The sequence below is a fragment of the Zonotrichia leucophrys genome, chromosome 2, assembly GCF_028769735.1.
Source record: "Zonotrichia leucophrys gambelii isolate GWCS_2022_RI chromosome 2, RI_Zleu_2.0, whole genome shotgun sequence".
NCBI lineage: Eukaryota > Metazoa > Chordata > Aves > Passeriformes > Passerellidae > Zonotrichia > Zonotrichia leucophrys.
This window is the reverse complement of record NC_088171.1, coordinates 102,139,245-102,280,467: the sequence shown is the minus strand read 5'-3', so window position 1 is coordinate 102,280,467 and position 141,223 is coordinate 102,139,245. Positions and strand designations below refer to the sequence as shown.

Genomic DNA, 141,223 nt, shown 5'->3' with positions numbered 1-141,223 from the left:
GAATTTCCTGTGGAATCTGTTTTCTGTACTTGATTAAATGGCCTGGAGTGAAACTATTTTTCCTTCCAGCTCTGGCCAAAATATAGGTAAACTGTCTCTTGTCAAAGGTGTTTTCCTTAAAATTGTAAAGGTAAACTTTATTATTTTAATGCTAGGTACTATAGAGTTCTGCTTCAATTAATTTTTCCTCAGGGATACTGTTGTGTCACAGAGGATTGCAGGGTCAATATTTTAAAACTAAATTTTATGTCAGTCTGGCCGTGTGCCAGCCATTGCAAAAGAATTCAGCTTCCTGTAGATCCTAACAGATAGTTCTGAAATACTTTGTTTTATTTTGATTAAAAGTTTTTATTTCCTTTCCTGAAAATGATTTTGCCTCTTAGAAAAGAGAAATCCTGGTTGGTGTTGGCTGATTTTAGTGGTGATGAGGGAATTAAGTTGCTTGTTTAGATTAAAGCTGTTATGCTTTCTTCTAACCCAGAGTTCCTTATCATGCTCTCTAAAGCTGCCTTATGTTGTATTTAAGGATTATAAAATCTACCGTGTGTATCCCAGTATGTTCGTACACACAGTCCCACAGACACCTGAAGAAAGAAGTCAGGGTTTTTCCTCAGGGATAGTGATGCAGATGCACAGTAGCCATGTAAACACAGACTTTATGGAATTGTCCAAGCTTGCCTGGAAAGACGGAAGGCAGCAGTGGAAGGCAGTAGAGAGGAGGAAGCCAAAATGTTTTAACTGCCAAATTATAAAACCATTTTATGTTCCAGGCTTCTGACTTGCTAGTCCTTCTTGCAGGATACTGCAGCTGCCCCTAATGGGGTTTTAGTAGCCTGTCAGGGGGAAAGGACAAAATCCAAAGAGCTCCAACAACCACTGGAAGGAAGAAGAGACCAGAACTTGCATTTTCAGCCAGAGATGACCTCTGGATAAGGGCATTGCTTTGTTTGCTCCAGTACAGTTTTGATTTTTACGAACAGAGAAATGGAAGGGGCTGCTCAGGCCTCATTAACTTAGTCCCCTGTGTTATCAACAAACATAAAATGGAGACTTTTTCCCCACTGCAATCCTAAAATAGATAAGGATTTACAGAAAATAAAGTTTTTCCCCTGCTGGGCAGGAAGTCTTGATGGTAAACTTCTGCTGTCCCTGAGCTGAGATGAATCATAATAGCAAATTTTTTTCTCAGGAATTGGTCCAATTGCTTGTATTTTTTTAGACCCATGTGGATTATTGATATTTTCAATATACTGTGGTGGTAAGTGCTACATCATAAAAATAGACTATGGGAAAAAGAGCTCTTTTAATTTTGAATTTATCATTCGCTAATTTGTTTCATTCCCCCAGCATTCTCTTACAGGAAGAAACAGTTGAACAATTGTTTCCTTACTACCATTTCTGTGGTAAAATAACTTCCCATAATTTTAAGATCTTGTATCAAGTGTTTCCATCAGTCATATCCTTTGCAGCCTTGGCAAGTTCTGTTATCTTCAGTTGTTCCTGTTATTGAAGGCATTTCATACCTTTAAACATCCTTTGCCCTCCTTTGTACATCTTTTTTTTTTTTATAATCCCTTTTCAAGAGGGCCAGAACTACGTTCAAAAATGTGGTTTCAGCATCACTTTATTGATGCTGATCAGACAATACCTTCTTATCATTTAATCAGCAATTTATCCAGAAGAGGAGTTTTGTTCCATGGCATCTTAGTATCTCTAGGAGCCTTCAGTAAGAGATGTGTAGAATGGCTTTTATAAATCCAGGTAAATAAAGTCAAGCTGATTTAATCACTCTGTGATGGCTGGATATAACAGATATTCTTAGATCCCCAATATTATTTTTCTACATGACTAATGCTCTTTGATTATAGTATCTAACAAGTATCCCAAATTGATGTCTCTCCAATGTCCCTTAGAGAATTCTCCTCAGTGGAATGTGTGTGAGAGGGAAGAAAAAATGGCTGGTTTTTGTACAAGACATGTATAGTCACCTCTCCAAAGAAAGCACAGGCAAGTTACACTATTTCTGTCACTTTATGTGCAGCTTAAAAGCAGTTCAAAAGCTTTGAAAATCTCCACATTGACACATTTAAAAGTTTAAGCTTGGCTACATTTGACATCCTGCACCACTAGTGCTGGATACAAATCTATATCAAAATAACTCCCTTTTGCAGGCTTTTGTGGACTCTATGCATCCAGACAAGGATTACTTAAACTGGCAAAAAACACATCTTAATTAAAATCAGTTTGTTATTCTCAAAGTTGTGTTATAAGCAAAAACAGGGACATGCCTTATTTGAGAAGCCAAGAATTTAATGTTCATGTAACTGAAATTTCAGTAGACTTAAATAAAATGCAATGAATGGTTACAAAGATTTTACTCCAGTTACGAAGTTTCACAGTCCCTATTATCCAACTAAATTAATACATCTCACTGTATGAAAAATAATCAATTTAAACTGTTGCAGAGAAAGGCACACAAACACATGCACACACACTGAGTGGGGTGTGGTGTTTATGACTGGGTTTTCCCCTCTTCCTTGCCAAGAGGAATGTGATGCTGGCAACTTCTTCCTCATCTAGGTTCCACGTGGGGCTATTTTCATTAGCATATGTTTGCTGATACTTGAATGGACCTTGCTTTTTTTCACTGCTCTGCAAGTGCATCTCGTCTGCATTTGCAATATACAGTGCATTTTACATGTGTTGGATAATGCTGTCTGCTCTCTTGTGCTCCTAACACTAGTTTTGCCCAACTACAAGTTGTGAGTATTTTTCTTTAATTTACCATTGATGAGTATTTGCATTCTAAGTGTGATTCCAAGCCCCCTCTTGTCAACCCCAGCCTGTATTTGTCTAGACCACATCCAGTATTCCCACTTTGAAGGCCTAACTGTTATTCCTGTATAATTGCACTGGCTGCTGTATGTGTGAGTCCCAAATGCATCTTTCTTCGTAGAATAACCAGCTGCCACTGCTGTCTCTACAAAAACAATTAGATCATGTGATTAAAATAAGCAAAATTGATTAAAATAAGCAAAAGTACATAGAATGGGGAGTAGCTGTCAGTTCACTAGTAAAAAAGAAATTTTTGCAGCTAAGCAAGCTAGACCAAGGTTATCAGTCAGGCTGAGACAAGTTCAGCCAAAGAGGAGAACCAGAAAACTGCTGTAATAAGCATCAGATTAAAGAGGCATCATTTACAGCAAAAAGATTAGCAAAACAACTTGCTGTTTTCTATACATAGCTGTAGATCCAAATTAAAACAGGAGAAGGTTGTATATGCTTATGTTATGGATGCTGTGCCAATCTTAACAAGTGATGTGATCCAAAATGAGCAGTTCTGCTGCAATGAGTTGGTGCTGGACCTTGCCAGGGAAGGGATTGCTCAGGGCTTGCTGTGGTCTGGCCTTGGGCAGCAGCTGCCAATGGCAGTTGAAATTTGCTACCTGTGCTCCTAAAGAACAGCTTCTGATTTAGACTCCTTGGGTAGATATCCTCTTCATGTTCTCCAGCACAGTTGTGTGACATGAACCAAAGTGCAGCAAGAGGGAATGGTCCTGATCTGAATGAAAATACCCATGTAGGTATGCCTTTTATGGGTTCAGAACCATGGTAAATCAAGCTTTTAAGTGACATTTTTTACTTACTGGAGCATTTCCCAGCAGTGAAGGAAGAAATTAAGAAATTAGGACTGGAACCAGGAAGCTAAGCAAAGCATGTGAAATGTGAGAGGGATATGAGGTTTCATGATAAATGCACTCAGGCAACCAGTGAGATACTTCTGCAGGGGCCGTGACAAGATATGAAATGTAGCTGGAAGAGACCAGGATCGTCTACACATAGATCAAGCTGAAAAATGGAGAAGTGCTGTCTGCAAGCCTAGATACACTCATGCTTCAGTGGGAGGAAAAAAATGGAAAGTAGCAATGGTGAAAGAGAAGCACACTTTAAGTTGAATCTCATTCTGTTAGGCCAGTCCGTACTTGTAATGTCTTGATCTCTTTCATGACAGCTGGGGCAGGAGACACTAGGCTATATAAAATGCTAACCAGCATCTTGAATTACAAAAGGCAGGGAGAAAAGATCTGATTCTGTGGTGAAACCATCCACTCAGAAAATGCTTTTCAATGCAAAAATAATAACTGCATGCTATTAGCTGTAATCGTAAACCTAAGCTAATATAATGTTGTTTTTATTCCCATTGAGTGGTTTCCTGTGAGCCTGGTCTTTTACATCTTCTTAATCCCTTCACATGCTACTTCATGCATTTTCCTTTCTAATGCTCTGCTTTTCTACCTGCTGTCTGTGTGCCACATGCAATTTTAGTGAGTGTGCAGGATTATCTATTTAGCAGTAGCTAGCACTGGCTGGCATTTGCATGCTACCTCTTTTCAATTCAATTACTGACTGTGCACAGGGCAGTAATTGCAGTTTCAGAAAGCTGAGGTTAATGAGTAAATTGAGTTTTATGTCTTCCTGGGTCAAAAGATAAAAATTATGGATAAAATGTATTTGTGTAGGAGAGATTTTAATAGTGGTGGTTGTGCCAGACTGTGCTGGAAGCTCATAAGGAAAGTTTAGGTGTCTGCTGAAATAGAAAATGTAATTGATAATGAAACTCAAAGGAGGATGGAAGAGAACTATTCTGTACAGTTCAACTTCTCTTTTTCCTCTAAATGGACACAGCACACAATTTGGCCAGTGATAAAAGCTGAACTTCAGTTTTTCTGCAATAAGATCAACTTTTGCTAGGCACTGCACAGCTCTAAGTAGGCATCATAAGTAAATATCAGTGTTTGAGAGACAAAAACAACAAAAAGAGGGGTTTGTCTGATGAAGGGGTCTAAATTAAAATTAGGCATTTGCTTCCAGGTGCCTGCCCATCTCTGGATAGATCAAAAAGCAATCCCTACAGAACATCAGTTATCAGTTTGATCAACAGGCATCAGGGCTCTTTAATTCAATCAGTCATCCAGTTCTAATCAGCTGCCATCTAGAAACTGAATTCCTGTTGAATTAATATGAAGCTCTTTTGTATGTTTGTATGTAGAGAAAGTCTAACTTGTCTGATCTCTTCCATGAGAAGAGGAGGAGGTTAAGCTGCAGTAATGGCTTTCTCAGAGCAGTGTGCCTTTTAAGGTCCACATCTCCCTCCTGTAGCAAAACAGACAACTAATTAAGATAAATAAGAGAGAAAATGCTAATGTGGGTCGGTGTGTGGGACACTCAAACCTCATGTCTCAAGTGCTGCACACCAGGCAGTAACTCAGCTGGGAGTCAGATCTGTCCTGCCTCTCTTGGACCATTCAATGCCTTATGCTTTCCTTCCTTCCTTAGATCCCCTCACCCTCCTGTGTAGAGCTTCAGCAAAGATGAGCCTGTGTCCTTCCTCCTCTGGCACACTGCAATAGCGCATCTGGACAGCCTCATCTCTGATCTCCCTTAAAAGCTCCTCATTAGAACGTGACTCAGCCATCGCTAGCACCTTGACCCCTCTCCTCAGTGCATGACCCATCGTGTCCCCTTCCATCTCATTTTACCCCATACAAAGCTGTGTTAGTGAGGGCTCAGGAGCTCAGTAACCACTTAGGGCTTCTACCACTCCATGTGCCCAGCCACTGCTACTTTAGGGAAGAGAATTGCAGGAGTGTTTGAGGAGAAAACGGAGAGAAAATGGAAAATGGGTGGGAGTATGTCACAAGTAGATTGGATTTGCATGGGAGAGTGGAAGTTGAAGAGAAAAGGAAGAAGACATGAGACTAGTCAAGCAAATATTGATAAGGAAAAATGTCCTCCTGAGTATTAAACCTGTATTGTCAGGCTGTCAGATTTAGTGGGGGAAGTGCCTGCCTTGTCAGTGCTAGCTGAGCTCCTGGTGTGCCCAGATGAGCCATGAAAGCAGCCTCTTGCCAGTCAGAAGGGAGCTGGCTGAGCCCTGTGCAAGTGGCACACCAGCAAGCAGGGCTCAGACCCTTGGATCAGGATCCAAGGAGCTGTCCCATGAAAGTCCCATGCACACAGAGACCTACAGGACAGGACTGCCAGGAGCCTCCAGAGCACTACTGCAGTGGGAGCAGAAGAATTAGAAGGAATGGAAAGAAGGAAAGAAGAAAGAAGCAGACAGGCTGAAATGGAAGAAACTAATAATATTAAAAGCATAGTCTAGATCTTGCCAACAAAATCATTAGCATATGAGTGGAAGCATCTTTCAACTAGAAATGATCTGTATGTACTTTGTTTCTGAAATATATAATGTCAGGCTACTTTTTTGGTGGACAGAAAACTTCAGCCCTCAGCTTTTGTTGAAACTATGTCAACTACAGCTGCAAAACCTCTTTTTCTAGCATTGCAATATGTGACATGACAATCCAAGTGATGTGCAAGACAGTAGAACCAAAGGGGAGATGCATTAATGTAGGTAAGTATTTTCTGCATTTTCTGTCCTGGTTTCAGCTAGGACAAAGTTAATTTTCTTCCTAGTAATTGGTACAGTGCTCTGTTTTGGATTTAGTATGACAGTAACATTGAAAACACTCTGCTGTTTCCCATTGTTGCTGAGCAATTTACAGCACTTTTTAGCTTCTTGTGCCCTGGCAGTGAGAAGGCTGGAGAGGCACAAGCTGGGAGGGGACAAAGCTTGGACAGCTGACCCCAGCTGACCCAAGGAATATCCCATACCATATGGCATCATGCTCTGTATATGAACTGGGGGGAGAACTGACTGGTACCACTTGGTGGTGAGCTAGCACATTGTGCAACACTTGATTTGTATATTCAAATTATTTTATATTCTAATTATTATTTTCTTCATTTTCTGCCCCGTGAAACTGTCTTTATCACAACCCATGAGTCTGAGTCTTCCTCCTCTCTCCCCCACCCCACTGGCGGGGGGCAGTGGCTGAGGGCTGTGTGGTGCTCAGCTGCCAGCTGGGGGTAAACCACAACAATTGGATGAACCTACTTAATGCCCATTGCATTATACCCTGTTCTTCCTCCCCTGTGGATACACAAGCACCTAAGCACATGTCAGGTAGTCTGAAAATGTTGCTGGCATTGAGAAGGGCAGTGTCCCTGACCCCTTGCCTCTGGCAGAGCTGCAACTAAGGAATGCCTCAAATTCTGAATTGGAGTCATGAGAGCATTTTCTCCCATTTGTTTATATTTTATGGCAGCTGAACAAAGTTTATATTTTAATGCAGCTGAACAAAGGTATATCGTGGTATTTCTTTGCCTCCATACCCCTTTTTTTGCTAATTTCCACATGATGAGAGTGATCTCTAATAAGGACTAGTAGTTATTTTCTAGAGACTTCCAGAACCATATTTCCTAATATTTCCATAACCAAGATGGATATTTCTAAGGGAATAACTACATGAGTGCTTGCAGCTGTGTTCAAAACATAGTGCAGCCAAAGTCTGTTGTGAGTGCACATTACACACCCAGAATTCAGTTCCAGACAGTGTTGGGGCTGCACTTTAAGAGATCATTTTAGTTCCTAGGCCTCTTAATGCTAATAAAAATTCTTGCTGTTGCAGGATTAGTCAATGGCAAAACCCATCTGAAAGATGATTTTTTTCTCCCACTGAAACTGTGGGTGGAGACCTGGGTTTGCATCCTTACTCTCTTAACTATTCTTTATTCCTGGCCAGAGCAGAATTGGTTGGGATTGTGATCCTGATCCTCTTTAAATATCCATTTAATAAGTGTTCTGTTTTTCTCATTATAGGAACAAATTTCAGATCTGAGATTTGGGTGTCTCTGTAGCTCTTTCCTAGGCTCTACATTATTATGTTAGCTTGTGGCTCTAGTCCTGAAAAAGAATGTAATTTCATCCTCACATTTCAAAAGGTTAATCTCTTCTCGTTAGCAATAAGGGGTCACATCACGTGGCTGGAAAAAAAAAAAGTAGCATACATCTGAATTTCCTACCCATGTGAACAGTGGAAAACTGAACAGGAGTGGGAAGGAGTCATCACATCATATACTAACTCATCTAAATCTGGATGCCTAAATTAGGTTCCTCCACCAAGTGGAATCAGAACGAGTCATCTCTGTCACTGTTAGGAAAGCCAAGAGAGATTAGGCTCTAATTTATTTAGCAAAATATTTGATTGTATTTTATTATGTGTTAAATATCTTATAAAGGTGCTCTGATTATCTTGCCTTCTTCCCAGCCTCTCAGCCTCTTAAACTGCTAATTTACTGATCCTGCTGAACTTTCAGAAATACACCAGAAAGTGCTTCTCCTGAGCTCTAGAGCTCAACAGGAAACAACAAAAAAACTTGAAGAAAGCCAAGACCAAAAAAAAATTCAGAAAAAAATTCCAGAGATGAAGTGGAGGAGCTGGAAATGTGTGTCACAGCCACAACAGTAGCTGCAGCTCTCACCCCACATGGGCTGTGAGAACTTAATTGGACCAAAATTGTCCACGCACTTAATAAATACTTGGGTTGAAGGGCTGAAGAAGGTCATGTCTTGAAGACCTAACTGCAGACAATTGATTGAGATGGGGCTAATGAGGTTTTCTAGGGGGCAAAAGTGTGACTCCAGCAGAGCCATAGAGGCAGGAGCTGTGTAGGAAGGGCCACCAAGCCCTTGGTCCTCAGAAGTGGATGCCCAGCATCCCCTGTGGGGCTGTAAGGGCTCCACTGCTGCAACAGCCTTCCTGCCATTGCCTTCAGCAGCCCAAATGTTGCAGGAACCTTTAATCTGAGCCTAGCTAGATGAAAGCAGTCACACGTGTAACTAGCAATGCCGTAATGGCAGCTTTGATTACAGTGTAGGTATCTTCAAAAATAGATGATCTTCGGAATCAAGGTCAGGATGTGATTATGAGAATTACAGGCTTTCCTAAAAGTGCTGAGGAAAACAAAAAACACAAACTGAGAAACTTATTGATTCTTCCACTTTAACCCTGATGACCAGCTACATCAAACTGATCTGCCGGGAGCCATCACTGACAAATCCACAATAAAAGGAGCACGGCGTGGATCGGCAGCAGACATCAGAAACCTTCCCAGAGGAGAGGTAAGGAATGTAGAGCTGCCCTTGTCGCTTCTCCTTTGGTAAATGACTACTCAAAAACCCTAATTAAGTTTCCATCTTTAAAATGTGATTTCCATTTGGTCCCTGATGTTTAAAAATAGTGAAAAGATTTCAGCAATTGATGACACTCTCAGTTGTACTAAATTAGAGCACAGAGGAATTAGGAGTTGCTGCTGGTGGTGTCGTGTAGTAATGGTATCTTCTTTTCTTCTTGCCCTTGCACCAGGTTGCTGTTCCCCAACACCACGCTCCAGGGCAGCAGCCACATACCAGAGAGGCAAATCACACTCCAGTGGTGCTTGGTGGTCAGAGTAAGTTTTTTATCACTTTTGACTTCATCTAGCCCTTGAATTCCTTCATTCAGCCTTGCCCATGCTTCCAGTCTTCTCTCACAGGCTTGGGGAAAGAGGTAACAATTTTGCCTTTGTGTATGTTTTTGACAACAGCTTAACTTTACTGACCACTATGGAAATTCTCTAGATTTGCACTGCTGTGAACTAAACTGGGCTCTGGGGATCCATGTGTGTGGGTTATAGACTCCTTAATTGCATGTGGGCAGCATTGTTCTCTGACTCAGAAATATCTTTGCCTTGGGAAAATATAATATACTCCCAAAAAATTATTGCTGTTCTCCATTCACAGACTTGATCTCTTTAACATTGCACTGCATTTGTCTTCACAAAATTTATTGGATTTATGGCAAAAAAGGCTATTAGTTGTTTCCACTGAAATATGTGAGTGATAAACACATCTGTTATTCTTTACAGATATGAGAATTCTTTACAAATCCATTTCTCACACTGTTATACTCCTGTACAGTAATTGGGCATGTTTTTGATTGAACAGTCCCTGGTTCAAGAGCGTGTCACCTGCTCTTAATATGAAGGCAATAAAAACCTAGCTGTGTGCTGTGTTTCTGGCACAGCTTCAGCTTTTCCACATTACTTAAATCGTGACCATATATTCCAGTTAGCTTAGGCTTCAGGCTTTAAAAGCTCAATGTGAGTAATGAAGGGAAAGCAATCTGATTAGCTGGTGGAGCTGACTAAAAGGCACCTTTGTTACAAAGGAGCTTAAAAAAGGAGTAAAACGACATGAAATGGATTAAAGGTATAATAATAATGATAGTATCAAACAGCATAACAAAGAAAAACATATGCATTCAACTGATATTAATATTTAATAGATGGCACAGGCATGTCCATGGCTTTATGTTCTTCTGTTTTAATGATCTTTACCATAGCTTGAGGTCCTTTGTCTTGTCCCCTTCTACTGACATCAGCTGGAGGAGACAAAGATTAAAACAAGGGTAATTTCCCCATGGTCTTTGCTTGGCACCATTTCTGCTTTGCTCAGCCATGAACTGAAGTTTAAAGGATGAAGTGCTGTCACTCAGGCTGATTCTCCCCTCCACCCATTTCTTACCAGGGTTAACCACTCAGCCAGTCACTGCAGGAACACGTGGCTCCTCTGCTACCCCACAGCATCATATTGGGAACAGCACCATAATCTCATTAGGAGGTTGAATTTGCCATTGAAGCTTGAATTCCCATAACAGGAGGGGAGTGGACTAATGCAATTAAGCAAATTAGTGTTTTGAGCCACTGCATGGTATCTGTCCAATACCATGAGCAAAGACTAGGTAGCTTTCTTCCACTCCTGAAAATAAAAGTCAACAAAACCAATACTCTAGTCCTCTCCCCATAGGATGTTCAGGGAAATACTGTAGCCCCCTCTCAGCTGTAAAGGTCTTTACAAATGGGAAGAAAATTTTTCACTTGACCTAAAACCAGAATTGCTTGTCTTTGTTTTTCCCAGTGCTCAGATCCCAGTGGTTCTGATTATTTTTATCAGTGTAATGTTTATGCTTCTAAAGGTAAAGTAAAACCAGAACATTTTGTTTTGCTCTTTTCTTATGGTATGTGACAGTAGTTACCAGATCAGAACAAAACTCCTGTTGATTTCAAATCTATTTTGATGTGAAGTGTTTCTTAAGTGCTATGAATAACTCTTTTAAAATACACTAGATTTTCAAGAGATAATTCCGGCATATTCAGTAATTCTCTAGAAATGCAGATTATTAAATGCCTAAAGCTGCGCTTTTCTGCCTTTTGTTGTGGGGTTTTGAGGCTAATCCAGTTCCCTCCTCCCTCCCTCACCCTGCCAAGTAAACAAAGCGGCAAAAGCGGACTGTAGCAAGAATCAGGAACCATAAATCTTTGAATAATATCCTGGCACATGGGTTTCAAAAGCAACATATTTCCCTGAGAGCCCAGGGGAGAGTGCGAGGGAGACAGGGAAGGAAGGGAGCAGTGGTACCCTGTGAGGATAATGCTGCTGTCTCCATCCCAGCATTTCTTCCTGGGGAGGAAGAAGCTGGGATGGCACGGGTAGGATGTAGGAGCCTCTTACGCATATCAATTACCGAGGAGGTTACGCCGCTGGCTGCCTGCCGTCTTCATCTTTGAATGAGAAAGGCAGGAATAACAAGTGCATTTTAGTGGATGTTATTGTGCTACCACTCATCTCCTCACAAACAAATCCCAGTCTGCCACCAGGCACTGCAGTCAGAAGGAGTGAAAGCATGGGTTATTACTAAATAAGGGCATTGGCTATGCACTCAACTTTATATAATACATGGTTCCTACCCTAAGCTGCTTAAAAAATAGATGTATATTATGTAGGCAGTATACATAGTCCCAAAGGATAGTGTAATCTTAGCATTTTTTCCTGAAAATGCGAGGGACTTCAAGACTGAGTCAGTGCTGAGAATATCTGTCACAAGCTTGAAAATAGAACATAGTGTAGATAATGCTGTGGTTATTTGAAAAGCATCACGAAGCTGAGTATTTCAGTGGCCACAAACTACCAAAATGTCAGAGCTGAGCTGGTACTGAAGAGACACTGATATGTGCTGAAACAGAAAATACAGGACTGAGTCTCACAAACAAAATGACCTCTGTGATGGCAATAGCCATACAGTTTGGATTAAAGTATTTTGATATTTATGGTATTGGATCAGATAAGGACAAATTTTTAAAAAAATAATGTTTTTAAATATTGTTTTTCCTCCTGGTACCATTACAAAACAGAATCAGGGGTTGAATTACTTTCCTATGTGAGTTCTTATGTAACACTGTAAAGTAGTCCTGTTTTGCCTATTTGGTTTTTCCCTTTTATCATGTTTGGATTTAAATGTAGCCCTAATCCTGCATATCCTGCTTTGAAAAGCTTAGATCTGTAATGCATTGTATGGTATCCTTTAAAAGGCTTTGCTCTTTACTGTGTGGAACCCTTGAGTTAACAATATAGATTTCAGTTCTTAACCTTATATTTGATAGTTTTGCTTGGCTTATATTCTTCTTTTAATACAATGTAAAATTTCAAATATGCATATTAATTGGTACATATTCTTGAAAGTTCTTCAGGGATAAACACCATAAATATGTCATTTTGGGGAGGAAAAAACAGATAAATTGAAGGCATATTTTATATCCATCATGAAAGGCTGTGACTGCTGTTCCTGCAGTGGATGGGTGTCACTTGCTCTTGAGGAGGTGAGGCAGGAAAGCACTGCCAAGTACCCATGACTCGCTTTTCCTGGTCACCTTTCATCCCATAGTGAGGTAATGAGTTCACTGAGCAGCTTTTATCTTTCTCCCTCTCCTTCCCTGTTCTCTTTTTGATGGTGTATTTACTGGCACTCTGATTTTCCGTCACACAAAGGTTTCAACAGGTGGTTTGCACAGCTCACCTCTACTACAGATGAGACATTAAAAAAACCACCAAAATGCAGCTCTGCAGCTGCATCTCTGCCTTGACCTACTGCCAGACTGAAACACAGTGGTTTCAAACTCTGCAAGCCTCTGGCATCTTTCTTACCCTGATTGTATTTTATGCTTGGAAAAAAGCATGAAGCACGAGCAGCCCCATGAAGATGGGAGGATAAGACCTTAAAAATTTTGCTGCAGGCAACAAGGATTTGATGAGAGGAGTAATGTGGCCAAAAGGACAAAGGAGATTTTGATACTCTGAATGGGCAGGGGTTGGAAGAGAAGAGAAAGCAGGAGATGGAGATAAACAAAGGCAGGGACATGCTTCAGGGAAAGTGTAGTAAAGGAAGAGAATCTAAATGCCAAAAGTGAACCTCACTTTTCATCCTCTTTTTGTGTTTCATACAGTCACATCAGCACAATAGGTATTCATCTAGAGCACAGGATCCATTGATAACTTTTTCATCTCTTCAGGAGTCTGTTAAAATAGTGCATGGCTTTGCCTCCTGAGTTAGTGAACTCCTGTCTTGAATGGAAAAAAGATGGTGTAACTGACCCCAAAATTAAAGCAACTAAGGGAGCTTTAAAGTTACAAAATGTGATAAAAATAATCAGCAACAATTGCCAGTTTAATAGGTATTGCAAATCCTTCTTGGCCTTCAGTGAAGAACAGGGGTTTTATAAAAACAGATAAACATCTCTGGAATGTGGAAAAAAGAGAATTTTAGTACAAAAGTCCAAAAGAAATGAGAAGGCATCCTGTTGTGTGGCTTACAGAGGCACTGCCACATCGAAATGAATTGCTGTTGACAGACAGCAAAAAGAATGAGTCAGGTGTGTATTCTTCACTCAGGTGATGGCTGTCATACCATAATGTTTTACATTATTCTTCACTGTTTATTGCTAAAGGGAATTGTCCCAGTTTTAATACCAGCACTTTGCCTGAATGAATCCCACATGCCTGTTTTTTGGGAAAAGTAATATTGATTCATGTAGAGCAGGTGCCTAAAAGCAAAGCAGAATATCAGGGAAAAAAGATAAAAATAATGACTCCTTAGTGTTCCTTTGCAGGAAAGGCTCTAGTTATGATACAAATGATACAAAATTAATGTATTCTTGAATTAAAAATGAGAGGTGGCACAAACATAAACTCATTGTTGTTGAAATGGAATTGCACTGCCATGTTCCTCATGAGTTGCCTCAGAGCAAAGCTGCTCCCCCTTGGAGGGGTGAAAGGCTTCTGCATGATTGAATCCAGAAACAGAGGGACATCCTCCTGCCAGGAAGGTCTGTGGTGTGTGGGGTGGATTTGCTGGAGGGAGGCACAGCCAGCAGGCATTGTACACAGCCCCAGTGTCTCATGCAGCCTCCACCAGTCCCTTCCTCCTCCCTACCCTCCATACTTGTCCCGTTCCTCGGCTGTTCTAATGGCCTGGAAAGGCTCTGGATGGCCTTGGGGCAGCCCGCGCTCCAAAGGATGAAAGGAGTCTTCAGGTTTTTCAGTTCTTCAGAGTTGTTTATTAATTCTTATCTACAATATTTTCTCCCGGCCCGACAGAGGTCCGCACAGCAAGCCAGCCATGAGCACACTGACTGCCCTCGGGGCGGTCGCTTATCTTTATACCAAAAACTACGTGTAAGATATTTACCTTTTCTCCCCAGTACCTTCCACCCTTATTGACAAGTGCACATTCAGTAAGAACCAATCTCAAAGTGCCACCATCACCATCGAAGATGGATGACAAGAAGAAGAAGAAGAAGGACAGGACATGCCCTAATTCCTCCATCTTGTCTCCTAGAACCCCCCTGTACTGAGATTCCAAAACCTGTGTTTCACACTATAATTAATCTATCCCTTCACCACTTATCCCCATGTGATCCTCCCATCCTCATACAGGTGTTACGTCCTGTGCAGGATCAAAGTCTAGCCACCAAACACTTCTGTCAATGTTCCAGGACTTCCAAGCCCCCCAAGGGTTGTCTCGGTGACTCTGCACATCAGGAATGATGTGCTGAGTTCCCACACATACTCTTCATCCACTTGGGAAGGGTGTGTGACACATGGAAGAGAGGGAGGTACAAGTCATTGTCAGGCTGCACTGGGGAAGTTTTCCAAATATACTGTAACAGGAAGTATGTCCTAAACCTAGGACGTTTTATTATGGTAGGGAGGTAATTGGTTGGAAGGTGGTTTTATTGTAACCTTGCTTTTCTTTTTCTCCTCATCCATGTTATGTCTCCTTCCTCCCAAATTTTCCACTTTGCTGTGTGATGATGATAAATTTGCAGAATTCTGGGTGTGCAATGTAACTTACAATCCGATGCTAGTTATCTGTAAGGTGTGCCAAAACAGGCTCAGCACAGATCTTCATAAAAATAATAAAAGTTAATCCAGTTCTCATCTCTGAGTTTTTCTCAGCACACACAGCTACAAAGCCCACTGGCTGGGGTTTCAGATAATGTTGACCAACACATTTCTTACTTTTAACCCACAGAGTAAATACTTTCAAAGCAAACTAAAGTTATGTTTTTAACTACTGAAATATTTCTTGACTGTCCTAATAAAGAAAAAAATTAAAGATGTTCCTGTGATACTCAACTGACCATTTTGGGTCTACAAACTCTCTGAGCTTTTCTACTGACCTTCTATCATTTTCCTTCAATGTAGGATTTTTCTCCCCCATTCTGTATTTACTCCTGTTGTTATCCTAAACTTAATTTTATATTTGTTAGCTTAGTTTTTCTTATTGCTGATAAGCTGTGATGCAGAGTATGTGTTTTTGCTTATATTTTAAAAATCCTGTAGAGTTCCCTCTTATACAAAACTGGTGAAGAAAAGCTCATCCCCCATTCTGTGTTCAACTGTCACATTTTCAGCTCTAATGTAATTTCTTTTTCACGTCACTCAATTCAGTGAATTCTAAACGTTTGGAAACCTCTCTTTATCATATTCACATAAATGTCTTCAGCATTTCTCAAACATATACAAAAGCTATATATGCTGAATGCATTTTAGAAAGAATTATTTACTCATCTCAAGTTCCCAGTCTTGCATGGGGCTAAATTTAGTTAACCATAAAATTTTCTATTATGTAATTTAATTACGGTTTTCCTAGAGTCTGTCACAGTCTTGAGCCACCAGAATGGTGTTTTGCTATGAGCAAATTTGGTGAATGAAGATGTTCCCTTTCTTTTCTAAACTGCTAATAAACAGGTTGAAAATGCCAATTATATTGTGATATTCCCTGTCAAGTTTAATGACTAACAGCTTTTCATTTTTTCCAGCGATCCCTACATATTTTCCACATTGCAGCAAATTGTTAGCTTATTACAAGACGAACTGTCAAGAACCTCCAAAGTCAGATTTTATCAAAACCCTTCAGAAAATTTTTAACTAAATGGTTTATTGTGCACTTCACAAGCTCTTGGTGTTTAGAAGACTCTTAGATTTACTATGGAATGGCTTCATTTTATTATTTTTAATTAATGTCTATGCTGCATCCAATGCTGAATCATCTTCTGCACTCACACAGAGCGGCAGCTGGTTTGTGATTTCACTTCTGTGCTGACATCCCCTTTTGGAAGGCATATCTTCCTACTCTTTTTTTTTCCTCTGGGCTTAATCTAGTCTTACCCAAGCAGTCACAAGCTGTGCTGCCACAGTCAGTGGATGTAGCTTTCTCCAGGGAAACGAGCAGCAGAGGCAGCACGTGCAGGGCTCCAGCCCACGCTGCAAACCAGCAGCTCCCAGCCCCTCCCTGGGGATGGAGAACACGAGCCCTTGGGACCAGCCAAGCCCACAGCTGCACAGATGGGAGAAAGGCTGGAAAACCAAACCCAGGGCCTGTCTCCTCTCAGCACAGGGCTGAGGGGCTGGGTCAGATGTGAGCAACTCTCCTGGGACACCCACTGCTGTGGCATCCCTCTAACAAGTGCCTGCTCTGAGCAAGGGTCAGGATCAAATTAATTTAGGAAGCTGCAGCATCAGTGTAAGGACAGCAGTGTGAACTTGTAATCACTCCCAGACCAAGACACACATCCAATAAGCAGAGGTTTTGGATTATCTTTTCTTTAATGTAAAAAGATCTTCATATGACTATTGGACTAATTATTGCACAGCTGAGGCATTTAAATACATTTAACATCACAGGGCTGGTCAGTGCTAGCACCATGCTGTCACCTTACAATTTTAAATAAAGATTAGCAGAGCTGTAATTCCATTGCCAGGTAAGAAGCTGACAAAGAGATATTTCTTCCCTCAGAGACTGGAGTACAGACTAAGCTTTTATACAAGATAAGATAACCAAAAAACTTTTCTTTTTCCTTTTTTTCCTGCCCTGTCAAGAAACTTCAACTCCATTCAGGGCTCGACTCTTCAACCTGAATAGGAGTTAATCAATTAGTTATCAGGTTGTATCTTATTCTTTATAAAACATCATCATTTCTGACACTAAATTATATAAAGAACTGCTTTCATCTAGCTTCAAAAAACAAAACCCCTGAAGTGTTTTAAAGATACATGTCAAAGTTTTTAGCCTCTTTTGAAATTTTAATAATTCAGTGCTAAGGACACCTCTTCGATGTGCTACAAGTGTCTGCTGATCTAAGAATATTTTTCTGTGAATATTAACTCCCTGATTTAGTGAACACCTTTATTGTTGAACCTTCTGTTACAGGTGAAGGGAAACACCAGTCTCCATTCTGTTACTGATAAGAAACAAACTGTAATACCCTACAAGACACGAAAGTAAGCAAAGCTACTTCTTTGCCTTCCGAATAGGAAGTGCTAGCATATTTATTTGAATTCAAAAATTGTAGTCAATGTCTTACACACTAGAAGAACATGGAACCCCAAACATACCCCTGATACCATTCTTGGTGAGTTATAATGTGCTGAGGTTGTAGGTATTGTATTCTTCCACGTTTCCCGCAATCAATGGTTCATCTTCCAAACATTCCTCCAGTGAATGGAAATCGGTTCATCTTCCAAACATTCCTCCAGTGAATGGAAATCAGTCTTACTTGCTAATACTTCTCTTTATGTCAGAATAATGCATTCCTGCTCATTGGCTCTGCTTCTTCTGAGCCTTTCGTTTTGATCCTTAAACACTGTTTGCATGTTCCTTAAAAATCCCTGATTCCTCAACCCATTGTGGAGCCTTCTCAGCTGAGTGTAAACTGCAGGAGCTAACTGTGTGCTTGCCTCCAAGGTGCTGCAAAGCTGAGCCTGTGTGTCATGTGGGAAAGCAATGGCATGCCCCAGGTTTGGATGGGAGCGTTGGAGAGGAAATTCCATGTGGAAACACAGGAATTGTGAAGCAGACTTTGGCAATCAGCTTTTCTGAAACCCAAGAGAACAGCAGAGGCACTGAGGACAAAGGAACTCCTAAACCATCACAGTCAGAGTATTTGTAAGAAGCAATTGTTTGGGATTTTCAGAGACAGGGAAAAAAGCTGAGGAGCAGCTGTCTCAAAAACCAGTCTTAAATCAAAATGGCTACAGCCTTGAAGGGAGCTGGCACTAAAGCCAGAGGTCCTAAATGTTTGGGATAAAATGGAGGTAGATTTATAGAAATTACTGAAAAGGGGTAAACAAAAAATACAGTATGTCTGCCCATGCATCTTAAGAGGAATTGAAGTGCAAATGAATGAAAAATTGGGGCTTGTTTTCTTCTGGGAACAGCCTCCTTAGTCATGGTCAGAAAAAAATTGTTGAAGAGGTGCTAAGGGTAGGAAATAATACAGTGGGAATGAAGCACTGTGGAAAAATACTGACTCTAATTGCTAAATTTGGCACAGATATATCAAGAAAGTTGATCCTACTGAATGTTTGCTATATTGGGATATTGGTTACTTATTAGAGGTATGTGTGTGTGCAGAATTATATTTTCTGTAGCTTTCTTTGGCCAACTGTACCATTAGAAATGGATAATTTGTAATATTCTATGTTTTACTCAGTGTAAGGCGACGCTTTCCTTGCAGGATATCCAAACTAATCATACTGCCAACCAACAGGCATCTTATTAGTCTGCTCCTCAGCTTTTAAAAGGCCTCATAATTCTTTGAAAGGTCTCTGGTGCTGAGGTTCTATCAGACTGTATCTCACAAACAGTGTATCCAGTAATGTATATCAATTTCAATAACCAGAAACTGTGAAAAGCATCCATCTTCAGGAAGCAACAAGGATATGACCCATCTTTCTTTTTTCTCATTGAACACTGATAAATTAATGCTACCTTTCTGTGCCAGCTCTACACTGTCTATGGAGGAAGACCAAAATGAGCTGTTCTTCTTCTGGTGTCTGTGATTAGAGACAGCCTTTGATTCTCAATGATTCTTGACTTATTTGGCCTCTCCCTGTTGCATCTCATCAAACATAAGTGATCGTTTGGAAGTTAGGGAGCTGCAAAATGAGTGGCACATGGTGGTGTGCTACAGACAATAGCAGATCCCAAGTACTTGTCCCCACAATGGGAAGCAGATTATAAACTTTTAAGTGTGCATGTGGGTGTTTATTGACATCACAGGTAGTTTGTAAGGAGAAAAAGTACAAATTTATTAATACTGGAAACCAGACTTTCTTTGTTTAGTTCTAAAAGAGGCATTAACTCTAATAGCAGAGTGTATGCTCCTTGGTACAATAGCATGATATATAAATTTGGAGGTTACTTTCCCACTGGAAATGACACTGGCTGTACTCTGCAGAGGTGTAACAGACCAAGTCAGTCCTCAGCATGAACTTTTGTGACTCTCAAGCAGGCACCAGACTGGAAAAACTCTGCCTTTGTGGTGCTGAACATAAAGGACTTTACATTCTGGCTCTTTGACATTTCCTTGGATATTGAGAGAGGAACGGTGCACACTTGGGAACACCCACCTGTAACAGAGTTGTAGATTTCAGGCTGGGCAGCAGCGACTAACCCAGAGCTGGAGGAACTGAGAGAGGAAGTAAATCCTTGTTTGGGAAGAGTAGGGATGGCTGCAAGTATGGGAACCACTTGCTGCTTGCAGAGGGAGGCACAAGCTCCTCTCCAGCAAGGGCGCAAGAGCCATGTGTGCTTCCCAGCCTGATCCCAGGATGTTTCACACAAGGGCTCAGCACCAGCAGGAATTACTGACAGCAGCCAGCCAGCCCCATCAGCCCCTTGGTGTTTAAGGGTTTGGTCTTTAATCCCTGCAGTCTGAGGAAGCTTCAAAGTCAGACTTCTCCCTTGCTGCCCTGGCACATGGCCACCTCTGCAAGAGGTGAGGAGCTGCTGTTCTCTCATCCAAGCTGATTGCCTCTGTGTTTTGTGTGGACCTCAAAATTCCCTTAGAAAGCATTGGTGATAACTGCACAATGGTCAGGGGCTCCATTGCTGCCTCTGAATGAGCAGGCATGGACAAGGAAAAAGCTCTGGTCATCCACGGAGTTTTATGGCCAAAATGAAGTTTAGCAATGGAATTAGGAGACTGTGAGATTGGCTGAGTGGGTTTTGGGGATCACAGTTTTGGATAAATGTGTCTAACATCTCCTCATGCTCTTCTTCTACTGCTAAAGTCCCTTGCAGGAGCTGGCCATGCAATTATTTCCATTCCCTGATTGAGTTATGGCAATTAGTAATATCATTACTGTAGGACAGAAGCTCCAGTAAAGAACTGAGACCTCTAATAATCAGGTTTCATACAAATAAAGAGCAAGAAGTGACAATCTAGGTATAACTCCTGGGAGCAGGAATAAATCTTTAAAAAAAAAATCTTTGGGGCTTTGAATCAATCCCTCAGGGTGAGAAAGCAGTTGAGAGAGAGCTTGCAAAAAAAAAAAAATTGTGAATTTGTGAACTTGGAAATGTCACGCAATTTTCTGTTGAAGCTATGCCTCAATGCTGTTGTTAACATGTCACTGTAACACCTGCTGGCCCTGATTAGGATTCCTCTGGGATGGTATAATCACAGAGCACAATGTGGCCACAAAGAAATTACAGCTCATGATCTGCAACATATAAAGGGGCAATAATAATAGACTCAACCAGATTTATGCTGGGTTATCCATACATATGGCCTGTATGGATGCTTTTGTGTCTTCATTTACTATTTTGATTTAGCTCTGTAAACACCAGTGCTCCCTCACAACTCTGAGCCTGGCCATTAGAAGTTGGCTGCTCTTGTGTCATTGAAGATCTCAAATAGGGATTTGAAATAGGAGAAAATAACAGCTTAGACTTAGGCTACTGTAAGCTGGGCTGGCTGAGGGGCAAATTTACATTTAGATTGAGCCTCTTCACATCTTCTCTAAGTAATTGTAAACTCTCTTGTGCCTCAGCTCAAGAAAAGAATTTAGGCAGTCCTGCACTGCCAAAAACTGTCTTAGGCTTTGTAAGATGTGTGATAGCTAATCTAAGTAGTCAGGCTTAGCATCCACTTTTCATAATTATTTGTGCAAATACTGCTCAGTTATCAAATGTCAGCATTAATCAGACAAAGGATATCAGCATTGCCAAAATAAACATGTTGTAATACTGTTGTGTCTGATTATTTGTATTATTCAACCAACACCCAGATGTCCTATTATGTTAAGAGCTACACAAGCATATAAGCAACCATTCCACCAGGAGGGAGTGCATGACTAATTTACGATAAGAGAAAACAATTGGACATTACAAGCAAATAAAAAGAAAGAGAGAGGAGAATTAGGGGCTCATAGTAGTCTGTGACTGTATTTTCCTATAAGACCCAATAATGAGTTTTAAGTAAAGGAAAGAAAAATGTTTTGATATAAATAAATAAGTAATATAATACCAGTAATTCTTACCAGGCATTTGCCTAGCCCAGTGGAGATTTCTGTGGTATGTACTTAGCTTTCATATTAGGGCCTTATCCTCATCCACGCCATGCCTGTTTACACCATCCTCCTAGGGGTCTCCAATAGGCATTGCACGGCAGCAGAGACAGAGGAACACAGCCAAAATCCTACAGCTGGCCTCATACCACACAAATCTGCCATCTGCACCCAGCCAGCCACATGCCCAGGGAGGGCTGCAGGGGCTGCATTTCTTTGTTATTAAATGTCTTATACTGCCAGCACAGTATAAAGGGATCTTGATGTGACTGAGCATTCCTCTCCCTCTAATGTGTTCTGCTGCAGCATGCTTCCAGTGCCACAGCCCCACTTTGTTTGAGCATTAATGCGAATAAATCACTTTATTAAGGTGCCTGGTTGAACTGGTGCTGCCCAGGACAGAGAACATCACTGTATGCTGCAATGAGAAGGTGCACAGAACAAAAAGACACACAGCTTTTACAGAGGTATCTGCTCTCCAGTCTCCTTTCCAATCTGAGGTCACCCTGCCTTGTCATGGGCTTTTCATTACTCTCAGTTTGTCAAGGGCGCCTCCTCTGAAGCCAGAATGAGTTTTAGTCCTCTTTGCCTGCAGGAGCTTGTGGTCGGTGATGCCCAGTGATACAAAAGACATCTCAAACGTAAAACATTTAGCAGTTGAAACAAAGTGTTTAGTGAGGGAGAAAAAGACAAGTAAGATAGAAAAAATAGATATTTATTAATGTATTTGCAATGTAAAATTTACAAGGTAACCACAGGAAACTGGGCTCTGTCAGGCACTTAAGTGTCTCAGATTAATTCTCCCAGACAATTCCCAGCCTTTTGTGAATGTGCTCCTTTTTTCACATCCCTAATTCTTTGCCCCTCCAGTGCAAAGAAGCCTGGCAGTGTCCCTCAGCTATTGTTTGTAGAAAAGTGGCTTATCTTGAGCCATACTTTTCCTTTCATTTTCCTTTTGAATTGAACCATTCTGTTCATGGGGCAAAGTCAAAACAGGCTGCTCATAAATTATCACAGAGCAGTTCCTCTTTCATCACAGGCATAAACACTTTGCAAATCTAGTAGGTGAAGCTGGAATTCCCATCTATTCTTGGAATTTATAGCCAAAACCAAGTTAGAGGAGTGACATAATAGTGCAAAACAACTGTTCTGATATCTCCCATGTAGGACAACATCTATAATATTTTGTGCTTCCATAATAATTACTATTTCTCATTATGAAACAGAGCACTTGCCATCTCTTTCACTTTCTTTCACTCTCTTTTACATTTCCATAAAGGAGAATTCCTTGAACTGCTCAGCAGTGTACTGACAAAAAAAAAATTAAAATCATTTAAAAAACAACAACAACAACTATGAGCATAACAGCTCCATAGGGAACACTGATAATATACGATGGCCTGATAGGAATGCAATGTCATTAAAATGTAACAGTAGTGTGTATTTTATAAGCCATTTTTCTAGATCAACTGAGCTGCTTTATATTGCTTCTATACACTGATCGTCTCACCCAAACAATTACTACTGCTTTACACCGAGGGAGAATAAGGGGACTTACACCTGCGAGTGGGTTTGTTATGTTTGTCTCTCCCCAAAGTGTTTTCTGTATTTTTTAAAGGACTTGGCCCCACGAAGTGCTGCCGGTGGCTGTAGTAGATGGACTACTACTACTGGCAGCAGCCAGTGCCATCTTTGCCGCAATGGGTGCTTTGCCGTGTGACCTGGAAGGCACACTTGGATGCGGGAACACAGCCGTCTGGCAGAGAGGCCAACGGCGGGGGGGAAAAAAAGAGCACTAACAGAAGTGGAATTTCCAAGAGATTAAAAAAATAAACCACTCAACACAGTTTGGCATCACCGCTGGGTGCCCCGGAGCAGAGCTTTCATCTCCTGCCCACTCGCGGAAGGACCACACCGCCCTGTCGAGGAGATGTGTCCTCTGAGGACGGGGAGGGACCTGGCTTTCTCCCGGGGCTGGAGCCGCCCTCGCCCCCTACCCCGCCGACATCCCACCCATCACCGCTCTCCCGGCTGGTGCTCCCCGGGGCGCTGTCGTGGAGCTGCTCCCAATTCCTGAAGGTTTTTTTTTCACCTCTGCAGCCTTTACAAAGTAAGAACTACCTGTTGCATACTCATGCGGCAGCGCTATTCCTCAGGATAAATCACTGTTCCCCTCGTTTACCGGGAGAAAGGACCCGGGGATGCCCCAGCGGTCCTGTCTCTTCCTCCGGGCAACGTGGCCTGGCTCCGGCCCCGGCCTGGCACTGCCCGGTCTCGCCTTGGCCACCCGCCCCGAGGTGCCCTCTGCCCTCCGGCTCCAGCAGACCTTGGGGCTTTTGCCTTTTAGGGGCAATGCCTTCAGCCCAGATGAGATGAGAGGGGTACCCGGAGCCCCGCAGGATGCTGCCCAGTCTCCCATGCCCCCCAAAACGTCCGGCACTCTCCTCCCCCGAGCGCGCTGCAGACCCCGGCATCCAGACGTGGATGATCCGCGCCTCCCAAGGACTTCAGAAGCGAAGCACGCATTTGCTTTCGTGTGACAGATGAGGCAGCCACCGCGGCTCCTCCAAGGTCCGCTGTGTCCCAGCGGAAGAGTCGCAAACATCCCGGCCGCTGCTGCTCTGCTCTCCCCATTAAGGCTGTGCCTCTTTCCCACGCCCGAGCCTCTCCTCCCTTACATTTACTCTCCGGGTGCTTTGCAAATGTAAGGGCTGCAATTTCACAGTGCCGCACTCCAAAAGGACGGGTCCGTGCCTTTTGTAGTTCAGCCAGAGCCAGGAAGTTGCCGATATCCTCGGATACTCGGCTCTGCCTGTAGGTGAACCTGTGTCTGCCTTGAGCAGGGAGATAATGCGGTGGCTGTTGTTTTGCTGCTGCCGGTCCCTGGAGAGACCGTTTCCATGAAGTCTTAGCTCGGGGGGAAAAAAACCAAAACAACCAAAACGGGCAACGCTATATAGCTCATGACTGGAAAAACAAAATTTCTCCCCAAATGAGGCTTTCTGATAGGAAGAGGCTGGCAGAGGCGTCCCTATAATAAAGCGTGCGAGGAAAGTAGTTTGCCGGGCGGAGGAGAGCTGCTGGCTGGCTGTCAGAGGGGGCGGATCCTGCGCACGGGCGGGCAGCGCCGAGCCGGAGCGGCCCCGGCAGCAGCGGGGCTATTTCAGGAGCCGGGCGGAGGCGGCGGCTGGAGCCGGGGCAGGGATGGGGTTAGCCGCGCCGGTGGGCTGAGCGGGGGGCTTGCAAGCGGAGGCGAAGGCAGCCGGGAAAACACGCCTTAGCCTCGGATTGAGGGAGAAAGGATCGGTTTTTTGGGCTGCATCACAACTTGAGCAGCATCAAGCTGAGCTAGGCGGAGAGGGGAGCGGGAGGGGAAGAAGAAGGAGGAGAAGAAGGAGGAGGAGACGGCTGTCACCGGGGGATTTGGTCTCGATTTATTGAAACAAATCAGTGCTCGGGAGAGAGCGGCGAGGAGGAGGAGGAGGAGGAGGAGGAGAAGGTGGGGGTGGGGGGACAGGAAGAGGGGGATCGAGAAAGAAAAGTGTGAGGGCTGTGGCTGGGAGAAGCAGAAGTGATGAGAGAGCGAGCAGGGAGGCTGGAGGAGGCTGCCCGTCCTGTCGCCGCGCCCCGCGGGCACCGCCGCTCCTGCCGCCGCCGGGCGCCCCCGCGGCCGCCGCTGCCGCCCCGCCGCCCCCGGCCCGCGCCATGGAGGCGCTGAACGGCCCCGCACCGGGGCCCGGCGACGCGCTGCGGCCGCCGCCGCCCTCGCCCGGCCACCACCACCCTCACGCCGAGAAGAAGCGGCCGCACCGCGCCCCATCGCCCGCCAGACCCTTCCTCAAGGACCTGCACGCCCGCGCCGCCGCCAAGCCGCCGCCCGCGCCCCCCAAGTCCCCCGGCCTCCCCGCCCGGGCGCCCTCGTCGCCGCACCCGGGCGCGCACCAGCCCTCGGCGGGGCTGCTGTCGGCGCCGGGCCGCCTCTCCCGCCGCCCCGCCGCCCCGGGGGGCAAGGCGGCCGCCGTCCCCGTCACGGCCGTCGGCAGGGCGGGCGCCAAGGCCGCCCCCTGCGCCAAGCGGGCGGCCCGCGGTCCGGAGCCGGGGCCCGGCGGCCGGGGCGCGGGGCGGCAGCCCGGCGGGGAGGCGGCCCCGCCGCCCGGCAAGGGCAGGAAGGCGAAGCGGGGAGCGGCGGCGGGCAGCGGCCATGCGGCGGCGGCGCTGGCCCGCGTCGGCCACACGGACAGCAGCTCCGACCTCTCCGACTGCCCCTCCGAGCCGCTCTCCGACGAGCAGCGCCTGGCCCCGGCCGCCAGCAGCGACGCCGAGTCCGGCACCGGCTCCAGCGACCGGGAGCGGGAGCAGCCCGCCGCCCATCCCGCCGCTCATCCCGCCGCCCATCCCGCCGCCGAGCAGCCCCGCACCGGCCCCGGCCCCGGGCGCGGAGCTCCGGCGGCCCTCGGCTCCCGCGGGGATGCGCTCCCTGCGGCCACGGGCGGGGCGAGAGCCCCGAGCCGCGGGGAGCCGCCGCCGGCAGCCCCGGAGGAGCTGCAGCGGGAGGTGGAGGAGCTGCGCTCGGAGAACGAGTACCTCAAGGTGAGCATCGCCCGCGGCAGGGATGGGAAGGGATAGAAAGGGCAGGAGGCGGCAGCGGTGGAAACGCGGCCCCCTCCTGCCCGGGAATGCGGGGACCGCGCTGGGAAGGGGGGAAGGATATTCGCGCTGCCTGAAGTCACCTCCCATGGGACCCCCGCCCCCGCTGGACCAAATGCCGAATTTTACCCGCAGGAGGGAAATAGGGGCAGGCAGAGCCAGCCGGGACCCTCGGCACCCTCCTCCCCCGCCCCCCCGAAGCAGGAGCGCGGCGCGGCTTGAGGACAGCTAAGGGACATCAGGGAATGATCGCGGCTCCCTGCAAAGCCCGATTTGTGGGCGCTGGATGAACGTCAGTCCCATGCAACATGTACCGTGGCAATGTTGCGTTTAGTTGACGTGGTGGTAGCTCAACAAACCCCGACTCTTTCTAAAGCACCGCCAACATCCTACTGGTTAGCAGAACTTTGCTTTCCAGGAACTGTTTTCCTCAGTATCACCCTTTGGGAAAAGCTAAAGGAACAGGTTCCCTCATTTGATGTGGAAAGGATGACAGCATTATGTGCTCTGATTATTGTGGTGCTTTATCACTGGAAAGTGAAGCCACTCGCTGTGAAGTACTAATAGAACAACAAGAGCAGCAAGAAAGGAGTGTCATTACATCCTTGTACAGGTAGAAAACTATATCGGTAGGAATCCTCAGAGAAACAGGAAAGTTAAATTCAGGCGAGCTCTGAGCAGGGTTGACCTGTGGGAACCTTTAGTTGGACTTGTGCTTACAATCTGATCTTTTGGCAGAGCAAAGAAGCTGCATCCATAAAGGTCTATAAATAAGATAAACTGAGATAATCCTGTAACCACAGCCACTGTTTGACTCTGCCTCTGGTGAAAACAATCTTTGTTCCCTGTTATTTGGACTCCCTGTTGTCAAGCAAAATAACCATGGAAATCCATGTAAATCTAGGATTCTTACTCAAATAAGAACGGCAGTTTTGTGTATAACCTTGGGAAACAAGAGTGATAAAGATACAGGCTAGGCTCGTTAAGGAGTTTTGGCCAAGGTACACGAAACAATATTCAGCATAGCAAAAGGGTAACAGCAGGGGTGCTGCAAGGTTCTTTGCCAGGTCTGGTGCTGCTTAGTGAACTGGAAAAAGGAACGAGCAATGATACAGCAAAATTTTCAGATGACATTAAGTTTTTCTAGCTTAAGTCAAGTCCAGCAAAGATCAGACAGAACTTAATCATAAAGTTAACCCCTGAGGAACGTGTGAAAAATGAAGGCAGAGGATGGTAAATAAATCTTAATATTCAAAATCTTCAATACTTGGAGGGAATAAGCATGCACTTTTCTGTTTAAGTATATTGTGTTAACTCAGGACCATCACGAGAGAAGGAGAAATGAAAATTGGCAAAAATTGTTAGATTACAGTAGGAACTGAACAGAGACTAAGAAAGTCTGGCAATATTTTATAGAACTGTAGCTGTTACACAGGTCAGTGAGTGTACCTGAAATACTGTGGGCACTGCTGGTCATCTAGAAAAGGATAGTACAAAACCAGACCAATAAAAATTATTGGCTTGTAGCAAAGCTTTTATAGCACTCACTGGATGGAAAACTCGAGTGTGGTAGGGAAATGTAATAGTCTATAAAAAGATGAGCAGCACAGAGAACCTTTATCACAAGCTTCTCTTTTATTTGACAGCCTGGAAGCAAAAGGAGATGTAGTGAAATCAGAATTGATAATGGGAATCACTTAAGGAGTAGCTAACTGGCACTGCCATTAGAAGTCATGAAGTCCAAGAGCATCTCTTTGCATTACAGGGTTTGAACAAGTGTATGAGTATTATATACTTAAACCCATTACAAAGTGTGTCAAGCTCTCTTTCTTTGTAGTGAAAGTGATTTTTACCTATGGGAAACTGGGAGAAAAAAAGAGTGTGTTTGAATTTTCTAGGACAGACCCTTGTTTTTGTGTCCCACCTGAGGAACCCTATGATCATGGGACCTAGTTGACAATGGCAAGTCTTAGGTGAAGAACTTTATTTTGCTTCATTCCCAATTTTTCACCCTGTGCAACGTCTTCAGATCTTTCACCTTAAAGTCTTCATCATCTACAGCAGTTATTTCCTCTTTTTCCCCTTTTTTGATTCAGATTGTGACTTTATCACGTTAAAAGTATTTCTGAGTCTGGTAGGATAATGCAGACTGGTTTCTTTGGTGGGCATGTCCTGGTGCCTGGAAAGCCATGAGCTAACACTATTGCCTCTTCTGAGGGAAATGAATACTTTGTCTGCTTTGCTTGGTCACCTTGGTGTGCGAGGTCTTAGTTCTGTTCCTCTCTCAAAATGGCTGGAAACAGCCCAGTGATGCAAAAATTATCAGGAGAATTCCCAAACCTCATTTGCTTTTCCTAGGAAAACCTATAAAAAATTCTGTAAATTAAAACCACATCACTGTCTGAGTTGTTTACTTGTGGGTTTGTTCCATGTGTTTTTTCCAAAGCAGTTCCCTTGGTTGGCATTGGAGTGAGCTGTGTTTCTCCAGAGGGGGCTAAGGGATAACAGGGATGCTGTCAACTGTAAATAGACAAATGATTAGATAAATCCCAGAAGAAACTGTTAATTTCCTGAGCATGGCCACAAGCCAAATTTTGTGGGTTTCACTCCTCCTTATCCCTCCCTGCAGCTGGAGTGCAGCCCTAAGTGCACATAATGAAGTCTTTTTCAGGGAATTTTATCTTTCACATAGGAAGGTTTTTCATGTAACTTTCATGTGTCTGTAACACAGGTTATAGAAGATACACACACACACACATACACAGAGACTTGGTGCTAAACATTACTAGAGGCTAAAGCGTTACCAGAAGGAAAAATCCAAAACAAACCCAATCATTTGTTTTTGTTTCTACACACTAAGTACTAGAAAGTCTCCCAGAATGCAGAGCAGGCTGCTGCTTCTACAAACATCTCAGACTTCTTATACCATGAGCCAGATTTTAACTCGTATCAAGTTTCCACCTTATGTATTTTCAGGGCTTTACCCTAGGTAAGAATTTGGCTCTAGCCATAGCTAACTAGCTGCAAAGCTAAGCCTGTAGGTGAAGTGCATGAGGAGACGTGTTTACACTGAGAAGCCTCTCTTCTACTACCTCTGTGAAGTTTCATCACTGATTTCAGTTTCATATATTCCTTGCATGACCTTATTTCAGCTACCTGTGGGGGAAGACTAATACTACAGCAGCATTTTAAAATATATCACTTAGTTGTTGATGTCTAAAAAGAGAAATTTTGTCATGGTGCCTGACTCTGCAGGACCAGGAGATCTTGGTAACTGCTGGTAGTAAATAAAATTTTAGTTATTGCTCATCAGTCCTGTTAGTAGTAGCAAAACACTGCCCACACAAGTGGTTGATTTTCAAGTTTGCTTTAAAGTGTCCGGCACACAGAGAAGTGTCATTCAGCATGCAAGTCCTTGGGAAACTCAGAAAGAAACCCTTTGTGGTGTAGAGCCCTCTGAAGGGTGAGGAATCTTAAGGGAAAGGGCTGAAATGTTTGCAATTAGAGATGTTTTTGATTTGTCTCAGCCCAGCTTTAGTTAAGACTGTGTTAATTAACTAAATGTGGTGGCAGAAACAGCAGCGGTGTTTTAGTCACAACACACACCCCTTTTCCCTTTGCACCCTTCGTGGCCCTAATGTGAAAGCCGCCTCCTACACGAGGCGTGATGCTTCCTACAGCCCTTAAAATAAACCTGGTGCTTGCTGTGCTTTTCTTTACCTGCCCTTCTCTTGGTGCCTGTGTTGTACAAGTTCAATATGCTGGGAATGCTGCTGCAGTGTGGATTAGCACAGACAATATACTATCTTGGATTTATTAGATAACTGGCTTTTTTGTCTTGCTTTGTCTTTTTTTCTTTCTGCATTCATTTGTAACTGTGACATATTCTGGATATGAATTGACTAAGGGACCACTGCAGGCCCTGTATTCCACTCTGATGCATCTAAACTATGTTCATTTTTGTTTAAAATCACAATGTGTGTCACATGAGGTTACATTGTGTTTCTTTACTCACTTGAAACTGTAGCTCTTTGAGTTGCAGCCTTGCGCGGAACTCAGGGGCAGTAATTCCACCGCTTCTTTTATTAACCTGCAGGGATTTGTGCATGTCAAAGGGTTTTGCTGGGCAAAAATGATGCACAGTGACAGGACCAGTTTTTTCCCGTTTAGCGAGGGTTGCCAGGGTTAGCAGGATAAAGCTCATCGCGCATCCCTGCTCGGTGCTGCTTTTCCCACCTGGAGAGCATGGAAGGTGGCAGCCCTGCCCGGGGCACAGACCCCAGGTGGCTGGGGGTCAGCAGCCGAGCAGGATGTCACTTTGGGGGGACAATAGCGAGGCCATGTGCCTGGCTAGCTCCAGCTGGGTCCTGGCAGCCCCACCCTTGCCTGGAGGGGGTGAGCTCTGTGCTGCGCCGGGTTTGCCTCGGTGGCCGTCAAGAAATGCTATTGCTGATGCCATTGATGAGTGCTCCAACAGCTTCAGCAGCCCCAGTCAAGGATATGTGTCGGAACAATACTGTAGCTAATGCTTGAATGAGGCAGAAAAGCTGCCAGATGCTGCTCTCAGATCCTGCCAAGTTAAACCAGCCCTCGAGTCAACAGGTGTTCACGGTCCTATGACTTTTCAGTTCACATCTCGGTTTTGCGCACAAGCTTCAGACCACGTTGGATTGGTGCATGACTTGTAAACTAGTCTGATTTGAGAGCTAAATAATAACATCAGGGGCCCAGGGACTTGGGGTTCATTAACATATTTTGCAAGAGGCAAAAATAATGGTTGTTGCTTTCTTCCCAATCAAAGCCTTTCAGAGCATATTTATCCCTGCTGCAGTTCTGCTGTGAAGTGCTGTGGGGGATGTGTATATTCCTTAGCAGCAGCAGCAGCAGCATCTCCTACATATAGACGGTTTGAGATATTTAAATCATGAAAACAGAGATTATGTAAAATCACAGTTCATGAATCTTAGATTTATCAAGGATTTTCTAGAAGCTCTGGATTCGCCAGTGCAATAGCAGCTACCCCCTGTAATTGCCACTCTTTCTCCCTTCCCCACTCTCCCCTCTAACATTCCGTTTAGAAAATGGTACTGACAAAATCTATAAATATGACTTTAGGTTAAATTAATAGACATATCTTTTACATAGTCCTGATTCATTTGCATTTTCTTCAATACTATTTAGTGATTCTTCAATACAATTTAGTGATTTTGTGTGTTTTTGTCTTCATAGTTTGCAGGTATTTTCAACTTAATATAACACTTCTGCATACTGATGTGTTTTAACTCACTGGAACCTAAAGACTTTACCAGTGTGTATAACTGTATTCACAGAGTAATGAATTCAGTATTCATGTGTCTTTTTTGCTGGTTTTTTGCATGTAATTTCTCCCTAATAATAATTTCCAAGTTTTCTTTGACTCATGATTGTGTTCCACTATTTAGTGGCTCTGAGACAAGACCTTTTTTAGTTTAGGCAGTAATTCATCTCAGTGAAGGTAGATCAGCAGGCTGACCTAAATGCACGTGCTGAATATGACCCTTCCTCTGTATTTATGTGCAGTTTAGTGGTCTTGCTTTGGACTGCATTTAGTCTGGTCCCTTGAACAAAACATCCCCATCATGCACATGTTTTAGAGCTGTCCTGAGGACTCGAGTAATGGAGTGCATTTGAGGCTTGGAGTGCGTCTTGATGCACCTACAGAGTGTAGCTCTCTGTTTGATTTTGGAAGGAATCCGTTTCTTGCATGCTCTGTGGACAGAATGAGTGTGCAGTTGGTGGAGATGGTTGGAAAATTCATTTTCAAACCTTATTACAGATCATAACTAGACTGGCTGGGTGGACAGAGCCCATAAGTTATGCAAGTATTCCTGGTCATTTCAGTGGGAATGACTCAGATGAGTATGGTTACTCAGTGTAATAGCTGCATGGCTGACCTTTTCTCTCTCTTTCTCTCTCTCTCTCTCTTTTTTTTTTTCAAAGAATCATAAACAAGGCATATTCCTATAATTTGTTCTTAATTATACTTCATTCTAATTAAATCAATAATAAACAAGCATGACATCAGTAAAGGTATTAATGAGATAATGGCTTCTCTTCTGACATGCAAGTGTTTAATTTGCACAGTACAGACAGAAAATGACCCATCAGTATGTATTTGGGCTACACAGTGTGGAAGTTGCACACAAGGCTTTCCCCTTCCCAGCCAGTTCCCATTGGCTTGGCACACTGACAGGCAAACGAGGAATCCTGGTTCTGTTGTTTTTGCACTGCAGTCCCGGGGACTCCTGCAAACAGAGAGGCTGTTTGCACTGTTTGCACTGTTTGCACTGTTTGCACTGTTTGCACTGTTTGCACTGTTTGCACTGTTTGCACTGTTTGCACTGTTTGCATTGTTTACATGTGGCCCTGAGTCCATACAGCCACCCTGTGACCCTCAGAAGGGTGGTTCCTGTGGGACCCCAAAGAGCTGGCCTGTAGGAACTCATTTGGGCCAAGGGAAACCATGAGCTGAAAGGCTCAGGAGCTGGTACAACTTGGATTTCTACAGCAAATTTGGAAAGAGCTGCCAGTTAGAAAACAGACTTCCATTCATTTTTTTCTGATGACCAGAGTGACACAGGGAAAGAAAAGCATTTTAGCTTTTCCTAAACAATATTCCTTCTTGCAAGACTCTCTGCCTCGTGCTGTTCTTACTGAAAATAATAGCATAATTACCATTAAATTAAAAGGGATCGAGAGGAGGCTTTCATCCCCTTCAGGAATGCAGAGCAAAGTGAAGCTTCTGCTGCCAGCACTTAACCTCCCAATTTCAATTGCCACTTTGGAGTGCTGGAGCAGGTCCTCCCTGTTTAGGGAAGGGAACAACTCTCCATTTGTAGATGAACAAAGAGGGATGGCTGCTTTCTTGCCTGTTTGTTTTAATTGCTTTTAAGAGCCTATTCTGATCTCTTTCTTCAATTTTACAATATTAAAGTCTATGGTATGAAGCTCAATACTTCCTGAGAGAAAGAGCTTTAATTCTAACTCACAATAATAAGAGTAGTAAGAACAATAGATTTTAATAAAGTCAAGGTTTTGGCTTATCTGTTCTTTCCATCTGCCTTGCAGCCAGAGCATCCCTTTTTTGCAAACCACCACGCTGAGCAGTTTGGCTTTGCTGCATTTACCTTTGAGTTCACAAATGATTGACATGTTTTCCTTCAAAGCAGTAGTTTGCCAGTTTAGTAAGCAGGACCATCATAGTTTCAGTTGTAATTTCCCCTTCCATGGGTCTTTAACTTAGCTTCCTTCATTTTCTGTGCATGGATCACTTTGGAGGAGGAGTTAAAGCTGTTCTGGTTTTCCAGGTGCCATTGTAACAGTTCTGACTTAGGATCTTTCACCATACAGTTTCAGTGTCCACAGCAGAATCGAAAGGAGAATAAACTGTTAATAAATGAAATCATCTACACCCTTGTCACTGGCCTTGTGGCCTGTATTGAAAGCAAGATTGTGTCTTTATTGTAACTAAAGTTAAATTTTTATGGTTTAGTAAAAGGTTATCCCAGCATCTGTAATTGTGTGCTGACTGACATACAAAATCTGAGCCAGATTTTCCAGACATGACATGTTCCTCTCTATATATTTATTATATAATAATAGGACTTCATATTGCTATTCAAAAAGATTTAATCTGTCTGATTTAATCTGGTGCTTTTCCTCTCTGGGCTGGACAGAATACATAGATTCAAGCCCCAAGCTCTGCAGCAATACAGCAGAATATGGGCTGATGCTGCATGCAGCCTGTACAGTGAGGTTTCTGCTCCTTATACAGTCAAAACTGTTTGTGGCCTCATGTTGCCTTGCTTTAAGGCTCATCCAAAGGGTGCTGTATCTCGAAGTCAGAATACAGTTTGATTTCCATGTGAAAATTTTGGAAGAAGAAAAGAAATTAATTGTGGAAAAGAAACTGTGTCAGTCAAAAAATATCAGAAAGGAGAACTGTGTGAGATTGTAAAGTACAGCCTCCTTCATTGTATTCTAAATTTTAATTTATCTGTAAAATTACAGTAGAGCACTAGAGAAAAACAAACCTGTATTTATAACCAAAACCAGAGGCAAGCATAGCGCAAAAAAAAAAAAAAAAACCCAAAACAAACAACCCCAAGACCCCAAAAAATCCCCAAAACAGAAATACAACCAAACAACCAACCAAGCAGAATAAAACCCCACAACACTGACTTGCAAAGTCATGGTTATGCTGATAAGAGAGATTGAGAAAATTTTGTTTTACCAGGAGATTAAATACAGTCCTGTCTACTAAAACATAACTCATGCCAATGCTTGCAACTCTTTGAGGAGTTCTTTGTTGTGAGGAAAGACATTGGATTGAAGTCCCCAACAGAGTGGCTTTTACAGCTGGGAGAGCTCCCATGCCCACAGATAGGATTTGGAAATATTCAGTTTCAATGGGATGAGTGTTTCAGGGATTTTGTTGTTTAAAATTATGTGAAGTTCACTTTCCAAATTTGGTTGCAATAAATGCTTTGAAATCAAATATTGTTTATTATTTGTCTTTAGAAACCAACGAAATTTACTACCAACAAAACTGGATAAAGATAAGAAGGAAGTTTAAGAGATGAGCAATGACATTATAATTGCAGGCTACTTTTTACATGAAAGCCATTGCTTAGTTCTTAAATGTAAACAGCAGATTATAGACCAGATCCCATTAATTTGTTGATGACAGTTGTTTTTCTTTATTGTGGATTTGTGTTTCAATATTTTAATTTAAAACCTAATTACTAATCTAATATTAGCATTCTGAAGATGACATTTAAAAGTTAATTGAACTTAAGTCTAGTTGAGGTGAATTCAACACCTGAGTCTGCAGACAACCCTTAAGAAATAACTCTGGTCCTGTTTATTCCATAGGGCTGTGTTAGCCCTGATTAGTAAAGATTCTACTTGTGGTATGAGTACCTTAGCCAAAATACCTCAATAATAAGCTGATAATGCACAAGTATACTCCTTTTCTTAGGTTCAAAAGCCACTGCTACTCTCTAATCAGTTTCTGAAATCTTGACATTTTCTTCTGCATCTCCTATCTTCACTGGGTAAACTTTTACTTTACCTCTTGAAAGTGTCTGTAAATGTGAAGCATAGTGATAAGTGTGTACACAGAAAAGAAAAGCAGGTCTCATTTCCAATCCAATCAAGCATGCATTGCTATGTTTTTCTTTTTAAAAATATACATCATTTATCAAAACTTCACCAGTGTGTTGGCTGTAAACTGGCCAGAGTATTTGGCTGTGTCCTGAGGAGCAGTAGATAGAGCCTGGATCCTAAATTGTTTTGAAATAGTCCTGCTGGGTTTGGTCTGCAGAGCTCATTTGCTTCGTTGAAGTCAGCTGTTTGTGCTTAATTAATGTGTTTGGAACTTGTGAGGATGTTATTGCTGCAGGGTAACCTCAATGACTGTGCTTACACTACTCCTTTCCAGACAGTGTATGGTGTGAGCACGATCCAGCTGACTGGGGAGTAACCCCTGAGTTTATCCATCCACACAAATATCCTGATCCTGCCCCTGCCCCAGAGAGACTGTGGGACTGGATGCTCCTTCAGCAGAAATCTGAATATATTGAGAATGTACACTGACATAGTGGGCTTGTGAGAAAACTCCTCTGTCCTTCCAGAGCATCCAGGGAGAACAGTGTAGGGTCCTGAGTGGGCTGTGCTGTTGGAGCAAAGCCTCACTGGTGAGCCCAGAGCTGTAATTCTGGAAATAACAGGCCTTGTGCGTACCCAAAATTTATGCTGGCTCAACTAATTGAAAATAAACCATGTCTGTATACTGGAGTATTTATATATTTATATGTGGATGGGATTTTGGTAAGAATAACACTGTAGTTCTAATATAACTGACAAGGCTCAAGAACCCATCTACCCATTTTCCTTTGGTGAGGATTGTGCTCAGGGACAAGACCTGCCCTGGACTGGTTATCAAACTCCAATGAAGCAAGATTAATATGTCACTCTGGTTATGCCATGGGAAGAGGGAATGGTTGAGAGGAGAGTATGGGCAGATGTGTTCTTGCAGGAACTGGGCAGGGATGGTTCAGCCAGGGGCAGGGGAGCTTTGTCAAGGGTACTGACTTCATAGCAGTGCCCTCTCCACCTGAGACAAGTGTGAAATATTCTCTGGCCACCTTTGGAATTTCAAGTGTGAAATAATCTCCAGCCGTCCTTGGTATTTCAAGAGTGATTTACAGATCTGAAGTCGGGTCACAGTGCAGCCAGACCCAGTACAAGTTCTCCTGGAATCTTATTTAAGTGAAGTTTTCCACAGAAAATTTGATCTTTATAATATCGAATGCAATTTTAAAGGAACCAATTTAAAAATTAATAGTCAATTTCAAATATTCTCCTCCTAGCTCTTTTTCTTGATTCCCTCCTCCCCCCCAGCTTTGTTCAGTTTGAAGAATCTTTTTTTTTTCTCATGCAGTAGTTTAATACTTTGTACCCCTGTGCCTGGAAGACCTTTACAACACTTCTAGCTTTGGAGCTTCAGTCACGCAGGCATTAAACAAATGGCAGTGGTAGAGCTTATCCTGTTCAGCTGTAAATCTTTAATCTGACTTTAGAGAGCAAGTGCTACACATGGTACAACGGGGAACTGGGACAGTTCATGATGCCCAGAAAAGAACCAGCATGTTATTCCCATGGGCACATGGGAATACTTGGCAAAACATTGTTTGGTTCCTGTGGTCCTGTTATTGAGATGTGTGTGCACACAGCAAAACCCCACTTTCTCCTGCACACAATCCATGTGTCATTAAGCCAGTGCAGTGTTAGGCTCAGATGGGACAGTACTTCCATGTGAAGCATCTCAGTATTTCATGCCAGGGACTCTTTTTTTCCTAAAAATTTCATTTTTAGGAGGTGTTGGTTGATAAAAAGGCACACCACACAGTGATGTTGGAGTGCTTGGTTAAGTAGGTTTACTGTAGTCTAACTAAAGGAAGGAATCAGTTCAAATGGTGGTAAAGTATTGTGCAGTTTTGATTTTAACTTGAGATGGTAAAATGAAGGTTACCTATCTCAGGGGACATGAACATCTGGTTTGTTTTTAATTATCAAAGCAGTTGAAAGAAATATGACAAGTATTCATTAATTTAGTTCAGCATAATTACTTAGTGTTGGGTTAAAACTTCTGTTCCTGTGGCTTCTGGAGCTGCGTGTTGCAATCTGTATCATTTCATTAATGTGGTATCCTAGCGAGCATGTTTCCTATTTTGCTCCCATGGGTGAGATTTAGAGGTATGATGGAGCACTGTTTTGCCTTCTCACAGGATGAGCTGGATGAACTTCGGGCTGAGATGGAAGAAATGCGTGACAGCTATTTAGAGGAAGATGTTTACCAGCTGCAGGAGCTCCGGCGAGAGCTGGACCGGGCAAACAAGAATTGCCGCATTCTGCAATATCGTCTCAGGAAAGCAGAACAGAAAAGCTTGAAAGTTGCACAAACAGGCCATGTGGATGGAGAGCTCATTAGGAGCCTGGAACAAGATTTAAAGGTGGGTTGAGAGACTCATATCACAGCAAAAGAGAGCAGACTGTGATGTGGCTCTCTGCAATGGAAGTGAGGGTGACACATGAAGCAAGCAGTAGTTCTCCAAACGTCACATCCAATTTCCTTCTGCTGTGGTGGAGAGCAAATATTCAGCTCATCGCCATAAAAAGATGTGTCAGTGAGTAAAAAAACATGTGTTCAGATTCAAAATGAAAGAAACACAGTCAAGTTACATTTCTGCATTTGAAAGATTTAAAGGGTCTTGATTTACTGGTTTTACTGAAAACCTTAGCTTTGCAATACTGTGTAAGCAAAACCTGATATGCCTTTTCCAGCTCATGTTGTTTCCTTCCTTTTCACTTCTTGCTTATGCAAAGTAACTGGGAAAAAATAGTCTAAGGTGCATTTCTTGGTGTCTAGTGAGTTACTTGTAACAGGAACAGAGTGTTATAATATTTTTGCAGGGCAGATACAGAATCAAAATGCTCCTTCCCTACAAACACAAATACTTGTCAAAATTATATTAATACTGAAGCAGTTTTTGTATCTTTCAGAAATGCTTCCATCAAGACCAAGTAAAGCTTTGTGTAGACATGATGTTTATCTAGCTTTACTCATCTTTCTTGATATTGCTCTCTTGCAGCTGTTTTTAAAATATCTTCTGTAGAGAGGACTGCTTGCAACTAGAATTATTAAGAATATTGTACTTATAAGTGCAAAACATAAAACCTTCTGAAACCAGAATGATTTGTTGTCAGCAGTGGAAATGAGAGTAGCATATCAAGTCATCAAACCTTTTAAAATGTCAGATCTCATTTTTTCTTTTATGATGGAAACCTAATTATAACCTTATAACAACAGCAATGATACATTACTCAGTAAATATCTTGTACCTAGATTTCAATGAAAGAGATATTGAGTGCTTTTATTACTGACTTCTTGTAATTCCATAAGTCCTTGTGTTGTATGATGTATCACCTTTATAGATGTTTTTGGAGTAAATATCTATTCTTTTTAGACTCAGAAAACCTAAGCTAGCATATATTTCTGTTCTTTCATATCACTCTTGCCTAGTTGTGATTGCTGCTAGAGCAGCCAGTTTGTGTGGCTGTGACTGCTGCTCACACTGCTTTGATGGATGGCCCGTCAGCATTGCAGCACAATTCCTTGTCTTTGGCTTTATCTGTGTGATGTGCTGGGACTTTGATGGGCGGTTTGGTGCCTGCTTGTTTCCTCCTGCTGCTCATGACATTGCCTTAGCATAATGTGGAGAGGGAGCTGGAGATGGGTAATCAAATATATTTTCATTCTGGATTCCTTTATTAGAAATGAATATTCATTTTGGTACTTGGAAGGCTTGGAGTGTTCCATCAACAGTGTCATAATTGAATTAAAAATCTCTTGGCTGTCTAGGGCTGTCATGTGCTTCTTACTGTAGGAGACATACCCTAGCTGTTGCTCCTTGTGGATGATCCTCATGCATTTGTGCTCTTTTGACCAGGTAGCCAAAGATGTTTCTGTCAGACTGCACCATGAGCTGGAGAGTGTGGAGGAGAAACGAGTCAAAGCAGAAGATGAAAATGAAGTCCTTCGGCAGCAAATCATTGAGGTGGAAGTATCCAAGCAGACGCTGCAAAATGAGCTGGACAAGTTAAAAGAGGTAAGCATTTGTCAGAAAAGCCATGCAGAGCATGGAGTTAGAATGGAAATTTGGCACAGAGGTGTCTTAGACTACTAATTCTTACATGAAGTGCTTGCTGATATTGCTTGTACAATTGTCCCAAAGGTCTCCTTTGTTATACGTCATCGGTAATTTAGAATCAATAGAGAGGTAGATGAGTGATGCTCCACTTCTTGTCTGGGGCTTCTCACAGGGCTTCTGTCCCATTTTAAACTGTCTCCTTAAGAACTCTCTTCCTCCTCTTTCTGATTTGACTCCAGCTAGCTCTGTCTGTTTTTTGCACAGACTGGGACTTCCACCTACTTGAAAGTCAAATGAGGTGTGCATGACTTGTCTCTGAGAGCAGGGCTCAGATAGGCAAGCCGCTGTTCTGGCTGGTACTCCTCAGTGATGGTGGTGGTGGAGCTATCAGCATGAGCTGGGCAGCCAGAATGTGGTCTGTAATGTATAAATAACATTGCACTTCAGGCACAGAAATGCTGTCTCTTGAGAAAAGGGATCATTTCAACTGGTGCTCACACACAGTCACACTGGGTGAAGTGATGATCCTTGGAAGCAAGTGAGCTGAGGAGCAGGGGACCGTAAAGGGAAGCCAGATTCTACGCCACAGCTCTTTGCTGGAGCCTACATCCCAATCTGCAGTGGTATTTCTGTTCTCTTAACAGTACAGCAGATTGGCAGTTCACAGCCCCTGCTCTGTTTTAAACCAGATTGAGATAGAGCATTTAAAAGTAATGAGGTAAGACATTTATCCGCTGAGCCCTGGTCAGATTTAGAGAGCTGGTGCAATTATGTGTTATTTTAATCTTTCCAACATTACTTGTGAGTCAACTGGCACAAAGCCTGGCTCAGTTTTATAAGGACAGTCCCTATTTAATTTCTCTGTGCGTTGGAGATATGAGTAGTCCAGTGCAGGAGTTTTGGAGCATTTGTACCTAACAGAGCAGATCATCAGCTGGTACACATATCAGTGTTGCTTAGATTACTTGTGAACCTGGCCCAAAAGATGAAGTCTGCATTATGTTTTAGCTATTCTTCTCCTTCCTCAATGTTATTTGTGAATGCTGTGCTAAGTGGACATGATACCATGTTACAGGGTCTGCAGTCTCTGCTCTGTAAAAAAGTGCCGTCTCATCAACAGTACCTAATTTATTGCTTGTTGTTGATTAACATGCAGGTCCACTGGGTACTGCTTGATGGCCTTGGGGTTCAAGCAGAAACTAAATTGTGGGTGAGAAGTGAGGGAAAAAATGGCCCAGCAGTGCTGAAGGCTCAAGCTAGCTCTAACCAGGCTGAATTTACCTTCCTGCTTAGATTGCTGCAGCTGTCAGCTGTCTCTCTGCTGGATTGCAAGATGAGGTGAATGCACCCTTACTTTGTATGCATTGCTTGCCAGTAAGAGGCAAAAGCTGGAAGGGAGGTAGGGAAAGGGAGAGATAGCAGGTAGAATGGTGGGATGTATTCATGCTGATGTGGAGATAAAGCAGGGCATAAGAGGGATCATGAGATGTAGTAGTAGTAGAGATAGTCTGGTTTCACATGCCGTGAGTTGTGGTTTCTCTGGCAGTCACAATTTCACAAGGTCACTGGAGGTGAGAAGATGAGGTTGGAGTCCTTTGCAGGTCACACAAGGACAGATGAGCCAAAAGCTGCAGAAACACAGCTACGCATGTGTCAGATAAGTGTGTTTGCAGTGTTGTTGACATCGCTAAAAAAAAAATATTCTTTACTCAAGATGTGTTCAAATAACTACCAGAAGCAGTGCCTCCTTAGGAACATTTAATGTGTGCAAGGAACATATTATGGGCATGCCAGTGGAAAGCTGGTGCTTTATATATCAGGACAAAAGTGACCCCAAAGCCATGTAGCCTCTCCCCAATCCACCCTGACTCTGCGTCTTGTCTGTCCAAGGGCTGACAGTTACAGGGAGCCTTTTCCTCTCTGGTCCTGGAGCGCTGCCTGAGACCCAGTCAGACAGTATCCACCCTCTGATATAGCTTCCTGCAACCATATGCTCATTCTCTGCAATATCCTTGACTATTCTCTATCCTTGGATCGACAGAAAGGCTTTCTCCCATCTATGTTCATATTTATTGCTTAATTCAGGGCTCGCTTCTGCTTTGGCGTGCCGTGCAATTCCCTCGGCTCCCATTTCTCACTGCAGTGAATGGCATATATGTTGATTATCTTTAATGTATTTTGCATGCTGAAATACCTTTAGGAATTGTACATGTCTCTGAAAGCACTCTTTCTTTAAAGCCACCTTTGGTGTTTATCATCATCTTTTGAAGAATTTCTAACATTTATCATGTTTAGTGCTGATTTTTCAGGTTTTTTTTTTCACCATTACCTGTTTTGATCTCCTGTGATATTTTCAACAGGACTTATTGGGTATATAGGCTTGATCTACCTAAATAAAAAATTTAATTCCTTAAGAAGGAAGTCTTACAGTTTTAACTGGGATTTTTTTTGCCTCCTACTGACCATGTAATTTCAAGCTGTTTTATTAAGTACGTATGAGAGAGACTTTCCTCTCTTGTCACTAAATAATATTTCTCAGTGTGTCTTACTGTGAAAATAATCCTTCACAGTCCTCTCCTCTCCTCTCCTCTCCTCTCCTCTCCTCTCCTCTCCTCTCCTCTCCTCTCCCCTCCTCTCCTCTCCTCTCCTCTCCTCTCCTCTCCTCTCCTCTCCTCTCCTCTCCTCTCCTCTCCTCTCCTCTCCTCTCCTCTCCTCTCCTCTCCTCTCCTCTCCTCTCCTCTCCTTCCCCTCCTCTCCTCTCCTCTCCTCTCTCCTCTCCTCTCCTCTCCTCTCCTCTCCTCTCCTCTCCTCTCCTCTCCTCTCCTCTCCTCTCCTCTCCTCTCCTCTCCTCTCCTCCTTCCTCTCCTCTCCTCTCCTCTCCTCTCCTCTCCTCTCCTCTCCTCTCCTCTCCTCTCCTCTCCTCTCCTCTCCTCTCCTCTCCTCTCCTCTCCTCTCCTCTCCTCTCCTCTCCTCTCCTCTCCTCTCCTCTCCTCTCCTCTCCTCTCCTCTCCTCTCCTCTCTCCCTGCAAATTGCTGCAAAAGCACTTCCTTTCCCAGGTGCTTCTGGATTCTCATTCCATGACACACTTTCAGAAGCTTTTGCATAATCTATCAAAACAGCATCTTGGCCCTTGTCTGTTCTGGTATCTGCCAAATGCTCCCCATCAAAAAATATTCTGATTTTCACTGATTGTTTCATTAAGGAGCTCTCAGATAACTGGTGAGTCACTTGCAGGTTTTTAGGATGCCACCTCCTCCTTTCCCTTTGTCTTTTTCTTTTTTTCAAAAATGTGCTCCATCCCTTCAGCCTTTTGCTGCATTTCCTGTGTTTTGAGATAAGATATGAGTTGATAAAGATATTTAATGGATGCTTGTGAATTTTGTCAAATTCTGATGCCTTCCAGTTAGACATCATTCTTCTCTGAATGTCTTCATCAGTATCCTGGCATTCACTTTGCTTACTCATGCCACTGTACTTCCTTTTTTGCTTTCAGTTCTCTTAGCCAAAAGATAATATAGTTCTTTCCTTTCCCATAATACTTCCTAAATTTTTCAGATTTTACTCATTTATCACTGTTCATCATCTGCTACTCTTGCCTGAAGTACTGTCACTGATTCTTTTGAAGATACTTCTTTCACTGGCTAATAATGTTTTCTCACTGAATGCTTTTTAACTTCACTGACTGTAGCAAGGTTTTTTGTGTGTCAGTCTTCTCTATCTGCTGAAGCACTGTAGTTCATTGATTTTTTCCATGATTACACTCACCTACTTTTTCAGTTTTCATTTTTCAAATGTTCCCTTTCTGTCCTTTTTACTATGAACATTTCAACTGGTTTTGCACCACCCTCTGATACCTTTTTCTGTGGCATTCTCCATCAGAGCTGCAGAGTTTTTCTACTGCTGTGAACACTTTTTGTAGCATATCCTGGGATGTTTGTGAGAACTGCCCCTTCTAGGAATTTGCTAGGATTTTCTGTGACTTAACAAAGCCGCTTCCTCCTTACAGCTCTGGAAGCAAAGGCAGTGTGCCCTCACAGATTTGATAAGAGCACATATCCCTGCCAAGGCTTGCTTGCTTTTTTCTCGTGTTGTCTGGGTTATTAACATTGCCATTTGAGTCAGCAGGCTGCCAGGACAGAAAAAAAATGACTCCATCACTAACAAATTACCTCAGCAACATCCCTGCAGCTGTCATTTCTCCCTTCCTAATATCCTAATGCACCTCATGAGAAATATCGATGTGTATTAAGAATTTTTCTCAATCAATCAACCAGAAAGCATTCAGAACACTTTTTTTCAAAGTTTCCTTTCCTTTGCAGCAGTGCAAAGCCCTTACCAATTCTCTTCTGAGCATCTACACATCAGAGCTTTTACTCAAAGGCTTGACAATAGCAAGTGGATTTTCTTTGAGAACTCAGCATCTCCACTCGACATCTAATTCACCCCAAACTTAATTTCTTTGGAGCCACCAGGGCATCTTTAGGGAACTTCTTCCTTATACTTTCTCAGGAAAGATACTTCACAAAAGGATGATCTATATTTAGTCTCAGTGTAAATAACTAGGAAATCATGCTTGGCAAGTGTTGGGTGCCTTTATGTACAGCAATCATTAATTCCCTGCCAGCAGTACCTTTCAGAGTAATCCTGTCTCTGAGAGCTCCATACCTGGGGAAGAACAAACCATTTCTGCTACTTATTGAAGAAAAAACACTGAGATGGCACAGAATGAGTTGGTGGCTTGTTTGCAACTGCTAAATGTGTATTTTCCCCGTCCTTTGTCTGGGTTTGGTGTGGTGAGCCAGGGTGGAGAACAAGGCAGAGCTGTGGCAGCCCGGTCAGAGCAGACAAAGGGAGGAGAGGAATAAGGTCAGGGGCAGCAGCTGCTGGGAGATTTAGTGTGAGTACTGTGAAATGGGCTAGCAAGAAATGAATGAGAATTGTGTAACTGGGAAGAAAGGGGTTTGCTGGGAAGAAATTTACTGGTTGTGTGTTGGCCGTTCTTTCTTACGGCCACTGAAAGCAGAAGGACCAGAGGGGCTGCAACCAGAGGTGTTCCTTTCTGTCTGCAAGGACTCTGCTGTAGCAGCAGCCTCACCTGTGACACTGAAGCTTTCCTGGCCAGCTCCTAACTTCAGCTGAAGTGCTTCAAGCCCTTCAGGTTGTTGGCACTGTCAGAGACCCAAGTGCTGTTCCCTGGGCGTCTTCACTCAGGAAACTACTTCCAGCTGACGGAAGGCCAAGGCTGCAGCTCACGTTCAGTGGTGTTCTTACAAATAAGGGTAGAGGCAAAAGGCGAGAAATCCTGTTTCCATTCATTTCTGCTGCAGAGGGAAGAAGTACAAGTCCTCTGGCCCATAGTAATGCCTCCAACGTGCCTCTTCAGGACACAGACTGAGATGAGAACCAGCACCTACTGTAAATGGGCTTTCCCAGGTTACCTGTGGGCTTTTTAGGACAGTGACTTCTATAAATGCTCTTTCATCCAAGAGCTTTTCCTCCTTTGGATAGTGTAATACCTAAGCTTATTCTCTGCTCCTCCCCTGCAGCACTTTATTTTTGAGGCACTGTTCAAGAACTGCTGCTTTTAAAAGTCAAAGAAAATTTTCTGTTAAAATATTTGTATAACAGAGTGAAAACCTACATTCAGAACTTTATAAAAATGATAGAAATACACAAGATAAGTTGAAAAGTCTTTCAGGCATATTATTTTGAGTCAAGTTTTGCTCCAAAGTGCAAGTGCAGTACTCTGTTTAACATCAGTAGGGGTGGAGTTCATTTTGCTCATAGAATTCAGCTCTATAAGCATAACATAGCAAAATGAAATCTGGAAGCTGCTGTGTGTGGAATCTGGAGTTGAGTGTGACAGTGATTTTCATTGCCATAAACCTTGTAAGTAGGACAAAACACGTGCTGCATGTGTGTAAAGTGTGACTATCCCAAGCTGAAATCAGATTTCCCAGTTTTTGCTCTGATATAAATACAGATCTGTTGTGAAGTGGTACACAAGTGCTAAAAAAATTATTTTTAGTGAAAACACACTTGTTTGCATAAAACATTACCTTATGTTTACATAACCTAGGAATTTATACATATTTATTAAAGTGGCACCTAGTGTTTTTCAGATATTTTTCAAAGAAAATTTACTCACTGACGTAGGGATATACTGTGAAAATTCCTTGATTTTTGTAATACATTGCCTTTTTTTAGCTATCGGTGAGTTTACCTGAAGGGAAATTAATGAGAAACAGGACAGGATTCAAGTAACACCAAAAGGACTAAGCAAGAACAATATGTTGACTCAATAAGCCTGTTTAGAATTTAGTACTTGTGACAGTTTTAAGTAATGAAGTCCTAGGCAATAATCATAACTAAACCCATTAACTGAATGAAAGTTTTACTGCAGCACCATTTTGTCTCCAATATCTTTTTTTTCACTGTGATAAATAATAAATTGGTACCTACCCACAGTGAATGATTTATACTTGTTATGGCATTTCAGGAACTGTACAGAGAGTGAAATGGTCTGCTCCTTCTTAGTAGGAGGCCATGCATGGGAATGGATCTCTCTGGACTCAAAAAACTCAGTAGTTAGGAAGCAAAGTCAGTAGCATGATTTTTTTTAAGTTATTGTATTATACATCTTCTAATGCACTGTTCACATTTCTTTTTAGAAATTTAAAAACATATTTTAACCAAAGGACCCCTCACATTTTCCAAATATTTTTCTTATGTTATAAATGCCCTCCCTGAGCAGTATCTGCATCTGAAATGAAGAATTATTATTTAATCAATAAGATACCACCAAGCTCTGATTAGTCTTTATTTAATATGTATTTGTTATTTGTCCAGACTGGCCAGCACTCAGCTGACACTGCTTCCAAATCCTATTATAATTTTGAAGTGAGTGATTTTGCCATAAAGTAACAGTGATTCTGTTGATCAGATCCAGAGATCTGTCTCATGCAAAATCTCTTCTGCTACTCAGCCTGAGTTTCTCATTCCAGGCATGGGCTTCTGCTGACTCACCCCCTCCATTACTCCCAAATACTTTGAAGAAACACAACTGGCCCTTGCATATGGAGAAATTATGTTTAGTTGATGGCATTTACAGCAGGAAAAGTGACCTACTATAGCTCCATGACTGCCTAGATACCAGTTAGCTATAAGCAAACCTTCTTTGTATGATAAATTAAATTTCTCTGTGTTCCATTGATAATTCATTTTTCTTACTACATAGCAGAAGCCTTTTGGTAACTTTTTCAATAGCAGAGACTGGCATGGAGAAGTTCAAATGGTGTATCAGTCTCCCCATCCTCCACCCAGTTACCAAAAATAATCCTGCTGTCTGTCACATGGGCTTCAGCAGTGACAGTGCAAACAAACTGTAGTCTCTGTGACATTTTCATTTGAAAAATACCTTCTTTTCTTTTCATTCCTTCCCTTAATATATCCTAACATAATTAAAGGTTTTATTCAGCAAACCCTTGCAAAATATTAGTAGCAAATCCTTCAAGTGCTGTTTTGGGGGTGGGGGGAAAATAAGTGCATGCCCTCCATATTCTAAATCATGTTTCAACTGGGGCAAAAGTCCTAGGTGAAGACAGTACCCTTGGTTTTCCGTGCCAAGGTGGGGACAAGACTTTGTTTCAGGAGGAGTAGACTGTCACAGCGTGCTGCTGTTTCTGTGAACAGAAACTGTGATTTAAAGCTGGAGTATCCACAGCTAAATTAATGCTGAAGTTGATTGGGTATATCTCTTGCAATTCCACTCTCCAGTGAAACTAATTCAGATTAGCAGCCATCTGACAACTGTTCCTGTGGGAGGTGTCATGCAGTGTTTGGGGTGGAGGTGGATACCAGGGCATTGTAGCTCCAGAGGTATCCCATGTCCTGCCCTCCCTGCTTTCCTGGCAGGGCTCGGAGGAGCCAGCACAGATCCCAGGTGAATGTGGCCTTGTGCATACCAGGGAGCTCCAGCTGAAGGAGAAACGGTGTGCAAACCTGTGAGGAGGCTCCCTGCGTTTGGTGCTCAGTGCAGAGCTGGCATCAGTGGGCAGCTCAGTGGCACCACTCCTGGGAGGCACAGCTTCCCTGCCCTTTGGCTGGCTCCCGGTGAGCCGGCGCCAATGCTTTCAGCTCACATCGCCGGTAATTTCATCCCAGCATCTGGAGCGCTGCGTAGCAGGATGGAAAAGAGGGAGAGAGGCAGTCTGTCAGGGTGAGAAGAGGAGCATTGTGAGATGTAGATTCTAAACAAATTTTGCAGATTGCCTGTGGTTTTTGTGTGCTGCACTTAGGAATATGTGTCACACCAGGGCATTGTCATCCACGGGGACGGTATTTTCCGGAAATGCTTAGCAAGGTGAAAAAAAGTCAGAGCTATTGATTTTTGTCCTTCTTTGAAAGGGTTGCTTGATTGTTTTGCTTCTGAAATTAATTATTTAGACTTGCTTCTCTAGCTCTATTTTTAAAAGGAGAACGCAACTTATTGCAGAGATAACTTATGAATTATTAACATTGCACTACTCAAGCTGTCAGAGGATGAATGAGGGGCAGAGACCTGACCATCTTGGCAAGCTTTCCATTGCCACATGCCATGGCACTGGACTTTCCTCCTTCTCCACGCCTGGCACTGTGCAGGTAAGCCTGGCTCCACTGCCCAAAGCCTGGCTGGCTGAAAGGCAGCCCAGCTCGGCAGAGTGCCACACATTGCCTGGATCTGTCAAGAAATTCTCCGTTCCTCTGAAAGGGAAAAATGGAGGCAGCTGGTGCAAGTAGGTCAGGAAAAGGGTTTAAGTGGTAAAGAGGTGGAATTATGCAGTTGTGACTCTTCAAGCAATTTGTAATCAGCACATTTTGCTGCTCTCGGTAAACAACCTGTTTCTTCAGGCCTCAGATGAGAATATTTTCACCTATCTTGCTCTTTTCGCAAACCCAATCCATGCCAAAGCCATGGTGTGCGCAGTATTTCAGCCTCTTTCTCATACCCACAGGAGTGATCCCCTCACCCCCATTGGTTTTGCCAGCAGTTATATCAGCTGGGAGCTCTCTGCAAGGTTAAGATGTTTTTTGTCCCTGTTCCTACACTCAGCCTGCTGAAAAATGCCTGGTGGGGAGACAGTATCTGTTCTGTGGGAGGAGGCATGGCAAAGCCTTCACTTGATTTGGGTTTGGGTTTGATGTACCTTGGTCTGAGAAAGCCTGAATTTTCTTTAAGTACCCATCATGGTGGTTCATTCATTCTAGAAAATGACACAGTCTGCCCTTAATGGGTACACTGCTTGTGATTTCTCTGTTTCCTTTTCTCTTTACTGTATATTTTGTCACAAGATGGAAGCTCTAGCCAAAATGAATACAAAAATTGCAAGATATTCCTACCCAAATTTTAGGTCCTGCTCCCTCAATAGTAGCCAGAGCAGGGAAGGGTAAGCTGTGCTGATATTTAGGGACATCAGCATAATGCCTACGTGGGCAGAAGAAGCACAAGGATCCATCTGAGACTGACAGATGGACGTATTGGTCTATTTAAGGCTCTTTCTCAGGGATCACTCCAAAATAGTTACAGCCCAATCTCTTCAGCGTGCTCTTGCCTCAGTGAGCTGTGCCAAGGGAAAGTGGGTCTTGTGCAGAGATTGGTGAAGGCAGCTCACCTCATTGTCACTGCGTGCGGAGCTCGGGATAAATTCCCATCCTGAGTTCAGTGGTGTCAAAACAAAAGACTTTGAAGGGATGGAGGAGGGAATAAAGTTATTAAATGATATGATAAAACAGTTCTAAAGCAGATGCAAATCTGCAAACCTTTAAATTGTTTTCCTCATTAATGTTGTTCATATATTTGTCTGTAAAAAATAATTGGGGATTTTTTTTGTTCATCTCTTCTTTCAGTTTTCTAGAGTCTGGTCCTTCATAGAATAGAGGGTTCTTTAAATGTCATCTACTCCAACCCACAGTCAATGAATGGGGACATCTTCAACTAGATCAGGTTGTTCAGAGCTCCAGTCTGACCTTGAATGTTTCTAGGAATGGGGCATCTACCACCTCTGTGGATGGCCTGGTTTAGGGCAAATTTGGGAGGAAACCTCTGAATGGAGTCCCTCTAGAAAGCAAATTCCAGCAGCCCCTCCCCCTCACCAGTTCAGGAAAGATTTCCTTGGAGAAAATGCACAGGTTATCATTCTTGCCGGGTTATAATCTGGGCTAACCCTTCCCTTGCCCACTTATGGAGTCAGTGGAAGACCATCAGGACGCTCAGGCAGGACTTGCTCTTGGTGAAGCCGTGCTGGATGTCTCGGATCACTTCTCTGTCCTGCGTGTGCCTTAGCATAGCTTCTGGGAGGATCTGTTCCATGCTCTTCCCAGGCACACAGGTGAGGCTGACAGCTTGGTCATTCCCAAAGTCCTCCTTTCTTTAGGAATCCTTCTGCTTTTCCATTGCATAATCATGTGTCTTTTGTGATTAATTTACTGATTTGTTGATTATTCCCAAACCAGAAGTTGTAGTGCATACTGCCACAGGTATCATAAGCTATGGGCAATTATAGGGGAGGGTTCCCGTAATAGTTTGGGGGGGAAACTGAAATGTAGGTCCTACATTACTTATGTGAAAGCGTGGGAATCACTTGTTGGAAGGAGCTTCCTTGACCATTGTATGAAAACCACTAATTGTTGTACCTTGGCCATCATGAATCAAAATTATAGAATGATAGCTACTATGTTCTCCACTCTTGTGAGCTGTCAGGGTATGTGACTACAGTTTCTAGATTACCTTCACAAGAGAAAGGAAAAAGAAATTAGGGTTGGTCTCCTTAAAAAAAAAAAAATCCCTTTTGATGTCCTCCATCTCCTCCAGTGGCAAAGAGATCAGCTTTCCTCTCTCCCCTTCTACAGGTTCCTCCTTGCTGGGATTCTCTCACCTTCTGTTCCTTCCTTTTCTTCTTCACCTTAGGTTTTTCCTCAGCATTTTTCAGATGTGGGTGCTAAGCTGAACACAAAATTCTCCGGTATATGCAAACCAGCCCTTGAGGGCAGCTGAGATGTGCAGGACTTCAGACACACCTTGGGACAGCAGTCTCTGGTGCTGGGGGCTGAGCTACACTATTTGGAAAGTTACTTTACAGTTGCTGCCAAAAGCTGCTCCCCTAGGTCAGGACTTCAGGCAAGGAAAAAATCTTTAAACAGGAAGCTTTTTCTGCTATTTGTGGCTCCACCTGCTCTCAATCTCCCCAAAAATACTGTGAGAACATTCCCGTGGTGGGATAACTTGTCACTTCCATTCTGGGCCTGGCTGTAGTAAGTGCAAAAAACCAAACAAAATGGTTTTTATCCTACAGTGTTGATTTCACTCTGGGGTGATGTTTTGCATCTGTTCAGTTTTGTTTGAATGAATAGTCCACCAGTTCACACAGCCATAGAGGAGACTGTAATTTAAATAACACACATTCAGAGATGTCTCTTGCTTCTCTTGGACACAAGTCTTACAAAAATAACCATATATAAGAAATTGTGTATTCTTTTGGGGGGAGAATGTAAAAAATAGAAAGAGTTCTTGTGGTTCTGCACAGGAAGATGAGCCATTGGCACTCCTGCAAACTGCCTTTCATTGAACATGGTTTTGTGCTCTCAGGCTGTTGGAAAAACCAGAAACATTGCATGAATTGCTGTCCTTCTGAGTTGGTAAGAATAAACGCCATGGACAACTTCAGCATTGTTGTTTCTGTGCTACAAGATGATCAGGAGAAAATTTGACAGTAATTTTCTTAGTCAAAGGGAAGGAAGAGGGAGCCTTTGGGGGTTGAGCAATTTGGATATGGACATTTCACACATGCTTTGTGTCTTGACGGATGCTTTCCTTAAAAGTAAGAGGAAGAGGAAGGCTTTGGACACAATAAACCACAGGTATCCACAAGAAGTACCACACTTCTTCAAAGAGTCTGGTATTGAAAGAAAGATCCTTGTCATGCTACTACATGATTTTTCACTATGAATACAAATCAAGAGAGAGGGAAAAAAGAAAGCCTTCCTGAAGGCTTCAGTTTCCTCAACCAACCAGCATGTAATTCTCAATGTATAAAGAGTGACACTGCTTTCCAGGATTCGCCAAAACCAGTTACTAATAAAGGCATTTTCACAACTAGACCTGACAGTCTGTTAACTGGTTTTAAATGGGGGTGTTGATTGGATCCTGGCACCTTTACTCTAGGTCATCAGCAGACACAATTGAAGGGGACAAGAGCACTAATTAAATGCACCGGTTCTTCTATGTTATAATCAGTGCTTTAAAATCTAAGCCATCTTTTCTTCCCTTTCCTGGTCTGCAACTGATTTAGTTTCTCACTTGGACCCTCTAGCTCTTGCACTGTGCTGCTGGAGATGGGTTTTTCTTGGCAGCTCAGAGAGGAGAAGGGGAAGAATATGAGATTTCCTCTTGGGCATTCAGGAGAGGAAATAGCTTGGATAAATCGCCCACCACCAAAGGCTCATTTTACCTCTGTTTCATATGAAGACCTGCTGGGCGAGGAGGATGTGGCAGAAACCACTTGGAACCATGTGATGGGAAATGGGGAATAGAAAGCCTTGGGATAATGTTGATTTAGCTTTAATTTTCTATTCAGGGGCTTCTTGTATTGCAAGAATCTACTGCTCATACCTGATTATCCATAATCAAGACATTTCAAACAAAGCCATTAACAGAAATATTTCTAGTCTACCTCTGAAATTCATAATAAAGGTTTAAAACCTTAAACCAGATTGGCAGGTTGACATTTCCAAGAATTGTTTTTGCCATGTAAAACTGCTATCATAAAAGAGACTCGGCATCATTAAGGATTTATTGAGCTTCTATTTTCTCCATAAAGTACTGACTATTATTTTCAAGTGAAAGATGTACCACAATGAAATCATTAGTGACTGTGCATTTAGGGATTTTTTTGACAGCACTCCTAACTATTATAGCCAGATAGTCAGTCTCTCCCAGTATGACATAGATAGGAGTGACAATTTATCTTTTCCTCTGTGATAGGAGATGGAGAATTTGACCAGAACTGAGCAGATATCAAAATGTCATAATGATCATAGCTGCCTGTGTTTCTTTTTTTTTTTTTTTTTAACCTCATGGGGTAATAACTTTGGCTTTTTACTTGGTTTTCATTCTTTAATTAGAATTATTTTTTTTATTCATGCCTGAGTGTGTGTTACAAACACAGCCTTGGGGAGTGAGATGATGAAACAAAAAGTAAAATATCCCATTACTGCCCAGGTAGGAAAAAATATATCCATGTTAAGCTTTCTAGGAGTTTAGCATTCAGTTCATAGGAATTTTTAAAGATGGGAGAAACTGATGACAATACTTACATATTTACAAGGGATTGGAGGTAGGGGAATTGGACCTTGAGAGGAGTCAAAGCTCTGATTTCTGTGTGTAGTTTTGAAAGAGAAGCTGGCTGTGTGGCGAGGCCAAGTCAAGCCTTCAGTGGCTATCTCCAGAGGCAGACTTCCAGGCAAAGAGATTTTTTTCTGTCTCAAATTGTTGATTATTCTTGCAGACCTAATTAATCCTTTAAACTAATACATATACATCAAAGCACCAAATATTTTGGTTTGATGTCCTACAGCAAACAAGTGCCTGAGGTTTAATGAAGTGTTTTGGATGCAGCCAAATAAAATTTGAAGCCTTCAGTATCTGGCAACTGCGGATACTCTCAAAAGTTAGCTAAAAAATCCTTTGATCAGAGCCTAATGGTGGAGTGTCTACTCCTGCCCATAGGGTGTGGGATCCAGCAACCACACAGTCCCTTTTTCCCTTATGTGGTAGCGTTTTGTCAGCTCCAGACTGTCAGTTCAGCATTTTGGCAACAGGTAATGATCTAAAGTCTCAACTAGGTGAGGCTGAGCAGTTAAAATTTTAAAAGGTATTTCTGTTCTTGCAGATGGTGTTTTTTTCAGCGTCTGGGTCTGCTGTTTGGTCAATCAAACCTTCAAGGTAAAGCTGTTTAATCTACCTTTTGATTGCCAGTGCTGAAATCTCAGCATGGAATGAGGTTTGTTTGTAAACAGCAGTAACAAAAATGTTCTGCTGACAGACTCTATTCCTTGGCATGGGTTGGCTGCTCTCTGCTATGGTAAGCAGAGGTAGCACAACTCTTGCAAATGCACATCTGAGGGCACCTGCCAACTCACCAGCTTCTGCCTTTGGTAGGGGATGATTCATTCATCTTCCAGGAGGAGTGGAAAAGAATTTATCCTTTCCTTTCTTTGCCAAGCTACATGTACAAATATTCCTCCTGCAGAGCAGTCACCTGATCTGCTGCACACCTGGGGCAGCTGCTTGCCTACTTACAGAAACACCAGATGCAGGTGGCTCTCTCTCTCCTGCTCTTCTTTGGAGATCTGCTGGATGAGGGACACTGGAGCTAAAGACTCAAAGTGAAAATTCACCTGTGGCAGTGAAAGTATGTCTAATTCTCAGAGGATTTAATAGTTATCTGAGATTGTGTGCACACTCTGTATTTTGTCTCACAATTGTCAGCAGAGTTTTCAAGAAAGAGAAGCAGAAGAAGGAAGGAAATTACAATGCCCAGATTTTTAGAGAATGATGGTACAAAGGCTAGGATTGTGGAAAGAGAACAGCTCTTTCAGATATAAAGCAGGATAAATTGCTTCAGCATAATGATGCTCATCAGAAGCAAGTGAGTAGCAGAAAAAGAATGTCATTTCAGTTATGTCATAAATTCACTTTTGGCTGACACAAACAGCTATCAGAGGGCAGACAGAACTTTTTTTCTAACCTTAATGAAATACAAGCACTCTGATTTTAATTTGCAATTGGGGTTTCTTCTTTGGTGCAGCAGAGGTTGGAAAACACTGTCCCTCTTTTTTTATTTTGCATGAAGTCTATTTGCTTGGAAACATTCCTCTGTTTGTATTATTAATTCCCTGGTTTTTTACCATGTGAATTTCCTGTGATGATCTCATTATATTTACAGCATTTCTTGCAGTGTTGTAAACAGTGACTGATGCCTTGTTTTCATGTTTGGGTGTGGCAGGGAGCAGCCACATGCAAACTGCTGGTGAGCCACATCCAGGGAGCCCTATCCAATGTCAGCCTGAGACTCCTTTCAGGCAAGGCAGATTCTCTGCTAATGCCACCGAGCTTGAGGACTGTTTCCACTGAGTTCCAGGGGGATTTAAACAGTAGTGAGAAAAGATAAATAAAGAAAAACTATGCTAAAAATTTATTTAAATTATCACTGGTTACTATTACAGATGCAAGAAAGAACACAGTCCATGAGAAAAAAAATCATGAATGCACAGTGCTGTTGTATATACAAGGATTTTGAGTAATCTTAAACAAATTTTTAGCCAGTATAACTGCTTCAAGTTAGTAGCTCTTTCATAATCACAAAAATGAAAAGAAGGATTTTCAGTGTTTACTGACATTTAGTAATGTGTTTGGGGCCATCTAAATGTTTTTAGCCAGAGACTCTCACTGTAATTTCAGGAAATTACATCATGAAGTTATTTTATCTGTGTGATTTACTCCAGGTCTATGATGGAAGAAAGCAAGGCACAGGATTGTTTAAAACATACTCTACCTTTTGTCTGTTTATTCCTGTAGGAATGGACATTGGGTTTCAAGGCCTAACTACTATGCAATGGATTCTTATTCTTTAACTGCTATTACAGTTGTATCTTCAGGGATATGTTTGAAAGCAGCTTTGTATTTTATTTTAGTTTTCTGATTAGAATTGTAATCTATGTGTGTGCCTAAAGAGTTACTGCCTGTGTTGGGTATCCTTTCACTGGCTGCCCTCCAAATCACAGCTCTTGACAGCAATCTTTAAAGCCCCATCATTTCTCCTTGGTGTTTACTGTAGGAAAAGGGTTTTGGCTGCTGACTTTGCTTCCCCAGTCTAAGACAAAGTGACTTTTCTACTGGCACAGAGAGTTGCCGGAGGCAGAAGCTATTACAGAATAACTTGTTGGGTAGACAGCATAAACAAGTCACCAGTCTGTGAATCTCACTGCTACATGATTATCACTGAAGGGCAAGGATTTAGGAAGACTCAAAGGAGAGTAGGCTTGCATCTGTATAAAGTGAGCAACCAGACCTGTCTTACAAGTGCAAATATTACCACCAGTTTTAGGAATGAAGGCAACACTTGATTTAGAATTTAAGAATGCATTTAATTTGAGATTTACCTGGGGTCCCATTAGCTTGAAGACATTTTCTGCAGAACTTTCTTCTTTCAGGCACTGTCAGTGATCATCCCCAGCTTGCTTCCCAAAGGGAACATGCAGGTGTCTGCCAGTCTGACATACATAACCTTGCAAAAAGCATACTCATTGAAGTTGAGGAGCTTCACAGCCCCAAATCCCTAACAGAAGGGATTATGTTTGAATAGGCCCTAAATTGAAACTCCAGTTTCATATTCTTCCTTCCTCTGAGCTATTAGAAATCCTCATTCAAATGTCAAATGTCCATTTCTCTATGTGTTTTAGCTTTTCATTTCTTTATTCTCAATATAGCTTCCAGACATGGGTGGCTTTTCTTAGTTGATGCCTATCTTCTCCTCAGGAACTTTAATTAAAAATAGTCCATCATAATAATGCAGTTGCTTGTGCAATTTTTCTCGGACAAAATAAATTACAGTAGGCTATATCATCTTGCTGCTTACTTATGGAATTTTTTTTAATGGAAATTGCCAGATCAACTTCTACTCAGTAATTCAGCTGAAAGGCCTTTACTTTTGATATTTTCTCCCAAAGGCAAGTGAGGGAAAGAAAATATTACAGATTTTCTAAGAAACCTGAGAGTCCAGTTTTTAGATGGTGCATGGTTTTAAGAAGCCTTTTGAGCAAGGTTTACAGTGCCATCATGGATGAGTAAACTTAATCCTGACTGTAATAAAATAGGATTTAGTGGTGCAAAGTTGGAGCACCAGGATTTGTGTGGGTTGTATGTGAAGGAACAGCTGCATAACAGATCTGTAGTCACTTGTGGGCTGCAGCATTGTGGGGGGATTTGGGCTCTGGGCTGGTGCAGGGGAAGAGCTGCCACTCCATGCCAGCCTCAGGCAGCCTCCTTCTCCAGGGCTTGGAGGGAGGGACTCGGTGGGGCAGAGCTCAGCACAGCCCGTTGGCATCGCTTTTTGTGCTGGGATTGGAGAAGGTGAATCCAGCAAGGGTCAAGATCCATGCAGAAATGTGTGTGGTCCTTTTCTTTGTTCACGGAATCATATTTAAAAATGTCCTCCAAGATTCCACATCCTTTGGGCAGGTGTTATATAAAACCTATTGGTGCCCTTTTACATATTTCAATACATTGTAGAAAAAACTGGGGCAGTAAGTATGACCAGGGCATAGGAGTTGTTCTCACACAGGTGGGAATTGGAAGGAAGGAAGGAATATGACAGACCAAATGCTGAATAGGAAGGAAGAAATTTGACAGACCAGGTGCTGTGTGTGCAGGTTGGTGCCACTGCTGAGGAGCTGAGATGAGGACAAGAATTTATCCCATGCCACCTCAGCACTGCTGGGGAAGTTCAACCCAGGAGATGTTTTTAAACTTATTTTATAGCATTCAGGAGATGCTGCTGGCCTACTTTTCCACCTCTCAGTGCCTGTACACATGCTCCTGCTCCTGCTGGGAGCCAGAGTGCCCTCACCCAGGTTCACTGGGATGGTGCCTGTGTGGGACTGCACACCTGGTGGGTGGGGAACAGGGATTTGGGAACCCTGTGGCCCAAAGCCACCCTTGAGCCCATACTGTGTGTCACCCCTGGGAAGCAGCAATGCACCCATCCCTGCAAATGCAGCATCCATCATGTCCTTCTAATGCTGCCCTTCCTGAAGGATTGCTCTGTTAGCTAGCAGCACCAGGCTTAGAGCAGCATTGCTGTTTGCACCCAAACAGCCCCAAAAACAGACAGGATCCACTTCTCTTAGTACTAGATGGGGACTTGGGACCAATGGCATTCTTGAAACTAGCCTTGTGGCCATCTTTGGAGGTAGGACTGATTTAGAAGCCTTTGCACATGTCATAGGACAGGTGATGCCATGAATGATCTGGAAGTTAAAACCTACCTGAGAAGAAAATATGTCCTTCCCATCACACACATCCATTTGAGTCTGGTCAGACAAAGGGGGTTTAATCTCTGATTTGCAAAGATTCATCAGGTTAGTGGTGAGATGCAATTTTGTTGTTCCTCAGGAATTTGGTATGCTTTATGTGTGTACTTCATTGCGCTCTGCGGGAATTGAACTGCTAGATGCAAAAGTTGATGCGGGGAGTCCTTTACCAAAATGTTGAGAAAGGCAGAAAAATTTAAAGTTTGAACTTCCTTGGAGGCTGAGCCAATATTCAAGGATATGGAATAGCAGGAAATTACTGATACCAACCACAAGGCTCTTTTGATCCACTGCACAGGTTCTGGCTGTGTGCAGAGAAGTTACATGTGGTCTTCTCTGGGTGAATACTGAGGTGTGTATGGGAGGCACACAGAAACTCCAGGGAGAACTGTGTGGAGCTGCTGACAGGCTTGTCTTTCTGGCATGCCCATCTCATAGACCTTTGCAAACACACGGAGCATTCATCTGAGGATGCAGAGATGCGTATTCCAGCAAATCTCTTACAGTCTGCCGTGGATACTAAACAAGAAATTCTTGAACAACTGGAGGTGGGAGGTCTTCAGCATTTTCCATCGTAAATGTTAATGTATGTAGCAGACAGAAGGAGTATTATATAAAAACTGAAGACTTTCACATTTTTCTGGTTCTGACCTATGGCAAGGAGGCTGACATTTGCATTATTTCCATGGTATTTTTCATGGGAAGGGAGAGTTGAAAGCAAAGACTTAGAAGATTTAAACTTGAAGCAATTTTTTCCTCTGAAAGTCTGATTTAAAGTGAAAACCTGTTTAAAAGTAGAAATGGGGTGAAATCAAGAAGTGTCAAAGTAGAAACATTTTTTTAATTATAATTAAAATTTCTAGGTAGAGGCAGGTATGTCCAAATTTTCTGAAACATTTTTTCAATAAAAGACACCATTATAAAATGCCAAGTTTCATTACCTTCATTGTGAGGGTGTTATTATAATTTTATGAGGCCCAAAAATATCCCAAGTACTTCACAGAAAAGGCAGAAGACAAGTTCTCTGTTATAAAGAATGTACAGTTTAAAAGTGAAGCTTACATTAACTGTTTTAAAAGATAATGAGTAATTTTCTGAATCATTGGCTGTAGTATATCTGAAATTTTAGCACTGATAAACCCTCTGGTGTTTTCCTGAGACATGCAGTGGAGCATAAATATAATGTAAAAGACATGCCAGGAAGACAAACTTGTTTATGGGCATGCACTGAAAGAGATTGTAATAAGGTCTTAGTGGGAAGCTCCTGCATAGACTTAGTCTGTGGGCAGGTCTCCTACATATGCATGAGTCAGGAGAAGGTATTGCCACCTGTGAAAAGACAAGCAATGTTTGCAGTCTCTTCACTTCCAGTTTTCTCCTCTAACATGGCTGCAGCATTAAGACTCTCTGAATTCAGTGATGATGATGTACCTCTGCAAACCAAGAAGTTTCATGCTGGCCTCCTGCACAGTGGTAATGAGATCTAAAATGGAAAACCCCTGGTTTTCCTGCCCAGTTGCTTTTTACATTCTGGTAGATGTTGTTCCAGACATTTTCCATTTGCGCCTGGTGCTCTGCATTGAAAGCATAATTTCAAGCCAGAATGAGTTAAATTCCTGTGATTCTTGTGTTCTGACTATACCGGTGAATTATATGAAGAGGGATTCAATTAGGCCTTTGAAGCTGTCTATTTTCTTAACCCATTGGAACAATTCTTGATTCACAGTCCCTCTGTAAGCTGACATTCATGGCTTGAAGTAATCTTAGATTTTGTTGCGTTCCTGTCCAGAATGTCAGAAGCTTCAGGATGGGATTTCCAGTTTTGGAAACAGGCATGTGATTCCCATTCATCCTTTTTCTCTGAACAAATTCTTATTCCTGGAAACTTACATGGTCTTTTGCTCAATGTGAGCATGGAATAGGTGAGCCTGACTACAGCCCATAAATGTCAAAAAGAGATGCTGAAGTGAAATTGAACACAGCCAGTGAAGACTGTAATCGATAAGTAAAAGCATCTGTGCTGTTTTATTCAGCCTTATAAATAAAATATGCAGGTGTATGGTATAGAGGACATACAGCCATTATGTACTTAATGACTTTGTGGGCACATGCAGGAAGATATATAAGCAATACCAACTAGAAAAAGAAAATCAGTATTAGGACTGTCTAGTTGCACCCTCTCTCTCTCTAATTTTATTTGTCTGCCCACTTTAACCAGATCTGCAAAATACAGCATTTGCTACAGTGACAGACTGCCAACTGGATAAGTTTTACACCAGTCACAAATTTCCTTCCTCCTACATTCCATAGTTAGCCCTATGTCCCCTTAGGCAGTAACCCTCATACTCTGCATGGAAGTCCAAGAAGAAAGTTTCTTTCCCTCAGCTCTTCATGGGTTTCATTCTAGGGAGAACAGTTCAATAATATCCTTTGCCATGCTCTGATTTCACTGATTCAGTCACTTTGGGCTCCTCCACCCCATTTCTCTGATCCTCTCCAGGTGTCTGTGCTTATTGTGATAAAGCCTTTAGTCAGACAACCTTGTACCTTTATTTTTTGTCCTTTAATTTTTTCATTTTTTGAGGTGTAGCTTTTTTGTTACAATAGCATTTATATTCCCAGGTCAGTCACTCTCAGAGCAAATAAAATGAGCAATCTGGTAGTGGATGCCAGTAGGCTGTCTTAAGTCTTCCTCCTCATGTCACAATGCCATATATTATACTTACTTAATGCAAATACAAACAAACCAAATTATCATGATTTTATTGTTCCCAGAAGGTAAAACTCAGAATAGAGTCATTGAGACGTACTCTGAGTTACTGTGGAGGTTTTAGGCCTTTAGCATCTCCTACTAGATTGTAAAACCAGAAATATGTGTCCTGTTGTTTGATGAACACATGGCCCTGGAGCAGTCACTTTTCTCAGAAGAGCAGGAAAATCTGCTTAACCAGTTCCCTCTTGAAATTCTTCCTCTTGAAAAAAGTGTAGCACCATGCTCTGCTTATTCCAGCATGGCTACTGTATAAGCAGCATATTTGTAGCTTCCAGTATTGCAGCTGTTCACGCCTTCAGCTGCATTTTCAGGACTTGGAAAGACAATAAGGAGGAAAAAATGTCTGTGTAGGAGGTACAATTTTCCAGATCTGTTCAGATTTAATATTGTCTTGGAGTAATGAGGAACAGATGAATGCTAACAACATGATTTTCAAAGTCCCCTCTTAGTGAAGCAGCCTTGCTTGGAGCTTCTTTGTCCACAGTGCCTTTAGAGACCACTGGACATACTCAAGGTGCTTTAGATAAACCACCAGATAAGCAGGAATCACTCAATCTTTACCATCAGAAGAGAAGTTTGTTCCAGTTTGATTTCCCTCAAGAGTTCCTTTTTGATATGTCTTCTGTTGATTGATTTAAGATTTTGCTTATTGTTTACTTTATGCAGCTTTAGCACATTGTACAAGCCAGACATGACCAGCTTCTTCCTCTTAGGATGGCACTCATTAAAGAGAAATTATTAAAAGAGATATAGCTCTTGTACCACCTTGATTTGTACATTCTGCTGTTATTTAGTTATTCTGTTATTCTGCTGCTGATCTCTGGTGGCCGGTGTGCACCCCAAAGGTGTTGGGTCAGTACTAGCTCAGGGATCATTATCCCTCTTTTTGTTGTATGTCAGAGGCATCTCAAAGGCTGATGGGAACAGCATCAGGCTGAAGAAAGAGGGGTCACATGTAATTATGAGTTGTGTGTACTTGCAAGACCTTCATGGCAGCAGGATGTATCAGCCTTTCTCAAGAAATCTCTCCTTTCAGTCCCTACGTCTGGCAAACTTCAGTTTAAATATCAGAAAATGCTGCTGCTGACAAAGCTCCTTAGCAAAGTGTTCATTTGAGGCAAATGCTTGCCTCACCAAAAGTAAAAATATGAATCCAAATGCAATGTTCTTCATCGGACATAAAACCACACAAAGAAATACAGGGGCAGCTGAGATTAAAATTAATATCAAAAAGTGGCTGGAGAGTTACAATCAAGTTCTATCTGCCCATCCAAAGAAACTGCCTTCCCTGTGACTTCGTTTCTGAGGTCTCAATTGGCCCTTGCTTCCTGATTTGAGACAAGAGATAAAAGGGAGAATAACCACTCACATGAGCTGAGATGTCATTTTAAAATTTGGTATACTTAGGATGTTTTACGTTTTGGAATATTCTTGTTTGCTAGAAGTGCCTAGGCAATGCCTAGCTGCTCAGATTTAGGATTGCAATTGCACTGCTTGAAAACAGCCCAAAAGGCCCCAAAAAACAACTGTGAAGGAAAGTCCTGGAAGGGCCACAAAATTTCACAATTGAGTTCTGAAATTAATCTATAGCTGGTAAGAATAAGGAGTAGACTTCCTGGCTTGGAAGACTATCCTTATTAACTTACCATCAGGCTTTTTGCCCATTTCTGTGAAGCAGCTGGTGGTGTCTGCAGCAGAGATGTGATACTGGAAGATGGAGGGACAACTCAATTAGTCTCTGTATCCTCTTCTTGCATTTCTGCTAAAATGGTGTTCACATTTAGAGGCATTCAAGGACAGTCTGCAGTCCTCAAATGGACACATTCCTATGAGAGACATAAATTGGGTAAGGCAGACCAGGGAGAGTCCATCTTAGCTTATGTATTTATATTAAGCTTTTGCCAACAGTGAGGTTTCGGTTTTTTTTATTCAACATCTCTTTTTCATTTGTGATGGAAGAATGATCCCATACAAAAAATTCAGTGTTGGTCACTCATTTCACAGCTGGCCATGGTTTTCTTTCTGAATAATGAGTATAATTATCACCAGTGAGGCTTGTTTGTGGTGGGACTTGCACCTTTTCTCTCAGAGGCGCATCGTACATTTTTATTCTTCTCTTTGCTAAGATAGCTACAGTTATCATTATTGCTTTTTAAAATAATTCTGACAAGTACTAGCATTAAAATTAGATTACATTACTTTAAAATAATAAGGTCATCAGCAGAAAAACTGTTTGGGGAGAAGAAAATGTCAGAATAAATAGCTAATTTTCACAAAGAAGACAGACAGATGGTTCACTCATTAGCAATAGGCTCCTGAAATGCCCTCTCCTGCTTCTCCTTTATTCTGTAGCTGAGCACCCTACTGTTTCGTAGATCAGTGTCTCAGGAGCCAATTGCTTGTCCTTAGAAACTTTAAATTGAATCCTGTGATTGCACAGTATTCAGGAGAGCATGGGGTGAGCTGGTGACCTTCTGTTAGATGGATGGGGATTAATCAATCATCTCTCAGGCAGAAAACCCCTGGGAATCCAGCAGGAGCTTTGAGGGCCCAGGCCAGCATGGGACTAATGTCAGACTTTGGTCTGCAGATAAGATGGGAGAGTGTTTTGCTATTCTTGTGATGTGGAGATTACAGACAGTCAGGACTGTGCATTTCCCTACCAAATGATGTGATTGACTAACACACTCTCTCACTTTTCCAGAAGTGGCTTGGAAGAACTGGTAGGACATGGGAGAGTGAATTTAGTTACGGGCTAGATCAACAGCAGCTGGGAGGCTTTAGCCTCGTTAATTGTCAGAATCATAGAATATCTTGAGTTGTAAGGGATCCATAAGGATCACCAGGTCCTACTCCCAGTTCACCACAGGACCACCTAAATCTAAATTGTATTACTAAAAGTACCATCCAGATGCTCCTTGATCCCTGACAGGCTTGGTACCATGACTCCTTCCCTGGGGAGTTTGTTCCAGAGGTCAGCCACTGTCTCCATGAAGAACCTTTTCCTAATGTCCAATCTGAACTTCTGATGCAGCTTGATTCCATGGTTGGTCGTAGTGTTACTTCCAAGTACAAATGTGGTTTAAGTGTTTATTTTAGTGCCAAGTAGTCCCCACTGCTGTCATGCCATTCTTTCCACTTAGACAAACCCCGGGTTGTTCTTGCTTTTGTCACTAGGTTTGCCTTACAGCTGATCTCTTCTTGGGTTTTTCCTTAATGGGGGTTTCCAGATTGCAAACCTTTTATTTCCTGGGCTACACCTTTGCCATGCATAAAGAGCTGGTTTTTTTGTGGGTGTCCTAACCTTTGCAGCCATCCAGCCCTGGGAGTTGGACCCCACAAGCTGTTGGGAAGCCACTGGTAATAAGTAAAAGAAGTGACTTGGAAAAAAAATCCTCCTCCTGAAGCAGCCTTTATGGTCTCACATTGAAAAGTGGAGGTCACCAAGGATGCACAGAGTTCCCAGTGAGAACATGCTCCTTTTCCACTGTGGCATGCCTGTTTCTCTGCTTGAGTCTTCATACCAGTTCCTGCCTCTTCTAATGGCCTCAACATACTGCTCTTTTTGAAGGTCCTTGTCTTTGTTCAGAGCTTAAAACAGGGAGAGCTGAGCAGTTCTGACCTCAGAGCCACAGCTGAGAAGTAGCCCCTCAGAGCTGTAAAACAGCTGTGTTTTGTGGCAAACTCCTTATCTATACTGCCACTTTTTAACTTTTCTCTTTGATTTAATGGTTCACATTCAAGAAGACAGCAGTAATCAATTACATAGAGGAGCAGAACTGCACACACTGACCAGGAAGGTGCAAACCTGGCACATTCCCAGTTTAATACAACAAACTCCATCCCTATGGCAGCAGCTGTGCATATCATGCCTGGGTCATGCCGGGTTGCACCTTAACACTGATGCTGAATTTGGCTCATTCCCAGGATACCCATCACACTGTCACAACGTGAAATTACACATGTGTTTGCAGTGTGGTGCAACATCAAATGGAATCAAAGAATGAGTTGTGACTGTCGTTTGTGTAACTGTGGAACTGTCTAAAGTATATTTATTTTCAATACTTGCGTGTTTTTTAACTCATGACAAATTATATGCAGGTTTTATCCCAGGATAATAAGAGAGAATTTTTCTAAATGCAGAGTAAGATAATTACACAACAGTTTATCTTTTAATTCCTATTGCCTGGCAAGTTATCAAGTGACCTTAACTCTAGCTGTTACTCTAAATATGATATGCAGATCTTTTTAAAACACAGATTTAAAGATTAATCCTTGCAAAGATTTAATCCTTGCAAAAATTCTGTGAGGTACATTCATGAGCAAACTGCACGCTAGAAGTTTGACCCTACAGAAATTGGTGTTTAACAAAATCTCAGTATTCTTGTTTACCACATCCATGTTTGCATTTGCTGCAAATTTGGGGGCATTTTGGGGGGCTACAAAGAAATCTAAATTGTGACCTGTCTTGCAGAATAAACTGCTTGTTCTTATCCAAAGTGTGTGTAGTCTCAGGACATTTTTCTTCCTTTTTCTATGTGTCTGCCTGACCTTTGCAGTTGAACTTTGGGATTCTGCTGACGGTGCAGCCTCTTCAAGGCTCTTCAAGAAAGTCTGTGTATTTTAGGGGTTCTTTGCGTCATAAATATCCAATTGTAGGAAGAGAGAAAAATCAATATCGCTTTTCTTCATTTAGCAGCTTTTAACAACTATGCACAAAGACCAGGCACATTTGCACAAACATCCAAGCATAATGAGGTTTAAAGCTCATAATTTGAAGAAATTTGCATCAGCAGTGTGGGCTCTAGGGCCACTTTGTTGCTAGTTGCCCTTTTTTGTTTGTCAATATTCAGCTACTGTGTCATGTGGGAGAGGACAAAGAGGCTTCAATGGAGTCTGAAATATCAGTTAATCTCTATGAGGTAAAACACTGTAAGATAGGAAATCCACAGAAAGAGCATAAGGAAATAAAACAGTAAAAAATTGACAGAAAAGCTGAAAATACCACCCTGCCTCTAATGTGGGAGTAGCCATCTGACTGTATACTACCAAGCCAGTATCCTAAGAAACACCTCAAAACTGCATTTTTTTGTGTTCTTTTGTTTTCATTTCAAAAAGACTGAAATAACCAAGTAACAATGTAAGAGCTAGTGATGCTCTTAAAAACTGTAACCCCTTAGGTGATATTATTGCACTGTTGTACCCAGAATACTGATTCAGAAAAGGACTGGTTGGGTTTTAGATTCTTCTTTCATGATCAGTGTTTGAGAAAAAATAGACTTTTGAATTAAAAGATTGGAACAGAAACATTCAGACTATAAAAGCCTATATGCATTCACATTCTTTGTTAAAATCCAGCCAAAAGGAAAATACTGCTTTTGGAGCTTATTCCCACATTAGGCCCCATGTAGTTTCTTGCTGTGAAATATATCCAGAAGTGCTGTTCTGTGCTGGGAATGTGTTAATGCAACAGCAGCACTGGAGACATGGCTCCCTGCATGCAGCGTGCAGGGACACCTGGCATCGCTTCTAATCTCCAATCTTCTGCTATTAAAGCCTTGTTATTCTTAGGGAAATCAGAGCTCCCTGGCATCTATGGAGAAAACCATTTCTAGAAGAAAAAATAGGAAGAAGAGCAGTGGGTTCAGAGGAAATCTTGTCAAAGCAGCTTTTAAAAATATTTAGTGGAACTACAATCAGTTGGAGGCCTGGAGTATTTTCCGCAGACTATTTGAAGACAGTAATTGCGAAGTTTTAAAAATCTTCCACTCCCTCAGCTCTTACCCTGGGCTCAGCCCTTACCCTGGGCTCAGCTCCTTAGCATTGGCTGGCCTCACAGGTTTATTATGTGACTGAATATTTCAGCCTGGGGTCATAATGAACATGTCCAGAGCTGCTTGTGAGAACTGAACAGTCCTACGTGTGAGCTTGTGGGGAGGCTCACTGGTTAAATTCACACTTACTATGAAAAGGCACACAGAAGTTAGAAGGCAGAGGAAAGAAAGAAGAGCCTAAAGAGAAGAAAGGCAGGAGCAGAGGGGAGCATGTCATTCAGAGGAGCTGTGTGAAATCTGACAAGTGTGCATAAATATTGGGCCTGCCCATAATAGGGCTGTGATTCTGCAGTTCCTACAGAGGTGAGGTCAGTGGGATGCCTTGCATGGTGAATAATGAACCACTCACATCAATACAGGCAGCACCACTTTGGAGCATGAATAGCTGCAGTGAATGCTAGAGATTCACTTTGCAGAAATTGAAAGGGGTATTGAATTTGGGTTGTGGGTGGATCAGGTTTTTTAGTTTTATTTTGATATTATTTTTCTCTCATTTGTGGCCAAAACCCTTTTTATGTCTCAGTGTTGCTGAATGGTGTTCAAGAAGTTTTGTTTTTGAGGAGAATCCCTGCTAAACCATTTGGAAGGAATGTAGAGACTACTTTTTTCATCTTGCAGTGTCTGCAAGGCACTGCTGCAATCACAGCAAGTGACAGAGTGTACACTGGGCTGTAGAGAGCCCAGTGGCAAAAGTGAGGTTAAAAACTTAACTATTTTCTAAGCACCAGAATCAATCATTTGCTATTTCTAAAGTGTAAGTAGCTTTATTATTATCTGAAAAGTGGGGAGGAGATTTCAGATAAGTATATGCCTTCCAATAAAAGTAGTAATTTGTTCCTCTTAGAATCTAGGCTGCAACAAACTTTCATTCTATTTCTTTTACTTCTAGTCTATTTTCATATAAGGCTAGACTATTTGGCTAAAACCTGCCATTTTTAGGTTGACAGTTAGGGAAATTATTAGGCAAAATCTAAAGAGGATTCATCCAAATGAGTTTCAGTTCCAAGTCATTAACAATAATTATGCCAATGAGAGTTTTATTTTGCCTAATTCTGGATCTACATTTAGTTCAAGTTTCTTTGTCTCCTTCTGGGACACATAGTGCTTTCTCCAGTTTTCCTATGTAAATGAAAACATGTTATAAATTCATACTCTAGTTATATGCAGAATAAGGAGAAAATAACAAAGCCAGATTAGGAAATTGGGTGTCACTCAGGGCATTTGGTGTGGCCAGGAAGAGCTTTTCCTGCATTGACAGGTGAGCTAAATAGCATGGGGACATATTTGTGTATGGGAGAGGGAAAGTGCTGTGTTCCTGTCTGAGATCCATTTTTTTTTTTTTATATAACTTCACGTCCCTTAATGAATTTGAAGATGTACAAGTATTGAACAGTCAGTATTTTTTCATGGTGCTTTATGTATGCTGCAAACATTCCCCTCAATTATTTCCTACCTTCTTCTATTTTTTTTCTTTTTCTTTTTTTCCTGGTTTTGGGCTTTTTTTTTGAAGAGCTGCTGTGGATCTCTGAGGGATTTCATTCCTCACTTGCTGATCCAAATAAGCAGAGTCCAATTAGTGATTTACAGAGAGAAAAAATGGATGCTTTTCCATTTCTATATATCTCAGAGCTCCCTTCAGGAGCCTGACAAGGTAGGGCAGCCAGGGAAGGAGAAGTAAGTGGTAGAAGTGATGCCTTGCTGGAGACCAGCTGCTAGTTGCCTGTGGTTTTATTTTGTCTGTCCCTCCCAATATTTTAGGTGTCACGACTGGTAGGATCTTAGAAAAGAGCTTACAAAAGGATCCAGGGACTTCAGGTTTCTCAAACAAGCAAAAAATTATCACACTGAGACTTCTAAGAACAGACTAGAAATAAGCATTTTATCAAAATCCTCCATAAAACCTATAATCATGTAAAATTGGCCCTGTTCATGAGCAGGCACATGGGAAGATCAGTCCCACAAGCAGTTTTATTCCCCTTACTTCTTGGTCAGTAGGCAGAGCGTGTACCCAGGTAGTGACCTTAACATGCCTGCTTTAGAACCACCAAGAATTCAAATTATGTGGTGGTTTTGCTGTGGATATTCTTAACACAGCTATTTTTGCCCTCACTTTAGGCACTGACACAGCAGCACCCTTTGAGTTTGGGCCCTCAGCTAAAAAAAAAGTTTACCTATGAGGAGATGCTTTTTCCAGGTGGCCAAAGAGGCAGAAAGAAAGAGCCAGCAGTGAATTAAGTAGTAGAGAGAAGCAGTTTTTGTGTTTTAATTAGAAAAATGAAAAGTGCAATAATTTCCTCATGCTAATAGTTTCTGTCATCTGAGAAATTATGATCTAAAAAAAATTGTTGGTCTCTGCCAGTCCTTCTTCAGGGCTGTCATTATTCACTCTAATGCATATATATTATTCATAGTCATTATTCTCCTGCAGCCAGGCTGGTCTAAAGCCTATTCTGCTATTTGCTGCCATGTTTCAGCTCAAAAGCTCTTCCACTGATCTAGCCCAGGCATTTCCATTTTGTTATTCCTGGGAGAGTGAAACCTTTTTGTCAGTTCTTGCATTGACCAGTGGTAAAGAAAGAATATTTAGCTCGTGGTTTGAAGTTTTCCTTCTTCTTTTCCTTTTTTGCTTTGCTTTGCTAGTCAGAGAAAAAAGGTGAAGATTTATCAAGTCCCTTACCAAATCTGCACTTGCTTTTTCTTCAGGCTTTGTAGAATAATCCTAGATTTGTATCCTCGCCTGTCAGACCTTGGTAGGGCTTCAGGATGTGACCTGGTCGCCTCCTTTCATCAGGCATCCCTGCTGCCTCACTTTTAATCACAGCAGAACAACAGTAATGGTGGATTAGTTGTTCCTAATTAGATACCTCTCTGCAGCCACCCCTGAATGATGCCTGGTCCCCTACAAACTTCTGTTTCAGTGGAGACAATGAGAGCCTTATGCTGCCTGAGGCCTTAGTCCAAGCCTCACTGAAGTTAATGAAAATGTGAGACTTTTTGGTTTTTTAAAAGGCATTAGAGAAGTAGAGATGGGTATGATTTTGGCAGAGAATTAAATTCCACTCTGGTATCAGGTATTTACCCATTTGTATATGGTAAAATCCTGTACTTCATATGCTGATTTATAGTAAGAAAATCAAAGTGCTACTTTATGTTTTGGTTAAGAAGTATAATAAAAGGGTATTTCCCCTGATTATCTTCCCAGCCTGCAGTCCCCAGCAGGAGCTGCTTTCCTCTACCTGAATGCTTTGCAAAGCTTTCCACATAGGAAGCGGTTCCTAGGAGTAGGCAAATCAAATACAAAGCACATCAGGATGTTCCTGCTCTGATGTGCTTCAGCATGAGAAGTGCACAGAGATTAGAAGGTCTTTGGAGTTACAGTCTAAAAATGACTTTTCAGAAGCTGGTTTGCAAATCATCTTCAGAAAGCTCTTTCACTAGGCAGCAACAGCAGCAAGTTCTGCAAAGGGATCCGTAAGCTCTTCCCTCCTGTTTTGGTGTGTGGTTACAACCAAGGACACAGACTGGCATCTTTTTTTCAGGGATTGGTGAAGTCAACAGTGCTGCTCACCTTTTTCATATTTTATTCTATACTTGGGGTTGGACCCAATAGCTGTCAGTCTTCATTTGTTATCATAATAATTTCATTATAAAAATACCACATGCAGTGTGACTGGGGTTACAGATTCATTCCCTCAAAAGAAGAGGAACGGTACAAGTTTCCCAAGCTGCCTGACAGTGCAGACATGGTCCCTTCCTGCTCACTGCCTTGTCTTGGGACTGTGGTGACCATGGCTGTGGTGACCTTGTGCTGCTCCGGTGGATCCTGCAGTTTCTGGAGGGTAGAACTCTTCTTATCCAGAAACAGCTCCTGAAACCAACCCTGGCTGTGTGACTGCAGCTCACCCCACACAAGAGCATGCAAATGTGCTGTGATTATTTTTTTGTTTGGAGGGTCGGGTTTGGGTTTTTTTAAGTGCGCCCATGTTACTATTTTAGACTTCTTGTGCTTGTTTTGATATTAGCAAGGAAGGCAGAGAGGAAAACAGTGGGATAAGTTCTCAGATAAGCCTGGAAACGAATTCTTTTCCTCATTTGAGGGATTATAAATGGGTCATCCTCTTTTTCCTTCTGTTCTGCACTGAAAAAGAAAACAGATAAAACGTTGTCATTTGTAACAAGTTTGTATCAAAACAAAGTGGAGGACTTAGGCCCCCAGTAGGATGCATTTAGAGAGGGATGAATGCAACAAAGTTGGAGCTGTGAATTCCTCCTTTGGGCAAGTGCTGAGAGCATCATTGCCTCCCCAGAAACCAGCTCTTTGAGGCACTGAGGCTGTGCAATGGGGAGGCTGAGAGCGGCCAGCTCCCCTGTCAAGGCATGGAAAAGCTGTCTGTGCTTCCCAAGAGCTGCAGAGCAAACCAAGAAGCATTATCCCAAGCCCTGCTTTCACCCATCTCTCAGAGGTCTGAGACCTTTGAGACCCTCTTCTGGGTCTGGCTTCCCACATAACACCCAGTAATGCACAATTTGTCTTTAATTTTGTGCTTTTGTCCACAGAGTCAGAGCAGCCTTCTCTATCCACAGGCAGACCCCCTGAATCCCAGCAAGGAGCTTGAGGCAGCTCATTTTAGGCTTCAAAGCAGCAGTAGCATGAGAGAGAGCAGCCCCTGCACGCTTGCAGAGCCACCCCAACTCCCCAGGGGCAATCAAAGAGATTCCCAGGCAATCACAGTCCAGCCCCAGGAGCTGGCAAAATAGTTAAGGGTAACTCAAATACCTGCACAGGTTGAGGTCTCCTCAGAATCATGCTTCACAACAGTTTAGCTGTTAGCATTTATGGAATATTAATAATTTTTCTGTGCATTTTTAATTTTGGTGTTTGAAGCACTGTGTTCCCACTTGGGCTTGTCATACTCCTTTCTAAGCACATTTTTGTGAAGTTATATCAATCATGTAGAGTTTTTCATTTGATATTTACAGGGTCGCTGCTGACACATCTTTGTGGACTGGTTTCACTAAGGAACTGCAGATTTTGCAATTACATGCTCTCCTAACAATTTCTTTCCCTCCTGTCCATTTCCAGCTGCAGTCTGGCACATAGGTAGCCTAGCACTTTTCCCCCATGAGGGCAACTCTTCCTTCACAGAATATGCTGGGAGAGTGGGTGGACATTGCACTGACATGCTTGGAGGAGCTCTGTCCCCTTCTTGTCTCTTTTCCTGCCCTGCTTTCACTGTTTCTTAGTTACAAGTGCCACACTCTGGCTTGAATTTCATTCCTGTAATTGATGGCCTTGTTCATTGTAGCAGAACTATCTTTATTTGGGCTTGAACTGTGACTCCTATGGCTTGCTGAATATGAATGTCTTGGGGGTGACCCATTACCTGGCAGTAAATTGGTGTATGCATTGAATGACCTATAGGAAAGTGCACCACGGGTAGCAGCTATCCAAAGTTCAAAAATGTCAGCAGCTATCCAAATGTGAATTTGCTGTCTTTTTGTTCTGTTTTTATAAGCCCCTTTTTCAGAGTGCAATGTCCTTAAAATTGTGAAATAATAGAAGGGCAGCTGAGGATTACAAAGACTGTCTGGGATATATTTGTTGGGGATCATTGAAGTTGGCCTTTAATCTCTCTGCTTCTTTAGAATTTCATTTAATACTTCATAGAAACAGCAAATTGCTCTAATCCAGGGGAGATTGAAGATGCTTGTACTCACAGTTGTCTGCTCAAGGAAAATTTTCCTTTCCATCCCCAATGTAAAGAACAATCCTGTGGCTGTTGATCTATTAGTGTGGACAGCACAGATGTTGTGCAGGTGTGAATATCTTTCTCTGCAAAAAGATTTCCAAAAATCTTCTTTTTTCTAGGTTATGTGAAATTTGCTCTTTAGGCCCATACCTTGAACAGAACAGAGGTTGCAGAGCTGTGTGTTTTCTCCCCCTCCCAGTTTTGTCAATGGTTGCAGTAACCTCCTGACCTAGTACGGGTTTGGAGCTTTACTCAGCTCTGCTCCTCCTGTTTATCAGCAATGTCCAAATCAGGTCTATCTCTGCTTTGTCCCCTCACTGTCAAACTCTCCAGTTAGTTCCTCCAGTCCTCAGGAAGTCTGTCCTGATAATGGGACTGCCAGCTTACATAGTATTACTTTCTAAAAGGTCTTGGTGCAGGGAATTAGCAGACTCTACCTCTGCAACTGGACAGCAGGTGTCTATTCCCTGGGTATATACTGCTTACTTACCCTTCTGCTGGAAACAAACAAACAAACATTTATGCTTGTGATAGGTCAGCTGTGCTACAGGGTATGCAGTGACCAGCAACAGATGCTCTCATACTGTCTTCCTTTGGGAATGTAAATTCCCAATCCCATCTCTGAGCACTACCTGGCCTGCAGTGCCATTCAGTAAAGCATTCTGGGGAAGCATTTTTTTCATGGAGAACAGGAGGGGAGGACAGTCAACCTCTGTTTTTGGGGCAGTTTGCATTTAGCACTGGGTGAGCAGGTGATGCCAAGCAGTGCCAGGTGGATGGTGGATGGCAGGCAGGTATGTCAGGGGAGGCTTTTTCCAGCATTGTCTATTTTGCTCAGGCTACTGCAGTAAGAATCATCACAAGAGAGAAGAAGAAGTCTTTAAAATGGTTGTACAAGTTGTTTCATCTTCTCAGCGAGTTTTACAATGCCTGTTTGGTCCAGAGACATAGAGAAGGGAGCCCAAACTGCCACTGCTGGCCAAGGGGCTGGCAGGGCGCCTGCCCTCACAGTGAGAGATGCTGTTTCCCTCTGGGCATGCTGAGGTGTGCCTGGGCTGTGAGCACCAGGCGTGTCTTTCTGTGGGGTTTCGTGGCTGACTGTGAGCACCATTCCTGTTGCCAAGTTGTTCCAGGACAGGTCTGTTTCTGTGTGTACACAGTGCCCAGCCCATTTTTCACGGGCTGTCTGCTCGGGGATTACACTAACGAGGTAATTGGAGGGCTCAGGCAGTGTCAGTGCAGCACATACCACTCGGATTAAGCCTGACTCTTCCACAAGTTCTTTCCCAAAGGGGTGCAGCTTGACATGGCTCCCTTTTGCAGGCTGGTGCTTGGTCCCTGCAGCTCAGCTGATGCAGAGGAATTTGGGTTGCTGCTCCTGCCTCCTGTGCCAGTGGGGAGGAGAGGGCAGGGGGTCCTAGTGATGGTTACCTTGGGCATTATGGCCACAGTGTGGTGGGAGCTGGAGCAGCAGAGGGCTGGCAGCAGCCTGCTGCTGTGGTTGGCGTGGATGCTGCTCCTGCCTGGCAGGATTGTGAGGGATGTGGTGGCAGTGGTTCCCTCCTCAGGCTCAGGAGGTGCCCAGGCAGAGGGTTAGCACACCTGCCTGTGGTGCAGGGTGAAGGAATGGGCACAGTGTGCTGTGCAGAACTCACATTCAACAGCTGCACAAGTGGAGGGGTGATGAGGTTCATCCCCATTCAGAGGGATGTTTGCTCCTGGCACATCAGTGTCATTCTACTAGTGTAGCAGGAGGGGGAAAAGCAGCACTAGCTGCAGTCATCCGCCTGGCTTCTTTCCTGTTTCCTTCACCTGAAATAAGACATGTCCCTAAGAAAGAGAAGTCTGATCTCAGTGTGTTATAATTTTCTTTATGTATTGTGACAAAAGTAATAAAATTGTAATAAAATGTATATGAAACTATAACTTAACAAAATGGGACAGACAGGGACTTTTAAAATATATTTTAATGAATTTAACAAGTTACTAGGAAATGTTTGGGCAGATACACGTTAGGATCACTATCACATTAGGATCACTACACGTGGTTAGGATCTCAGCTGTCTCTTGCAGAATTTATTTTATTCTATTGATAACAATTATCTTTGCTATATCTTTTACTGATTATTTCTGTAATTATTTAGTAATTATTTTATTAATAAGAATTAATATATTGGTTTCTGGTCCCCACATCAGCCTGCACTGACCAAATATTAAGTGAAATGGCTCAGTGTTGTGAGCTGAACACAGAGCCAGCCCAGCTGTCTCCCATCCTCCCAAGAGCTTCTGTCTAACCTTCCAGGGCTTCAGACAGCAGGTGCAACCCTGCTGCTTCCCTCCCCAGCATGCTCCCAGACCTGTCACACCACATTATTTGTAAACACCAAGGCAGCTAATATCACAGCCTGCATGTGAAGGGCACCAGGAAGCCACATGAGACAGACAGTGTGGTGTGTTCACAGTGAGAGGCAAAAGAAAGAGGCTCCTATTCATAAGCTGAGCACAATAGAGTAATGCAGCGTTAGGGAAATTTAAGCTGGTGCTGAAAGCTAGTGTGCTTTGCTGCTCTTTTACTCAAGGGATGTCTTTTATCCTGAATTGTAATGCTTATGATATTTCAGACATGGCTTGCTTTGCTAGGTCATGTGAATGATGAGTATCGCGGTATTTAGAGGTTTCTAGCAAAGGAAACGCACACAGGAATGAGTGGAGATACAGATCACTTGCGTCAAGCCCAGCTTTATCAGGGACTGGTGAGATATCTTTTTCAAGGGCCTACAGCAATTGAAAAGCAATTAGAATTTCATTGTACTTTCCATTTCCATTAACCATCCTGTAGATATGTACAAGAGTTCGCAATGAAAAAGCTGTACTTTCACTGCGCAGCTGTTGAAATACAGAAGAATGGGGTGGCAGCAAAGCAGATCTTCAGTCGAATACTTGGGACTTAGAGACACTTCAGTTCTAAAGAAAGAACAGAAAGTCACCCTGTCCTACCTTAAATAAATGATACTGTTACAGAAATGTGAAATGCTTCCTTTTCCCAAATGGGCTGGTAACAAAAGAACAGCGCAGAGTGATAGCTGAAATCTGCCCCTTCTAAAGAAACAGGTTCTGGTCATTGTCCAGGATGTGTTTTTTTCTTCTTAGAAGAGTTTATTCATCACTGATTTAAGAGTGTCAGACCTCTTCACAAAGGGTTTTTTCCTTTACTTGCAAGACTGGACAAACGGGGAGAGCTCTAAAACAGTGAGATGAAGGAGAATCATGCACGTCCTCAGTGGCAGGGTCTGGCAAGTCCAAAGCTGCAAAAAGATAAGAGGGAAAGAGCCTGCAGTGGCCAGCAGACCTTCATTTGTGTGGAGGGGGTTTGCTGGAGAAGGAACATGGAGATCCCCATCCTTTTTCATCTCCTGACAGAATCTTCATATGCAGTCCTGCACAGTGCCTGGAAAACGCTCACAGTGAAGTGTTCCTGATTAGCGGTGCAGTTAATGAACACTGGTTTACATCTCTTGGGGATAAATCCACCCTCTGAAACCATCTGTTAACAAGAAGATCTGGTTTTCTTCTGATTCACATAGATGCCAAGCAGAATTACCTTCATTTAAACCACTGGTGTTTCTTGGAGAGTAAGTGCTATGAAAAAGTCGGTCCATTGGCAGGATCTCTTGATGAGTCACATTCTGTGGGGCAGAGATTATGTCCCTCTGGATGGTTTGTTCATTCTTGAACATGAGAGGCCCCAACAGCTATTGTTATGAAATGCCAATGTGCAGCTCTGAAGCTGTTGGCCTTGCAGTTCCTGGTAATCTGCAAGTGGTCTGCATCACCTATTGCTGGAATTGGAGCAAGAGGATTCTGTCAATTGTGCATAATTTTTTAAAATACTGTCAGGTCCCTCACAGGCAGTATCTTCTAATGCATGCAAATGAAAATTGTGATTATCCATTTCAAAGCAATCAGTAGCAAACCATCACTGGCACAGAACATTATTTATACAGCTCATAAGCGCCAGTGATGCTCCTGTATAATTCCTCACACATCACAGCAATAGAAACTGCCTTCAGGGCTGGACTTTCCAATCCAGCCTCTCTGTTTTTGAGTTGCAGACATTGTCACTGCAGTGACTGGCTACTGAATTTTGCAGGTTCAGTTTGACGCACATATGATAGCAAGCCCACGCTTGCCTGCAGATATCAGACTGCCACCCAAATTACTTGCTCCTCTCAGCAGCAGTGAATAAAGTGACAGGATGGCAGCTCTTAGGGACTCTTGGTTCTCTCATTTTCCAAATCCTTCTCTACCAACACCTGTTTGTAGCTCTATTCTCATCCTGCTTGGCACTTGCTTCAGTACGAAAACTTAAAGTCTATCATGTGTTTACATGTACAATTGCTCTTAACTCAAATTTTATTTCCATATTTTGCCCAACCACCAGTTCCAGTGCATTGACTCCTGCTTGCTGTCCCCCACATGGGTTTCACTGCTCACTTTCACTGTTCAGTTTGCAGGACTCTTCTTTGACCTGTTAAAAATGGAATTCACCAGAAAATGCAAATTCCCTTTTCCCATCCCTGCTAGGCTCCTAGGGAAAGTAAAAATCATTGTGTCTCTTTCCACTGTTAATACTGTAATCCCTACACCTAATAATCTTTTGGGAAGTTTAACTTTTAAAACTCTGGGCCTCCATACTTGAGCTTTCTTTGGTAGCCAAGAGGTCCATCAATAAATTGCAGTGAAACTGTAGAGGTAGGAAATACCTGCACAAGTAACCACTTCCTTAAGAGACTCTGTTAACCAAAGGACTAATAAAATCTCGTTTAACCATCATTGAAAGACTTCTTGGTAGACAGCCAACCCTGGCTGGTCTCTTGAGTATAGAAAGTAGTATAGAAATGTTCCTTCTAGCATTAATTCATATCAGCTTCTGATGCCAAAATCCTGTACATCAAAGAGAAATGTTCATTTATTGGACCATTTTGAATTTTAAATAATTTCAGGTTGTAGCACATTCCCCTACTTTTAGCAGCAGCAGCTGTATGGGTTGGTGTTTCATCCACAAGTGCAGCCTGGTCCCATAGTGCTGAAATGGAGACACTGCCTTGTTTTCATGTAGGGCCTATGGGCAGGCAGTGCCTTGTTGCCATGCTTGTGTTCAAGTCCTCCACTGATCCATGTGAGGGAGGTTTCTCCCTGTAATCCACTGGCAGTCCCCAAAGGTAAATGTTCCCATCTTTTTCTTACACCGAGCACAGACTCAGCCTAAGGTTGAGTCTCTGCCTTATGGAAATACAAAGCTCCCACCTGAGCACTGATTACAAAGTTGTTCTTATGCAAATCCAAACAGCACAGTGTGAAAATGCATAAAATGAGGCCTCATCTAAGGCAATATGTTACAAACCTGTTAGTCTGGATCTGTGAAATTAATTGTTTCAGTGAGGAGTGGAGCTTACAGTTTCCAAAGCTGGATTGCTACCTACCTGTTGCTCAGCCTGTCATCAATGTCATCTACCTTAATTTTAATTTCCTTCCCCTTGTTTTCCCAGTATTGTCCCATACTACACAGCAAAGTCTTTATTACTTTATCTTGCACACCATAGTCCATGTGTTTGTATCCCCTAGCTTCTCAAGCTGGATTTGTCCAAGTGAAACCTTTTACCTACAGGTAAGAGCAAGAGGTTTTTAGCACTTGGCACAAGGCTTTTCATTTTTAGCATGATGAGTAGCTACTTGCTACAACTGGGCATTGAGGCCTCTACAGAAACTGATAGCCTCATCCCTGACTCTAAGGGCTTACAAATTAAATGCCGTATCCAGACAACCTCCTTTCACCCAAATTGTTCTTGCTTGAAGTCACATGGAAAAGAAGTCACATGTGGGGACCAGGGCTATGCCCCATCTCTATTCAACCAGAATGACCCCTCTTGTGTGCCCAGGAGTGATGCTGCTGACTGGTGATTGCTTTCAGTTACATATCTGCTTCTAGAATAACACCACATTTAAAAAAAGAAAAGAAAAAAAGGGAGAGAAAACAGTAACTGTTTATCCTGCCTAAGCTTGTGTAACAGGTTTTCATATGATGATTTTAGTGTTTAAAGTCTTTTTTTATTGAACTGTTTCAGTATCCAGAAAAAGACATTTCTCTTACTCAGCTTCATTAGTTATAGGAAATCACTGGATTAAAGTAGAGAGCAGATTAGCAAAAATAAACTGAGTATGTCTTGGGCATATGGTGCTGTGTATGAATGGGTTTTAACTACTTATCTGTGTAAAACAAAGAGTAGAAGGAGAGATTTGTCTTTGTGTGCAATAATTATAACGTGCAGTAGCTGCACAGCTGAGCAGGCAGAAACCACAAAGCCAGGGAAAGCTTTTGGTTCAGATTTGTGTGTGGTGTGTGTGCTGGTCCCCGAGCTCACATGGAGTTTTCTGCCAGCTCGTGGCTGGGCACAGGGCTGGACTTGGCTAATTAACAGCATGCCTCTCCCTCCTGTCCCTTCCTCTTTGCTCCTGGTTTGCAGTGCTGGGTCAGTGTGGGTTACAGAGACTGGGATTGAGCCCATCTGACACGGGAGCAGGCGCTGGTCCCGGGACACTGCTCCATCACATGGACCAGAGCAGCAGGGCAGCCCATCTTGCCAACTGTGGGCAACCCATGACAGCCCAGGCTTTACCTCAGCTGGAAATTGTCCTCCACAGAGCAAATATAAACAGAAGTAATAAATAAGAGGCCAGAATATCCTGGTGGTCTGGGGAGTATCGGCCTTCAGGCTTTGGGCACAGTCAGAGCAACATGGCCTGCTTTGAATTCAAACTCAGCAGTTCCCAGCTTTCTGCCTTTTTTTTCTCTGATAACTATTGATCCCCTCAACCTGATAAGTGTCAAATTTATGCCTTTTCTAAATAGGCCCAGCTCACAGTAGTTTGGAAACCAGTCTTGACACACAAATAAACATTGGTAACATCCTGATGGTGCTCTACCTCTCACTTCTCAGGAACACTGTGCTTTTCCATTTGGGAAATTAGAGATTTCTCAGCGAAGCAGTGATGTTGACATCATTTCCATGTCTTAAAAATATTTTCTTATAAAGGGATATAAAGATTTGCAAAACCAATGAAATCTGGTTTATGAAGTAAATTCAAAAATACCTGGAGAATTATCTGGTCTTTAGCTGGACTCCTCAGTATGCTTGCTAGCATGGATTAATAAATAATGTTATGCCACATAGCTTAAACATGCATGTTCTTGCCTATTTTTTGGGGGGCTGCTTTCCTCTGAGGTTTCCACCACGTGTTTCACATCGACTGTGAGTAAGATTCTTGGACTTCTGCCCTGGATTAATCAAACATGAATCATTGCCCCATGCAAAAAGAAAGTTTAGCCAAAAATTGTGGTGGTCCATAGAAGTTTTAACTAATTTTATTCCTTATTTTGGTGGGAAATTTTGGACATTAAAAGAATCACCTATAAGGACCTTATAATCTTGTTCTTTTAAGGATTATTAAGAAAAATTAAATCCCCAGCTGTTCAGGAGAATATTCTTTCTCTCTCCTTAATTAATTGTATAGTGGTGAAACCTGCCAAACTTGCAGGCTTTGTATTTAGCTTATCAATAACACAGTGTTGTTTCTGTTGCAGAGTTCCCTGAAGAGGAGAGGCAGCAGAGAAATCCACAAAGAAAAGAAGACATTTACCCAGGTATGGTTTCCATGAACATGCAACTTTGAGCAAAAGTCACATGATACAACTCGAGATTTATTTTTATGGGTTTTGACAGGACCATCAGGTATATTAACTTGAGTGCAATTAGGCCCTAATCTACTGAGACCTCCCAGAGATAATGTAGAAGCAATTTAGGACAAAAGTACAGTCTCTAAACTGTGCAGCTTCTCAGGCTCATTGTGCTTGTACTCATTGATTGAGGCTGCAGGTTTGCTACAAGAGGAGCAAATCACCTTGCCTCACAAAATAATTGGATCACAGCTTAGGGACTAACTAAATTTATACACTGTGCCAAAGGTTTTGTGCTAATGAGGGTCTTGGCAGGAATGCAGTTCACACACTGCAGTGACACCTCTCGAGCTCTCAAACCTCCTTTGATCTCCCTGATGTTGCAAGAAGTTGTGCTCCCCAAAGCTGAGGTACCTCAGAGAGCCCAATTGCCCACTCAGTCTCTCTTTGGACACGGGTTTTATTGGAATCTCGTTGGTCAGTCCTTCTCAGGAAAGCAGTCTGCCTGGTTTCCTCTGCTTTTTGTGCTGACTGTAGGAGTTAAAGCCTTTCCCAGCACAGTTACTGTTTATAGCCAGGGAGATGGGGATAGTATTTCACCTTGCTGGGAAAGGAGCCAGGAGAGACATTGTGCCTTCATTAGGGAAGGGATGCACTTCCCCTGCTGCCGCTCGGCAGGCTCAGCGTACACAGCCGAGACCTAGGGGCTGTCTAGTCCTAAAGTCCATTGATTTGTAATAGAAACCATCATAAATCACTACAATATGTTGAACTTGAGGGGGTAGGGCAGGCAGCTGAGTGGGCATACTGGGGGACTGGCCAGTGGCCCGGGCACTTCAGCCTGCTTTCCCAGGCCACAGCAGACTGGGTTCCTGGCCAAGATGACACAAGCATGGCTTAATCATACCTTAAAATGAGGCTCTTGCCATGGAGAATTATTTAAGTTGTCCGTCAGGTCAGAGTTTGTTTTTCTGCAAGTATGTAAAATACAGAGATGAGATATATGCACATGCCCACACACATGCAAATTACAGATGAAGCTACATGAAGGCACAATTGTGTCCATAGGGGTTTGTGAGCAGCACTGTCCTTCCTTTCCTCATTCCTGGAAATACAGACCTGTGCAAAGAGAATGGATTCTCGTGCTTGCTTCCTCTGCCCAAATCCAGGCATTAAGAGCAGCTACAGTTTGCTTTGGAAAGCCTTAAAAAGATTTCACAAAATTAACAAAATTAACTTCACAAAATGAAATGAGTAACCAAGTGTGAGCTCAGCACCTCTCTCAACAAAGAGAAGTGATCCCAGAAGCCACAGGGGGAGAAAAACTTCTACCCACTACACACACATCATAACTCCTGCAAGCAAAGGGCTTGGGGCTGGAAATGAAAACCTTTGCATCAGCACTCTGCAAGGTGGCCATTCAGTTTTCTTCACCAGCTTGTTAGGGTAAAAAAGACCAAAAAATAACTTTATATGCTAACATAACCCAGCCTATATGTACATGTCCTGGCTTTCTCCCAACTCTAGGATATTTTCAATATTTCCAATATCTCCAAACCCAGGCATCCATTCAGAGGTATTTGCTGGTTGAGATTAAGGCACATCACAGCAAATGCCTGACCTGGTCAAGCAGCTGCCAGGTCCTGGGCATGGCCCAAAAGGGTTGGTACAGACACAGCCCAGGAGGTTCAAAATGCTGCTCTCTGGGGACAGATACCTTAAATACCTAGAATGAACACCCATTATATATTTTGTGACTGAGAGGGCCTTAAACTTAGATTCTGTGCATCGACCTGTGTACAGATACATACAGCATGGGGCAAGACTGGTGTTTTTACTTACTGCAAGCTCGTCATGAAAATTAGCTGGAACTTCACACCCACCACAGGGCACACCAAGTAAATAATGCCCATGGAGTTGATTTTCTTGAAACTGTGTAAAAGCAGAATTTACAGTAGCACTCTCCCACCTCTAGCAGTATTGAAGAAAAAAAGTTTTTATTCAGCAGAATTGCAAAACGGAGCTTCTTGGAAAATACCAGGCACCAGGCAAACCACAAAGAAAAGTGGTTCTCCAGCGCAAGGTAGGAGTGCTGGCACTCAGCCAGATGCTTGGGTGCTGGTTGTACTGCCTTGTCATCAGACCTGCAACCCCAAAATTGCTTACCAGTCTTCTGCCTGGCAGTTCCCTTGCGCTGGTGGTGGTGGTAGAGGAGATGGTGTTGGCCTCTATCTAGCTTTGTGTCTTCTTGCCAGAAAAGAAATATTGTATTGGGGAATTTTTGATCAGCTCTTCATTCTCATCACATCTCTCACACATTATGCATTTACATTGTATAATTAAGTTAATTTATTTCTTATACATTTCATTTCTTTATCTCCACGTTCTACATTTGTCTAAACTAGACAGCAGACTCTGTGGGGAAGGATCTGGGCTTTTTTCTTCTCCTTTTTTTACCCATTAACATCCTTCTGAAGTGCCATGCAGAGCTGCAGTGCAATTGCATGCAAATTATCACCATCGGTAATCATTAACCCCCATTTATCCTTAATGATCTCTCAACGTCCGTGACAGAGCACCCTGACTGTCACATCTTTGCACTGCTGTTCCTTCTTTTCTTTCTTTATGATTTGCCTTCTGTACACATGTTAGGAAAGCAAGCACATACTGGATGTTTAATACAGTTAGGAGGCCATCGCCCATATTTAGCCCCTGGGATTTGAGCCTCTTGTTCCTCCAAAGCCATGGAAAGGCTATTCTCTATCTTTTTTCTTTTTTCCACTCTCCTGTCTTTTCATTTACAATTTAACTAATAATGAGCTATTCTTAGTTTCAGTGATTTGGCCTCTCTTTAGTTTGCCTTATATGTCAAAATTCTGCTTTGCCTGTGTGGGTGTCTCACTCTTTCACTGTTTCTACTTGGTTTCAACTGATCAAGAAATCAGTGATATTTCTGTACACAAAGTTTCAGAGGGACAGATGCATGAAGGTTGGGGTCCTACCCTTCTGGCATGCTTAGATCTGGCTGATAAATCTCTCCTGACCATTCTTTTCCTTTGGAAAAAATGCTGTCAGGGGAATGGGATGTTCCCTGGCAGGGAAGTGAGGAAGATCTAGAGCTTTCTCACCTTTCCAGATGGGATCCATATTTAGCAGGCAAGATTACCATCCATCAGCTCTGTTGTTTTGTATGAGGCTTGTGTTTGTTTAATGAAAAAAATCTTGCTTTATTCAGCTCTTGCGAAAAAACAAAACTTGAAAATATGATCCTTTAAAAAAAATAAATAGCTAAGACAAAACCTGGCAATAAAGTGATGTCATTAAAGGAGTTAAAAGTGATTTTGTCCTGCAATAATAACACACTAACTCCACAGATGCACTGAGTCGTGCAGTGATGCTGAGCAAAAACATTGGGGTCCTGACCCTGAACCCATCGCAGCCTTTCACTTTTCTTCAAAAGCTTCAAAGCTCTGAGTGTGTTGTCCCAAGTGCTGTTATTTGTACTGTCTGGAGGGCAGTGGGTGTCTGGCTGGAGGTGTCCCTGAGCCCAGGGTGGCAGCAGGCCCCTGGTGCTCCAGGCAGAGCGGAGGAATGGGACAGGCAATGCCCCATCAGCCAGGCATCGCTCCAGCCAGGGAGGTGCAAGGCACCAGCTACTGCCACAGACAGCTGGGCTCCTGCAGCCAAAGGCAGACAAGGAGTAGGTAAAGAATGCAGGATTACAAAGACAGAATAAAGAAAATGTCAGACCAGCCATTAACAAAGAAATAAATAAATAACCAGGAGTAATCATCCCGCATGTGGGTTCTGATGTGCAGCACTAGTCTGGCTGTACCTTTCCTTGTGATCTTTGTATTTCTCTAAAAGCAAAACCTTGAGCTCTGGGGATGAACTGATTCATCATGATAGGAAAAACAGAGGTAATGTGTTGCACAGCCCTGGACGAAGTTGATGATTTAATCATACAGTCTTATCCAGCCAGAGCAACCAAAATTCCGTAACTGCAGTAGAGGCTGCGTAGGATTTTTCCAGGTTTTAATTTGATTCTTAATTTGCACTTTTGAGTTTTAAAGAGAAAAGCAATTTATAAATATATGTATGAAAAAGAGAAATGTGTATGCAAGGTGACAATAGAGATGATAGAAAGTCTATCTTCTAAAGGCTCTGCTTCTAATCAATCATAAGTACCTTGCCTGAATTACTTTAAAACTTATATTTATGATGCCAGAGACATGATGACCAAAATTTTAATCAACCCATGAGCTGATTGCAATTGTGTTTGGATTGTGGTTGTCAATTAAAACCACATATTAACAGAAAGTTTGACTAATTTTTACCTCTATCATGTTTTTAACATGCAATTTAACATTTTTTTCTATTTAGCATTTTAAAGTCGCAACCTGCAGCAGGCAGCATCAATCTGGAAGCTAACTGGGTTCAGAAGTATACAACCAATCACTTTTTTGTCTGCTTGGTTATTGGCTGAAATTAAGTCATAATTATATTTGTGTAAATAGAATGTGGCAAAATTAATCTAGGTAATATAGAAGACTAGTGTGCTAGGATCCGTGCTATAGAAATTAAATAATTTCCTCAGCCATAATTAGTGTTGTAAATTTTTTTCATAGCCTGATCTGGGTGAACAATTAAAGTCAGCCATGTTTTCCTCTGAATTTGGTTTCCATTATTAGGAATTAAAACAAAATGGTGCTTGTGAAAGATAACAGTGCTCCGGAGACTGAAATGAAGTTTCCATATATAATTGCACATATGTCCACATGGCCTACCAACAACGATAAAATCTGCTGTCTCAGGAGATCATCTTTCAAAGCCTGCCTTCCATTATACTGCTAATGCTGATAAATGTGTCTCTTTTGAGGCCAAGTGCCTGTATCTCCATGACAATTCATGAAAGTGATTCATGCAAAGAAATTGTTCATTGGCTTAGAATTTACTTAACCTTGTCTCTTATTTCAGCACAATACACACTGGAGTTTTCATTTGAGATGAGATGCAGTACCCGACAGGCACAAAAAACCCCAAACAGCCATTCAATACCCTGGTACTTCCTGAAAAATGCAGGTTTTCACATGGGATGGATTTGGGTGTAAACACGATTTAATGAATTTTTCTTCCCTTTTTCACATGTTTTCACCCATCTCCCTTGTGAGCAGTTGTTCATCCCAGAAACAGAGATCACAATCTGCTCTGTCCTAATAATAACAGCAGTAGACACAACAGTGTTCTTCCTATTTGGAAAGCAAGTTAGGAACTTCGTCTGTTTCACAGCATTATGAGATCACAGTAACTAAAATCTTCACTTTTCAAAGCAACCATACAGTTTAGCACACCTTTGTTGTGCTTTCTAGCTGAAGGAGCACAAAATTTGAGATTATGAGGAGCAAATTCATCTGAGCAGTCTTTGTTTCATGGTGCTTAAGGGGAACAAGTGTTTCATTAAAGGTAAATGGAACAAAAAGTGCCAGCAAATCATGGAACCTTTTCATTTGAGTCATTATTTTCCACAAAATTTGCTCAGCATTTGAGAAAAAACATTGTGTTGGCACTCTTGCATCACTGAACACTTGCACAGGCACACTTTTTTTTTCCCTCTTTAACTCTGGTCAAGCTGCTTTGCCAATTTAACCAAGACCAAGCCATGAAATGTGTCAACTGTGTGGTTTGTGCAGCTGTGTCTGTGAATTGTTTGCATACCTAACAGATACAGCTCAGAGGGTGGAGAGGTGGAGATTTTGGAAAATAAGCTGCTGGTTGTTCTTCTATTGTAATATAATCTTGGTTTTGGGGGGGTGATTATTCTTGGCAGGAGGACAGTGCTGATTTGAAGTGCCAGCTCCAGTTTGCCAAAGAGGAGGCAGCGCTGATGCGTAAGAAGATGGCCAAACTGGGCAGGGAGAAGGACGAACTGGAGCAGGAGCTCCAGAAGTACAAGTCCATCTATGGAGATGTGGACAGTCCCCTGCCTACTGGGGAAGCAGGGGGCCCACCCAGCACCAGGGAGGCTGAGCTGAAGCTTCGTTTGAAGCTGGTGGAGGAGGAAGCCAACATACTGGGCAGAAAAATAGTGGAACTGGAGGTGGAGAACAGGGGGATTAAAGCTGAGATGGAGGATATGAGGTGCCAATACGAAAAAGAGTGTCTCAGCAGGGACCACATTTCAAGCATTCCTACCTCGCCCTACGGAGACTCTGTGGAGTCAGCCACAGAGCTACGCAGGCACCTGCAGTTTGTGGAAGAGGAAGCAGAGCTGCTGAGGAGGTCAATCTCTGAAATTGAGGATCACAACAAGCAGCTAACGAATGAACTGAACAAATTCAAGTTCGAGCCAGGCCAAGAGCCAGGCTGGTTGGATGATGCAGCATCCAAGGGTGGTGGGACCTTGCAAGAGGAGCTGAAGTCGGCCAGGTCACAAATCAATGAGCTGAGCGGGAAAGTGATGAAGCTCCAGTATGAGAACAGGGTCCTGATGTCCAACGTCCAGCGTTACGATCTGGCCTCTCACCTGGGCCTGCGCACTTCCAGCCCCAGGGACAGCGACGCCGACAGCGATGCTGGGAAAAAAGAGAGTGACAGCGAAGATGGTCGTCCGCCACAGCCAAAGAGAGAGGGGCCCATTGGGGGCGAGAGTGACTCTGAAGAAGTGTATGAGAAGACGTCGGGTTTCGGGAGTGGGAAGCCATCAGAAGTCAGCGACCTGTGCTCCACCGAGCTCATGAGAGTGAAAGAGGACACCGAGTCATTAATTAACATCAAACGTGAGGCCGAGCGACTTGAGAGGACTGTGGAGCGCCTTATCACCGATACGGACAGCTTGATTTATGATGCAAAGGTGCACGTAACCAGCAGCCCATCCACAGAACAGGATTTCAGAAGTGGTGAGGAAAGGGGAGAAGATAAGCATGAACCAGAGCTTCTGGACACTGTCAACTCCAGGATGAAAGCTTTCCGGAAGGAGCTTCAGACCTTCCTGGAAAAGGTTGATCACATTGGAGAGGGCCTTAAGGAGCAGATGGAGGACCTCTCCCCTCTTCCCCATCTCACAGAGTCTTCCAGTTTCCTATCCACAATGACCTCCATGTCCCGAGACTCCCCCATTGGTAACCTGGGGAAGGAATTAATCACTGACTTCCAGGTAGGTCAGCCTCTTACTTGCCTTCATTCTCTTTATTGTTTCTCTTTCTTTCTGGCAATTGCTACCCTAGAGCTAATTTTCCTCACAGCTGCTTTGTTATGATTTCAGACCCGCAGTGTATTAAGTGTGTAATGTTAAACAAACACTTTATAGTTTTTTTTCTTTTATTTATTTGCACAACTCCTTTGATTCAGAGGCGGTTCCTCGTGGCAAAAAGGCTAATCCATTGGTGTTAAAGAGATCTGTCTTGTTTTTGTCTGTAACATCAGTGTTTCCCCATGAAAAAAAGGAGATTAATTAAAAAAAAAAAATCTGGTAAATGTAAATTAGAAGCCTTGCTAAGAAATGTGAGGAGGTCTTTATTATGCTCTCTTGTAAAAGGGTCAGGCATGTTCTCAAAAGCCTTGCCAAAAGAACCCAACCAAATGCAGTTTTCTAAGTGATGTGTTTTGAAAAGCCTGCTTACAGCTCACTCCCCTAAGCGAGCAGCGAGTGAGAAGCTCTGTAGCCAGCGAAGGACTGCCTTGCCTAAAGCGTTGCCCATGGGCGCATGTCTAAACTGCCACAACTGCCACACTGGATATGGCTTTTCTGCACCGCACAAGTAAGGAAGGAAGAGCCTTGTGTCCCATATCCTTCATGACTTGTATGCTTGCTGTTGGTTTGACTCATGCATCCTCATTGCATGCGCCTCATAACCAGTGTTTGCATTCTTTTTTCCTCTCTTTCTCTTTTTTGCTTTTCAGATGTTTCAGCCCATCATTTTGCTCATCCTCATTTTGGTTTTGTTCTCTTCACTTTCTTATGCCACTGTATTTAAGTTGTTTTTTCTGTTCACGCTTTTCTTTGTCTTGTAGTTTTTCAGTCGTCTACCTTACCCATTTTTGTTTTCTTTATTCCCTCCTGTCCTTTTGTTTTTTTGTTATAAACCGCCCATGCATCTAACAGTCCAAACTGAGGGATCAGATGGAGTGGCAGCTCAAACAAGATCGTGGAGAGGAGCAAGAGATTCGCCACCAGCGAGCCACCACCGACCCACACCGCAGAGCTGATGGAGACATTAAACTCTACAGGCCAGGAGACAAGGGCTGTTTCAGTCTAGAGGTCAGCAAAGCAGCCCAAATTACTGCCTCCTGCTGCCTTAGCCAGGAGATGAGTAACAGAAGCCAGGGGTTGGGGGAGTAAATTAGACCAAACACGGCACCCCTGTTGTGAAATTTGTAATTTATCTCATTTGCCCTGCACAGTTTCAGAGAAGCAAATTTGTCCCAACTTTCAAGCCATCACCCTGCTCCAAGTAGCTTTGCCAAGGAAGAAAGTAGAGCTCAGGGACCCTTTGCAACTGAGCAGAGAAATGAAAGATCCCCAGAAGAGGTTGCAATCCCTGATATTTGATCATGCTTCTAGGTTTTACCTTGTTGGATATTTTAAATCTGGAAAGTCTACAGATAGAGAATGCTTTGCATTTTGTCTGTCAGTAGATGCTGCTGTGCATGGTGATTCTCAATACCATGCAGGAATACAGCACCATGCATCTTCCAAAAAAAAGCTTATTTAAAACATAGGTCTCCATTGTTTGGGTTGTTGAGTACTTTTCCATTTGTCAAAAGCATCAATCAGTTTTTATTTTAATCTTCATTCATGCAGAGGCCATATCTGCCTCAGTAAACATCTCCTTAGCTGCTTTCTCATGAGCACAGATTGTCTGGACAATGCCACTGGTCATGAAGAAAACAACTCCGAATCTGTCTCCATAAAGGTGGGCTTGGAGCAGGGAGACACTTTTCTGCTGGCTGCTGGGAAGCCAGTTCTCGAAACTGTGATGGTTAGAGTAGCTTCTAGTGAGGGATGAGTTCTAACATGCTTTTAATTCTAAAGTCACATGAAGAAGAGTCAATAGATCTGAAACCCTAACTCAGTCTGGAGAAAGGGAACTGCTGGCTAGGACAGCTGAGTTAGTGAGTGAGCAATTTCAAGGCATAGAAGGCAGGGGTAGGAAGACAAAAACTTCAGGGCAGCTGGTAGCCAAGCAGCATGATGATGCGAATATGAAAGGGAAAGTGGCCTTCATCTTAACACAGGTAATTCTTTGCTGGTTTTGTTTGGTTTGGTTTAAAATATCCTGAGAGCACAGATCTTTGGTAGGATTAGAACAGTAAATTTGTTCAGCAGCATCTCTTCCAATTTTCACCTGCAACAGTGATAATAGACCACAGGAAGGATATCTGATAAATATAGAACACTGTAAGCCTCTCACTGAAGGGTAAAGTAATTCTTCTTCAGCTGTGAAAGGGGCCAATGAGGTAGAGAAATCTTGTTGTTCAGCATGGATCCCTTTGCAATCAGAAATTGATATTGCTCAACAGTTATGGTAGATAGGGTTGGAAAATTACTTCAGCAATATTTCAATATTACAATATTTCTGTTTAAATGCTGTCATATTTATTGGTTGCCCCTTCTCTTAGATCAGTGTTGTTATTATATTAAGGCCTGTATATGTATGCCCTCTGTTAGGATTAGGGATTTGGCTAATTTTGGCACAATACCTTTTTTTTCCCTCTCCCAGGATGGGATGAGGTATAAAATATGTATAGTAAACTGTACTTGAACAGAGAAGGGACATTTTTCACACCATAGCCTGGCAAGGTGCCAACCAGTAATTATAATTAAAGGTAGAGAATAACCAGTTTAGGACGAGATGTGCTCAAAATATGACCTAGGCTGGAGCTCAAATAGTCTAACTTGAGAAAATGTGGAACACTAAAGTGTTTTTACAGCCATGATCACTTAAGCAAAAAGAATATTACACTGCTTTATGCTAAAACTTTTCAGTGGGAAGGCAGCCCACTGAAATCTTGAAATCTTAAAATCTGTAGTAGTCAAGTGAAGGAGAAGATTTCTCAAAATAATTTTGGAAGGTATAATTTTATTATTTCATTATTCAATTTAATTTTATTATTCACTTTAAATATTTTATTTTAAATTGTTTTTTTTAAAATTTCACACACTGCACTATCAAAAACTGTATTTTTTTGTTCCAGATGAATGAGCAGGAAAGAATACTGTTCAAATATCAAAGGTGTCTTTGTATTACCACAGAATTTTCAAATAGAGACTCAAATGCCCACAGTGGGTATGGCTATACATGAGTCTTTATCTGCTTCGACTTAAGAAGTGAAAATATATGCACTGGCCTTTCATTTCACTGAGGAAAATGCTTTCTTTTTATTCAAGCAAGCTCATTTGTCTAAATTTATTTTTTCCATGCTGAATTTTAAATTAAAATTTTTTCAAGCAATGCCACACAGCTTCCATTTAGCGATTCCTTCTAGTTTTAAAAATGAGCACCATGGGAGCTTAATTGTTTTATTAAATACAATAAATGCAGACAGACATGTGCTTGAAACTACCCTGTGGCCTAACTGTAAACATGTGCGTTGTTTGGGCTTTGCACTTGAGTTGTTAGTGCAACAGGATTATTAGAATGTATTTGCATGTTAAAGAGGTCGGTTAGAGTCCCAGTCCAAGGGAAATTATATCTTGAAATTGCCTTAAGAGCAGGGCTTTGTTTTCTTGCTGAAACAAGCCTTTCAGCTGCTGTTGTGAGAGGCTGGAGCCCATTGGGGTGGATTTTCAATCCATTATTCATGATTTTAGCAGAGCTCTGTTGTGGTGGGATGGGGAAATCGTTCTTTACTATCCAAGGAAAAAGCAGGTGAACTAGTAAGAATTGCCCTGACTACAACAGGAAAACTAAAACAGGTAACATGGAGCAAACATCTTATGGCAACAAATGGAAACCAATGAGAAAAATGGTAAATAATTTTTCACCTGGTGATTTCTGCCAATGGAATGTCTGTAAAGGAAAGGCAGTTTTCTCAAGCAATTGCTTCCTGTTTATTCAGAAGCAGGAAGACATTCAGAAGAAGAAAAATTTTGCTCTTTTAAATGACCAGATATGGCTTGGTATATTTGGTATCTGATGCTCTAAATTGGAGCTATATCTCCTATTTCTCTTCCTTCAGAGGATCTCAGTCCTGCCTTTTCCTGAACAATTGTATATCAAAGGCAAAAGCACTTTGCATTTCAAATTTTGATTGTTTTCATACATGGCTTTTGAAGACTTACACATTTAGTTCTGTGTAGAAAAATGCCATAAAATCTCTGACACTCATAGATTATGGAAAAAGAACCACTGAAGGGAATTCATTTAAAAGGAGAGAATTGTCACCAGAGATATAAAATAAAAGCAGATAGGCTGGAGAAGGTGAGAGCATGTCTTAAACAACATGTTTCCCACAAGGTCTAGTAATAAAATAGGAATAGCATATAAGCCACTTTTAATATGTTTATCCATTCTCCTTATTTCTCATGCCAATAAGGAATGTATAAGTCTAAGTTAATTACTGGGTTAAGTGTGGGCCAACCAGATACAGTGATGTGCAAGGTAGGTAAGTCAATTTACCACCTGCTTTGAATTAAAACTTCTGTATAGATCCATTTTGGACGTATGAGGAGAATCTTGATCTATATTTTGACAGTTCTATTTTTTAATGGTGCTGTTTCTGTACAATTTTCATAACTCCATGTGAGTGTTTTTCAGCTGGATGGTTTTTGCAGCAGCTCCCAGCCATGTGCTGAAAATTTACACTTGCATTTCTCTGGTTAAAGGTTTTGTTTTTGCAGAAAGGAAACAGTGAACGGTTTACACATTGTGACTTTTTTTCTTCTGGTAAAACAAACCAACAACCAGAACCAAGGACCACATAGAAAGTTGCATGTCTTATATCCACTATTCCTCCCATGCAAAGCTGTGGGAAGAAGAAAGATAAACTGATGCTGTGATTATTCCTTCCCACCAAGATTAGGGGATGCAAGAATAATTTACTTTGATGTATTGTATTCTTTCTTACTATGTAAGATTCTGTAGAGGTTGACAGTGTAAAGGCTTAAAAGACCCTTTATGATGTAAATCTGGATATTTGAGTCCTAACCGAACTTGGTGAGACTTTGTGTACTATCCATACAATGAGATGGATTTTTAAAGACTTGAAGTGTTCTGTGTTTTCCCAAACTCAGAGGCTTTTCATATAAGAACAGACAAACAACCACACAGCTGCCTATTCTACACTAGAAAATGAAATATATGTCGTCTATTTCTAAGGGGTGAGAAGAATAGTGCATCTTCAGAAGCAGCCTCTGCCAATTCAGTTAGATGTGAATTGCATGTAAAAGGTATTACAAAAGGCACTGGAAATTTCTTTCTGATGAATGCAATAGCCAGCTCTCAATCTGTGAAAAAGTAGCAATTTCTAAACTGTGTGTTCAAACGTAAGGTCCAAATATCAAAGCATTATAATGTAGCTTTAGAGGAGCAGCATAAAATATTCATCTTCTAACTTGCTTCAAATTACGCACAAATGCTGGAGAGCATCATTCTACCCTGCCTCCTCAGGCCTTATTTTGTTTGATCATTTCTGGGGGGGAAAAAAAAAGCTTAAGAGAAAGATTCCATGAAATTTCATGTTCACGGTTGTTGCATATAAATTGATTAAGTTTGCAGGCGAATTGAGGTTGCAATTAGCTATGGTAAAATGGAGAAAGCAGACAAATAAAAGCCAGCCATACCTTGTCTTGGATGGCAATCTTGTAAAAACAAGTCATGGCAGATATGTGGGACTGTGTGAGCTGCAAAGTAACCTGAAAAGCTGTCAACACTCTGAGAGGGGGGAAAGGGGTCTGTGCAGTGGGGGAGAAGTGGTGAAGTCTCCAGGATGACTTTTCTCTGTGCATCCTCTTGAGGTAAAGGCATCAGCATGGATTAGCTTGTTCTGGAGTGATAACAGGTGAGATAAAAGGACTGGGCAGAAGGAGGATTTGACAGTGCCTGTCTGAGGGGACAGGAGTGGTGGTGTGTCTGGTAATGCAATAACTGGGATACATGGGGAGCTGTGAGTTGGTGTTGGGCTATGGATGAAGTGCAGCTGTTCCGTGGTGCTGTGGTAGAGTAGCACTGGCTCGTAGTTCCCGTGGTACTGTGTTTGTATGTCTTGTTTTGGTGAGTGTGTGTCTGTTCTGTGGTGTCAGCACACCGTGCAGTGGCCGTCGTGTTCGGGGTGTCTCCTGTTCCTCGTGTAGCACACTCCTTCATGAGAGCAAAGGATGCAAAGAATGGAATATAACAGGTTATCAACTGTTGTGTCCATTTTCTGGTAATGTTCCTTTTCAAAACAAAACGAAACCACAGTTGTGCCACAGACTACAGCCTGCTGGTTGTATGATAAGGGACTGATTTCCACATATCAGAGCAGTATCAGGTACCTGAACTGCATACACAAATATTCCATGATACATTTATAAGTATTATTCATTCATGATCCTAATAGATTGTTTTAGCAGCAATCTATTAGGCACTTAAACAGCCTTACTGCCCATGATTTCAGCAGTGAAGCTATCCCAATGCCTCTGGTAGAAATTATTATATAAATTATTATAGACTGTGAAGAGTTCTCAGGTTGCATCGGAAGGCAAAAGGTGTGCAGCTCTTCATTCATGCACTAGCTGCTTTCCAACTTAAATTTACTTTAGGACTTACAAAAATATGTTGTCCTTAAAGAGACAAAGCAGTCATGATGGGATTTTGCCTTAGCATGCATTTAATACTGCATCTGCCTTCATGATATATTTAACTTCTTATCAGTAATTCCAACAGTTCCCACATAATCCCAGCACTGAAGTTTTCCTGAAATTTGGCTTTTCATGGGCTACATCTTTGTAAAAAAATTGCATGGGTTGATAATTTCAAATTCATAAAGGGAAGGAACGAATTTATTTTTTTAATTATACATGAATGAACTGATACATTGGTTTTTGTTTGGCATATTCCTAAGGAAGCCTGATCAGAATAAAATAATGCAGAAATTCCTGATGAAAGTAATTTTTCCTTTATTGCATGAGAAAATTAAATAAAGAATTTCCAAATGATTGTGCAAAACTGACAAATCCCATCACAAGCAGTTCTTTTCAAATCCAGATTTTGACCTTATGCACTACAAAATGTCTGCAGATACATTACAGAGACAGATGAAACTGATAAGGCAGATAATGTTCTCTTAGTCACTTTATGTGTACCTTTCAGAGGGATGGAAGTGTCCTTTCCTCAGGTACAAAACAGACATGCACAAGTCAATAAATGACTCAAGTAAAGAAGGAACTGATAGGACCCAGAAAGTGTGTGTAGGTCCACTTTGGTTTCCAGCAGAGTGTGGCCCTGCAAGTAGTTTTTGGGATACTTCCATTTGCCTTATCTCATTTTTTCCTAGCAGAGGGGTGAGGAGTGTCTGTTCCAGGGAGAACTGCATTTTGAATAACCAAAATGTTCCAACAAGGGCCGTGTGGCCTGAACAGCAGCAGCTGCTGGCTTTGCTCTGGGAGGTGGGAGGAGTGGCGAGGAGATGGATGCAGGGGCTGGGGAAATGGCAACACAGCCCAAGAGAGCAGTCCCACGACCTTTGCTGTGTCCTTGCAGCTGCTGAGGCTGGAGCTGAGAACTTGGGATTGCAATTTGAAGCCTGAAGCAACCCTGTCATGAAGTACATTTTTGCTCTGGGAAGTGGGAGTTTGGTGCTGTAGTGCTTTCTGTGGTCACACACGTGAAGAGGATGGCATCTAGCTGAGCATCACTTTTGTACAGATAAATCAGCTTTGGCACCAATGTGAGAGACACAAAGTGAAGGGCACAGAAATTTCTGATCAGAAAAATAAGTGCCACAAGATTAATTACTGTAGTATAAATAATGAGATCTGACTCTGCCTTCTTGGGTCTTTATTTTTGAGTTAAGTAACTTTCAGGAGTAAAGCTGGTGGGATGCCAAACTTACTGAGAGCATACAATTGAAGATATTAAGATTAAAACAGTATTGGACCTGAAAGGAGGGACACTTAATTATTTTGGTCAGATCTCAGGCTCACACAGCTTATCAGTGTGACATTTTTGTTGTAAATATTTTGAGTAGAAATCACAGAGTGAATTTGACTTGTGCAAAGAACTGGCTTGTATCTGAAGAAAGGGATCTTATGTATACTTGGTTTAACAAATGCTATCCCATTTACTGCCCTATCAAAACTGTTGCAAATGAATAAATAGTTAGGTACAACATTCATGCATTAGATTCATCTTGTGCAAAGGTGTTAAAATGTCACAGCTTTGATTATGATGAAGAAATGCTCCACCAAATACATAATCCTGCAAACAGGAGTTTAAGCTATCAAGTCCAAATCCAGAGCAGAGGCCTGAAGAGAATATCCAATATGTAACATCAGCATTCCAGCTTTAGTTTCCAGAAGAAGCCACACAGGAAATTCCCACACAGATTTAGGACATTGTTATTTATTTGCACACTGTGCTTTGGTTTTAACTATTGATAATCTTGAGTTGTGCAGATGTGTGTCCCATGGCTCTTTTCTTTTTCATTTTTTTTTACACCCCCGACACACATTATCTGCTAAACCTTTCCCTTTGTCCTGCTGATCAGCTCAGGGATTCCCATGTTTTACCTGTACAGAATGTATCGATACAGGAGCTTCAGGCTCAGCTTGAGCAGGAGACAAGACTTCACCGAGAGGAGCAAGAAAAGTTTTCAGAAAGGATCATCCAGGTAAATACCAAACCCACCTGCCGGGAGAGACGCATGGCCGTGATGTGTGACGTGAGCCTTGTTTGTCAGGACTGTGGGAGCTTGTGTCCTGATGGCTGTGCCTGTGTGACCTCCTCTGAGTAAATGAAGAATCTGGAATCTGGGAAAATCTAAACTCAAGCCCATTTTGCCACTGTGAATCTGGCTTCTCTGCTTGGTGGAGAGAATTTTTGTCCTCCCCTCTGCAGGGGAAATCATGGTAGAGACGTGAAATACTGCATGGAGAGTTCTGTCACCCTTCCTCTCTCTGTGAGCTGGGCAAGCATGTGCTGGATCCCTGGGAGCTCAGTTTGGCTCCGTACCTTATCCTGACTCCTCCTGGCTGAAAGAAAATCCAGCACTTTTCTGAAGTCAGAGGAGTTGCTATGCGCACATAGCTGAGAAACAAATCAGGGCATTCATTCTTGTATTTCTCAGTACTCAGTGCTTCCAACTTCTTATTAATAGCTGGTGAATAAATCATATTTTTTTACATGAGCTCTCCCTGCTCTTTTGAAGGCTGGAACAGATTAGTCAATCATTTTCTGATCTCTAGTTCCTAGGGCAAAAAAAATCAGCTGCTAATTTCTGCAGGCTGTTTGGCTCTTAACTCAAGTTTTCTTCTTAAATTTACTTCATGGACTAAATTCAGCATAATTGTTGCATACTGTAAAGAATTTTTTCCTTGTGCCAGCTAATCTCTTTATGCCCAAGTGGTATCTCTCTGTTTTTTCATAACTAGCTTTAATTTCCAGTTGATCTCCACAGGAACTTTCCACTGGAGCTTTTGAAGGCAACCAGTCAACTGATTTCCTTCCTAGTTGCCTCAGCTGTGAAAGCTTTTTGGAAGCTATGCCTGTCTCCTAAAGTTCTTTTCTTTTGCAATTGCTATCCATTGAAAAAGAATAGCACTCTATGAATCTACCTCCACTAGGGTCTTCTGCAAGAATTCATGACCACAGGGGTTTGAAATACAACAGCTTGTCAAAATGATGAAAAATGCACCAAAATAAAACAGCATCTTCTGGATTCTTCATTTTTTTTCCAGATTATGCCTGTTCTGTTGGTAATGTTCCTTTTTTATCACTTTCCAGGATTTCTGGTGGAAATTACTCAGATTTTTGCTGTATTTAACCATAATTTTATTTGGTGAAAGAATGGTCATAAACATCAAATCTACATCTTTCTTTCTGTTTAAAAAAAAAAAAAATTAAAATCAGCTCTTCTTTTACTTTTTCATTTTTAGGAACGTTTAATGACATTAAATTGATGTGTGCTAGCAGTGTATAATCTCCATGAGTGTTATTAGGAGTTGTATGTATGTTTTTTTGGGCTATCATGGCTAATTTTGTTCCAGACTACTTTTAAGCTTCATTTTAAACACATTTAAGCTAGCTATTACTGTAAATAATTTCAATTTAATCGGGAACTTTTTAAGGCATAGTAGCATAGACACTAAAAATTTGCATTATGCTGGAGCACATCATTCAGAAGGCAGGCAAGTCCTTGGGAAACTATCTCATATGGACTGGTAGCCTATTTCAGAAGCATCTCAATGTTGCCGTGAAAATCAAACATATATGTCTCAGCAGTATTTATTGCTAGGGAGTCCTAGTCCCTAAAATATTCTTTATTCTTATGTGAGCATTGTTTGTTGCAGGGCGTGTTCCAGTGGTTTGGATTGTTGTTGTCATAAGCGTACTGTGGCTTTCATAGATTTTATCTATGGAGCTGGTTGGGAAAAGGAGAGGCTGTTGCTCTGCAGAATGGAAAATAGAAACTGGCACCTGTAAACAGTGACTCTGTACTCATTTTCCATCTGCATTTTCTTCATCTATGAAGAAGCCACAGCTTGGTTGAAGTGAAACACTTTCTCATCTATGCACAATATGAGATATTGTGCAACTAACTTGTACAAGTTCTGTTGGGTGCAGGTCATGCCATGGTTTGATTTTTAATATATTGAGGGAAGGTCACATTTAAAGAATGATGTTTCAGGTGGCCTTGCATTGAAACAGGTGTAGTTATACATGTCCTCTAAAAAATGAGCTTTTCTCGGTGATTTTAGTACTAAGGCTGAGACATGTCAAATGCTGGGTTGCAGTCTGTTCCTGTGTCTTCAGTTCCTGCTTGTGTCCCAGAAAAGTCATGCCAGAATGAGAGACTGTTTACTGTGGTATCATTCAGATGCCTTCAAGTATGAACTGCAAGAAGTGAGGGACCAGTAGTGGTATCTGGGGTACTGGAGGTGTTTTCTTCAGAAGTGTTGCCCTTCCAGAGGCAGAGGAAGATGTAGCAACTGTGGACAGATTGAACCTGTGCCTGTGGGGGGAAGTTGCAAGGCAAATATTCTGGGTTTTCTGAAGGGCAGCTGTGGTCCCACCTTGTACAAATGGCTGCAAATGCATTTAATAGGTGTGATACGTGCAGCAGCGTGGGCTGGTGCCTCTGCTGGGAACCTACCGCAGAGATACAATCAAGAGAGGGAGGAAAATGTGAGTGGTGTAAAATGTTTAACCAGTTTCAGAACTCCTGTGCATCTTTGAAGTAAATATCCACTTCCACAGCAGGTTACTTTCATATGGTTATCTAAGAAAAGCTTATAATCTGCTATCCTCTAATTTCCTCAGCAGTCATAACTGCTGAAGAACTTATTGAGCCAAACTCAATAGCTGCTCACTACTGGTGAAAATTAGAGATTTCAGTTTGTCTCACCCAGTGAAGAACAACTCCTGGAGACTGCCCCAGGACACCACTCTGTTGACATGTTGCCTGTTATTCCATTAAAGCTGGAGGAGGAGCATCTGCAGACCCTGCGGAGAAAAGACTTGGAAGTGCAGAGCTTGACTTTGCAGAACAAACTGGAGGAGAAGACCTGGAGTCAGGAGAAAAATCTGCTGCAGCAGGAACTCAGGCATTTCAAGCAGGACACCTTTCTCCTGTATGTCAAACTGAAGTGGCTGCTGAAACACTGGCGGCAAGGCAAGCGAATGGAGGAGGAAGGGGAGGACACATTAGAGGTAACTGTCTCACCTTAATAGCCCAGTTGAGAACTGGGATGTCCCTTCTTTAAGTGTAGACTTGAAATATGATGTGGCACCAGCAGCTTTCAAATTGCACATATGTTGTAAGGGGATTCAAATTAAACATGAAAGCTGGTGTTGGCTTGTGCTGAGCTATACTCTGCATGATATGTTACAGATCACCCATCTTTAAAGCAAAACCCTTAACTAGTACAAACAGCTGGTCCTAAAATACTCTCACAGAGTAAATGAAAAATTAATTAGGTCTCAAAGATATGACTCCTGAGAAATTTTTTGAAAGAATAAAAGCACATTAGCAAGGTGAGGGAGTCAAATATGTTTAGATGGATTGAGTGCTGTTGTTTTTCTCATCCTGTGCACAGTGTGTTCTTTACAAAGCCTTCAGCAATACAGATGGAGGGAAGCTCTGTTTCTGTGTTGGCAGGAGAATTATACAGCTTCATGTGGGAACTTACAGTGAATCATCCTTATTTGTTCCCCTTCTCCACACACACGTCTGTCGCCGTCAGCAGCAGTACATCGGTCGTCATCATGGTGCTTTTCTAAGTAGAGGCTAAATCAAGATCAGGAATTTCAGAAGTACATAACAACCTGGAATCCCCCAGCTGACACATCTCAGCAGGGGTGTGGTTGCCAGCCAACACGCACTGTGAAGGAAGTGTTGAGTTGCACACTCAGGATTGCCATTTGCTTCTTAGCTAAAGGAAAAAAAATAAAATGTTTTCCAATTCTGACATTTTTCACTAAATTCTTGAGAAAAATAGATTTGTTTTGCAGGTTCATGCAATTCTGAAGCCATTTGGTAAGCAACAAAGTAATTTTTCTCAATATTTTTGGTCCTTTTATATGTAGTGTTTTTCAAGGTTTGCTGCATTTGGCAGTACAAGTAACCTTTCAGGTCTGGTTTGAGTGTGCCTAAGCTGAATACTCCAATGTTTTGTATTCTTAGATAAATGGTTGATGAACATCTTTAGATTCATCTGCTGTGGTAATATGAATCAGAAACAAGAGATGAGTATCTATTTAAAAATAATTTGCTTCTACTTTACTTCAGCTGTGTTAATTTGCTTCTGTGTAAATTAGCTCATCTTCTAATACCTAAAAGCTTTCATTTATTGACTGTTTGGATTTTTTGACTGGTTAATTTATTACCAGCCCAGCTTTAGTCATTATTGGAGTTGTGTTTTGCTCACACTTTACAGAAAAGAAAGTGATGGATTTGGATACTTCCTTATCTCCATTACTTCATCACAAAATGCACCAGTGTCTTGTATAGTTCTTGATTAGTGTGTGATGGATTATATCCATCATGTGGCATTAGACCCATCCCAGCTGCATCAACCCCTGGTGTTGCAGGCCTGCATAGTGGTGTGTTCACATACTCAGTAGGTGATGTATCACCCAAAGATCAGTGCTGTGCCCTGAGTTGAGGTCAATACATACCACCATAGAGATGCAGTCCCTTCCCTGAGTCCTTCAGGAGATTTCTGGTCCCAGAGGTAAAAGGGAAAATCGCGTTCCTGCGTTCCCGCATTCCTGTGTTCTTGCATTCCTGTGTTCTTGCATTCTAGATCGAGCGCCCTGAGCCCCTCCCAGACTTCAGCATTCAGCCTGAGCAGAAGGCAAATGATGCAGAGCGAGAGGAGGAGGAGGAGGATGTTGTGTTTGCACTGGCAGATTTCTCCCAGCATCCCACCACGGAGAGCGCTGATCATGGACCACAGCTGCAGACCGCAGAGTTACTGCAGCAGCAGAAGCAGGTACTACACCATTTGTATATCTTGCCCTGGGAATGGAAACCGTGGGTTTTTCAAGAGAGTTCTGTGCTGCTGTATTAAATCACCTAGAATCATACTTGTGTAAATACTTCTAGCTACACAGCAATTACAGTAGATTTCGTCCATTATGTTTATATTTAAATTTAATCACGAGCCACGTGATTACTGTTCTTCTGTTGACAGATGCTATCAGTGAAAAATCCTATTTCCTCTTGTGGCTGCTTGCCCAGAAACATCTATCAGTATGTGATGGTTTGCAGAATTTACAGGCTCCTCTTGTCTGAGCACATCTATTGTACTCCACTGTCAAGCTTTTAGCAAGAACATGTGATTTTGTTTCCTTTAAATAATTTAAGAAACTAGCACATGTATTTAATGTTTCCCTTAGAGATGATGGGAAAACAGTGTAAGAGTTCCTTCCTGTCACTGGGCTTGTTTTTAAAAGCCTGAAATCAAATCATATTAACTTTTCCCTGGCATCTCCTGTACCATGACTGTGTGTCAGAGCACTGCCATATATCCTAGCTTTTTCCTTTGTACATTTAATATACTAACTATCCTAATCTATTTGTACTAACTATCCTAATCTATTTGTAACAATACAAATAGAAAAAGAAGACAGATTTATTATATTTTTTAAATGAAAACCATTGATATGAGACCATCCTATTACATGGATTTATTTGCAATCATAAATAGAATGGAGCAAGAATTCTGTGTGAAAAACAACTTCAGGGAGAAAAAATCTTCAGTCTTCTGATGTCCCTTCTTCATCCAAGCCTTTGACTTGGGAGCCTGCTCCACAGTGACAGCTCTGAAGCAAATATGTGCTCCCTATGATCACAATACTCAGCTGGAGCCACTGCAGGCCTGGGGATTGTGTCTCTTTGCCTCTGAGCTCTTCACCTTGAATTGCCCAGGCCCTCATGACTATGGACAACTTGTTTTCTAACTGCCTATGTGTACAGCAGGCAACAGAAAGTCTCTATCCTATAAAAAGGATGTTCTCTAACTATTCTTTTCTGTGAAGAGTGCTACCAAGTTAGTATTCATTTGATTGGTTTGGCATTTTCTACCTTGCTGGTCACCCAGACCCACCACTGTCTTCCTCTCAGCAAGCTCTTTGCTGGTCAAAGGCTGTAGAAGGCCACGCAAGAGATGCTCAGGAACACATCATCTGATTGCATTCCATCTGCTGGACTGCTTTATTCTGGAATTAGTAAAATAAATATATGCCAAAATGCTGTTTCTTTACAAACTCCATCATGTACTAACTTTCCATATAGAACTCTTAAAATAACCAATAACATTCAAATGAATTATGTACTCTTTGAAATAATCATTGCTTAGACATTAATCTCAGTTAAGGTGGCAGAAATGGGCAGTAAATTGATCATAATTCATTTTTATATACATCACAGCAGTTCCAGCCAATCTTGCTTGAAGAATTGATCCATGGGAACTGACCACATCTTGGTACTCTCCATGATGATAAATAGTGCATGATATCCAAATGAACTTGTCAGGATAAAACAGATTCCTTGCTCCCCAGCCAAGAAAAAAAAGTGTTATTTCAACACTGCAAGAATGAATAAGTTTGTAAATATTTCTCGTTTAAGCACTATAATTTGCTCTGCTTGCATACACTATGGCATCCTCTCACAAGTACGTCTGTGCTGAAAAGCACACTGAGTTTTGAGGGGTTTTCTGCAGGTTCCTTAAGCCCATAACTGGAAAAAACACTGTTTATACAGGGAATTTGGAATGATTGGTGCAGCTGAAATTCTCCAAGGTTTGCACCTTTCCAGAAGAACCCAAATCTGCTGGATCTGCCTGACAAGCTCCAAGATGAAATGCATCAGCACTTACTTCACATCAGGAATGAAACTTTTAGTTGGTCTAGCAGTGGCTGAGATAACTAGGTCAGAAAAAAGAAAGGGCTTACAGTAACCTGAGGTTACCCATATTTATTTTTAACATTTAATGTTAATATTTAATGGCTTGTGTTTTCAGACTGCACTCTTGCTGCTGACTTTCTTACCCTGCCTGGAAAGTGGAATTGTTTTGAGAAAAAATACAAACCCAAAGGCCATAATCTCAACATGTAACTTTTAATTTTATATTGCTATGATTTGAGATACTCAGCTGGTTAAAAAAAGTCTATTTGGACAGGGTGGAGGGATATAGGCAAGGCAGAGTAGAAAAGGGAGAAAAAAGTTAAGCTGATAAGAGGCACAGTAGATCTGAGAGGGGTCAGTTCATCTTTTCCTTCATGACATTGTCCCTTGGCTGGTAGCTGGGGGACACAGCAGGAAGTGCCAGGCAAGGTTAAGAGCTAGGCTGGAAGTTTGTTTGTATTTAGGAGATAATCAAGCAAGTTGGATAGCAGAGGAGAACAGCCTGTGGATAAAGGAAGAGCTTTGTTTCAGTTGAGTATGAAGGGTGCTATGCCTGTTAGATGGTGTAAGATAAGGGAATAAGGAGTAGAGAGTTTATCTGTGGTCCAGTGGAAAAAGCATTAAAAAACAATACAGTAGTGTTGTTGCTGGGAGGGGTGTCAAGAAAATCCCCAATTAATCTCTTTTTTTTTCCATACAATGTTTGTTTTCAAAGCTTAGCTGAGAGAAAAGCCCAAAGGAACAGTCATTAAACCCTGAATATACTGAAATGGGTTGCACCAAGAGTCAGCTTATCTTTTGCCTAGATCTGTGATTAGACAGAAAAAATATATGGTTCTGGTTTGCTGTTTAGGCTCCTGACCTTGAGTTTTTAATTGACTGCTCTACTAAACTGGCTGTAATACCAGCCCGTGGCTGAAGTCTTCAGTGAAATTCTCAAGGGAAATTCTCAGAGAAAAATGAATTGTGATTGAAAGCAGAATCAAACTGCTCTTGTCCAAAACTTTTCTAGGGCTGGATGCTCCTGTTTCTGTGGTTGACTCAACTTCATAAATGCTCCAGTGTTCTGGAATTTAACTGGAGTTTGCTGCATAAAAGTTTTGTTTGTTGTCAGCTGTTTTTTCTATAAATCCAGAGCTATGGATACAAGTCTAAACTTTTGTAAAGCCTTTTTAATTATCTTGTTTTAGCCTTTGTAATTATCTCGTCTTAGATCAGTTGTGAATCAGTGAGATTCCTCTAAGCTTTAAATTTTAGAAACAGCTGAGGAGCTAAAGAGCCATCTCCTCGCATGGAAGACTGTCCAGAGAATCACAGCCATGCCAAATTTCTGCTGTGCAATATGTCTGAAAGGAAGGGGAAGACTATAACAGTACTTGTTGAGTATTAACAGGACTTAGTCTTATGAATAAGCTGTTTTGCCAACAAAATCTAAAGCATGGCTAGATGTTAATGTATTTCAGAGCACATTATTTCAAAAGTACTTTCTCTGTTCTCCAAAACCACTCCAGTTTGGCAAAGGAGAAAAAAATAATTTCACAGACTTCTCCAGCTTCAGACTATAAATACAGAGTCATGCAGAAGAGACTTCTCTGCAGGAGTACAAAGTATGTAACCAAAATTGGATTTATATTGGCAGGTAATTAAAATCCCAGCAAGCCAGGGGGCACCTGAGGTACTTATCTCATCACAGTGACATTGATGTAATGTCCCTAGAAATAAGAAAAGCCCTCAACACAATAGGCTACAAACCTGCAATGAGGCTCTTTTAAGTGTTTTAGGTACTAGTCCATATCTTCTTTCTTTGCAAACCAAATTTTATAGGACTTTAAAATTATCAAATGTATGTGCAGGAATAAGATTTGTAACTTGCTTTGGTGTCATTTGGTTTTGCTTTTCTTCTGCCTCATTTCTCTTGTGGAGCCTTTTGACTGCTTTGCCAGAGAAAGGTTTGTACAGCACACCAGAAAACACAGAACGTGGCTCTTGAATGAAAGCACTTCCCAGACATTTGGAGTCAGGGTTTCCAAAGAGGATGAGACCAGATTTTGATGCCTCCAATACCCAGCAGCTCCTGTTGTGACATTAAGGGCAAAACTTCAAAGGAGTTCTTATTCTGATTATTACACAAGGGGCTTGAAATGTTTGGAGAATTTAGCCTTAATTAGGTGGTAGAATAAAAATGCATAGTGGAAACATAAAATCTCATTGCATATTGAATAGTAGGTGATCTTATATGCATGATGGAGACTGCTGCTGGATAGCAGGAAACTGCTAATTGGCATTAAATGTTAATGGAATTAAGTCTGCTTCTGTGGGTATGTTTCTTGCAAAACCCCATCTTGTACAGCATCACTTTTCATTAGCCCAGATAGGTCAGTCAGTGAGCACCTGCAATCATTTCCCTACATCTAGCATATTTTTGCTGATGCATCAAATGGCTTGGAAAAAGTAGACCACATTTGTTTGTTTTTTAAAGAAAAAGGCACCTTGGCATGTATAATTAGTGAATACAAAAATGGATGAGGTGGGTTCAGTGATGCCAAAAATCTGATGAGCATATGAAGTCAGCCTAGTTGTCTGCATAAAATTGTGTAAGCATTGCCATTGAAAAAAGCACATGACAATTATTTAGATTTTTGCATACTTCTGTTTACTTGACTTGTCTTCAAAGAAGCCTCCATGTAGTTACTTCATGAAATACCAAATAAGAGGGAATGCAGGAAGCCTTCACTTTAAAAACAAATTAAAAAAAAAATTGATTAGACTATCATGCAAGGATGAAGACAACTAATTTGAGTTAGGCCTTCCCAATGGAGTTAACACATTCCTGAGAACCAGGTAATTAAATGCTGAATTTTTTGAGTAAGCTTTCCCATTTTTCTGCCCCTTGCTGTGTCTGCTAGTCAAGTATAATTTTCATAAAAGTATTTTCTAGTCAGGATAACTTGTCAGATATAATCTCTGGTTACTCCCTGGTGTCTGAGACACTCATTGGGAATATTTGATTTAAATTTTGGACAAATAAATAGTATATTTCTGTTTTCTGATTCAATGACTGCAAAAAAAGAATTGTGAGGAACATTTTCTTTTACTAATCCAGAATGAATATTTAGAAAATGTGTTTTGATATTTAACATAAAAATGGCAGATTTTGCAAGTGGTCAGAGAATGTGCAGAAGGTAAATGCCAAAATTAAGGAAAAAAAAAAAGATTTGAGTAAGAATGTGTGATGTCAGCTCTGGGCTAGACTTTCAGCTTAGCTCCACTCTTGGCTTCTGGCTACCACAAGAGCTCTGACAATATTTTCAGCATGGCCATGACACTCTCAACAGGGCATGAATGGGGCTTTGCTCTTTGATCCCCTGTGCAAGAGGGAAGGGGCCTCCCTGGCCTTCAAGCCTGTGGTACCAGAAGGTGCTGCTGCAAAGCTGACCTGGGTGCAGCTCCCTGGTGTGGAGCAGGAATATGAAGCACAGACTACTAAACACCTTAGCTGAGATACTCAGCTCAAAGCCTCACTCTTATTTCCCAAACCAATTTTATCTGATAATACAAAAGCTTTGAAAAGTTATCCCCTGTATTTTTATGTAGTTTACAAATATTTGGCATTTGATACAGAGCAACAACTGTATGTATGAGACAGACATGTAACTATCCAACAAACCTCAGGAATGATACTCTGGCTTTGGTTTACAGTATTAAAAAAAATTATTAATGATGTCCTCAGTCCAGAAAGATGCTTAGTGTCTTTTTCAGAGTAACTTAAGTAGCTTTGGCTTTCAGGAAGCATCAGCACTAGGCCTAACGAGAAGAGAATCACAGAATCATTTAGGTTGGAAAAGATCATCAAGTCCAACTGTAAACATAATACTGCCAGTTCCACCACTAAACCACATCCCAAAATGTCACATCCACACATCTTTTAAATACCTCCAGGGATGGTGACTCAACCACTTCCTGAGAAGCCTGTTGACAGAGAAGACATTGCTATTCTTAGTTTTCTCATGCAAAAGTTAGCCCAGGCACTTTCTCTCCCATGCAGTGGACACTCAGTCATTTTTCATCCTAAAAAAATGAAGCTGGGGATTAAAGCCAACATCCAATGACAGCATTTTGTCTGCTTTGTTGTGGCAGGCGAGTGAAAACCGGAAGCTGCTGAACGCTCTGAAGGGTTTGCTGGATGAGTTCCGCTCGGAGCTGCGGGACGAGGAGCGGGAGCGCCAGGGGCTCCAGCAGCAGTACGCCCTGCACAAGGCAGCCTGGGAGGTGGAAACCACCGAGCTCAAGTGCCGCCTCCAACAGGTAACGTGCCCTGAGTCCAACATCTGGAAAGGACAGCTGAGGTGCTTAATGAAACAGGAAATTTACTCTGGCAACGTTCCTCACTCGGGGTCACCAAATGTGATGGTGTTCCCAGGGGTCCCAGGATGAGGGAAGAGACGAGAATCTTGACTCCATGTTTCAGAAGGCTGATTTATTATTTTATGATATATATTATTGTGACCTTGCTCACAGGGGTCTTAGGTTGAGGGAAGAGACGAGGATTTGACTCCATGTTTCAGAAGGCTTGATTTATTATTTTATGATACATATTATATTAAAAATATACTAAAAGAATAGAAGAAAAGATTTCATCAGAGGGCTAGCTAAGAATAGAATAGAAAGGAATGATAACAAAGGCTTGTGTCTTGGACTCTCTGTCTGAGCCAGCTGGACCGTTATTGGCCATTAATTAGAAAACAACCAACATGGGCCAATCAAAGATCCACCTGTTGCTTTCCACAGCAGCAGATAATCAATGTTTGCATTTTGTTCCTGAGGCCTCTCAGCTTCTCAGGAAGAAAAATCTTAAAGAAAGGATTTTTCATAAAAATGTCTGCAACATATTATATTAAAAGAAAATGATATATTAAAACTATACTAAAAGAATAGTAGAAAGGATTTCATCAGAAGGCTAGCAAGGAAAGGAGAGGAATGATAATAAAATCTTGTGACTGACCAAAGAGTCTGAGACAGCCAGACTGTGATTGGCCATTAATTAAAAACAACCAACATGGACCAATCAAAGATGCACCTGTTGCATTCCACAGCAGGCTTCTCAGCTTCTCAGGAGAAAAATTCGGACAAAGGGATTTTTCAGAAAATATCATGGCAGCAATTTACGACAAGCTGAAAAGGGACTTTAGTCATGCATTTTATCCTGGTGTCTGAAAGCCTTCACCTGAAGCCTGATCAAAGCTTTGCCACTTGAGTTGCCTCTTGGATTTCCAGTTGTCCCAGTACAAGGGCCCATGCAGTGGGCCCTGCGTGATGTGGGTGAGAACAAAGGAACTGAACCTCTTGCTGTATTTTCTCAGCAGAGCTGGGTGGTGATGTATCAGCTGTGGTGATGAGACATGTGGGTGTCTGTATTTATTGGAGAGAAAAATGTCTTGTGCTTGGCATGCTCACAATTAGTTCATGACTATGCCTTGGTGTGTTAACAACTGCAGTATTTGATTTATAGCAGAGAAAAGAGTGATTCAACAACACTGAAGTGATAGATCAATATATTGATATTAAACCAGCCATTCAAAGCTACTGGTTAGTGATGGAAGAGAAAGCTCTCATTACCTGCCATGGGATACTGTTAGAAGTATTTGTATAAAACCTGGTGCCAGCTGCTTCAGTGTCATATATAATAGTACAGAGATGTACTCTGAAGCAGCATAAAAACAAATCAACAAAAAACCCGCAAGAATTTATTTCCAAAGCTGATGACATAAAAGCTCTTATTTTACACATTGAAGAGGGAAGGGGTGGGAGAATTAGTACATTGAGATCTTGAGAAAAATCGTAGAGCTTCTCTGCAGAAGTAAAATATAATAAAAATATTCACTGTTGGAAGGGTGGTACGTTTAGAAGGATTTTCTAAATTTTAGAGGCTCACTGTGACAGTCAGAGCTGAGATGTGAGCACTGCTTTTCCTGCCCAGGTACTGTGGGCTGCTTTCCCAGAATGAAGGAGACTGCTTTCATTTCTAGCACAGTCTTCTCCCAGAAGATTGAATTTCTTAGTTTTACTGCTTCTCACTGCACTAGCATTTCTGAACAGTATAACATTCAAAAAAGGAAACAAAATCAGTTGCTGTCTTGGCTCCTTCTAAAATATCTTGGTGACAGATTTACCTTAAGCTCGAGATTGCAGCAAAGAATGAAACTTGGAGAAATTCTGGCCACAGGACTGCCAAGTTTTCTTACTTTGCCTTTGCATGGGCAATAAACCTCCAGGCTGCCACTTTGGCTGGTGTTTGGCACCAGGATGGTGCTGCCACTCCTGCTCAGAGGTTTCCACCTTTCCTTCTGGGGCTTTTACCAGGCACTTTGCTACCTCCACTGCTACACTGGAAATAATACACAACATTTGCTAATTACTGGGAAATGGGTGTTACTTGTTAGGGAGTTAGTGTTAGGGGCCAAACCCCGAATATGCTTTGAGAATTTGCATGGAGGACAGGGGACCCATTAAGGATATGGGAGTCCCTCACTAGGACTGTGACCAAGGGTCCAGCTTCAGGATGCCTGAGGGGAATAGAAATATATAATATCAATCATATCATATCATATATCACATCATATATATCATATATATCATATCATGTGGTACAAAGTGTGAGAAATATGATGTCATGTCAACTTTGTTAAAATAGGCTGCTGCTCTTTCAAAATTGATTTTTTTTGTTTGGTTGTTTAGTCATTTGAAAGAAAACAATTGGACCCTGGAAATTAGTGGTAGAAGATGCCAGTGTTTTTAAGATTTCCCTGTCACTGCAAGTGGGTGTAACAGGATGTTCCCTGTAGCTCAGTACAATTTAAGTAACTCAAGCAATAATCTCTCAGTCAATTGTTTGGGGAGGCTGTTCCAGAAACTAGTAAGCATCACTCCTGAATCCAGTTTGAAATTTTTTTGCTCAGAAAGTTTGGGTTTATTTTCCACGTAGGGCAAGGTGAAGGTGTTGTCCTTCTCTCCAGCTAGAGTAATATGCTTCCCAGCAGACCTGCTGCCTCTCATTTTTGAGGACAATGTTAACTCCAGAGGTGGAAATGAGTTTTTGCTGCTTTTCACTCCATTTCACCTGCAGAGCTAGGGGATGGAGATGTATCCCATTCTGAGTCACACACACATCTACTGAGCCATCAACAGAAGGTCAGATTCCAAGGACAAATTCTTCACTCACTTGAACTTACAAAAAACAATTGAGCACTTTTTCCCTCTGACAACAGTGCAGCATGGGCCCAGCTTGACCAGAGAGGTTGTACAATCTCTGCACTTGGAGGTTTTTCAGGATCCATCTGAACAAAGTCCTGTACAACCCATTCTGACCTCAGAGTGTACCATGCTGCAAGGAGAGGGTTCAACTAGAGACTTCCTGACACCCCATGAAGCTTATATTTTCCTATGAATCTGTTACCTTGGGCCAGCTCTTCTGGTCTGTTTAAACTAACCCCTGATCAGTTCAGGGTCCAGAAGCTCAGAGATGGGGGGATGATCTTGGTGCACCTACAGCTGCTGCTAACACCTTCTCTTGCTGGAAGGCAGGAGAGTCATACAAGAGCTCCGCTGCTGAGGGTTGTTGTGGGATAGACCTCTTCAGGAGATGAATTCACTCTCCTTTGGTTTCAGGTGCACTGAGCGAGAGCAGAACAGTAGCTGGGGACATGGTCCTGGAAATTGCCTCAGAGACAATGATGAGGCTGGAGTTTATCTCCATGTTTTCTTCACTACTGGTACCTATATTCCCATCAGAAAGATCATAACTGGTGCCTTAATAGCATGAAGAGCTTGAGAAGTTATTCCCTGTAGTTTTCACTGTCTTGATTTTAAAACTTTTTCCATTCTGAACATATTTGATCATTTATTGAAGTCCTAAGATGTAATAATTGCTATTATTCTGCCACTACCTTTGTAAAGTTAGGTCTTTAACTCCAATCTATTGTCAGGCACAGGTTTTTATTGCAGAAAGTTTGACATCCTAGTAACATTTGACTTTATTGCCAGCTGGAAGGGAAGAGCGAGAGCACCTCCGGAGAGACAGGTTCAGATGCAAAGGGAGCTTTTAAAAGGGAAAGAGAGGAGCACAAGAAGCTGCTGGCTGACAGTCACAGTGTGGTGATGGACCTCCGCTGGCAAATCCAGCACAGTGAGAAGAACTGGAACCGGGAAAAGGTGGAGCTCCTGGACAGGCTCGACAGAGACCGGCGGGAATGGGACCGCCAGAAGAAGGAGCTGCTCAGGCGGATAGAGCAGGTAAGGAGCCGTCAGGTAAGGAGTCATCTTGGGTCAGCAGTGCCTGTCTGAAGGAATGAGGCCATTGTACCATTACTACACTCAGGCCAAGCTCAAGGGACAGCGTTAAGAGGCAGCGCAGGAATGATTTTTCTTCCTTGGCTACATCGATGTTTCTCATGTTATGAAACAATTTATATACACAGGGGAGTAAAAGGGAAATGCTCATAATCCCTATAAAAGACCACTTATGAGAAATCAGCTCTAGGTTAGAGGTCATTTCCCCATTTCAATTACCCTGGACAAGCATGGTCACATTCTGTTTGAAAGCTTTAGTGCATCTCTGTGCTAGAGCACTCAACCCACAGAGTTACTCAGGGTTTGGTACACAGCTTCTTGCTGAAAAAGACTGTTCATCTATGGATTAGCCACCAAAGATGCAGCTGCTGCAACTATTCAGTCTCAACTGAATGCTTTTTCTCTGGCAAAGGAACACAGGGGTTAACTTGAAGAGCCCTGACTGATAACAAACACAGTTGCCAGTACTAAATATTCAGAAGAATATTGGTCACATGAATTTTGTGCAAACTCCTGTTATTACTTGCAAATCTGGGAATGCATACCTACCCTTTTGTTTTCATGCCTATCTGTATTTTCATCTGCTTAGTATTAGAGACAAATAATACCTAATGAATTTGTTATCAGCCTGGAAGCCACACAAAAAATGAAGTTTTATGTGGGGGAGTTAAAATACCACTTCTGACTGAACATTGTTCAGATCTGAGTCATGCATTCCAGGAAAAGCAAGAGAAGTAAGTGAAATTGTGGGTCCTCAACTAACTGAATGCTTTCTGTCCTTAGGACAGCAAAAATAGAACCACACCAGCCCTGTGCATGCCCTTTAGAGAGCATTATGCTTGAGAAAAGCACAGAGTGGCCTCACAGGTTTAAATCAGTGAAAGCCCAGTGTAACTTCATGACCAATTTTTGCAAAGGATTCATTGTCTCGTGTTCCCATGTCAGGGCTGCAACAAGAAGTTAAAGAAAAGACACCAGGCTGGAAATATTATGAGTACAAGACTAAACCTTGGTTTGAGCTGTGGCTGTTAAACCCACAGAGAAGCGCTTAGGAAAATCCCATGCTCATGTGGGTATTTCTGAAGTCAATGCTAAAAGTGTAGGTATGAGTGGGCAGTGCCAAATATGAAGGTTTTATAGACCAAGAAAGATGATTTTTGAACTTCTAAATTTCGAAATACCAGCAAACAATATTCTCAATCTTTTAATCTCCTATATATCTGAGGGGTTTTGTGTGTACTTCATGCATCTTTTTGAGCTAGTCTTTATAATGCAATACAGTAGCGCTAAGTTAAAACCTAAGTTAATCTCCTAAATTAAAATCATCGGAGCCTGTGAACCTTATAGCAAAGCTCTTCATGCAAACTTCCTGGCTTGCAAGGTTCAGTGGCAGAAGGTGCTTAGTTAGTTCTCCATGAACTGGGCTGGTTTGTAACTGTTGGGTTGTAGTGGCCAAACTACCACCTATGGAATCTTCATGCACAATGGGAATGAAATAGCCCTCAGAAAATTTTCCAATATACTAAGGACATAGACAGAAACTTTTCTTTGAAGAATCACTGGTACCTATTTGGATGTTTTTTTTCCTGTCCTTATAAATTGTGGGGTTTTAAGTATATCCTCAATAGCTTGAGGGTCTTAACCTGGTTAAAGACTGCTTTTTCCATTCCCTGGGAATGGGGCACACTGAAGGAAGCCACAGAGAAATCCTTGTTGATGTTACCTAGTTTTTAATTCTCTTAAAACCTGACATAACCTCTCAGTGTCATCCTGGGAGAGCCTACAAAATAGCTCTTAACTAGTACTGGAACTGATTCCTTTTGTTATGTTTCTGAAACCTCTGGGCTTTAAATATATATTTACTGTGCCAACAGAGTTGTACACAGAATTGGCAATGAATAGGGGAAATAAAAAAATATTATATCAAGCTAAATTCAGAGCACTAAATGACCAGAAATAGCATTTGAAGTCTTGGCTACCTGCCTACAAAACTTCATAACTCCATCTTTGCTTATAATCAAACATTTCCCTGTGTGACAGGAAGCTTCCAAATATTTGCAGGCTTTTAGTTGAATATCCTTTCAGATTGCAGCCATGCCCTGCTTTATATGGAAACAATTAGTGTATCTCTGAAGTCCTACTCCCCAGGGTTTTGGTGTGTGTATTCCATGTATGGCAATACACAGAGGATGAGGAGACTACGCACTGTGTATGTTTGAAACAAAGTCTAAGAGATAGCAGAAGCCTGTGTGCCACATTTCATTCTAATGCTTTATGCCAGTCTGCTTTCACACAGCTCCTGAATAATACATGTATGATAAGAGGGAAGTCACACCAATGTATAAAATATATAAAGTACTTTACTCTGGATGGTGATGGGAATTCTGCTCGCATAGAAAAAAAGCGATGACCTACTTTCTTCAGAGCTCACAGTTGTTGTTTTTTCTTTTTAAGTACTCTGTCACTTCATTTTCCCTTAGAGACTCTCCCTCCCCTGTACTCCTAAAACTAATTGTGCACAGAGCACACTGACAAGTATTTCAACCCACAAGATCACCTGTATGAAAAGTTGTATATTTAAAGGTATAAACACACAGGGACTCAAAATTATTGGCTGTTATTAAAAAGTTGGGACAATATTTGTCACTTTAATTCTTCTGTCAGCTCTCTGAGGTTCAGAGAGTAAGGCAGTATTGGTACTGTTCTCTCATAAAGGTTTCCAGAACATTGTCCTTATAGGATCCCTAAAACTCTGAAGGGCTTGTAATTGGAGCTATCTATAAAGAAAGCATGTAATTACCATTTCTCCTTCCTTTGAATCTTGCTCAGGAATGGCCCCCAGGATCTCTTGATATATGCCTTCCAACCCTGCCTTTATGGAACACCTCCTTTTAATAAAACAGTTTCAGGTTTTGTATATCATGAGCAAAACACTGAAGATGCATTTCCCTTTTTGTAGACCTGAATCAAGAAAAAAATCTCACTGTTTTCAGCTCAAGTGTAAATTTAATAATTTGAGACTTAAAATGGTTTGGTCTAAATTAAGCAGTATAATGTCTGTTTATTTTTCCAAACTAGAGCAGTAAGATGAATATGTTTTGTAGGTTCTCAGTTTCCAGGGCCCTAGTGAATGACTTGCATTTTCAGTTTATTGTCACTAATCCAAACATGCTGCTCGAGCAAAACATCAGAGTTCTTATCAGATTCCTGCAGTCATTTATCATGTTTGAAATTATCACTTACTTCATCCATCCTGTTGTATTTACAATTAAAAGAGAAGTCGATCACATAATCTAATTTTAATATTGGCAATTTCACTAATGGTTCACTTTTTGAAAAGTGTAGAGTTAGTGGCTTTGATGCCCCTTCTATAAATACCGTTTTCCTGGAACATGTTCTGCATGCTTAATTCATCCCTTTGACAATGTTGTTCTGTACAAATACTCAGCTTTTCAGCCATGCATTCAGGCTAGGCCATATATAAAACAAAGCTTTTGGGTTTTTTAAAGCGTAATTTTCCACCTCTGAAAAGAAGTGGTATACATAAAAGTGCAATCTTTGTGTTGCTGAGCAGAAGAAAAATGTCTTTGTTTTAGAAAAATGTCTTTGTTTTGATGAGAAGGCAATTCTCTCACCCGTCCATCAGCATCTACTTGTACTGATATGAAAATTGCTTTTAAATAACAGTCTGTGTTGATTTGTTTCTTTAAAAACCAGATTACAGACAGATGCATTATTTTGTATATACGTATAAATTCAGTGTGTATATACGTATACATATACATGTAAATAAGCAAAACTGTAGATATACGCATTTAGTTACCCAAAATCCCATGAGTAATGGCCTCAAAGTTCTGGAGAAGTCTCCCTTTGTGGAGGACCAGCAGAGCAAGGCCAGTGTCCCCTGGAGGCGCACGCCTGCGGCAGGGCTGTAACCCGCAGGGCATGGGTGCCTTGCTCCCGGGAAGGATGAGTCCTGCCAAACGCCATACACTGCAGAAGTAACTGCTGCTCCTCTCGATGTGCCTTGTCCCCAGCTGCAGAAGGAAGCGAGCCCCCGGAGGGGAGCTGGTTTGGCATGTGACGCGAGCGAGAGCAGCCGGCGGCCGTTTGCGCCGCAGGGGAACCTCCGCGTGCCCCGTTCCATGGGCTCCCGCTCCTACTCGGACTCCGACACCATCCAGTTCGACGAGCGCTCGCTGTCCAAGCTGAAGGAGAGCGACCGGTGCAGCGGCACGGAAAACCTCTTCCTGGAGTCACTGTCCCTCGACTCGCCCGACGAGCCTGAGGAGCATCGCTCTCGGCAGCTGGAGAGGGAGAAATTCCTGACTGGACTAACAGAAGTATGAGCTCTTCTGCATTTTATCATGCTGTCATGGTATCTCTCTGTCAGAATCAGTACAGCTTCCCTGCTGTTGGAAGTGAGATATTGTGTCACAGGCACTGCTTACAGTTACCCAGTAGTAAATTTGGTGTGGACAGGTTTTCATTCCTTCTTATAAGCTGATTAGACCAGTGTCAGTCACCTGACAACTGGGAGCCAGCCTGGAGGTCCCAAAGATTAATTCATCTTGTGGCCATTTATGTTATGTATGAGAACTGTATTTGACACAACATATTGGCTTAGAAGGTCTTAAGTCATTTCCAATTATAAGTAGATACATATTTATGAAGAAACATGGGCTTTGCTTTGTTAGTTAAGCAGTAAGTGCTGTAGAGAGGCACTTCTGATTGTTCTGCCACATTTGCCTTCTGAGCAGATCAGCATGAGTGAGACGTTAAAAAAATAAAGTTATTTATCAGCAAAGTACCTACCCTGAAGTCAGACCATAAAGCTATAAAGATATAAAACATAGTGCTAAAAGATGACAGCAGGAAATGGCAAATGAAGTCTGTGTCCTCCACCATGGCAGGCTTATTTTCATCAGTTCCAGGTCTTCACAGTTTGTTTATATTGTTTCTGAGTGAAACCAAGCGTCCCTGTCCCCAAATGCTGGTACAAAACTGAAAGATTGAGAAATCAAGTTCTTTGAAAGGAATAAGAGAAAAAAGATTTACAGAGGCAAGAAATGTGACTGCCCATATTACATAGCTGTAGGTAGCTGTGTTCCAGTTAAATTTTCTTCCCTCAGTGCCGTAAGTGTATTGCTGGCAGTGTGGGATCCCATATTTATCATTTCTTAGACTTTTTTTCCCTACATGTCCAAGTGCTCAGCAAAGAACATTGGTAACACTATCAGGGAACGAAGTTTTGTGCCTAATTTTGATTGTTGTTCCCATTCCTTCAAATTCAGTCTGATTTTCAGAGAAAATATCTCTTCCCTTTTCTGTTTTTCAGATATTACCACCATTAACAAAAGGGTGGACAGCAAAATTTGTTCTTGGTGATATTTGCATAGCTTCTTTCCTTCAAAGCTTGATTTGGGGAAACCTGGGCAAAGTAATTTTCCCTCAGAGGGTTTGCTGAAGCGAGACTGATTGGAGTTTAATGAGTAGCTTAACTGAGGATGCACAGAGGCAACTGCAGCTTGCTGACTCTACCTTCCACTGTATTTTCTTTTTGGTACTGACTGCAGTAGAAATCAATCCAGCCTTCACCCTGATTAAGCATTCAGTTAGGTCAGATTTACTCGGCAGTAACTCCACTGAAGCCACCGACGTTATTCCAGAATTATACCACAGTGAATGCAAGGAGGATCAGTTTACTACTATTTTTTTTCCCCTGACCCGGGATAAATACCAGAAAGGTATTTGCTGAGCTAAGCAGTGCTGTTTTTAAACAGTCCCAATTTGAAGTGGACTTTTGGTAATGTTCTTGATTTCATGAGGTCAAATAAAATATGTACAGTACCAATGCTTTTTTCCCATCTGATCATATTTTGAATTCCCTGTAGTTTACTAGAAATACAAGTAAACAGAATAACTGTAGAGCAAATACTTCAGAAGTAGCTACTTAAAACCCTAACTCATTATGGGAATTGTCACAGGGAAATAACTGCCATAAAAACATATTAATGCTGTTAGCAAGCTGTAGGTATTCCATCTAGGAAACAAGCAAGTCTTCCCACACATTTAATATATCAAGCTTAAGGAATCTCAACTGGTGCCACTTGTTGGTTCCTAGAAAATGTGTAATGAAATATTATGTCAAAGAAACTCAGTTTATCTTTTATTTCAGCACAGCTAGGCCTCTAGCATAAAGCAGATTGCCTCTACAGAAAAAAGTCACTCAAAAATATATAATCTGAAGCAATATATTGGGGGAAAAAGCACCTTTTTCAGCCATCTATTTGTGATTGCATGGGAATGTAAAAGTTAAAAGCTGTTGTAGATTTGGCATACAGGATTTACCTGTGCAGTGTGTTGTCCTGATGGCATTGCCCACTCTCCTGCCTGTACAAAGTGAAGAATATTCCCACTGGCACTTTAAGAATCTATATCAGAGAGAAAATCAGACAGCTTTTAGAGACAAACATACCTGGAGTAACTAATGGGAAGTGAATGATGAAATACCCATGAGCTAATGCCACCAACACCTTACTTTTCCTGCTTGTTTCTGTTTTCATTCAGGAGGAAGAAACACACAAAGGAAATCTTCAAAGGTGAGTAAAACTTGCAGTGGAAAGCCCAGCAAATACTCAGCTGCTGGAGCTATGCCTCTCTGCACCCAAGCCACAGGCCCAGGATATAGCCATGCCACCTCCTAAACAGCCTGCAAGCCAGATTAATGGACTCGCCCAGGGATTAATTTGTCTCCATGTGCTTCAGTTCTACTCTGATTAACTTGGGCCACATTCAGCTGTCATGCACAAAGATCAAACTCAATGAAAGTGTGTGAAGCTGAAGCTTACAGTGAAATCTACGCCTGCCTTAGCAAGCAGTGCAGTACACACTGCAGACATCCATAAGGAAAGGAAAACACTGGGTGCTGAGGACATGATATGCTGCTGCATATGAGAGATATTGTGCTTTGGACTGGTTTCGGTCTTATCCCATGGGTTGAATACCCACCTAACCTTAGAATGCATTAGTTGTGCTTCTGGAGAGCATCTTCCTGCTCATTTTCATCCCAAAGGAATGAAGCCTGTGCTCTCTGAGATTGCCCTCCTGATGCAAACCAGAGCATCAGTCCATGACATCCATTTAGAAACTATACTCACCTGAAACCCTAACAGAGACACACCCAAACTGCAGCAGGAGCTCTTGATTCAGAGTGTGACTCACAGTGTGACTTGGCTGTATCCTTTGGATCACTGATCCATGAAAACCACTGCTTGCTGATTTCTCATCTAGTTTGAGTTACTTCATTGAACCAACTCTGATAAGTACACTCATTTGCATTTTTATTTAGTGGCATTCAAAAATTTTGATTTTTTTCTTAAAATAAAGCAGTAGGATAACTCATCTGAATGCCTGTGTTTGTACAAATTAGTAAAATGCAGGAGAGCCAAGAATTCAGCATTCTCACTTAGAGAGATTCCCTCTGTTATACTTCAGCATGTAGCAGTATTTCTGCTGGATGTCCCACATCACTGCACACCAGCTGTGCAGCCTGGGCAGTCTCAGAAGTGGGGGTAGACAATGATTTTCCAGCAGGTCAGAAATACTCCACACTTGCTTTGAAAAGTGTGCCTCGTATTGTGACAAACACTCATTTCCTGTGAACAGTATAATTCTGAGATGCATCCTACTGCCCCACATTACAGATATTTGACTCGCAGTAATCCATGAGAAAGCAGCAAATTAGAACCTCTACTAAACCATTTGGTACTTTTAATGGCACATCACAGATGTTTGTGTTCACAGCTATATCAAAGATAATAAAAGGCGACTTAAATGAAAGAAAGAGCTAAAGGAAGGAAAACTAGGAAAAGGTTTTTCATGCACAGGGTACTTGGGCACAGGCTCCCCAGAGAAGTGGTCATGGCAGGTATCAAGCCTGCCAGAGTTCAGGAAGTGTTTGGATAATTCTCTCAGGCACATGGTGTCATTTTTGGGGTATCCTGTGCAGGACCAAAAGTTAGACTTGATGATCCTTGTGGGTCCCTTCAACTCAGGACAGTCCATGATTCAATGATTGAAGTGGTTTTATATGTAAGCAGATGGTGAATGTTGGATTTCCAGAGTTTGCTGCTGAAAAGAAGTTACTTTGCAACAATTTCCTGGCACATGAGTGACTCTTTTGTGTTCCTCTCTCTAGGGCAATGTCCGTTTCTTCCATGTCCGAATTTCAGCGCCTGATGGACATTTCTCCATTTCTACCAGAAAAAAATTTGCCTTCATCTGGCAGCAAAGATGATATAACACCTCCCTTGTCTCCTGATGATCTGAAATACATTGAGGAGTTCAACAAAAACTGGGATTACAATGACACTAGGAGCCATGGTGGGGCAACTGAGAAGCCTGCAGAGGGTTGGGCAGAAAGGACAGAAATTGGAAAAGCTGGGAAGGATCCTGCCTCAGATCCATTCCAGGCATCCTCATGGTACCTCACCACTAGTGTCACTATGACCACCAACACCATGACCAGCCCAGAGCACTGCCAGAAGCAGCCAGCGAGGAGTCACAGTGTTACTGACAAAATGGGAGTGCGGGTATTCCACAGCCCGCCGGTTGTCCGTAGGTTCGATAACTCAGTGATAGCTGGCAGTGAAGGGAAAAACCAGGCTGAGCCAGACTTCCTCTTTTCTGTGACCAAAGCTATGGGGAACGTCACTGAGACAAAAGGTGCTTCCTCGGACATGTTTGGAAGGTGGTCTTGTGACCTGGCCAAACACCATAAAGATTTTCTGGAGAACGGTCTTCATCCCATTGAACGTCCTATTTGCACTACTGTGGGCTTTGCCTCACCCTTGCACAGCTTGGAGATGTCCAAGAACATGAGCGATGACATGAAGGAGGTCGCTTTCTCTGTCCGGAACGCGATACGCTCCAACTCCACGGAGCCGCAGTTCAAGGACACGGCGTGCCAAACCAACGGCATGAGGACCACAGGGACACAGACCACCCAGACCATCAGCGTCGGCCTGCAGACGGAAACCCTGCGCAGTATCACCAGCAGTCCACACAAGTGTCTGACACCAAAGGGGGGGTCCACGCCTGTCTCCTCACCATCCAGGAGCCTGAGGAGCAGGCAGGTGACCCCCGTCATTGAGAAGGTCCAGGCTAAGTTTGAACGCACATGCTGCTCCCCCAAATACGGCTCTCCGAAGCTGCAAAGGAAAGCCCTTCCCAAATCCGAGCAGCCAAATAACCGGACTTTGCCTGGCACGCCTCAGAAAGGATTCAGTGAGTCCGCTTGGGCTCGATCGACCACCACACGGGAGAGTCCTGTGCACACCACTATCAACGATGGCCTGTCCAGTTTGTTCAACATCATCGACCATAGCCCCATCTTTCATGAGACCTTCCAAAAATGCCCCAGATCTGGCAGCCGGTCCAGGTCAGCTGAACCCAGGCCAGAACTGGGCACGTTGCAGGAGCCATGTACAAATGCCCGTGGCAGATCACCCAGTCCTCTCCGTCTGGGGACAGAGACACAAAAGGAAGAAGGATCTGAGGTGACCAGTATTAGGCAGGACTTATCTGCTCCTCCAGGGTACACACTTGCAGAAAATGCTGCCAGGATCTTGAATAAGAAACTTTTGGAGCATGCCTTAAAGGAAGAGAGAAGGCTACGTTCACACAGCCCACCAAATCTTAGCAATGACAACAGCACAGGAGAAATTGTCAAAGTAGATCCAGGGTCCATAGAGGTAATGAATTTGCTTGTTTTTCCTCCTATAGCTAAGTGCACTCTTCTTTGAGCAAATGTATTATGAGATCTCTTTGCAGTCCTACTGAGTTATTTACAGTGAATATCCTAGTCCTGTCCTGGTACCACCAGCAATTTCCAGTCATGAAACTTTGGATTAATCACTGAAGAATGCATGAAAGAATTGAGTTTCCATCCTGGCAGCTTATTTGGCTTGAAAGCATCAGAAGAGTTTTATCCTTTATGGGATAAAAAAATGGTTCTTCCCTGAACGGCTGGGATAAGGGTTTTCTGTCACAAAATACACCACACGTTACAGATACTCTAGGAACACTAGGTTTGAATAAATTTTTTATGCTGGATGGAAAGGTAGATTCTTTCTCCTTCACAAGAATGGGCCTTAACAAGTTTGTGTGAAAAATAGTTTCTACAGTACCCTGGAGCAAAACTTCAGGGCCTGCAGCATATCTTTTCTGAATGTATCTGATTAAGTTTGGCTCAGGTCTGTGAATGTGATTGAATGGCATGATGTTTGGTACTGACTGCTGCTGCCTCACAAAAATAACAAAAAGCAAAAAATACACATATAATCAACTAATCTAGACACATACCTATTTAGTGTTTAAGAACTCCTTGCTGATATTTTGTCAAGTCATCATCTGTCTCAGCAAGTGTGACCACATGTTGGGGATCAGTCTCAGGTGCAACAGCAATCAACGAAAAAAGAAAGTATAATGATGGATGAAAGCTTTCAGTTACCAGTATTTGAACCTCCTGTTTCTGTTTCTCTGAGAGCACTTGAGACTCTTAAGAAGCCCAGAAAAGCTGAATTATGCCCAGCTCGTATATGCATATATTGCCTTTCTTGGTACAGCCATGAAAAGGGGTGTGTGCTGCTGGTTGGTAACAGTCCCCAGGGCAGAAGCTCCTCATCCTCTCTGCCCTGTGCTGCCCCTTTAGCATCCTAGTCTTGTGGTGAGCCCTGGCTCCAGGGAAGCAGCTCCTTGACCCCTGCACACCCTGTACACCCCTGCACACCCCATACATGCATTTTGCCTTCTCTGGGCAGACTCCTACTCCCCCTGCCTCAGATACCTTAAACACAGAAAGTTCAAATCCCACTTTCTAACTCAACATTTGGTGTGAAACAGATAAAAGCAGAGAAGTTTTTCAATTAAAAATGGAAAAGAAACCACATGCACATTATAAATACTAGTGAGTGAAAGTGGTCTTTGTGCACAAACCCCAGAGTGAATAAAGGTGGGAAGCAGCCTCATTAATTTGACTTTTTCCAGCTAACTCTGTATTTTGTCCTTAGTTTGAAATACTGGGAATACACTACTGATCTAGTACATCTAGGAAGTGTGTTGTACTCTGACAAGTTCAGTTCAGCTTTGCCTTCAAGGTAACCCTGGAAACTCTTGATTTCCTCCTGTATCTTTTAACTGCCTCAGTAGATTTCAAATGTAGGTAGATAGATGTCATCCCACATGATCACAAATTGCTGTTGGCAAAACACAAACTAGCAATAGTACCTGAGTTTGATGCACAGAGTGATTTGGGTCAATGCCATTTAGCAAAAACTCATTGACCATCAAACTGGCAAAAAACTGCTCCTTTTTGTGAATTCTCAGTATCTTTTGCCTAATTTTTTGAGTTATGAGCCCTAGAGCTAAGACTTGTTTTTCCTTGCAACTCCTACGTGACTGTTATGACTGTAGTCTAGATGCACAGGTTTTGTTCTTTGGCTGGTCCTGGCATTTCTCAGGAATGTGGATTGAAAAGGAAACTGGTGGGCATTCACACAATGAGCTTAGCTTTTCCTAGCTGAGGTGGTGCTCTGGAAGATGTACTCAAGGGAAGTGTGGGTTTGCTGCTGAAAAGAAACACCCACAAATAAGTTTAGACTCTGCAGGTGCCTTGGGTTATTTGTGGATTACCCTGACCACACAAATTACACTTTGTACAAATTCTCTTAGCACATTTTGTACAAAGCCAGACACAGCTGTTCAGGGAGTTTTGATCTTGAAGGAGCAGGTTTGTGCTTGGGGCAGCACTGACACAATATTCCACCCTCCAGTAGATCCCTGCTCTGCTTCCCTCTGACCTGTTGTTTTCTGGCCAAGTCAAGTGCCCTTCTTACTACCAAACGCCTTCTAGATTCTGCAGCCATGGAATATTACTGACTTTTAAACTTGCATGCAGCACCTGTTGGTGACTTTTTCTCGATTTGAGCTTCTGAGTTATTTAGTTACATGATTTTCTTCTGTATTCTTCTATATTCCTGCTGCAAATATGAAATCTAGTTCATATATTTATCTATTTATGTACAAATGCATGTGCATGTGAGTGTATATGCGTACAGAGCAGCAATAACTTTGTGTTTTCTGACTTGCCCAGAGCTGCTTACAGGCAAATTCATAATCCACATAGTGTGGCCTACTAGTGTCCTATTCTGTTAATTGAATAAACCCCTAACTTACATGTGTATCATAGGATTTAACCATTTTACTCTTAAAAATGCAGATTAGCATTACGTAACTAACAACATAAGCTCTTTAGGAACATTTTTGCTTTTATAACTAGCAAGGGTATAGATTGTGGAGGTTACACAACAGTCCTGGACTGGGAATCAGACTCATTTCTGGAGAGAACACTGTGAAAGGACCATCCACACAGACCCAGAGATGAGAGAGCAGGCACTGCATCCTCTGCTTGCCAGGGCAAAGCAGGTGCCACAGGCTTGTCACTGAACCACTCAGCATGGGAGGGAGAATGTTGAAAATCAGGGGAGGTGTTGACAGAATTAAAGGGCTTTTGGTTAAGCTTGGATTTCCCATCCAGCATCACTGCTGAAGAGAAACAACGGAGAAAGGTGAGGCAAAGAGCTGCCATGAAACCTGAGAAATAGAAGTGTAAGCCACAAAAAATAACAGCCATTTTCTTGCTTGTTAAAGATTTCCTAAGCAGAAACTCTCTCTTGAAATCAAATTAAGGGGGAAAAAAATACAGCTTTATTCCTCTCATAGTAATATGGTTTTTCCCTAGCCCAATCAAGCCCAAAAACAGATATCTTTCTTTGCTGAGTAGAAATGTTGGTTTGTTTATTGATATGTCCACTTCTGAAACTGTGCTAGGATTGTAAAAGGTTGGTTTGTTTGCTTCCTTTCTTTCTAAGTCTTTTTCTTCTAGTGGCTTGGCTTTTATTTTTGATTATTAGTTTCCCTGTGATAACAACGGTAACATGATCTGAATGAGTAGTAACATCGGGCGACTTCTTCCTTGCTGACATGAAACCTTCACTTTAAAAAAATAATCAATTAAAATAGTTCTTTCCAACCTACTTGCTTTCTTTTTCTTCTCTGTCTGTTCTGTCCAGAACCAAACTGTCTTATTAACTACCCCCTGGGGACTCTAACCCTGCCTGCCTCACTGCTGTAAGTCCTTTCTACCTTGTTTCCAGAGCTTTCCGAAAGCGGTCATTCTTGAACACGGGGGTCAACAGAGGGAAATAAATGGCCACAGCTCCAGAGGTATCAGCACACACCTGTGGGGTTCAGCACAACTCCAGGGGTATCAGCACACACCTGACATCCCTGTGGGGTTCTTTGTATGGGACAGAGGACAGTCAGGAAGAGTTCAGGATAGGAGCTCATCTGCTGTGTCCTGTCCTGCAGCAGCACAGGCTGGGAAGAAGTCACATTTTAGGTAAATTTGTGCTGTTGGGGTTTTTTGCTAAGCTTTTAAAAATTGGCAGCATTTAAGACCAACACAAAGGTATGCAAAAGTGCTGGGGAGGGATTCAGATTTGTGACAAACTTCAAACTTTTTTTTTTTCTTTTCCTTTTCCTGACAAATGCACAGCACTGCACAGGGCTTCTGGCTGCCCCAGAATGTCTTCCCTCCAGTTCTGGCTACAGCAGTAGGTGGAGAGGGCTGGGAAGGGGCTTCAGCACCAGCCTGGGGCTAAAGCCTAAAGTCACTTTTGCTCATTAAGCAGTTCTGGGTCCAGTTCTGCCCAGTGGCTGTGTTTGCCACAGTAGAGGGAAGACAATGTGCAGACATAAGCTGTGACCATCCACTCTGCCTCAGAGAGAAGAGAAAACTGTTTTCTTTATTTATTACTGTAGACAGCCATGGTGGCTGACAGCGTGTTTTAGGAAATAGCTAGAAACTGAAGCTGAAATAATCTTTCCCATTTTCAGTGCTCAGGCTAACAAATGCTGCCTACCCACCTACACCCCTGAGCAACTACTAAACTAAATTACCCACAGGTTATTTATTTTTTTGAAACCATCTTTAGCTATGACAGCTATATGTAGTAAGGGAGGAGGGGTTTTCACAAACCATTCTGCAGAGTTCCCTTGTCATGGCTGGATTTCCACACTGCAGGTGGGGATGACTGACTCAGCAGCCATCACTTTATAAGATTATGCTGCCAGTCACTTTTGGCCCTGGAGCAACATCCATCACCAGCACAGCCTTGTGTGCTGCTGGGCATGTGTACATCACAGATAAGATGAGCTTAACCTTGATGTTTGGTAAAAGCTGACCAACATCTGCGGGCATGCTGGAGAGAGGCTTTTGAATGGGAAGGCAGCAGTAGAAATAGATTTTGTTATCGCTGTGCTAACTCTGATTTACTGCTCCAAAACTAGGATAAAGCAGCCAGGAGCAAGCAGCACTATAAAGATACCATTTTAAGCCTTCTTTTTGAAAGAGGCTAAGACAAAACCCACAAATCTCATAGCCTCAATTCACTGTGTTGTGCTGCCCATAACTGTTTTTGCACAGATGGATTTCTCTTAACAAATCTGAGTCTAGTGGCAGCTTTCACAGACCATATGCTGCCCCAGGCACAATGGGATAAGGTGAAGTAAGGACACACAGCCAGTCTTTTCGTTAGCACCCATTTCTATTTCAGCCTTACTGCTGTTTTAGCAAGGGTTGTGAAGTTAATGGCACAGAGATGGGATGGGGGGTGAGGACGCAGAGAAGAGAGGGTGCAGGCTGAGGTGCTCTGTGAGTGCTGAGGGCAGCTGGCCATAGCTCTTTCTCAAGAACTGGTGTGTAGCTGTAGATCACCCCACTGGCTGCATGCTGCCCAAAACACCTGGGTTGACCCTTCACTGAGGCTTCTCCGAGTCCAACAATGCACTCTCTCTAAAACACGTGTCACCAGCTCCATTTCTCATATCTCAGCTCTATGTCTTCAAAACTGGTCTTTCTGTCCTATGACATTCATGTTTAGTCTTCCCTGCAATTGAGAAGTTCAATGTTGTATCACATGTTTGTTCACTGTCAATCACATCATGTTACCTACTCCAATATTCTCCACCTTTAGTGACTATTCTCCTTCTCCATGAGAAACAGTGTGCTGAATCCTGGCCTCCCTGCTGCCCTGGTATCCCTGCATCATACTGTGCCACAGCTTTTCCTTTGCATTTTATCATTTCTGGTCTCTCCATTTATTATCAGTTTGCATTCTGACTTTGGTTTTTACTGAACTCCTCTGTACGTTCCAGTGACTGCTGCTTGGTGTACACTTTGCTAGATGTTGGCAAACTGCTCTGATTTGCTTTTATAAGTTTCAAGGTATGCAGTGAAATTCAGAAGTTTGGCTTTGGCCCTATGAGACAGCTTTGTTTCCACAGTCACTTATCTTGATGTAGGGAACATTCAGAGCAAGGCAGGAAGTGCACCTGTACTTTGAGCAAAGTGAATATTAAAAGCATTACCAGCTTAGTGCCAGGGTGAAAAATCACAGCTGCAGATTGTTTCTAATTGCAAAGGCAGGCTAACCAAGCCAGAACAGTAGAAACTCAGTGAAGGAATAAAATTTCCAATTTCTTCTATTTTTGTGAATGTTGCCTTTAACAAAGAGTAACTCTGAGTCCTGTAACTCAGGCTTCAGCCGCTGGCAGTTAGCAGTGGTATTCTGTAGGTAAGCCTCATATTTAACCCAGCTGGAGATCATAACTACCCCTGTAGTCATTATTCTGTGCTAAGAAGTCTCCTGCATGTCAAGTCTGAATTCTGAAGGCAAAAAAAAAGGAGACAGTGGTTGATTTTTCACCTGCCTTGCAAATGCCAAACCTAGGCTTTTTATGCCAGGTCAGCACTTAAAGTGTTGAACAGCGGAGTTTCCTGAATTATTATGGAAATGTACTTTTCAGCTCTTCTCTTTCTAGCACAAGGACAAATAGCAACTGAAAGTGTTTCAGCTACTCCAACTCACCCTCTTTCTTTCATTGTCTCCTTACCTGTTCCATAAATCCCGGGCACACCTGGAGCCCTCACGCAGCCGGGTGTTCGCTGCTTGCTTTTGTCCCGCACCACGGCACACGCTTAGCTTTAGTTTGGCGGGTTTGTTTCGCAATTCTTCGCGCACCCCGGCAGTCTCTAACGCGAGTCACTAACCGCTGTTTTGCTCTCTTGGCTGCCAAGGAACTGCCTTGTTCTGCACTAGCCCCGTCCCTCCAACCCTGCTTCTCCCGGCCAGAGAGACCAGCGAAGCGGCGCCCACCGTCACGATGGGCCTCACATTCCCCCACTGCCTCACAGTCGCAGTCCACCGGAGACCTGGCGTCCTCAGAGGAGCGCGGAAGCGAGGAGCTGCTGGCAGAGACCCCCGGCCAGGGAGGCGAGCCGGCCTGACCGCGCTCGGGAGCAGGTGGGACACCCCTCGCCTCCGCCAGGCCGCCCGCCAGCCGCCCCTGCCACGACAGGAGGGAGGTCCGCTTGGAGAGAGAGCTCAAAGAATGTTCTCAGACACAGCAGCTGAATGTGCAACCTGGGGAAAACAGAGGTGTTTCTAGAATGAAACAGTTAATGTGCCTGTAATAACTTAATTTTTTTCATAGCTGAGAAAACTATTTTTGTCTCCATCTTTTCTACATACAGTATATTAACAAAAACAGCAAAAAAAAAGGGTTAAAATGATATAAAGTAAGATTTAAAATAAAATGTAAATTAAGTTTTAAGGGAATTTGAATACGTGCTCGCGCTCTCTCCAAATACTGACTGCCTTTTGGTTATATTTGCACTGTTACGTTTTCAGTTTTGGTTTTGGGTATTTTGGGTTGTTTTTTTTTTTAATTTCGTGTAAAACTAGGGTCTTAAGTTAATTTTATTCTATTTTAATGTCAGTGTTATCGGTTTTTAAAGGTAAGGTTCTTAAAGATGCTTCAACTGTCTGAAGCGATACCTTTCAAGTAGTGAAGAAAGCCATTAAGCTCGTTCACTAGACTTGTAATTGATTGAGATGGAGGGGAATACAGGTAAACACAAGTAAATGTGTGAAAAAAAAAAGAAAAGAATGCCTCAGAAAGTCTTACAGAGTTAGCTGTAAAATACACCTACAATACTTGACTTGCATGCCTCTGGGTCCTCGCACTTTAGTGCATGTACATACTGCTACTGTACCATCACATAAATGTGAGTCAATCTGTTCCACTGTAATATTGTTGTGAATTTACCTGTACTGTACTTTTATCGTTGGTATTCTTGCATTGACTATACAAAAAAAGAGTTTTTAAATTATTGTTAGCAGTTCAACTGGCTATGTACAGCGTTTACTGAGAACTTCCTTCGTTTTGGAAAAACCATGGAAATCTCTGGGCATACTAAATTGTAACTGGTCTTGTTTAAGAGTCTGTTTGAGACCATGTGGAGTGGAATAAAACCCTCAATATTTACAAGCTGCTCGAGTGCTTCATAATGTTTTTTTTATGGTGGTACTTCCCAGGTTCATTTAACGGGGTGACATAAAAGCCCCTGAGCTCCTCCTTTATTCATAAGGAGAGAAAAAAGCTTCCTAATATGAAATAAATCACAGCAAAACCAAATACTATGCTGTGCTCCACGGACTCCTGTGAGCACTGGATCAGACCGTGGCAAGGTTTCTAATTTCCCTCCCTGAACTCCATAAGACATCTACTCACAGGGATTGTAGGACCCATCTTCCCAGTTTCTCTGTGGCCCTGTGGCTTGTTGTTTTCTCACTCATGGGAGTGAAAACCAGCCAGCTTAATGGAACACCAGAAATATGACATGTCCAGTATTAATCTAAGCTTATGTACCACCTGCATTACGCATGGAGACCAATAAACAGGGCTTTTGTGAAACTGAAGGCTAACAATGAGAAGTAAATGCAGCCAAGAATTCACACTTCTGAGAGGTGGGAACCTCCCAAGCCACTTTGCCTAAGACCATCTGTTTGGCCACATGCTTTCTCTGGAGCCCCAGAACTGCTCTGACTAGTTATCCCATTGCTGAACTGGCTTGTTCCCTTTCTGTTTCCTTAGCTGAGGTTTTCTGAGGCTCATTTGTTGAAGAGCACCATCTGGGCTCCCTAGAAGCCTTCCTGGTTAGCTCTGTCAAGAAATAAGCCCTTCACATCCTGTCCTGCTGTGTCACAGCCAGCTTTCTAGGAAGTTTAATTCAGCTGTTGGATAAGAACAAATTCCCTGTCTCCCAGATCACAGGCAGTTTAGGTCTGATTTCTCCCATATCAGGTAGGGCTGTGGCTATTGACCCAAGGTCAAAATGTCCACCTGGGGGTCGTCATTACAAAACTGGGCAGTGAATGGACAGTACTGCTGTCTGATGGCTCTCTTGTGCCACAGTCAGAGCAAGGGGTGTCCAGGGCCAGTGCAGAGCAGCAATAGTCATCTTAGTGATAGCTGCCTTCCCAGCTGTCTCAAAGCCTCACTGCTAGGCTTTTTCATGAGTTTAGTACAATCTCCAAGTCTGAATGCCTAAAATTGTCCGTGGTGGCCACCCTGTTTGCTGAAAATCTTCCTCCTGCAACACATTGCTGAATTGTTGCCCTAATTTTGGTTTGGGAGGGGAAGGAGGAGCACATGCAAGAAGTGTTTTGAAGGTGAACCACAAGAGTCACAATTATTGGAGAAGACTAAGCCACACCTGAAAAATCCTTCTTTGTTTTCAAAGTAGCTTTGCAGGGATAAGGGAAGGTTGCTGCTTCCTTAAAAGTTATTTCTCCTTCATGAAGCAATTGGAAGTTGCAAATGAATGAGCAATGTTGACATCTGGCAAGTAAAAATTGTGTTCTGTTTCTTGTGACAGCTATAATTTTTTTGTTAATGATGCACCAGAAAATTCAGGGCACTAATCTGTTACTTTGATGCCAGAGGATGGTATTTGCCTTTCAAGTCAAGGATACCCCAGTTTGCAGAATTAGCTGCTGGCCATCCTGAAGATCTGTGAAGATAAGCAGCTGCCTGTGGTTTGACAGGTAAAGCGCTTCTGAAACAGCAGGAATCACTGAAACAAAAGCCAGAGAGCAAAAAATAGCAAGAAGGAGAAGGTTAAGCACAAATAGAGATTCTGTGGGTAATCTTAAAAAGAATGACATTAATTAAACATAATCTCCTTTCTAGTCTAATTAGTGAATACAGTGACATCGAGAAATATCCCATGTTTCTACTGGCTCTGGAAACAACAGGGTTTTTCTCTTCCAATATAGCTGCTGGGGGGTTTGGGACATTCCTACCCACCTCCACATTATTCCATCATGCTCCATCATTACTTACATAAATCATAAAACAAATGACAAGTCTCTAGTCCATCTGAAGTCCTTTTACAATCTTCTGAGAGAAAATAAAAAGCCTTTTTAGAAAGTCTGCAGCTCAGTATCTATGGGATATCTGAATTATTGCCTCATGAATAATCAGGGCAGGAGAAGCCTCACAGATTAGCACACAAGTTAGTGTAAGGGGATGTGAATACATGTGTCACAGCTTTGTTTGGTAAGGCTGAAATAGCTGGATTTCACCCAGGGGTTTGTGGTGCCAGAGACAATGGCCTTGGGGTATCGCCTGCTCCTGCAATACAGAGGGCATCAGGAGCAGGACTGTGACCTGTGGCATCCCTCCCAGCCCAGACAGCTTTAGAGGTGGCTGTGGCACCCGAGGGTGATGGGGTATCCCTCATGTCACAGCAATGATGTGTCCGTGTGGGTACCGTGAGGAGGAGAAGTCCCCCCTTCTCCCACTTTACTTCCTGCCTCTCCACAGTCACCTGCCCATGCTGTGCTCCACTTTGCACTCCAGGGACACATGGATATATACCAGTGGCAATGGTGTATGGCCCCTTAACTCACTGACCCAAAGCAGGACAACCTGGCAACACCACACCTGTGTGGTGCCTCAGTGCCTGGAAAATGACCAGGCTTGGACCATCCTTCCCCATCACACTTTTCCCTTCACATCTTCCTCTGCACAGAGCCAATCTCCATCACCATGACCCCAAGGGATGTATTTTCCTAATTTAGGTCTAATTTCTCCCGTATCAGGTAGGGCTGTGGCTATTCATACTCCTTTCCTGAGTATCTGAACCACCAAGCCCCTCCATGGCCTCTTTGGTGGTATCTCATTTCTCGCTCACTCCCTGTTCCCCAGTTTTTACTTCGTTATATGTAAATCATTGTAACCTGCTGGAGTATTATTAAGCTGCTGAGTACATATAATTTTCATACAAAATGACAGCTAATGTCTTCAGACTCCACACAGCCCAGCCTGCTTCACAGAGAGGTATAATAGCTTTGAGCAAAGTCTGCTTCCCTTCCCTGTTATCATCCCCTTATCCATCATGTGCGAGTATGAGACATTGTGCCTCAGGTTTGGGTGAGAGAGGTTACTGCCTTGCTATAGATGTCTCTAGAATAAAAGTCTAGAACCTGTCACTGAAAACCACTTTTTATTCCCTATCGGAGCAGATTTAGGACTTCTCTCATTATTCAATTTTCTTTTTTTGGCATACCAACACTTTCTGGAGGCCAGTGTTGTCATCCTCTGAAAAAATGCATGAGAAATCCTGAGAGCACTTGGTGGTTTGTGCAGGATTTCACCGCTGAGGGAGGGATCAATGGGCTGCTCAGCAAAGGCAGTGCAAACTCTCATCCTGAAGCTGGCCTGAAGAAAGGCGATGCTCCATCCTGAGCAAGTGTTTGGAGGCAAAGGTGGGGCTGGGGCTACACAGGCCCAAAGTACCTCCTCAGAGGTCCCCAGTTTGGCAGCCAAGTCCCTGATTTGACAACCATCACTTCAGGTTACAGCTGCAGGAGGTCAAGAGGTGGGTGGCAGAATGTGCCCTTTCTGGGGACAGGACAGGGGAGCCCAGGGTGGTAGACTGAGATCTCAGGAGAGAAGGTTTTAAAAAAAAGGAAAAAATCAGTGTACTTGGCAGCTGCAAGTAGATGGATATCTCAATGAGGAGAAGAAAGAAGGTGGTTTGGATATTGAGTTTTATATGATTCTCTAGATGGCAACAAGCCTGGCTGAGCAATGTAAGCAGATACTGCACTAAAAGGGAAGAGTGCTGTTAGGCCATGAAATGTGAATCCTGTTAAACCTCAGCAATAGCAAATAGCAATTTTTGGTTTGTCCTTTAAAATCCCTAGGTTGTTTGTTTGGGGTTTGAGTTGTTTTTTTATATACCATAATTGTATTTTATAATTTCAACAGTAAGACTTTAGAATATGGTACACACAAAAATGTCATGGACTCAGGTACTCTCCTAATCCTCCTCCTGCTCCTGTCTCCCACTGTGATCCATCTGGATGAGCCTGCAGAGGAGAGAGCTGAGTGCAAATGGATAGGCTCATCCCACAGGCTCTGCTCAGCAGGTGCCTCTTTCTCACTGAGCTGGTTGGAACCCACCTGGCTCAGAAATATCAAGCCCTGCCATAATGGAATAGGGCATCATTCTGGGGTTGAAAAAATTACCCTTTTGAAACAGGAGATAAGCAGTCAATGCATTTTAGCTATTAAGAATTGCAATGTTAAGTGCTTAGCAATTTAGAACATAAATCTCATTGATTTTCTGCTCAGGGAAGAGACTTAAGCAACTTAAGACATTTGGAGAACTTTTATCACAAATCTTTGACTACAGCTTCAGGGTGTTTGTCTTCAAAGCACAGCCTCAATTCCTGATGTTGTCTGGGAGAAGACGTGTATTGTGTTGTTCCTCATTGCATTTTCTGCACTCTGCATTGTCAGAACTGAAAAAAAATCCACTTTGCATATATGAATGAGAGGAAGAACAATAAAGGCCATGATTTTGTCACAGCTATTTCCATGACAAAACCAAAGACTTTTGAGAGGGAGTTTTCTTACTACAATGTCACTGTGGTTTGTCATGGAAATCACATTTCAAACAAAAAACAAAGTCCTGGCTTCACAAATTATCTGTGTTCCTCTTAGTCTGTGATGCTTCTGACAACACCTCTGCTTCATAATGTACACATAAAAATGTAAGTTAAATATGTTGCACAGGCATACTAGACGTATTACAAGTAGGTTCTGAAGTGTACTCAAACAAAATAATTTTTTTTTTTAGTAATAGGACCATTAAATAGTTGGAAGGAAACAACAACAAGAAGTTGGGAAAGACAGAGCCCCTGGAAACCAACACCCTGGACTGTGTTTGGTAAACAATGAGTCTCATTCTGATTTCCTGGAGAGCAGCCCCAGACCTGTGCCTTGGCTGTAGCAAACCTTGAGTGGTGTCACTTTCATGGGGGGACACAGAAAGGGACAAACTTTGCCTGTCTATGACACTGACAGCATCTCTCAGCAGCAGTCCACATTTGGGTGACAGGGAAACTGCAGCTGATGAGCTGCACTGTGCTGTGCTTTTCTCAAAAAGCCCCAGGGTCTTCAGCAGGACAGACTGACTTGCCACGCCGTGAGTCCTGAGGAACAAACACAGTGACACTCAGTGGAGGAGACATGGTGGGACACTATTCCCTGAATTATGCAACATTTTTCACATCAAGAACAGAAGCAAAATTATTCAGAAACTGCAGCACTATGGGATAACACCTCCTCAGGTATGTGGGCTACTTTTACTCAGCAAATAATTAGTGCATCTTCCTAGCACAGAGCTAAATAATTTGGCACTTGGAATTTTCCCACTCAGAAGAGTCTGCCTGAGCTCTTGGTGAGCAGGCCTGATTTAGGTGACCAGCAGCTCCTCTGATCAACATCAATCCTCCATGAAGAACTGGGAGAACCTCCACTTGCTATGGACCCTGTCTCACAAGAACCACGTAGCCCCTGCCAGCTCCCAAAACCAGAACTGGTTTATTTAGCTGTCCCACTACCAGGGTTTCTGGTTTCCCTGAGAGGAGTTAGTTGCCCTGAAATCATCCCAGCACAAGCACAGAATATTCTTCTGCTGCTGGTTCTTCAGGTTAGGCAGAGGCAACTCTGAAACTGCAATGGAGCCAGGATGGAGAATGGAGTGAGGAACTAGACCACTGTTACCTGAGGCCACTTCTGACCTGAATGGCGAAAAGAAAACACACCACCCTGCACTGAAATTAAATTATCATTTGAGCCACTTAGCAAGTTAACTAAATTGATTGTGACCTACATACTAGAAAGCTCTGGATATGTGGAAATGCTTCTTTCCCTAGGAGTCAGGTCACTCAGTAAAATCTAGTTTAAAAATCCACACATTTTCTCCGGAGCCTCCATTGATCTTGTAGCAGAAACAGTCAATCTGAAGAAGCAGTGGGACATGTTTAAACCTTGGCATCTATTAGGTCAGGCCTGCAATGGTTTTAGTCTCTTGTCAGGGTAGCAGACAATGCTGACAGATGAACTGATTAGGCTTGGTGCATATTGCAGTGCAGACACAGTAATTACAGCCTAGAAACAATCATTTAAACAGAAAATAATGTATTGCATGCAGAAGGTTCATTGCCAGCTGCCTAGAGGCAGCACCTCCACAGCTACTATGCAAAAGTAAAACACATGAGGCAGCACATTGGGCATTAAATCTTTATAAAAGTACATCAGCTAAAGACCAACAGTGATGTAGTCGCAGAGGATAAAACAATATATATATTGAAAACAGTCTCCTAAAGGAAGATGGAAAAAGAAACATCAATTTCTCTGTCTATCTGTAAAACAGAAAGTCTCTTACCTCTTGAAATCTAGCAATGCAGGTGTGTGTATATAGAGGGGTAACACCAGACCCCTAATAACAGGCACTTTGCAAGGTCTATGAAGTGGCCTTTTCCACAATAGGGTGGAGGAGATGTTCTTCAGACCAAATGGACTTTTCCAGCCCTCTTAGTATTGTCTTTTATCCCATATCAGCATCACACAACTTTTGACCACAGACTGCTGCAAACCTGGCCTTTGGAAACAGTCACCACATAGTATGTGCTCTGCTGTTTTTAAACAGCATTTGTGGGCAAAAGCTCAGCTGAGATTAAGAAGAGGAATACAATACAGAGCTTTAAAGATAAGTTAAATGGACAGTGAAAATTAGCCTTAATCTACTTAGGAAGTCTTTGTGATTAAAGTCTAGCAATTTTTTCTGTGCTAATGAGGGACTAGGCAAGATGGTCACTGAAGAAATGTCTGGGGAATAGCACATAAGCCATGGCTGGTGTTGTTGTTTCCTCTTTTCTTTCTAAATAATTTACTTTGATAAATTTTGGGTTCTTTCCTGTATCAGTCTGATCAGATGGAGCATACAGACACAATCAAAACATACATACATGGGCTTTCAACCTCCATCACAGTGAGTTCCCTTTTTCCAGCAGGCATCTGACTGTGCTCCCACGTAAGCAAGCCTCCTTTAGATGCATGTTTTATGCAAACAAGCCTTTGCTTTAGGGAGCAGCAGGCCACGAGCTGGCACATACATCAAACAGCATGCAAATCCTCCCCCACCAAAGACATGGTTTATAGCGTGCCATCAGATTGTAAAAATGTAAAACATCTGACAAATTCTGTAGGGCTATGGCACAATGGCTCCTCAGAACAGGCAGGCACTGCTTTCACAGAGCAGATGTTTTGCAAAACCTTCCCTGGAACACCTATGCCCTCAGCTGTATATTCAAAAGCCATATGTAACAGCAATTAAATGTCCCAATGCTTTATGGATTAGAAAGCAGAGGGAGAGGGCATAAATCTCAGATTAAACCACGTTCACTGGAGTTTAGATTATTGGCTGATTTTCTGGCAACTACTTTTAGCAGCAAGATAAAAACAATGTTAAGAAGGCACTAGTGTTCACTGGGAGGTTTTGAAAAGTTCGAGGGGCACCTGATTCGAACAACTGCATTGTATGGGAAGGGACCACTTGAGGCAGAGCTGCCCTCAGTTGTCCCAGTGTTTTCCAAACGAGCAATGGGAATGGAACATTATGTCCCAAATGAAATCAAAGAGGTTTTGTGTGCTCACCCCCTCTGAAAATGTTATTATTAGAAACAGACACCTCTTCTACTCAGTCCTGCCACTCTTACCACTTCAGTATTTGAGCACTACCATGCTGTGGTTTAATAAGCAGCATGACTTACATCTGTCTCATAACGTGCTTGCTCGTCATCTCCCTCGGGAGGGACCCGTGTGCACTGGAGGCTGCTTTCCTTATGCATGCACACCGAAAAATAGGCAATTACACAAGCACACACACGTTCCTGTGAGCTTCTCAGAGAGGGGAAGATGAAAGCAAACGTGGCTCACACCTCGGGCAGGGAGTGCTGGGGCTCACTGTGAAAGAATGGGAGACAGGCTCAGGAGGGTCCCCTGAAGGGGCTGCCCAGACACATCTCTCACCCTTGTCCTGGACACACCACAGCTGTGTCAGGAAGGTGTTCATTGCTTTTAGCAGCAAAAACAACCAGACACTCCTGGTGACCAGTGTGACTGAGTGGTTATAGAAAATCTGGAGTCTTACATGAGTTTTAGCTGTAGCTGGTACATACAGTATCTGATAATGTGGACCCAAAGAGTTTGGCCAATTATCATATACCAGTTACCGGCTTTGAGGAGTTTTCTCTATATTACAGCATTTTGCTGGAAATTTGTTTTTATAACAGTGTCTGTTGTGCTGGAGTGACCTGGAGAAGAAGAAGCCATTTCCTTAGTACAGGAAGAAATTTTGGTACTAATTAAATTTAAGCAAGCAGAGGCAGGAGAAAGGAATTTCTTTGTCTCTCTGTTTTTGGCAGTGAGAGAAACATATTTACAGGGAGCTTTTTGGAACCTGGCCTCTTTGAATAGGGAATATCCATAGCCATTGAGGAAATACATTAATGCAGTAGTTGTGCTATGCAAGAAATTTTCATCTCCTATTTATTGTCATAATGCAGGCTGGGTCCCCTTTAGCTGGCTGTGTCCCATGACTGAAGACAGGAATGCTCTTGCCCATTTTTTCTAGAAGTGTGTGCTCTCTGTGAAGAATAATTTGTATTTTTTTAACTTGGATGGAAAATCCAGCAGTGGAAATGGTGCTAATCCAGAGAGCTCAGCAAGTCTGAGCAGGAGTGGTCAGGCAGCATCACAGAGAAAATAAGTGACAGCAGATGTAAGAAACTACAGCTGTTCATCCAAATTCCAGGGGCCAAGGTGAAGAACTCAGCAGGACTGTGTCTGACTGTCAGCCTGCTTTGCATGTACCTATCTGAATTTTGATACTGGCTTCCCTGCTCAGATTCTATATGAGCTCAGGCACTGCTTACACAGCCATTTGCTTCTTGGGAACATATGAAAGTCTGTTTGCTCTCCTGTGATGGTTGTTGTTCTTCCAGCTGAGAAACTGAGGCATTTAGATGTTAAATGATTTATTTAAGGAGGTGCAGTAGGGTTTGGAAAACACCCAGTTCCTGTTCCTTCCTAGGCGGCATTGAGTATACCAGGCTGCCTTTCCAGTGGATCAATAATAAATAATAAAAATAAATAATTAAATAAGTAATAAAATAAATAATAAAAGTTTCCAAATCCTGTGAGTTTTTCCAAGAAGCAAGGGGCCATCAGGCTAGAGAAGGTGAGCCTGCAGGAGGAGAGCATCCTCTGGTGTTATGGAGCTGGTGTCTTGGCATTGCCAAATAATTTAGCTGGTAAGTTCCTTAAGGAAGTTAGTGTGCCTCATCTCATACTGCCTAAAGCTTCACAAGTGAGAGCAGACAGCATATTACAGCCACAGACATGACCTCCAGCTGCTGTAGACCTGGACTGGATTCCCCTGGGGAGCACCATCCTGTTCAAGGCAAAACTGTCCAGAGACCAGCTCTGGGTGCTGCTGGGATCCCTCCATGAAGAGAGCAGCCCTGGCTGCAAGGATCCTGGCCATGGGCTTTCACTGCAGCCTCTCTTGAGCTCCCCAGAGGCAGAGGAGAGAACCTGCCTCCCACCAGGCTGACGTGCTGCATGCCTGGCACACAAGGGAGGGCAAAGCAGGATAAGCAGGGCAGCTCAAGTGGATGTATCCACAGATCCACCTCCATTTATGTTTCCTGGTTTTGCCAAAAAAGACAGCACAAACCAGCAGCACCATAAATCCCACATTTTAACTGCTTTCCTAGCACCCAGAATGTGAAATATGCACATGCCTTGACTACAATAATGGAAAACACCTTTCAGTTCAGCTGACATCTTTGAGGATTTTCTGGGAGTTGCAGGTGGCACTCTGCCATACAGAGGGATTTAAACCCAAATGAGAACTGGTATCAGTGGTGACTGAGGAGCATGAATCCTTACAAAATATGTTGCTTGCAGGCATGTCACAGACTGGCACTGACATCAGTCTCAAAGGTGGTGCTGGCCTCCTGCCACCACTCAGCACATGTAAAGGCCAATTTGGCAAGGAGCAGGACATTGTGTGGAGCTGTTTGTACAGCAAGTAGGGTGCTGCAGGTTGAGAAAATGAAATCTGGCATCACCTTGAACCATTTCTTTATGCTTCCTGCCTTGACAGTGGGACCTGAGTTAAAAGCAAAAAGAAGAAACAAAACAAAAATGTCAGCTTTGTTTAATGTTCCTTTTAGCTCTGTGGATAGCACCAGGTTTTTGTCTGTGTCCAGAAGCTTTGCTTATACTCTTTTGTGGTGAGAACCAGCATAGCAAAGCAGCTGGGACAGGCTTTTATTGAGCTGCTGAAAGAGCCCTCAGTACCTGCAGAGCTGTCCTTCCCAGCTCTGTCCTTACTCAGCACATCAGGGGCTGGCTTGGAAAAGGAGGATTCATGTAGTGCCTGTTGCCTGCTGAGCCCAGTGAAAGCACTCCAGCATCGATTCTGTGGGCACTGGCTTCCTCTAGAGGGAAATGTGGCAAAACTGTTCCTGGAAATCCAGTGCTGTTCTCGGAAATGAGTAAGGTTTGCTGTTAGCAGTGTCAAAGCATCAAATGATTCCTCCACACATTCTCAATAAGATCAGGGCCCAATTTTAAAAGACAAAGTGTTCTAAATTATCCTGGTATGTTTATGGCCTAGCCACTTGCCTATGACATTCCAACCTTATGTTTCTTTAGTATCAAGAAGAGGAGCCTATTTTTTGCCTTAATATTTGAGGAGGGCAGAAAGATCATGGGTTTAGAACATTGTTCATCATGATACACAATTTTGCTCTCTTTATTAAAGTTGAATTTTCTCCACTCCTCTCAAATGTCACTCTCATATTTCTTCATAATTCTTCATTGAAGTCTTAAGCATTCAAATTACAGGTAGAAACCAAGGCAGATATGGAATATTATAGATTGCATCTTCCTCTCCTTGTGTGATTCAGTAACTCTGGCCAGTTACTCTGCTTAGGCTCTAGAAGTATTGGTAATTCTGTAATTTCTTCACAGAACTCAGTTTCCCTTTCTTCTGTGGTCTTGGGCCCCAATTCTCCATTCTGCATGTACACAAAGCACACAAGGGATTTAGCAAGGAAGAGGATATGGGATCAGGCCCGGGCAGCATGCAGAGTATAAAGAAATTGGCTCCCACTGGGCCCCCAGCTGGCAGCGTTTACAGCTCTGTGGCTCTCACAGCAAATCAATCCCTGTGCCAGAGCCCAGAAACAGAACCCACTCCCTGCTCCTGCTGAGCAGCAGTGCAAGGGCAGGACACAAAGCTGCTCGGGCCTGAAGGATGGCATTTCACGGTGCCTTGGAGACTGGCATCCAAATTACTCATCAAGGACATCATACTCCATTTTACATTACATTTGAAGAGAAGAAAGACTATGTAAGCTGTGCCAAGTGTCCAGGTAAAAAAAAACCTAACTGAGCCATCCTATGTGTGGCTGCACCTGAAGCCTGTAGCTTAACTGGCATTGCTTGATAAAGGTGAACAGCACAAGGATTATGGAGATGAAGAAGTACTTCTGCTACTTCACAGGCTGTGCAGACAGCTGAGGAAGCTGAGAACTTAGCAATACCTTCATCAGCACCTGTTCTTCCTTCCAGGGACCAGCCTCTGTCCATCCACAGGTGTGTTCATCTCTCACATTCTGACAGAAGATCAAGGACTCTCATTCTAAGCAGTTTTTTATTTCCAGCCAAAGTTTCAGTTGTTGCTCTATTTCATTCTTTACCAAAGCACAAATGTTTCAGACCCAGACCAAGACCCTGCCTCTTTCCAGACATTTTTACCGATTTTAAAACTTTGGCCAGAAAATCTATTGCCAAGGCTTGATCCTCCTGGCAACTTCTGAAGACATTCACATCTATGTAAAATAGCCCATGGATGAAACTCTTTTCAGAAATTACTCTGCTAGTTGCACTCAGAGTCACTAAAGTGACTCAGGCAGAAATTCCAGCCCAGATAATTTGACTCAATGCCATTTCTGTGCTCCCTCTGAATAGGAAAATGAAGGCACAGAGACCAGAGCACTGCCAGCCATGTCTGCAGGAGCCCCCTCACAGATAGAGAGCAGAGATTGCCCAGGGGTCTCTTTCCTTCCACTCCATTTCAAAATGTACCCTTAAGTACAATTCTTCCCTTGATTTTCACCATACTTAAAATCTTGGATTTTGCTGAGATATGTTTAAGAGTCAGAATCAACTTTTCTGACTTTTAAGGCTTCTTGTTCCCTACACTGTTCAATGTGCAACAGCCTAGCAGTATGTCAGTGATGTTAGACTACAGATAGCAATAAAAATGAAGATAATGGTAAGGATACATGATAATACACTGCAACAGCAACAGTTTTTCTATGGTTGGGCCATTAGAACAATAAATATTTGCTGCCTTGGGGATGGAAGGTTTTCTCTCTTGGACACGATTTCCCCCCTTTTATACTAAGTAGAGTAACGAATTTTAACTTCCACTGGAAAACAAAATAGTTCAAACTATTCTTGCCATCAAGGAAAATTGAGAAAATGCTTTGAAGAGCAGTATTGGTTCTAAACCTCTTAAACAGGGTAAATAGCAATCCTGGGTTTGCAACCAGCTTTTCCAAGTTAGAGTTTTCATGGGCACTCACTCATCCTGATCCTGTTACAGCAGTGTGCTTTCAAATCAAGAGAACTACACAGAATTACAGGGGAACTACTGTTCAAACCAAAAATGCTTCAATTTTTGTTAATACTAGCTAAGAGTCAATACATTATCTGTGTCCCACTGTAAAATAAGGGATTTTTTTTTAACGTTAAGATGCCATAGAGGCTCCATGAGCTGAGATTATCAAACCCATAAATTACCATCAAATCAAAAATAATGCATCTAGCTATCATAGGAGCTTTCCCCTGTGTACCAGAGATGGAAGAATGCTTAGACCAATGTGGGTTAATGTCTGGGAAATCATTCAAATTACAGAATCCACAAATGACTGGCAGCCCCCATTAAACTCGTTGTCTTGAATCAACTGGGAGTGGTGCAGGGGATCCCACAAGGGGTATTATCCTGTTTGGCCTTAAGCCACTCACTGAAAATATGCATATTGGAGGTGAAATTGAATTGCATAGATTTGTTCTCTAAATATTCACCATATGTTCTCATAAAAGTAAGTGCCAGATGCATCTTTAAAATGAATTGTGTATTGTGTAGCTGTTTTCTTTAGGCTTTGC

General features: G+C 42.3%; 1 protein-coding gene across 8 annotated transcripts; it reads left to right on the top strand.

Annotated features, from left to right (window-relative positions):
• Positions 1-25,317: 25,317 nt before the first annotated feature.
• On the top strand, positions 25,318-128,108 carry MTCL1 (microtubule crosslinking factor 1). 8 transcript variants are annotated; one of them, XM_064705868.1, is made up of 17 exons: positions 25,318-26,227; positions 37,615-37,839; positions 39,337-39,495; positions 79,664-79,723; positions 81,765-81,839; positions 85,584-86,909; positions 87,858-88,013; positions 95,474-95,566; positions 98,374-98,604; positions 100,200-100,388; positions 106,442-106,609; positions 110,345-110,593; positions 114,688-114,993; positions 117,221-117,252; positions 118,851-120,405; positions 123,784-123,841; positions 126,852-126,988. In XM_064705868.1, the coding sequence occupies exons 1-16, from the start codon at positions 25,343-25,345 to the stop codon at positions 123,820-123,822; spliced, it is 5,748 nt and encodes a 1,915-aa protein (XP_064561938.1). In that variant the 5' UTR covers positions 25,318-25,342; the 3' UTR covers positions 123,823-123,841; positions 126,852-126,988. The 8 variants fall into 8 exon arrangements, with proteins under 8 accessions (XP_064561938.1, XP_064561932.1, XP_064561933.1 ...); XM_064705862.1 differs by lacking the exon at positions 123,784-123,841 and having other exon boundaries at positions 126,852-128,108; XM_064705863.1 differs by lacking the exons at positions 81,765-81,839; positions 123,784-123,841 and having other exon boundaries at positions 126,852-128,108.
• The last annotated feature ends 13,115 nt before the right edge of the window (positions 128,109-141,223 follow it).

Bases quoted from the DNA above. Each gene is read 5' to 3' on its own strand.
- MTCL1 (XM_064705862.1), top strand. From the start codon at position 25,343: ATGGAGGCGCTGAACGGCCCCGCACCGGGGCCCGGCGACGCGCTGCGG. The intron at 26,228-37,614 runs GTGAGCATCGCC...GCCTTCTCACAG, and splicing joins CGGAGAACGAGTACCTCAAG to GATGAGCTGGATGAACTTCG. The intron at 79,724-81,764 runs GTATGGTTTCCA...TTTATTCAGCAG, and splicing joins AAAAGAAGACATTTACCCAG to AATTGCAAAACGGAGCTTCT.